The sequence below is a fragment of the Brassica napus genome, chromosome C4 (genome assembly GCF_020379485.1).
Source record: "Brassica napus cultivar Da-Ae chromosome C4, Da-Ae, whole genome shotgun sequence".
Taxonomy (NCBI): domain Eukaryota; kingdom Viridiplantae; phylum Streptophyta; class Magnoliopsida; order Brassicales; family Brassicaceae; genus Brassica; species Brassica napus.
Window position 1 is genome coordinate 34,933,523 of NC_063447.1, and position 144,179 is coordinate 35,077,701.

Consider the following 144,179-nt stretch of genomic DNA (forward strand, 5'->3'; position numbering starts at 1 on the left):
GATAACAAATCATAAGATGATGATGACGTTGTGGCGACGCGTATGAATTATGAAATTTTAGTTGTTTCATGAGATATTGCCGAGTAAGCCTGACTTTTTTTTTTTGGTAAAAGTAAGCCTGACATGTTGTCCTCTCTTTGTGTTGTTCACGTTCACGGTGCTCTCTCAGTCTCCAAGTTATAAAATACACCCACCAGTCGAGAATATTAACTTATAAATATTAATTTATAGTATTTTATTGTGAATTTGTTTTGGGAAAACTTAAATACAAAATGCGACCATACTTGAGACTGACATTAATTTAGTTTTTTTTTAATAAATAAAGTATAAAATAAAATTATTTACAACAAGATATTTCTCAACTCATAGAAATTCGTGACACATACCTAAAGATGTGGCTTCGGGTCCTCCTTGTTGGCTTTTTGAGTTGTTCGTGAATGAGAGCAGGTTTTTGTAATCTTGATTGTCTTGGGGTTGAAGTTTGGAGAGATCAAGATTTCTAGTTGTTTTGGGATGGGGTTTGTTGGTGCTGTAGTTCGATGTTGTATCGTTCCCTCCCTTTGAGAGGGTCCATATCTGTAACTTTTTATATATAATCAAAACCAGTGTTAAAAAAAAAAAATTACACTTGTACATATTTTCCCATTGTCTATTTACATTTGTTTTTAATTGCATGGTGGTTAGGCATATGCTATCGAACATTAATCATGGATACAACTTCTAAATTTGCAGCAAGGGCAGCAGATGTAGAAATTTTTTAGGATTAGGAGCAAAAAAACATTTTATTACAAATATGAGACTTTTGCATTATAAAATTAAGTTATTAGGTCTAAATGTCTAATTTATTTGTAAAAAAAAATTATTATTAATGGATTTCATAGAATTAAGTATGTTAAATTTTCTTTTGGTTATAATTTGAAATTTAAAAATCGATCGGGCAGAAAATTTTTTTTTTCATGTGGCAGTAATCTAAAGCTTAAAAAGTAACATTGATTTTAGGATTTTGAGTGGGGATAGCCACCTCTTTGTCACAAGTACAATCCGCCACTGATTTTGTAATTTTATACTTTTATTGGAAGACCAAATAATATCAAAACACGAAAGGAAAAACAAATCAAGTTTATGGGAATAATAAATAATTGATTACGAAAAGAAATTATTTGTAAAATTTCCCCCACTTTTTTAGTATAAAGGGGTTTAATAATCAATTATAAGAAAATGGGTATCATTACTTAATTTATGAGAAAACATAAGGGTTTGTTTTAACTATTTTCCACATATTTGGTTGACGCTCTTTAAAAACCCCATTTGCTCCTTCCCACTTGTGATACTCCTCCTCACCGGATTATACCACATTCCTCTCCTCACGTCCTCTGAGTCCGACCGAGTTTGACTCGCCCTCTATCTCTCTCTCTCTGGTTACGATAAGCAAATATGGCGGAGACCGATCGTTCCCGCGCTTTCACCAAGAACGTTAAGCGCATCGTCGTCAAGGTTCCCATCTCTCTCTTTCCGGGTTTGACTTTTATCGTCGTTTCAAAGTCTGGTTGATGTGAATCTCTAGTGTGTTCATATAAATGTGGAAAACATTCAAAGATTGAAACTTTCTCTTTTAAAGTTTGTGCCTTTGATGATCACACAGACATATGCATCTTTGAGTGGTTGACAGGTTGGGACAGCAGTTGTTACTGGGAAAGATGGAAGATTGGCTCTTGGCCGCTTAGGAGCTATCTGCGAGCAGGTTCTTAACAAAAAAAACATCACTATACATTCTTTTGATTAAGCTTCTGTTTGTTTGTTTATACTTTTATTTGATGGCAGCTTGCGGAACTGAACTCGGATGGATTTGAGGTCATTTTGGTGTCGTCTGGTGCGGTTGGTCTTGGTCGTCAAAGGCTTCGTTACAGACAATTAGTCAACAGCAGGTTTTTTTCATGGAAACATCCCTTTAAGTTTCCCCTAAATAGCTCAAAATTGTGTCTTATATTTGTTGTTTCGTTCTCTTCAAAATCTTTTTACTCCAATTTGATTGATCACCTAGTTTCCGATCTTAGGTTGCTTAGCCACAATGAGCGAAACCAGTGGAAGTTGTTGATGTTAGAATCTGAAAATATCAACAAAAGTTAGTCTTTAGGATTCTAATACATAGGCTCAATCAAATTGTGGCTCAGGGGCATTGGGAGTAACGCATGCCTTTTGTTCTGTTTTTGTTCTTCAGCTTTGCAGACCTTCAGAAGCCACAGAATGAACTTGATGGGAAGGCTTGTGCTGCTGTTGGTCAGAGCAGCCTCATGGCTTACTATGAGTCTATGTTCGACCAGGTCATGTGACGTTACTTTCCTTTTCTTTTCATCTTCTTTTGATTATTCGCAAACATTTTGAGTACTAATGGTGTTGTTTCCTCTCGGCTTATTTTTTTTATTCTTGGGTAGTTGGATGTGACCGTGGCTCAAATGCTGGTGACTGATAAGGATTTTAGAGATAAGGATTTCAGAAAGCAACTTAGTGAAACGGTTAAAGCCATGATGAAGATGAGAGTTATTCCAGTTTTCAACGAGAATGATGCTATAAGCACTCGTAAAGCCCCTTACAAGGTTTGTTCACTGCCTTTCTTTTTGGTTATAAGCGTTACTAATTCACTGTCTTTCTTTTGTTACCTATGCAGGATTCTACTGGTATATTTTGGGATAATGACAGCTTAGCTGCTCTACTTTCACTGGAGCTGAAAGCTGATCTTTTGATTCTTCTAAGTGATGTTGAGGGTCTCTATACTGGTCCTCCAAGCGATCCTAATTCAACGTTGATCCACACATACATTAAAGAAAAGCACCAGGAAGAGATCACGTTCGGGGAAAAGTCCAAATTAGGACGAGGGGGTATGACTGCAAAAGTTAAAGCTGCTGTTAGTGCAGCTTATGGTGGCATTCCTGTTATCATTACCAGGTAAAAGACCCTTCGGTACTCATAATCTGAATCTGGAAGGGACTGATCAATGAGCTAGCATATAATGTTGGATGGAAGAGTGATACTTTTCTTGCTTTTTTTGTTTTGTTTTGGTTTGAAGTGGCTTTGCAGCTGAGAATATAGCTAAAGTCCTTAATGGACTGCGCGTTGGTACTCTGTTCCACCAAGATGCTCATTTGTGGGCTCCGGTTGTAGATACTACTTCCCGTGACATGGCAGTTGCTGCAAGGGAGAGTTCTAGAAAGCTTCAGGTAATGTTAGGACTTTTATGCCACTGTACTCAAATTGTTAATTTAGATATTCTTTCTCGTTTTGCAAGTGTGATAACTTGTTAGCTATTTGCTTAACAGGCTTTATCTTCAGAAGATAGGAAAAACGTTTTACTCGATATTGCCAACGCCCTTGAAGCAAATGAGAAAATAATTATAGCTGAGAATGATTTAGATGTTGCTGCAGCACACCAAGCTGGATATGAAGAGTCCTTGGTAGCTCGCTTAGTTATGAAGCCTGGCAAGGTAAGACTGTATTCACTGTGTGATTAAATCTATTGCACCAATTGTTTACATTGTTTGTTTCTGGTGCTTGATAGATCTCAAGCCTTGCAGCTTCTATTCGCCAGCTAGCTGAAATGGAAGATCCAATCGGCCGTGTTTTAGCAAAAACTGAGGTAACCTGAAATGATGGAAGATCCATTCCTCCTATTAACTTGTAATTTCTTTTTTCAATTTCAAACAGTTCTTGTTAACTTTGTGTGTAACAGATTGCAGATGGTCTTATTTTAGAGAAGACATCATCACCATTAGGTGTTCTTCTGATTGTTTTTGAGTCTCGGCCTGATGCACTTGTTCAGGTATGTCACCAGACATTGTCCTTTATGCTCTTAGATGTAAACTCTGATCACCAAACACTATCAATGAATCAAACAGATAGCTTCACTTGCTATCCGGAGTGGAAATGGCCTTCTGCTGAAGGGTGGAAAAGAAGCTCGTCGATCAAATGCTATCTTACATAAGGTACATCAACCTCATATTCATAGATTGGAGTAAACTCCATTGTAGTCATCATCTTGGTTCTCAAAATTTGTGAAATCATGGAAAAAACTATAGGTGATCACTGATGCAATTCCAAAGACTGTTGGAGGTAAACTCATAGGACTGGTGACTTCGAGAGAGGAGATTCCTGATTTGCTCAAGGTATAGATATATATGAATGGGAAGGTCACCAGAAGTGATTAGCTCTTTTTACTTAATCTGGAACTTACCATTTGCATTTTATGTTACAGCTTGATGATGTTATTGATCTTGTGATCCCAAGAGGCAGCAACAAGCTTGTTTCTCAGATTAAAAACTCAACTAAAATCCCAGTGCTAGGGCACGCTGGTACGTTTTATAAGTTCACTTCCATTAAGCTCACATGCTGGACTGGTCTAGTGAGAACACTGCTTACTATTTTTTGGTGTTTGCAGATGGTATATGTCATGTATATGTTGACAAATCTTGTAATCTTGACATGGCAAAGCGTGTAGTTTCAGATGCAAAGTTAGACTATCCAGCAGCCTGTAACGCAATGGTTAGAGACTCTTACCCTTTTTCAGTAATGTTCACTTAGTACTTCTTTTCTCACCTCGTCTTCTGTTTTTATCTTGACCTAACAGGAAACTCTTCTTGTACATAAGGATCTAGAGAATAATGGTGTGCTCAACGAGCTTATATATGCTCTGCAAGCCAGTGGTAAGAATAGTAGTTTGTTTGTCTTTTTGAAAACCATAAGTACTATAAATAAGATAAGATTTAGTTTGGTGGCTAGCTTCGTTAGAGACATTTGTTTTAACTTGTAGGTGTCACTTTGTATGGTGGGCCAAGAGCAAGTGGTAAACTGAACATTCCGGAAACACAATCATTTCATCACGAGTACAGTGCCAAGGCATGCACTGTTGAAATTGTAGAAGACGTACATGGTGCTATAGATCATATCCACAATCATGGGAGGTAAAATTATTGCTGGATGAATCCAAGTTATTACATCACAGGGCCTACCTCTCTGTAGTCTGTATTCTTTACATGTGCTGGAACATTAGTGTGGTCACTTACTTTTTTTGTCTTGTCTCGTGAGAGCAGTGCACACACTGACTGCATAGTGACAGAAGATAGTGAAGCCGCAGAGATATTCCTCCGCCAAGTGGACAGGTAATAATAGTTTGTGTTGTTGAATCCTACAGTCTATAGAATGTTTGTGGTTGAATATATTGGAAACTAAACTCTTTTAACATTTTGACAGTGCGGCTGTTTTCCACAATGCAAGCACAAGATTCTGTGATGGTTTTAGATTTGGACTTGGTGCTGAGGTAAGACAGACAGAGGGAGAATTTAGTATCAAATTTGTAAACCAAATGAATAGAGAATTGTGAATTAATGAATGAATGGCTAATGTGGCTTGTTTTTATGTGTAGGTGGGAATAAGCACAAGCAGAATCCATGCCCGTGGTCCAGTTGGAGTTGAAGGATTATTGACAACCAGATGGTACTATTGAATTTCTCTCGTCTTTGCTCTGTTCATTGATCTCTTATGAACTCTTGTGGGGTTTGAATATTTTGTGGTGGTGAATGGCGCAGGATAATGAGAGGAGAAGGCCAAGTAGTGGATGGAGACAAAGGAGTTGCTTACACTCATAAGGACCTCTCTGTCTTGAAAAGGACAGATGCAGTGGAGAACGGGCTCTAGCTCTGCTAATGTCGTATTATTACACACGTCTTTTTGTTTAATTAGGATTTAGTTTCTTGTGGAGTTGCACCAAAATAAGATCCATCTACATTTGATGTTCTTTGATAATAGTAAAATGTTTATTAGCTATTCTTCATGTCAAAAAAGTTATAAGCCAATGTAACTTTCTGTTTTTTTTTTATCATTCTCCATCCAAAGGAGGATAAATGCTCAAATTCGAATTTCACTTTCAAAAGACTCAGAACTTAGATGTCACTAGTACAGAACTGCAACCATAAAAACTACTCTTCTTACTTCAATCTTGATTCATTCTTGGATGAAGTTTTTGAGATTCTTCAACCATAGCAAGTACTCTCTGCTATCTTTCTTCATCATGTACTCATGCATGAAATCCGTAACGCTTGGTTTGATTCCTCTGGCCTCGAGAAACTTATGGAACGACCTGCGCATGTTCTCATCCAGCTCTCTGCAAAGTCAAAAGAAATAAAAAATTTGAGGTTACTTTGGTCATCATAGTAATGATAAGAAAATGTTACTTACTGAAAATCAGGTCCATCATATGTCAATTGTTCTTCTTCTTCAGAAGACTTGTCTGAATGGTTCACAGACAAACCATCAATGACAATCGCATCAGGGAAAGCAGTGCAGCTAAACTCAAGGCTGAGACCACTCTTCTTTGTCACAGTGACAACAAGCGGAATGTTTGTCTCGTTAGCTTTCTCATCACCATCTTCATTGTCATCCATACCATCTTCATGTTCATCCATGGAACCAGGCATGCTTACTTCTACTCTAATCTGCTCTCCATTGTACTCTCTAGTCAATGTTACGGTCCTGTGACCAGGATTATCTTCAATCTTAAAAGGAAAGTCACCAGAACCTGGTGTCTCGTCTTCACCCTGCTGCATAAAGAAACCCATAATCATCTAAGGCTCTCAAAAGCTTAAATTAGAAGAAGAAAAAAGGTCAAATCTCCAAAATAGCACATTTATAAATTTATATCACAAACATAGCACTCCAAAACTAAAATGACCAAAATAACACATTTCTAAGTTTATCCTTTGAAATTTTTAATTTTTTTATTTTTCAAAATTTGAAATCTTATCCCCAAAATCTCATTTCTCAACTCTAAACCCTAAACCCTAAACCCTAAACCCTAAACCCTAAACCCTAAACCCTAAACCCTAAACCCTAAACCCTAAACTCTAAACTCTAAACCCTAAACCCTAAACCCTAAACCCTAAATCCTAAACCTCACCCTTTAACTCTAAACCATAAGTTTGTGACTTTTGATAAAACATTAAATGCTATTTTTGTGACTTTTGACCTTGAGTGCTAGTTTGGGAACAAAAACTTGATTTAGTGCTATTTTTGTCTTTTTCTCAAGAAAAAAACCCAATTTATGAAACCAATGCTTTAATCAAAAACTTTATGCAACTTAATTAAACCCTAAACCCAATTCATTAAACCAACGCTTTGATCAAAAAGTTTGAAACTTAATGGGAACTTAATCAAACACTAAACCAATTTCATGAAACCAATGCTATGATCAAAAAGTTCGAAACTTTATGGACTTTAATCAAAACCCTAAACCCAAACAATACTCTTCTAATCTAATCTAATCTTCTCGAGTATGCTAAAATGAAATGGACTCGAAAGAAGGTTTTGTTTACCACCACATCAGCATCGAAAGCGTCTTTGATCTCGGAGTCAATCACTTGGATAAGCGTCTGATCGGACTTTAACCGGTCATTAGTATCCGTCGAATAGAGGAAGCCACGAGATACGAAAGGACGAAGCAGAGAAGATGGTTTGGAAACAAGGGAGGAGCGATTGACGACGACGGCGGATATGGCCTGGGGTCGAGCCACACGACCACACACGGAAGCTAAACGAGAAGCTGACCTGCCGATGCACAAAGGGAAAACCATGGCGGTTACAAGGGGATGGATGGGTTCTTTCTTCTTCAGGGTTTTAGCTTTGCCCTTCTCTCCTTAGGGTTTAAAGACAAACGAATTGCGCAGATCCGTACCGGAACTTCTATCCAAACCGGAAGTCAAATTTTCTTTTTCAGAATCACCTTGGTCTATTTGCTTTAATAAAATTGACATATAATTTCGTCGCACAAACATCTAACCAGATGAATTTTTGTTCGACGATTTTTAATTGTGTGTAATCTATTTATTTCTCTTATTGCGATTACATACAAACCAATCAAAATAATAAGTTGTATACTATAATTAATTATTTTTGATATATCTATTTATAAATTAAAACACCAATTATTATATCTATATATAGTAGTAAATCCATATTCCTAAAATTAAATGTATTTTTTAAATAAGATCAATAGATATGCCTAGGGGTGGGCATTCGGGTACCCATTCGGGTTCGGTTCGGATCTATTCGGGTGTCAGGTTTTCGAGTTCAAAGATTTTATTCCCATTCGGGTATTTCTAAATTTCGGTTCGGATTCGGTTCGGATCTTTTCGGGTCTGGATAACCCATTTAAATTATTTTAAATTTTTTTAAAATTCACTATATACTTTAAATTTTTTAAAATCTATAAACAAAACAATATATTACATATAAATTTGAATAGCATACGTCAAAGTACCTAAAATTAACATATAAATTGGTTTGGTTTGAATATTTGGATTGAAAATCAATAGATATTTTAAGTATTGTTGGTGTTTTGAGTATATTTTAGCTATTTTAGACATGTACTTTTGACTATTTGTATATATTTATAAGTATTTTGGACAATTTAAAAGTATCTTATATATTTTGATGTTTTTAATATATATTAAGTCTAAAAATAATTAATATATATAGGTATATAAATCAATTTCGGATATAATCGGGTACCCGAAATACTTCGGTTCGGATCGGGTTCGGTTTCGGTTTCGGTTCTCTAAATATCAAAATTTTTAACCCATTCGGATATTTAATCAATTTTGGTTCGAGTTCGATACTACTTTTTCGGGTCGGATTCAGTTCGGTTTTTCAGATCCGGATTTTTTGCCCAGCCCTAGATATGCCTCTAAATTTTTCTATAGTATTGGAATTCAATCGATCAGTTAGAAAAAATCAGAACCGAAATCGGTTTATTAAGTTAATTTGGTAAAATAAAAAATCAGTTATGTGAATTTTGATTTTCTGGGATTTTTCAGTTTACTCGGTTTATTTCAGGTTTATGCGGTTTATTTGGTTAGAATGTTTCAAACCGGTCGGTTCTTGCTTGTCCAACCGAACCGAAAAACCGATTAAAATTTTTAATTTGGCCACTGTTTTATTGGTTCAATCGGATGTTAAACCAAAACCAAAAAAAAATTGGTTTGGTCGGTTCGGTTTATTTCGTTTCATACCGAATGCCCAGCGCTAATATCAGCCACCCACTATCAGTGTGTATCGGTTTAGCTTGGTTAAGTTGGTAGAAATGGTGAAATCAAATAAAGAAAAAGAAAAGGAATAGAAAGGACATCGAGAAACTAACCAGCTTGGTTTTTTATTAATGTAACAACTGGATTATATAACAAAAGAGACTGTCAATTGTTATTTAAATCTCATACTAGCTAATTTGGTTTTCACTCCCAGCCATATGTTGTATGTGACTCGAATCAACAGGACAACCATAAATGAACACACAGATCATGGCGACATGGCCAAGATCAATAACCACTGGAAGCAACTCGTCTTTGAACTCTCAGAATATATCTTTGATGCCCTTACATCTGCGTATCCCGTGCTCGCTAAGCTTTGCTCAATGTCCTCCACCATAGAGTCAAGTAGCTTTAGTTGATGAATCCCATAAAAATAAAGAAAGGTGATTAAGACCAGTGAAGATATCAGAATCAGTATATATGATGAACCAACGTAGATTCTTCTCATCACCCATTGTTGATGATAATAGCAATAACAACAGAAGGGTTTTGTGAGGAAAAAATTAGCATCTAACCTTCTTAGTATTTTCCACAGATTGGCTTATCATTAGACTACTATCCTTGAGTTGTCTCGCAAGTTCCACCATTTCATCAGTGGGATCATCTTGAAGCTTTCTGTTAACCAAATCGAAACATTCGGCTTTAATTCAAAAAAAAATCAAGTTTTATCATTGCTATAAAAATTTTGTTTTTTTTTATTATAAAACGCAGATCAGTTCTAGTTTTTCTCAGTGAGTTGTAAGAAATTACATGTTCTTATCAATGAGGTCTTGAGCTGCAGTGTCTAGTTTTATTGTCTTTGCTCAATGGTCTCCTCCGCAGAGTCCAGTACCTCTACAATGTGTATAGACCATTCACTAATTTGGAAGATTATTTTTTCGATGAGTCTTGAATAGATTCTTAGACATGTAATGCTGTCTCATGGTTGAGCAATGTCCTTCTGATGACTGTGAGCGGCATGAAGTGCATTGGTGTCTTAGAAATGGCACTAGTTCTTATCCTTTCTGTTTCCAATAGAACCAGCGCACTTCATGCCTCTCGCACATATCATCGGATGAATGTTGGTCAACCACGAGACAACATCACTGGTCTAAAAATCTACTTAAAAATAATAACTTTCGAATTAGCCAATGGTCCACACATTGTAGAGATCTTTCTTGTGGATGAAACGGCAGAGATTGGCCCTAGTTTCGCCTGCGTGATAGAGTCGCGGGTTAAACTTTCGCAATGCACGGTGATGCATGGTGTCAACTTAAAGGGTCATGCGTGTGTGTGTGTCTACAGAAGTATCATTGTATTCCTTTTGAATCTCCACATATTGTTTTAATTTAAGTATCTCTGATATTGGTTATTAACTAGGGTGTCTATTATATAACTAGAATTTACACTTTTCCACATTCAAATTACACTACAAGACACTTATCACTTGAGACACACTTTTTTTTGTCAAAAATACTTTTATAATCCTAAACTAAAGAGAATCCCTCTCCTATTCTTATATCATTTTATTATTTTTCTTATTTTACTTTATGTATTTATTTACTTTTATTTCAAGTTCTAAAATATATTAAACAAAAATAATTGTCATAATAAACTATATATAAAATTCTCTATCTTTTAAGATCCATGTTCATATATATATATATATATATATATATTATATATATTAATGTGTAAACAAAATGTAGACGTGGACACCAAAATGTGGATAACATAATTATAAATTAGTTGTGGACATGAACATCTTAACAAAATTATAAACTAGTTGTGGACATTGACAATATTCATTCGATTCCATTCATTATCTCGGAATCTAAATTCAACTCTAATCAAAATTACATCCGTCCACATCATGACAAAGCGCAAATTCCTTAGATCAGAAATCTTTGACATGCAAGATCTATTACTCTCCGACAAAAGGTAAATGCTTCTTCGATTTTTCTCTCCGCTCATACTCACAATATCATCTCTTTCTCATTTTGATTGAAGTTTAAATGCAGATAATTTATCAATTGAGCTGAAGAAGCCAAGTGTTTGTATTGGAGATAACAGAGTCCTTGTCCACGTTTTATGGTGTAATTTTAGTAACATGAGTCCATGTCCACGTATTGTTGTATAGTTTTATGGAATCAAAACAGAGAGTTTGTCCACGTTATCTAATATAAACACATTAATATCACTCATCCATACATCACCCGTACACAAATCACCCAACCACGCATCACTCGTTCACAAAACAAATCAACCATCCACAAATGTCATTTCCATTAAGGGAAAAATTGTCCACAATCTGTTGCTCGTCCACAACAAAGTGTGTCACATGTAAAAAGTGTCTATAGGTGTAATAGAAAGTCAAAAAGTGTCTCTCAGTGTAATCAACTCATATAACTAATATAGCCACCAGTTTAGGCGATTGGTTTCTTACCAAACGAAACCAAAGCCAATAACGGAATATATATATTTGACGTTCTTAGCATCTTCTTCTTCTTCTCATCAGTGAGAATTGCGCCTGGAAGGTGTTTGACGAGTGGTCTGATTCACTTTTAAACCGTTTCTTCACCGATATGAGTTCATCATTTTTCTCAGTTTTGCTTCCCGAAATTACAATCGCTCAATCGATTAGAAATAATAATTGTGAATCAGATAACTGATTATGGGAATGAGCAAAACAGACTAAATCTTTTGGATCCGAGTAGTTTCCTTACGTAAAAGACTAAATCTTTTATCGAACTATGTTCAGTTGGTTTCTCAGTACGAGAATGCGCTTCTCTTTTGATGTATTTACAAGAGTTTTTTTTTCTTGGGTTTTTTTTTTGCTAAATGTATTTTCCAGAGTTACAAAAGTTAAGGTGAATGAGTACTATGACATGATGCTCTCTCTTTTCTCAACACTCTCGTCACCCCTAGTAACCAAAATTTCCATAAGCATTATAAAGCAGTGCTCCATTTTTAATAAAGAAAACAAAGGAAAAAGTTATTTTAGACCGCATGCATACCCAAATTTGAGTTGAGATTGTAAAAACTATTATACTACTTTATGACCTGTTTTGTGTAGTTCGTTAAAAACTATGTTTAGTTACATTAATATAAGCAAAATAGATATATTAAAAAGAAAGATTCAGACCTGTCGAATGAGGAACTCTGCAGAAGAGGAAGTAATAAAGAAAAAAGTACATATTACTCTTGGAGCATCTCCGATGTACACTTCTATATTTTTCTCTAAAATAGATATCTCTATTATATAGCTGAAAATGCTCCAATGTATGCCTCTAAAATAGAATTCCTCTATTTTAGAAGAAAATATAGAGAAAAATTACTTTTTTGCCTCTATATTTAGAGGTAGAAATATCATATCTCTATATTTTTCCCTATAAATAGAGGCATACATTGGAGCATTTTCACCTCTATAATAGAGTTTCTCTATTTTAAAAAAAAATATAGAGATAGAAATAGGGGTGGGTTGGAGATGGTCTTAGACTCCTTTTCCCGTTCTCCATTCTCCTTTTATGTTTAAGGAAAATGTTTCAAAAGATGAAGTTGTGTTTGGTTTTGTATTTGGTGCGGTTTTTTATAGACAGACCAGATGTGTTGTTCCACTAGATGCTTGTTGTAACCACGTGCTTGATAAAAGCTGTAAACTGAGCCACACGGCTAGTTTTCGTAATTTGAATTCTATTACAATGCATGTTTTAAAAATAAAAAAAATATATATATATAAAATATGGCGATGAATCGGGAATCAGATATGTTTTGAACAAAATGTTGAAATCAAACTATTACAAGACTAGTTTCGCCCACCCACTAAACCCGACACGTTCCGCTAGTTTATTTTTCGAAATCTTTCGATATCGGTAGCCGTTCTCAACCATCAACGCATTTCTTGGGAAAGAGAAGTTCTCCTCCTTGCCTCGGATGCCGGGATTTCCTTTGGCGTCTTTGGAGTAGCTAATTCCCGATGATCTCCACAAACTTATAACTTTCCGTAACATCCTGAGTTGTGATATATGGAAAGACTTAAGAGAATTGATTTAACTACCTATGTCACCAAAGTTGACTTACCTTTTCCGGAGCACATCCGTTTAGAACTCCAGAGTTAAGCGTGCTTGAGCTGGAGTAGTGGAAGGATGAGTGACCTATCGGGAAGTGATTCGCGATACCGTGTGAGTGAGGCCAAAGCACGGGGAAAGGTCGGGTGGTGATTGCAGGGTCAATAAACAATGATTTCGAGCCTTTAGAAAAATTAACGGACCGATCGCTGGAACGGGATGGGTCCACGGGCCGAGAGAGCGGGTGTGGGTGGCCCATTAGCTGTGGGCGGTCAGGGCGTTATAATTGGTATCAGAGCAGGGTTCCGTCCCGGCTCCGACCCGGGATGGCGATTTATGGGACTCAAATTTTAGCAATTTTTAGTGTTTCTTGGGGGTTGGGAATTTCAAAATAAAGGTGACACCCTTCTGTCCAGAATCATTCATTTAGTCGTTAGCGTTTCTGATTTTTTTTCTTTTGGTGTGGATGAAGATCAAGTTTCTGTTTGTTTCCTTTGTTTTCATCTCGTGTCCTTCTATCCTTCGTATTCGTTGAAGTTTTTCTCGTGTTCCATCTTGGAATTCGGGACAAATTCCGATTAATTGGGAGAGAATTGTAACGACCGTGACCCAATGTGGGGAAGCCCAATTGTTTTTTTTAATTAAAACCCAAAACCATTCTTTTTATTTTGTCCCACATTGGAAGTTTAGAAAACCTACATCCCTTCCCTTTTCTTATATAAGAAGCTCCACCTTTTTTTCGTTATTCTCATCAAGTCAAAGTATTTCTTTGCGCGTGACAAGTTGTTGTTGAATTATCCGACGACCAGTCACTAGTGAATTTTTCCGGCGGGTTTTTCTAGTAAGTTTGTCGCCTCCTTACTTCTAGTTATAGGAATCTATTTTAGGAAGATTTCTATTTTAGGAAAGTTTCTATTTAGGAAAAATTCCATTTTTGGAAAGGTTCCATTTTAGGAAAGTTTCCATTTTAGGAAACTTTATTTCTGGAGAATCTGAGCCAAAGTCGTTGATTGTCGTTTTACAGTTGACCTCAGTTGACCGCATCTTCTGTTGTTTATTTCAGCCAGTGGCTAAGGTGAGGGCTATCCCATTAAATCCCGAGCTAGTTTAGTACTACTATTATGGAAATTTTAGTTTCGAAACATGATCCATCTTTGTGAATTGAGTATGTTTGAGAGTCTTGTTTGTTTATTGTTACTATTGATTGTTAAACCGGAAATATGATAATAGAGGATTCAACAGTTGACTGAATTGAATGAATTAAGAACTGTTATTTATACATGTATACATAAGTCTGTTATGAGATTGCGGGGCACAAAGATGTTGTGCTAACGGCGCATTGTGTGGAGATTGCGGGACACAAAGACGTTTGTGTTAGCGGCGCATTGTATGGAGATTGCAGGGCATATGGACGTCTATGCTAGCGGCGCATTGTATGGGGATTGCGGGGTACAAAGACGTTTGTACTAGCGGCGCATAGGTGATTGCGGGGTACAAGGATGGACTCTTGTACTAGCGGCGCATAGAGTTGTATATTTATATCCGTATGAGGAGAATGCGGGGTGTGTGATCTAGTTATGCACCATCAGCGCATTTGATATTTTATGTGGTGTATTAGATACCGTGTTTGTTTCATGCTAGAGCTAGGCCTACATAGTCGTAGTGCTATGTACTGAGTCAGTGGTTTGTGGTTTAGCATCCCATACCTCACGGAGTAACTCCCCTGTTACTCACCCCTTCCTTTCCTTCCCTTTCAGGTGAGACTGACGAGCATGAGTGATTGCTATCAGATTTGTGCTTTGGGAGTTTTATTTCTTTCTTTTTCAGACTTTAATGCTTTTATCAATATTTACGAGATTTATTATGTTATTTTGGAAAATACGGGTGTTACACTTTCTCTTGTCTATGAAGCTCAAGATAACCGAAAGGGAGGTTTCAAAAACTTACCAAGGCCTTGCAATCCACCAAAGCCGGAAGGAAGTAACGCCACATGACGCTTGAACCACGTCCCTAAACGAGCAAGTGCTCGCTTCTGCCATCCAGCGAACCTGCATAAAATCGGGTTGAAACCATCACCACCTCCCGAACAGAAGCCTCAATACCTATGCAGTAAAGCCTACAACACCACCGCAGATTGGGACAAGACCAAGACCACAGAGTTGGGATGTGAGCTAGGACTAGATGCTGATTCTGGAACGACTAATGACTCCCGAGAGCCATCTCCGCATCCATAGTCTTTGAGAACCGAAGAACAATTTCTTGACCACGAAACAAACAATCCTCAGAGCCCACGGAGAGTGATACCACAATGAATAGCAAGATTAAATCCTGAAAGTAGGCCGTCGCCTACACACGGAGTGAACTGAACGAGAAGCCGGGAGACAAAGCTTGAAGGAGTTGTTGGGCAACTAGGAAAGCCCTTGTAGCCATAGACGACCACTCGAGACAAAACTATAGGCACACACACGAGAAACAAAACCAGACACTTCCACCACGGTCACATCCAAATTCAACCCTCGCCTCCAAAGCCACAAGAACCCGGAGCACTCCTGATTACGGTGCGCAAGTACCGGAATCTCTCCAACCCGTAGAGACCCTAAATATCTACCACCATAACCGAAACAAACACAAAGCCACAGATCCGGAGCAGCAGAGAACCACCGAATCAGCCTTGACACGAAGTCTCGCTATCTCCCCACCGGAGCGTTCCAAATAGGAAAAAATGAGCCGCTCCATAAACCCTAAAATCCGACTCAGAACCGCCCCTCCTCGCCCAGTTCTCGCCGTAAGTCCGGAGAAGGAGCCACCTCCACCAAGTGTAGACTCCTCGCGACTGGAGCTTCCACCGGAGACGCGAACCCCGGCCTAGAGAACGACTTATAAGTTGATAGGAACACCCATAAATGGATTGAGATTCACAGAAACATGGTCTATGATGGGTGACAGACCATCCAAGAAAAGAAATATTATTACAAGATTCTCATGAATATCTTAACAAATATAAATATATTGTTAAGTATCTCAAAACATAAAAAACCTAAGTCCAGTAAAATTTTTGATGCGAAACTATTAGACTAGAATTTTCATATTTTGAGATATCAAACAATATATTTATATTATTTTATGTTTTAATATTTTGTTTATATATTCATGAAAACTTTGAGCTTGAGTTAGCTCAAAAAAAAGCTCAAAAAGATGAATATGGATTCATGATTGGGTGAGATCAGACTTTCCATAGTGGTCTGATGAGTGATGAGCACTACGAGATGAACTGAATTGTTGATAGCATGTTGGTAGGGGACAGTCCGTATAAAAATTTAAAGTCTGAATTTTGATAACTTGGTTAAAATCGGACTCAATATAATTAATCATCGGCTATGTTCTCCATCATCTCCACATACAAACTCATTCAAGGCTCTTTTTAAGCTTCATTTACAGCTTGTTTTAATTGGTTGATTCAGTGGAAGGGGTACGATAGCTTCCTCCGAGTTGTCGGTTTGATCAGAACTTGTTTTTGCATCAATAGTAACTACATCGCTGTAGGAGATAGATTACATCTCTCCACAAGGCCCATCGAATAACAAGATCTAGTCCAACAAGCTGTAAAATTACTCGGCTCGGCGAGGAAGGTTGTCAGCTCGGTCCTAGAGTGTTTTTAGCCGACAACCGAGCCGACCAAAATCACCCGGCTCGGAAGAACTCCACCAAGGCCCGTATACTCGGTCTTCTCAAGTTAAGGCCCAAAAGGGGACCGGATTTAGGGCACACAAGGACGGAAAGCCTATAAAGGGAGAGGAGGCAACAACAAGAACGGGATCGACACTTTTACACACACACTGAGTGGCTAGATCTAGGGTTTTAGTCTCTCTTTACTCCTAATCGTTCTGTACCTTTTCCGGTTTGCTCTTCGAGCTCCGGCTTGTTTCCTTGATCTCATGTCACTCTTGTACCCATTTTGATCAGATCTAATAAAACGTCTTTAGTCATCCAATTTTTGAGTTCTTTCAACCTAGTCGACTGAATTCCGTACAAACAATCGCTCTTTACAAGAAACTCATTAATCATTTTTAATCATATCTAGTGACAAAGCTAAACCAAATTTTTGTCCGAGACATACAATATATAACAAAAAGTTACAAATATATCTTATTAAAATAGAAGTACTATACATAAATGATCTTATCTTTACATTGTATATTACTGAAGTTTCACATCTCAGTCTAGTGGTAATAGAATTACTTTTTAGGTAGGGAAAATTTTGAGTCACATGTTAAGAAGAGAACTACAGTTACAGAAATTTCAACATACGCATTTCAGTTATTGGCTTTGGTTTTGTTTGGTAAGAAACCAATCACCTAAACCGGTGGATATATATAGTTAATAACCGATATCAGAGAGATTCCTAGACACTTTTTTTTTTGCCAACTGAGGTTTATTATTAGGATGAAATCCAAAAGGGACACAACCCAAACATTACAACATAAAGAGGCCCAAAAACAAAAGGCATACATAAAACTAAAACAAATGGGCCCAAAACCCAAACTCAACCGAAACCCTAGCAGGCGAGGCGCCGCTCGATCCACGCGAAGACGCACGCCTCCCTTCTTCCTCTGGTACCCGAGACAGCGCCACGACGACTCAACGGCACACCGTTGACAGCAGAGTCGAATCCGGGACGAAGCCATTCAACCAAACCTTCGAAAAACTCGAATCCACCAAACGCATCTAAAGATTCAAACAAACCAGACGGATCTACGAATTATCAAAGGATATAAAACTCCTACAATCGATTCATCATCTCCGACATACATGCGGCAACAGATTCAGATCGAGAGGCAGAGAATCAGATGAGGCTCAAATTCGTAGATCGAAGTGAGGGAAAACCCTAGGCGAAAGCCGGCGCCAGCGATGCTGAGGAAGCCACCGCCTCCCGGAAGCAGAAGCCGGCGATAGCGATGCTGAAGGAGCCACCGCCTCCCGGTAACCAAAGCCGGCGAAGAAGGTGCTGAAGAAGCCACCCCTTCCCAGAAACAAGTCGGACGACCACCGAAGAGAAGTGCGCCGCCAAAACCCGATGAGATCTAGAAACCCCGAACAAAAGCAAGCTACTAAAAACAAATAGAACCCCACAACCGGACCGACGGTGGCTCGAAGAGCCTCGCCGTCGGCCGGAAATCTCTCAGCTCTGATCGAGTTTCTGTCTCTTACTCTCTCTCTTAACTAGAGTAAAGTAAAGGAGGAGTTTTAGATTCCTAGACTAAAACAGTAAGTGGAGGAGGATATATCAAAGAAGAAAAACCCTATAGCTGCAGCAAGACGCGAACCATGAAGTCTTGAAGCCGAAAAAAAACCCAATCACTGCTTTTCCAAATTTTCTCCAGTTCATTTCTTGGTAGATATGATTGATTTTTTTCGGCTTCCTAGACTTCATGTCTGGCTTCTTTTTGCTCCACCCGCGTTGGTTGTTGTTAATTATTCTTTTGTGTTCTGCTCAGAAACTTGTGTAACTTTTTTATGCATATAGTTCTGACTCAAAACTCTCCCTTCCCCTTTACAAAAGATTCATCAGATACCTCTGTCTCAGACTGTAATTAACAAAGAAAAAACAACAATGTGGTATTTAGTTACACAAGTAAATGGTTCTACCCACATAGGTACATCATCAAAATGTGCATTCTTGAAACTAAATCCATGGGGAAGTAATACCAAGATAAAAAAAAAATGCCTCTAGGAAAGCATCATCGTATCTTCATATCAGCAAGACTCTTCTTGTAATATGTTACTTAACCATTTCTTAGCTGTAGAAACAGTCTCTTAAACAAGTTAAGAGGTGGGTTACAACTTGAGAAGGTACTGTAGAAGCAACAGCTTGAATCTTGTCATAGTACTCATTCAACTTAACCTTGGTAACTCTGTAAAACACATCAAAAGAGAAGAGAACATCATACCCATTCTAGTAATGAGAAACCACATATTCATGAAACCGAGCCAGATTCAACTGACCATAGTTTCATAAATATTCAGTCTTTAGCCAAACCACGCACTTGGAAACTAGTATACCAAGCAATTCAATTCAGTCTCAGAAAGTTGTTGTGTAGACACACGCATGACTCTTTACGTTGACGCCGACCACGCATTACCGTGCATTGCGAGAGTTTAAACCACCGACTCAGTCACGCAGCCATGGCGCCAATCTCTATCGTTTCATCCACAAGAAAGATCCCTACAATGTGTGGACCATTGGCTAACTTGGAAGGCTATTTCTTTTTCGACGAGTCTTAAGCAGATTCTTTGACCTGTGGTATATGTAGTCTCGTAGTTGATTTAACGTTCATCCAATGACCTGTGTGAGAGGCATGAACAACCAGAAATAGAAAGGAACGATATATAGTGCATTTTGACTCAAAACTGCTACAGTTTCACATCTCAGACCAGTGTTAGTATAATTACTTTTCAGAGAAAGAGAAAGTTTTGAGTCAGATGCTAAGAAGAGAACTAAAAGTTATGCTAGATTTACAAATAAAGTTATAAAAGTTTCTGACCAATTACAAGCAGGATGTTATAGGTTCGTAACACAAAAGAATAACAACAATCTTCTTACTGAGACACGTGTCTCAGGTAGAGCAAAAAGAAGAAAACCATACATGTTATTAGTTAATGGTATTTGATTAAAATGAATTATTGTTTCATTCGTTAGCTCGGACATAATTGGTATAGCATGACAAGATAAATCATATATATATGGTAATAATTTAGGATGAATGGCTCAAGCACTCAAATCCCCTGTATATTAATCGAGTATCTTTTAAAAAGTTATAACCTCAATTTTGTAAAAATTAAAAAAAACTTATCTTATGTGGCATTTGTGTATGTATTCTAAATCTTATTTCAAAGAATTCTAGAGCACCTTATATAAACTATAGTCTAAAATTTATACTCTCTAGCAAAATAATATTTCGCAAGCTATAGTTAGTCGCATATATCAAATCTTTATTGTTTCGCTACAGAATTACTTAATATGATTAAAATATATATATAACAATTAATGATTTTAAACAATAAAGATTTGATAACAATTTGTATACTTTTATCGTTTTTGTTTATTTTTTTATTATTAAAATAAATTACATAATTACATTAATCATATAATAAAAATCTAGATTTTTTTTGTATATGTTGTATTTTTAATTTTTCAAAACGAGTATAAATTACTAAAACTGTTAAAATTCTCACATAAAATTTTATGATCAAAGTTTAAATTTTTTTCTATATTAAGATACAATGATTATAAGACCATATGAAGAAATAATTTTATTTTAATAGGTTTTTATGTTTATATATATATATATATATATATATATATATATATATATATATTTCATATCGTTTAAATTAAACTATACATCGTATGAAAATGTATACTTATATTTTGATATTTGCATTGAGCATATATTGAAAAGTTAATATTTTAATTTTGAAAAATTATCCCACATTAAAAACAATTCGTTGATGTAAACTTTTGTTACACAAATATGCAAATAATCATAAAATCATATGAGTAAAAACTTCATTTAATCCATATTAAAAGTGTACTCTATATATATGTTAATATCATTTAAATTTAATTATATATCATATACAATAGATAAGATTGATTGTTTTGATTTATTTACCCTAAAATGATTGCGAATAAACAAGAGTGATAGTTTGATTTATATGCACACGATAATTTATTACATAATAGTAACTAATTTCTTAGTTATTTAATGTATATATTTATTATTTTATTATTTCATAATATGCAGAAAAACATAAAATAAATAATAAATATAAAATATTTATTCTGCAAAAGGTGCAGATCTTAGCCTAAGTATGTATCTTTTTAATTATTTTAAATCATAAGGATTTTCTAAATCTCAGGTCAAAACAAACAAACGAAATGAGAATAAACTTCAAAATCAATATTTATATCGAACAATAACCAAAATGAAAAAGGGAAAAATATTGAAGATAGATAGGATTGTCACGTGAACGTAAACTTCTCATAACCATAATTAATTTTTAAATTAATAAATCATGATATAATTAATACCGAGCTGACATAGTTTCATTGTAATCAAATAGACCCGAGATTTTTCGACCTAAACGTTAGGTTTTTATGCGGTAAGTGATTTTTTAACCTATTTGTTTTTTAAAAAAGAGGATCAACTCATTAGTAAACAAATTATGCAATTAACAAAAGTTTAAAAAAAAATTTAAAGACCAAAATATTAATTTAATCAAGATTATAAATTTATTTTTCCGTATAATATTTTTTTCATAATTTTTATATAAATTTATCTTGCACAAGGCGCAGGTCTTATCCTAATATATAGTATTATGAAAAATTAGTTTAAGCTCTAGATAGATGTATCTTGAAACCCTGAAAATTTTAAGATTAACAAAAAAACAAAAGGAGATGTGGGCACAACGCACAATAACCATAGAGATAAAATATGATGGTTACTCTTGTTCATGGATAAACAATTAGTTTGAAAGGTATGTTATAAACCAAGTGGTGATCGACCCATATCAGACCCAAACCGTCCGACCCATCAGCTATCCATCCAGCCCATTCGCTAATGACTTAGGCGAATGAGAGTTTACATTTATCTATACTTGATGTTTATCCTTTTCCATGTGTATTTAGGATAAGCACTATTTCATATTCCTATTAGGAATATGATTTCTTTTTTCTCTTATGACGGTCTAAATAAGACGGTCTAATACTTGTATAAATATAGACCTCTGGTCATGAGTAATAATAAGCTTACACAGCATCTCTTTTATAACACGTTATCATCACGATAGCCTCTAACCCTAAGCCCCCACGAAATTCCTTAAACTCAGCCGAATATCACAAAACTTTAATTCCAGCGGAACTTCAAAGAGATCGTTCGCCCAAACCGTGAGGACCCAGACGACGAGCAATATATCAAATTGAAGCTCTCGCCGAGACGAATCAGACGCTGCAAACCGCTTGTCGATCCGATCACTGACGCACCGTCACACTCAGCTACATTAGCTCTTTCTAGACGTGATCAAGTAAACCAGACGTTCTTCTTCTTCCCTGTTCGTGATCCGACCAAGCAAGCAGCCCGTCCGCGACCCGACTCGAAGAACGATCAGCTCGCAGCCTCCTTCTCTCTTTGGTGGTCCAAATCTACACTCCATAAGTTTCTAAAGGTAAAACTCGAAACTTAAAAGAACCTACACTGAATTTGGTTGATTGATAAAGATCTGAACCATTAAAATTTGAAGAACCCTAATCTAGGATAATAGAAACCCTAACATATGGAACTAAGTTTTGGTTAGATTGTTTTCCTGTTAAGTTGATAGATCAATGGCTGTTAGGGTTGCTAGAACGTTGATTGATCAGTAAGGGCATTGAAACCCTAAATCTAAATTATATGATTCGTTTCCTTTATGATGTTTTCAAAATCTGAAATATTAAAAACCTAAATTGATCCGACTGTTTTGATTGATTGATTTTGATGTATCTGAGGTTTAGGTTGCTAGATTTGATGATTGTTTGAGTAAATAGAACTGTTTAAGAATCGAATTTGATCTTAAAATTGTTAAATTGCTGAAAATCCTAATTTTTCTTTTTGCATAAATCGATTGATAAACAAGTTTCTATATTGTGATTAATTGTTTAAATATCGAATGAACTGATTAGGAAAATTGCTAGTTTTGATTAAAACCATAATCTGTCCAGAATTGTGAATTTCCTTTTTGCTAAAAAGTAGAAAATTTCTTTTTTCCTGAAATTTCCTTTTCTACTTGCTGGAAAATTTCCTTTTACTGTTAGGATTGCTAGAGAATTGCTAAAATTTACTGATTGATCTGATTTAATTCTTTCTTGATATTGATAAAATCAAACCGAAAAAATGGGCCTTGAAACATTAATATGATCTGATGATCTGATGATACTTGCATTATTATTCTGATTGCTTTATCATACTAAATGTTTTAAGAAAAGTAAAACATAAGAATTATTGACCTGGTCTCACATTGATTAAAAATCGGCCTCAATATGATTGTTGTTATGATTGATGCTTTGATTGCATTCAGATATAAAATCCGGCCTCTAGGGTTGTTGCATCACAATTTTATAAGGCCGTGTGGCCTAAAGCATCATATAGACCTCGCATACTTGTTTTTCTCGCACCATGGTCGAGTAGTTAATTGTTTGGTCGAGAGACTTGTGAAACCGTATGCATTGATTTTATTGACTCGGTTGCATCTTGAACTGATTAATAATATGTTTCAGATGTCGAAATTTGAGCCTTCGGATTATGCTGCCCTAAATCTCTCTGGAGATAATTATCTAGAATGGGTAATGAACATTTCAGTTGCCCTGAAGTCTAGAGGACTCGGGAAATGTATCATTGATGGCAATAATGCAATTGAAAGTGAAAAGCATAGAGCCATAACAATTATGCGCTATCATCTCACTGAGGATCTGAGAGATCAGTACTTAAATATTGAGGATCCTTGTGACCTTTGGACAAAACTAAATTCCAGATACTCAATGGCATTATGGCGAAAAGCCATGAATGAATGGAAGATTCTGAGGTTCCAGGATTTTGAATCCGTGGACGAATATAATTCTGCTCTGATGAAAATCGCCTATAGTCTTGAACTATGTGGTGAAGTGGTAACAAATGAGGATTTACTATATAAAACCTTTTCCACATTCCATCCAAATGATCTGTTGTTATCACATAAGACTAAGGGTTTCACCACCTATAATGACCTATTGTCATGCCTATTGGCAACTGAGCAAAGAGAGCAGAAAGTTATAGATACCATTAGCAGATTTGAAAAACTTCAGAAAAGATACATTGAGCAACGAAACAGTGAGATGAGACCTCCTGAAGCCAATGAGGCTAAAAATGATAAGGAGGAATCCAAGGAAGCCGTGTGGAAATATATGGATTGTGAGGCCGGCTTATACATTGACTAAAGAAATGAGATTTCGATATTCTGATTTTATGTTTTATGTTTTGCTTTGATTTGCTTGTCATTTACAATTTTATAGCAATAATAAGAGTTGTTTTTAGTTATCATGTTTGATTTGCTTGATGATTTCTTGATTGATAAATGACAAATGAAAACTTAATAAAAGGATAGTCAGTCTATTATAGACCACGACATTTCGTAAAGGGGCACGGATTTATTCACCCAATAAAAGACCCATTGAGTTATAAAGACTTGAGCATGAATGGTTTCCACATTGAACCAATGGGCAAAGGAAACAAAAGTTTCTTTCAGATTATAAGAAAATCGCCTAAGGCCTTATAAGAAAGTGGTCAAGACTATACCTACATACTCCACTGATCTAGACTATGCCAAGGATCAGTATGATAAAGGCAAAAGCCATGGTAACCTGTATACCCACGAAATTTTATACACTTTATGGCATGACTGGATTCGCCATCCAGGTCTTTAAAAATTGATGCACATATTGCAAAAGGCACAAAGAGTTATCCCATAAAATTTTCACGTTGTGTAACGTGTACACAAGGGAAACTCATTAGGCTCTATTGTCCCAAGTACCACGTGATTATAGTATGTCCATGAGGGGGAGTGAGGACAAACTGTGATCCATGAACATACTACAAATCCGTGTGACATGGTCTATGACCATAGTAAGACTTGGTCGAATTCTTTATACTACAAAGGCCACTACCTAATGCTTGGGGACACAAGGATTTACATGTGTAAGGTTAATATGCATCAGGCCATATAAGTGAGCATAGATAATCCCATCTCAGAATGAATACGGGTCATAAACCAGACATATACCATCCTAAGAGATTTTGAATAAACCACCACATACATATGTGCCGTCTAGGATGGAAGCTCAGAAGAGGATGAGAAAAAGATTGGGGATATATGTTGGATAGGAACATGTCTTTCTCCCACATTTTCTTTAAGAGACCTTGTGCCAAATATGGGTGATCAAATTATGGCCAGGTACACGGATCGCATGACTGATGAATCCGACTATCCAACATCAGGGGGAGAAAGAAATAAGCTGGTAAAAGAGAATAAGAGAAATAGAATGGTATTTACCATCATTGTCTTGGCAAGATCCTCGGACTAGAAAATATGATTTAAGACGTCCAAAGAATGTGATCAAATGATACAAAAGCTAGCAGAACTAGATGCCAGACACATTGACCCGAAAAGAAAAGAATGACTAAGTCATACCAGCTTAGCACCACGAATTTAATGTCCTAAGAGACACAATCAAGTTGCTACAATGTCTATACAAGATAGACCAATAAGTTCCAAAAGATAAGAAACCTCGGAAAGAAATGAAAGGTGCATAGAATGATACAAATCCGAGTTCAAAAGAAACCAGTCCAGATAGAGATATAAGGCTGGCCAGCTAAACATCTAAGGTACCAAACCATGTAGTTTGGGACACCAAACTGAAAGGTAGTAAAGGTCCTGGATAATAAGATCTCAAATCTATTAGATCATGTCTGGAACACTATGGAACTACATAAGAGTGTTAACACCAATGATGTATTTACATATAAGAGAGCTCATAAAAGAAAGTAGCACTTGAGTTTAAAGATATAAAGCGAGGATCATGAACCCACGTAAGAGTACTCATAATGAATAAATATCAGATTAAAAGAAAACGTGAGGTTTAAAGAGTTTAAAGAAGAGATGGGCGTATTGGCCAAATATATAGAAACACCATCTGATGATATAGACCAGTGGATAAATGGGTCTTGTGAGGGAAAGAAAATAGTGAGATGTGGAACGTGACCAAGTAGTCAAGAGGTCGTTCACATTACTACTTACAACATTCAAAGAATGGCTTGTTACACAAGGATACTCATAGAGACCAAAGGAACAGATTATAAGAAAATATGCTCCTATGTGGTGGATGCTACTACACAAATTTGAAATTGATGAAGTCTGGAAACAAAAGAAATAATGATGTAGTGAGCAGTATATTGATCACTGGATAAAGAAAAAAAAGGTACCAGAAAGATGAGAAAAGAAGTTCTCAAAGAACAGCATTGTTCCTAAGCTGTTCATGGACTGAAGCAAAAGCAGCTGCATTGAATATGATAAGACTAAGTAAAACTTAGTGAAGGAGTTCGATAAAGAACAATCCAAATCAGTCCATATATTCTTATAAAAGAAATTCCTTTTGTTTATAATAAATCAGCACTGCAAGTAGGTCATGAGATGCCATCAAAGAAAGTGTGGACTGCGATGTTTTTCAAGTAATAAGATTATAGTATGGGACTGCAATGTAAGCACAAGCCATTATGTTTATATCAGTGGATAAAAGGAAACCATAATGGTCCAAGAGAGTGACCAGAAGTATGTCTGGTCGAGGTCAAATGGATATGGCATTTCTGAAGGCAAGAAAGATCGATAACCATGTATAAAGGTCCTTGAGTGTATTTGACTGCAGATCCATAGTTTGATGAGATTATAAAACTCATTGCAGCAATTATTATTAATGATATGACCTTAGACACTCATAAGGTATGGACGAGTATAGACAAGGTCTATAACTCAACATGGATCGACCAATGAAGAAAGATCAGCTATAATGGATAAGCCATTAGCACATACGGGTGATGTATGTCCGAATGGACGAAGGCATGTCCGTGAAAAGCCAAGTGATTCGTATGTGTTTGGGTCGATGACTCAATATATATTAAAGTGTCCACGGTATGGCAAAGACATGTGACTAGAGGATCCGTGGGACATGAGAGGACTTGCGAGTAAAGTTTGATAGCAGATTAGAGGTCCATCCGAGTATTGGTCGAGTGCCATCCGTCCGACCAGGACATAGAGTGGTCGGCTGAAAAGATGCACGTCTTGACCATGTCTTAATGAAGTTCTAGAAGATATGAGAGTTACAAGATAACTCAAGTTACAATTTGGCAAGAGCTATTCCTACATCAACGTTCAAGAAGCTCAAAGGACTACAAGTTCAGTCATATGATATGTCAGCCGACTTCTTCACCATGTCTACACCAACCACACGTCCATGAAATTTATCTATCAGTTTGGGACGTGCCAATTAAAGGACCAGTTCAAGACTTGGCGCCCATGAAGCTAAACTATCAAATTGTCCATGCGCCAACTTGAAGAACATACACGGGGGTACAAGTCAGGGGGAGTTCATGTGTTGTACTCTTTTTCCTTATCCATGGTTTTGTCCCACTGGGTTTTCCTGGAAAGGTTTTAATGAGGCAACATTAAGCATGTTACAAGCCCTAAACCGGATGTGTCGATCAAGGGGGAGTGTTATAAACCAAGTGGTGATCGACCCATATCAGACCCAAACCGTCCGGCCCATCAGCTATCCATCCGGCCCATTCGCTAATGACTTAGGCGAATGAGAGTTTACATTTATCTATACTTGATGTTTATCCTTTTCCATATGTATTTAGGATAAGTACTATTTCCACTACAAGAAAACATCGACATACTGAGGGAAAAAATCGTCGGTATGTCGTCGGAATAACGTTATTCCGACGACATACCGACGAAACAAGTCCTCGGAAATAACTCCTCGGAAATTTATTTTTCCTCGGAAATCCCTCGGAATTTTCCGACGGAATTCCGAGGAAACAAATTTCCGAGGAAATTCCGAGGACCACCTGTTCGTCGGAAAGCTCCTCGGAATATACCGAGGGAGAGCTTCCTCGGGATATTTCGATGGATTTTCCGATGGTCCAATCCTCGGAAGTTCCGAAGAAATGTTCCTCGGAATTTTCATCGGAAAATTCCGACGAACGTGTCCCTCGGAAAATTCCGAGGAACGTTGTCCCTCGGTATATTCCGAGGAACATGTCCCTCGGTATATTCCGAGGGACCCCGTTCCTCGGAATTTAAAAAAAATTAATTTTTTTTAAAAAATAAAATTTTTGAAATTTAAATTGGAAAATATAAAATTAAAATTAAAATTGAAATCATTAAAATTTAAATTTAAATTCGAAAATATTCAAAGTTTCACAAATAAAAATAAAACATTCCGAGTTTTTGTAAAAAAAAAAAACTACAGGTCTGGCACGTCCGGGAACACCTCGTTCGGGTACATCCTCTGCATCATCTCCATCATTTGCTGGTTCAGCCTCCTCTGTGCCTCATAGCCCGCCTGTTGAGCCGCCATTTGGGTCTCCAACAAAGATATGCGATCATCCTTGTCCTTCAACTGAGCCGTAAGTACTTCTGGATCAACAAAAGGCGGTGGTGCAGAAGAAGGAGGAACCGACCGGGTGCGACGACCCAAACCGACCAAACGTCCCTTCTTCTTTGGAACCGACTGAAATAGAAAATAGCCAAATTTACAAATTTAAATCAAGAAATAAATGAATTGAACTTTAAAAAAAGAACTTACGGATTCAACGATTTCGCTGATTCGAAACCAGGACAAGTTGGTCGAAGCCGTCGAAGCGTCATCCTCGGTTTGAAGTTGAGACACTTCGTCTTGCACCTGAGTTTGGACCAGGCTGACCACTTTCCTCACAAGACCGTCATCAATCTGGCCGGTTTTCTTGTTGGTATACGCCCTCTTCATTAGGGCGAGATCATCAACCGGCTCGCCATCATTTTCTTCCGCCTTGAAAAAAAACATAAATTAAAGAAACATTAGAAATTAGAAGAAATGGATAAAAAATAAAATTTCAAAACTTAAATAATTGAAGAAAAAGCGGCTGAACTTACCATGCGATCTCCCAGAGAGGCAATAGATTGAGCATCCAAGTTATCCTTGAAGACGCCCTTCCCTTTACGGTCGCTCCTGCGGTTGGTAGAGTTGGTGGAAGAAGTTTCTTTCGTCTCTTCCTTATCCCAATGCGCACACAACTCCGTCCAGACCGTGTTGTTTATCGACTTTGGGACCTTTTAATAAATAAAAAAAGAAAATAGTTTAATAAATTAAAAAATTGTTTAATAAATTAAATCAAACCTTATTGATTTCCCACTTCTTCTTCCACTCGTGTATCTGCTTCCCATAGTTGTCCATAACTTTATGGACGAAGTGGTGATAGATAAAGAGTGTCTCATCGGAATTCCAGTTGAACTCTTGCTGAAAAAAACACAATTAGTAGAAAATTTACATTAAAGATTAAAATATAAGTAAAAAAATAGAATACTTACCGCAAACTGACGAAACCACAGATGCTGCTTGTCGGTAGGGAAGTGAGTGAAAGTCGGATGTCCCTTGTCGAGGGCCGAGTACATCATACGGTTGATCCATGCGCTGATCCCGTTCCCGGATCGGTTGAACCTAATAAAAAGAACAAACGCTTAATAACGAATCAAATTTTAATGAAAAAAAAATATGTTTGATTACCATGTTTGACCCCGTCCATATGGATACGGAGTGAGATAGGGAAGATGGTCACGACCGGGCTGTCGAACCAACTCCGCAACACTCATCACGCCCGGAGGACCCGGAGGAGCAGGATCGGGTGCAGCAGCGGGAGCGAGAGGAGCAGGAGCGGGTGCAGTAGAGGGAGATGTATGGTAGGAGCTGTGGGGCAAAGGGGAATCCTGAAAATGGCTGGAATCCCGAGACTGGCTCCCCGTACCACCACGACCACGACGCTGTCGATGCCGGGTCTGATCATCATGAGACCTTTAAATTAAAGATATATATATTTAATAAATATAGAAATATATAAATTAATTTTTTTTTAAAAAAAAAATCCCAAATAATAGTTTTTAATCACAAAAAAAGTTTTATAGATATTAAAAAGGGCAAATCTCCAAAATAGCACCTTTCTAAGTTTATATCACAAAAATAGCACTCAAAAACTAAAATGACCAAAATAGCACCTTTCTAAGTTTATCCTTTGAAAATTTTAATTTTTTTATTTTTCAAAATTTGAAATCTTATCCCCAAAACCTCATTTCTCAACTCTAAACCCTAAACCCTAAACTCTAAACCCTAAACTCTAAACCCTAAACCCTAAACCATAAACCCTAAACCCTAAACTCTAAACCCTAAACCCTAAACTCTAAACCCTAAACCCTAAACCCTAAACCCTAAACCCTAAACCCTAAACCCTAAACCCTAAACCCTAAAATTTAAACCCTAAACCCTAAACTCTAAACCCTAAACCCTAAACCCTAAATCCTAAACCCCACTATTTAACTCTAAACCCTAAGTTTGTGACTTTTGATAAAACATTAAATGCTATTTTTATGACTTTTGACCTTGAGTGCTAGTTTGGGAACAAAAACTTGATTTAGTGCTATTTTTGTCTTTTTCTCTATTAAAAATGTTTAATAAGTATAGAAATTTATATAATATAAATATATATTTTTTTTTTTAAATCCCAAATAATAGTTTTTAATCACAAAAATTTTTTTATAGATATTAAAAATGTTTAATAAATATATAAAAATAGTTTTAATAAACAAAAAATAGTTTTAATAAATAAAAAATAGTTTAATAATTACAAAAAATAGTTTTAATAATATTAAAAATGTTTAATAAATATAGAAATTTATAAAATATATATATATTTTTTTTTTAAATCCCAAATAATAGTTTTTAATCACAAAAAAAGTTTTATAGATATTATTTGTAAAATCCAAAAAATCGAATTTATATACAAAAAACGTTTTGTAAAATCCAAAAAATCGAATTTATATACAAAAATCGTTTTGTGAAATACAAAAATCGAATTTATACACAAAAATCGAATTTATATACAAAAATCAATTTTATAAATACAAAAAAATAAAAAAATTATAAAAAAATTCTAAATCAATTCAACAAAACAAATTATTCAACCAAATCACAATTTTAAACCTATTATACAACCAAATCACAATACTAACCAATCACCCTAACAAAAATCTATTAAATCTACACAAAAACCTAACAAATAGAACCTAAGAGAGTGGGATAGAGTCCTTACATGATTTGTGTAAGAGAAGGGGGAGATCGCCGGAGATATCGTCGGAATTCAGGGGGAAATCGCCGGAGAGGAGAGAGGAGCCGCGCAGAGGAAGAAGAGAGAAATGAGGAAGAAGAAGCGGCTCGTGGTTATAAAACCTAGGGTCCGACGGATACTATCCGTCGGAATTCCGTCGGAATTATAATTTCAATTTTCGCGAAATATTTGCCCGGTTAAATGAAAATATTCCGAGGAAATTCCGACGGATACTAAAATATCCGTCGGAATTCCGTCGGAATATTCCGAGGAAATACCGAGGAACTAGTGTTTGGGGTTTCAAAACATCAATTTTTTTTGCCGTATTTCATTTCTTATAAAATTGTAATGCATACCATTGAGGATTCTTTGTATAGATGATCATAAACCATGAAATAACAAATTTCAAAATGAATTGAAAGTATTTCCTTTACCGTTCATTAAAGTGTATAAGTGTTTCTCTTATATTATGGGGATTTCGTTCATACAATCGGAAAATTGTTTATTATAGGGTAAGGAACAAATTTTTGACTTCATAATCAGTCTAAGACACTTAATAAGGGTGATATAAGTGTTATTCAAACCGTAAAACGTTGTTTTTGGTTTAAAAACCCTATTTCCTCGGAATTTCCTCGGAATATTCCGAGGGAATTCCGAGGAAAACCTTATCTTCCTCGGAATTCCGTCGGAATATTCCGAGGAAATACCGAGGAACTAGTGTTTGGGGTTTCAAAACATCAATTTTTTTTGCCATATTTCATTTCTTATACAATTGTAATGCATACCATTGAGGATTCTTTGTATAGATGATCATAAACCATGAAATAACAAATTTCAAAACGAATTGAATGTATTCCCTTTACCGTTCATTAAAGTGTATAAGTGTTTCTTTTATGTTGTGGGGATTTCGTTCATACAATCGGAAAAGTGTTTATTATAGGGTAAGGAACAAATTTTTGACTTCATAATCAGTCTAAGACACTTAATAAGGGTTATATAAGTGTTATTCAAACCGCAAAACGTTGTTCTCGATTTAAAAACCCTATTTCCTCGGAATTTCCTCGGAATATTCCGAGGGAATTCCGAGGAAAACCTTATCTTCCTCGGAATTCCGTCGGAATATTTATTAAAAAAAAAAAATCGATGCTAGTCTGTTTCCGAGTCATCATCACCAGATGAATCTGAATCTGGATCTTGGTGAAACTCTCCAATCACTGGTTCATCCTCTACGTGAACGACGGCTTCCTCTCCGAAGTCGGTTAAATCGACAACAAGGCCAACTCCAGCTAAATCTTCTGCTGCACTTAAGTTGCCGGATGTGCTTGGTTGTAGTGGTCTTCAAGCTCAGAACTACCCTGAACTCGGCCTCTCGGGTTGAGTCTTGTAACAGTAACCCATGGATCATCTCTGTTCCTTACCCGGGGGTACTTGATATAACAAACATGTAACATTTAAAAAATTATTAGTAAAATTATAAATTAATACACATGATGATGAATCATTCTAAATAATTAACATTTAATTACCTGATCGGCCTGAGAAGCAAGAATGAAAAGATCATAATATTGCAGCTTTCGCCTCGAATTTACTGATGTAACACCAAATGCATCTGTTCTCACACCTCGATCTAGAGTGTTGTCATGCCAATCACAATAGAAAACAGTACAGCGCAATCCAACCATGCCCAAATACTTGATTTCCAAAATCTCACGTATGTGTCCGTAGTATACATCATCTCCTGATGCAGAACAAACGCCAACATTATAAGTCGTACTCGAACGTCTCCTCTTCTGAGTTGTGAATGCATATCCTCGAGTACAAAACCTCGGATATGACTTCACAACAAATTTTGGTCCAACGACCATCTCGCGTATCCAATCGTCAAATGTTTCACCTCTGGCTAAACCAGGAGTTACCTATATTAATAGCACATATATATGTTATATAAATAAATATGAATTAGTATAAATATGTGATAAATGATATTTTAATTTGTTTAAAGCACTCACTTAAGTAAACATCCATCCAGAAAATTCTCTCTGCTTCATTTCTTCTAGCTCGTCCTCTGTGGCGTATCTATATTCGAACCGTTTTTCTGCCATGAAAATCCTGTACATATGATGACAATAATGTAATTAATTAAGATTTAAATTTCAACTTGTTAAAATAAAAATTTGTAAGCTAATTTATTTACCTCTCATATTGAAGAACATCTTCGCAGTTGGTGAGCAAATATGTTTGCAAATTACTGCGCTCCTGCTCAGTAAGTCGACGGTCCTTTGGTTTTTCGCTAAGTCGTCCAACGTCTGTGAAAATGTCTGGAACCGTAACATGATATGTTGCCTGTTCGCCTCTATCATCATGCCGAGCAGGTCTTCTGTTTTTGGTCTGAACTTCTGCTGGAAAGTAGTACTCGGCAAAGTTTGAAGTTTCTTCATTGATCATCTGTGCGACTATAGAACCTTCCACCCTACTTAAATCTTTCACCATCTTCTTCAAATGGAACATATACCACTCATACAGATACATCCATCTATACTGCACAGGACCACCAAGTTCCAATTCTCTTGCCAGGTGAATAACAAGATGCTCCATAACATCAAAAAATGAGGGAGGAAATATCTTCTCAAGGTTGCACTGAATCACGGCTATGTTAGTCTTCAAATTTTCAATACCTTCAAGAGTCACTGATCTCGTGCATAAATCGCGGAAGAAACCACTTATCCCTGCAATTGCTTCATGAACATTTCGTGGTAATAGTTCCTTGAAGGCAAACGGAAGGAGGCGCTGCATCATTACATGGCAATCGTGGCTTTTCAAGCCAGTAAACTTTCCTTCCTTTCTGTCGATACAGTTACGCAAATTAGATGCGTAACCGTCTGGAAATTCCACATCGTTTGAAATCCAATCAAAGAACGCATCTTTTCCCTCTGCATCAAGTCGGTATATGGGAAAAGGAGCCCTACCATTCTCATCAACATGAAGTTCTGAACGAGCACATATATCGACTAAATCCAGTCTTGACTTCAAATTATCTTTTGTTTTACCTTGAACATTAAGGATCGTGTTCATGAGATTGTCAAAAAAGTTCTTCTCAATATGCATGACATCTAAATTATGCCTTAGCAGATGATCCTCCCAGTATGGCAGATCCCAGAAAATACTTTTTTGTGCCAGTTATGTAGGTCTCCAACAGCACTACCGGAAAACGCTCATGTCCACCGACGTCTGGCGTCCTTTCTGCACCAAAATCTCTTAGTTGTATCTTCAAATCTTTCCCACAAATTTCCGGAGGTGGACTGTCAAACACCCTCTTGTTCTTCGTAAACAAATTCCTACTCCTACGATATGGATGATCAGGTGGTAGGAATCTCCTGTGACAGTCAAACCAACACGTTTTCCTTCCGTGTTTTAGTTGGAAAGCATCAGTGTTATCTTGACAATATGGACATGATAGCCTTCCATGCGTTGTCCATCCAGATAACATACCATATGCTGGAAAATCACTTATTGTCCACATTAGTACTGCCCGCATTTGAAAGTTTTCTTTACACGAAACATCGTATGTTTCAGCACCTTGAGCCCATAGTTGTTGCAACTCATATATTAGTGGCTGAAGAAACACATCAAGTGATCTCTTAGGATGCTCTGGTTCGGGAACGAGAATCCAGAGAAACAAAAACTCTCGTCGCAAGCACAAGTTTGGGGGTAGGTTGTATGGTGTAAGAATGACGGGCCATAGAGAATACTGTCTTCCACTCTTGCCAAACGGGCTGAAACCATCAGTACATAATCCAAGGTAGACATTTCTTCTCTCATACGCAAAGTCGGGATACTTTGATTGGAAATGCTTCCACGCTTTTGCATCTGAAGGATGTCTGATCTCACCATCTGTTGAGTGCTTCGCATGCCATCTCATTGGTTGCGCTGTGCGTTCAGACAGATACAACCTCTGCAACATTTCCGTCAAAGGCAAATACCACATCCTTTTATATGGCACTGGAACTCTTCCACTCGTATCTTTATAACGAGGCTTTCCACAAAATTTGCATGTAACCCGCTGTTCATCCGCCCTCCAATAAATCATGCAGTTGTCGCTGCATACATCTATTACCTGATACGATAAACCAAGACCAGCTACGAGTTTCTGAACCTCGTAGTATGAACCAGGAGCTACATTATCCTCGGGTAGAATACATTTTACAAAATCAGCAATCGCATCCACACAGTCTTCAGCCAAATTATAATCTGTTTTAATGCCCATCAATCTTGTAGCAGATGATAAAGCTGAATGACCATCTCTGCAACCTTCGTACAATGGTTGCTTTCCAGCATCCAACATATCATAAAATCTCCTAGCTTGTGCATTGGGTAAATCTTCCCCTCTAAAATGATCATTTACCATCTGCTCAGTACCTACACCATAATCTACATCCGTTCTAATTGGTTCTTCTAATCTAACCGCTGGCTGAGGTTCGCTAGTACTACCATGTTCATAATCAGTTTCCCCATGATGATACCAAATTTTGTAACTTCGTGTAAACCCACTCAAATATAGATGAGTCCAAACATCCCACTCTTTAATAACCTTTCTATTTTTACAATTAGAGCAAGGACATCTTAACATACCTGTTTTTTCTTCCGGTTGTCGGTGAACTAACCCCATGAATTTGGTTATACGTCGTTAGTATTCTTCCGTAAGCAATCTCGTGTTCGGATCCAAATGAGGTCGATCGATCCAAGAACGAAAATAATTTGAAGAAGACATGTTATTTATAAATCAAATTCGTGTGTAAAGAGAGTAAGAGGGAGGATGAAGATATGGAGTGAATGAAGAGGAAGAGGGGTGCTTGTATTTATAGTTGAAATCCTACCGACAGCCCGAGGAAATTCCGACGGAATTCCGACGCCAACGGCTAGTTCGTCGGAATTTCCTCGGAATTTTAAAAATCCCCAACGGCTCTCTAACGGCTATAATATATCCTCGGAATTCATCGGTTTTTTCCGAGGAATACGTTTTTCCTCGGTATTCCATAAGAATATTCCGACGGATTAGTATTTCCTCGGAATTCCGTCGGTATATTCCGAGGAAATTCCGAGGAAACCAAATTTTATGTTTCCTCGGAATTTCCTCGGAAATTCCTCGGGATATTCCGAGGATTTCATTTTCCGTCGGAATGTCCGTCAGAATACCGTTGTTTTCTTGTAGTGTTCCTATTCCTATTAGGAATATGATTTCCTTTTTCTCTTATGACGGTTTAAATAAGACGGTCTAATACTTGTATAAATATAGACCTATGGTCATGAGTAATAATAAGCTTACACAACATCTCTTTTATAACAAGGTAAGATTTGTCTATCTTGATTAATTAATTTTATTGGGAATTATAACAAAGTTGTTGGGTTTGGGTGGAGAAAGATTTTGAAGTATCTAGTGAAATATGTGAGCCATGTAAGCATATCTCTGGAATAGGAATGTATCATGGGATACATATGAAAACCAAGTAAATATATCTTTGGAGTATCTGGACCAAACCTTTTACTTAAAATGCAATTTTGAAATTTCGTTTCTTTTTATTTTTCTCAGTATAGGTTTCCCCTTTAGAAAGTGTTTTAGAAACGACACTGGTTAATGATAAACAAGGAGAATGGAGAGTTTGTTCAAATTTATCTGTACGTGCAAGTGATCAGACTCATCCAAGTAATCCAATAGTGTGTACAATCCACATATTCATGCGTTTAGCAAAGGCAATGAAGAAGGTAAACAAACCAATTCGTGTGACAAAAACTCACACGTTAAGTGTGTAAGCCACCACTTCCAACATCCCTATATAGTCCTCCGAAGAACATAAACGTAACACATGCATATTTGTTCATCAGAATCAACCATAAGTAAGAGGATGGATGTGAGAAATCGCAAGAACGATGAAGTCAGTGTGTTTCAGATGCCTCTTCACTACCCGAGATACTCTAAAGAAGATTACCTAGACATGCCGGAATGGAAACTCGACAGGGTTTTAGCAGACTACGGCTTGTCTACTTATGGAGACTTGGCTCACAAGCGAGAGTTTGCTATTGGAGCTTTCCTTTGGATTTCAACTCACAGTCCAAAGCTTTATCAAGACAAGTCATCAACTACAAACTGAAGGAAGAAACACAATCACCGATTGCATAATGTTTTGAAACGTACAAAGTTTATGCTATGCTACCGTAGCCTACGATAAATGATGTTGAGTAATAAAGAAACATGTAAATCAGGAGTTTCTTATATCAATGTTATGCAAGCAGTTAAAACAAGGGTCAGATTAGTGAAATGGTATTGTACTACTGCCTTATGGTAAAAAAAAATAGATTTGATCGTGTGTTTCTTTTAAAATCTGGTTAAACGTTGGTGTGTAAATTGTCTTCAAAGTCGTACAAGCTTTCTCCCCTCGTCTTAAAAAAATAACAAATCTGAAATTTTCATAAAAAGGGTGACAACTTATATTGGGTCTAAGACTTTGAAGCCACCCAAAACACAAGGTCTGAGAAGCAAAATTTTGTCCACACCCCACCGGTTCATTGAATTCAGAAACCATGTTTTATGAAATAAGGCTGATAATTTTTTGCAACTCTTAATTTGGGCCATATCTATATATATCAATTTCTAAAATATCCAAAACAAAAGTCAGTAATACAGTGTAACACGTATTCCAATAATGTTTTAATTAAATAATTAGTTCTTCCAATAAAAGGGCACTGGGCAGTGGGCACACCATGCAGTATTATTTTTCTTTCATTTTCTTTATGATTCAACATTTTGATATATTCTACAAAATTTAATTCATATCAGGTTCAACACTTATTCAACATATCCATGAAAGTAATTTAACAGTTATCTAGAAAAGAATATTTAAAATTTAAACATATATTTATGAAAATTTCAAAGGTTATTTAGGGAAAATTTGGGAAAATACATTTATATGAGATTCAAATTTGAAAACTACACTACTATTTAATTTTTTTGAAAACTACCCTTTTGTATATATAAAATGACTAAATTATCCAATCAAATAATTGAAAGCTATTGTAATATATTTTTAAATCGTGTCATGTACAAGATGATTATCCCGTCCAGAAAAATTAGCAAAGATATACCATCGATCAGCTTTTGGTTTGTTAACAATATAAAGTCTGTGTATATCACCAACGTAGTAGTTATGTAGAGTCTCTGAACTTTGTGTCACATGAGGCAGCTTTCGTTAAAATCCACTTTGACATTGGCTGCCACTAAAACTAATTGTTCAGCTATTCCATCTACATTTAAACATCTTATTCAACGTGCAGTTCAACACTAGGGCAAAGAATATTGCCTAAACTGCTCAGTTTATAGAACAAGAATGAGCTCTGTTTTACTCACGAAAAACAGGGGAGCCCTGTCCATTGATGTGATGATGCCTAGGGGTAAAAAAAAGGACTAAGAAAGTTTCAGGTTGAAACTTGTAACAAAACATCTATTGAGCCAGGACTGCATTGAACTATACACGGACTAATAAAAAATCAAGCTACATTCCATCTCGTTTTTATATTTAATAAAATACAACTAAGAAGACGAGAAAAATAGAGGTGATAAATGATCAAGGAATGAAAGCAAGGAGGCATTCTATGAAACTCCATTATTTAGATATTACCTTCTCCTTGCAACATAAGATCCAAATATTAAGTTGCAAAAACCAAGAATACAAAATTTGAACTAATCAAACATACAACTATCCAAGTACCGTGTATATGACGCAACATGAAGTTCTTCTTTCATGTACCATCATATGTATAAGGGAACATTACTGAAAAATATATATGACGCACCTGATCTACTTAATTCACTTAATAAGGACGCATGCATATTCTGGTTTATGACTTATATGATTTAAGTTTATGAATTCACTAAGTTGTATTTAGATTTTATTGTACTTTTAAACACGAACAACAAAAATACCCGTGAACCCAAAAAATACATAAATAATTTTGATTTCAATTTAGGTTTTTTAATTTAAATCAAAATGAGGGTAAAATGTCTTTTTACATATAAGAAAGTGTAGTTTTCATAAAATATAAAACAAAGTGTATTTGTCAAATTTCAAATCACAAATGAGGTATTTTTCAAATTATCCCGGTTATTTATCTCATTTTAAAATTTCAAAATTTATTTTTAAAAATTAATATTTATTTTAAGTTTATCCTATAAATGTTACCAATAATGAAAATGCTCTTAGTGCAGTATAATTCAAGCTCAAGTCAACTTGTTTCTCCTTTTCTACAGCTGATTTTTCACTATCAAACCAGAAAACTTGTTACTAAATATAGATCCAAAATTTGACAATTGAAGCCAGGGGTAACACAGTAGTTTCAAAACGGGTCCACAAAAGTGAGTTAATCCAGGGCTAGTTGAGATAGAGAGAAGAGACAGGGCGTGTCTAGAGAAGGTCGCTCAGACTTTTGCACGAACACCTAAAAGTTCAATGGTCCAAAAGGACGGCTCTGGTCTAGAGATAGATAAAGAGAGGACCGCTTCGGAGAACGTTATCACGAAAGATCACATCACAATTCATCATCCACCACCAGAAACTCCTTATCGTACGCCTCTCTGCCATTAAGTCCTTTTATCGTACGCATACGCCATTATTCTCCAAAGTACAAAATAGAAAGAGACAGTAAAAGTGTTCTACGACTTTCAAGTACAAAGCTTTGTCTGGAACAAATCTTTAGGTCTCTCTCTCCTAGATTCGAAAATTTCACCATATTTTCTTCTCCTTCAATTTAATCTTTTTATGCTTAACTTATTTTTGATTACACATAAAGTTTTCATTTTTTTATTCGATTTGGAAATAGTGTTAAGATTTTTATGTTTGGGGTTTCCGGGTTTTCGTTATTTGATTTTTGCTGATAGTAAAATTTCACCATTTTTTCTTCTCCTTTAATTTAAGGATTTAATCTTTTTTCATAAGCTTTTTTTAATCAATCACATAAAGTTTCTTTTTAAATTCGATTGGAAAATAAAGTTAAGATTTTTATGTTTGGGGGTTCTGGGTTTTCGTTATTTGATATTACTCTTTGGTGATAGTTTTTAGGGTTTTTTTTTCCTTCTTTTTTTTTTTTTGTTGCGTTTTCTTACTAATTCTCGATCTGATTATTTTCTTCCTTTTTTCTTCAGGTATATGATAAAAAGGAATGATGTCCCATGACTTCTGTGTCTGCTTCATGCAACATGTTGGTTTAGATTTGGTTACGAAAGATGCACTCTAAACTTTAGGATAAGGTTTTCAGATATTTCTATCTCCCCCTTTGGAATAGTTTTTGTCAGAGAGCAGAAAAAAAGGTAAAATCAATGGCGAATCCTTGGTGGGTAGGGAACGTTGCTATGGGAGGAGTGGAGAGTCCAGTGACGTCATCAGCTCCGTCTATGCACCACAGAAGCAATAACCCGAGTATGCCCCGGTCGGATCCAAGATTGGACCATGACTTCGCCAACAACAGTGGAAGCCCTAACACTCAGACGCAGACACAGAACAGCCAAGAGGAACCTAATAGCCGAGACGAGGTACTTGCTATCGAACTTGGATCTGGATCCGGGTCTACGGGTCGACGTCCGAGAGGGAGACCTCCAGGTTCCAAAAACAAACCGAAGAACCCAGTGGTTGTCTCCAAAGAAAGCCCCAACTCGCTGCAAAGCCACGTCCTCGAGATCGCCACGGGAGCTGACGTGGCGGAAGCCCTAAACGCCTTCGCTCGTAGACGCGGAAGAGGCGTTTCTGTTCTGAGCGGTAGCGGTTTGGTCACTAACGTCACTCTGCGACAGCCTGCTGTGTCTGGAGGAGTTGTGTCTCTTCGTGGTCAGTTTGAGATCTTGTCTATGTGCGGTGCTTTTCTTCCGACTTCCGGTTCTCCGGCAGCCGCGGCCGGTTTAACGGTTTACTTAGCTGGAGCTCAGGGTCAAGTCTTGGGAGGTGGAGTCGCTGGACCGCTTATTGCTTCTGGACCTGTTATTGTTATCGCTGCTACGTTTTCTAATGCTACTTACGAGAGGTTACCTATTGAAGATGAGCAACACCAACCGCAAATAGAAGAAGCTAAGAAGGAGAAAGAGAAAGACGATAACGAGAGTGGGAATGATGGTAACGAAGAGTCCATGCAGCCGCTGCCGCCGCCGATGTATAATATGCCTCCTGGTTTTATGCCAAATGGTCAGCAAATGGCTCAACACGACGTGTATTGGGGTGCTCCTCCACCTCGTGGTCCTCCTTCATATTGATACTTAGATAGGTGATGATTGCAAGGTGTTCTTTTAGCTCGGAGGATTATGTTTTCCATCTGTTGAAATTATTTTAGGGTGGTTAGACTTTTGTTTATTAAGCTCGGATGATGTCTAGCTAGTGTTTGTTTGTTTTATGGCGGTGATTACTAGTTTTTCTGACTGTTCTCGGTTAGTTTTGTTATGAATGTTGTTAACTGATCATAGAATCGCCTTGGAGCTTTGATGTTCTTCTCTTAATTTTGTGGATAAACCTGCGCAAAGTCTTTATGGGAAATGGTGTGTGGTAACTGGTAAGTGTGATTCTTATTGATCTTTTGCGTTCTTTAAGACCTTTTATTCGTTTGAGGCATTGTTCGTATCATGTCCTAGATTTTTGTTCTTTAAACTCTTGTTGAGGCTGATTATTTTAGTTAGGGTGTATTCCTCTATTGTTTTGTTCTTCTTGAGCTGGTGATGCGGTAAAGATATATGTGGATTTAGGGAGTTCATATATGCTTCATTTTTGAATCTCTAAGCATACAATAACGAACTCTAGCTTTGCGGCGGTTAATATTAGTGAGGGTTTGTGGTTTAAGATTGAGGAGGTACTTTCTTATATACATGTGTGTGTTGTTTACTCTTCTAGTGAAAGTTGTTTGGTATTTTAACCAAGATGATATCTTTGATGTTACTGTTTTTGAATTTGGTCCCAGGGTCTTTTATATGGTCAAAAAGAGTGGTTTTATCAAATTAGAATTGGTATTTTTCTTTTTTGGGTGTTTTACAGTCTTTGGTCTTGCAAATTCTTTTTATGTACCACTTGTACTACAAGCAAACCAACGAAAGTACGGAAGATTTGGTCCCATCATAACTAAATTCCGTAGCAAATTTGTATTTTTTTTTTAATATATTTTATTATTTCTAAAAGAAGCTCATAGAGAATTATTTCTAAAAGAAGTTCATAGAGAACTGGAAGAATAAAAATTTTCGTTTGAAAATAGTTACAATATTAGCTATGCAATCAAAGTAGCAGGGCAGGCTGGGAAGCTTTGCAAGATCTGCTTCAACTTCATACACATTAGCAGCAAGATGGGTAGTTGATTATTGGAGGAATAGCTAGACACTAAATCTAAGATAATCTCGCTCATAAAAGAGTTCAGTGATATACCAAACGAATCTTAACACATCTAAGATTGAATTTCTTGTCCATTACGCACTTGCATAAGATTAAAGTTCGGTGTAATTAACGTGCTGATTTCTTCAATTATGCTGCTCTTGAGCTGCTAACATTAGAGGAGTGTATATTAATTAGTAGATTTTGGTTCATTTTTTGTTTCTGTGTTTTTTTTTTCAGTTTTGAGAAATAATGAATGTTTTCCTTTTGCCAAACGCACATAGTGAATTAGAACCTACCATTTGTGTTGGTTTCTGCCAAAAAAAAAATTAAAACAAAATATATATATATATATATATATATATCTAACTCGATTGTTTTCTAGTTCAAATTCAGCTCTGTATTTGACAAAAAAAAAGATCTGTATTTGGTCAAAACAATTGAAAACTGAGCCAATCTCGACCGGTACAATTCTCCACTGCCGATATTCCTTTCCTGACAACGTTTCAAAACATAATTACGCTATTTTCTTTCACAATACTAATTAAAAATCAGGTTTTCACATTTTTAGCTATTTATTTTGTTGACAACAAATATATTTATCTTATTCCACTATTTATTTAACATTTTTTTTTTTTGAGAAAGGGCTTATTATTTATTTAACATTCCATTATCTTTTTTTTTTTTGAGAAATGGCTTATTATTTATTTAACATTCCATTATTTATTTTAGTCATCGCTATACTATTGGTAAATCTTCTTTTATTTTATTAACTTCTAGTCTTCCAGTTTTTGACAACATTTACTTTGTCCGTTAATCCTCCAAACTTATTCCAATTTTGCTTTCGCTAGCTTTATAATGTGATTTTATTGACCTTTTTGAGAAAATTTTATTGACTTTGTTTGATGTCGAAGAATATTTTTTGTATTTCAACGTTTCTGATTTTTCCACAATGCATGCTAGCAATATTTTTCAATTTGAAGTGGGTAGTTTACACAATGTATCCTTTTTTTTAAACACTATTACTGAATTGATGAAAGTGATTACAGAGCTAGTTTCAATAGAAAACAGAGGAACATCATCAATCTAATCTTAAACAAAAAGATGGCTAAGCCAAGATAGAAAACCAACAGAAATATAAAATTGAAAAAGTTCCTCCTTAATCACACTTCTAGCTATAAACTTTGCACCAATAATGTGTTGATGAGAGTGAAAATGAACTTTCCAATCAACAATATGTTGCAGCCAAGCTAACAAATGGGAGGAGTAGAACTTGAGCGAAGGCCATGCTGATGGTTTGGAGACTGCACCAATAAGATCATGGTCATCACTAGAAAATATGATAGCATTAAAATGGAGATTCTTCATACTCTCTAAAGCCCAGCTCCAACTTTCAAAAGATGCTTCAATTTTACTATTGATTCCAACAAAAGATCTCCTACCATTCATAACAACTTTTTCATCGCTATTTCGGAGAATCCAGGAGGCTCCACTCTGAAGCTTATCTTTGTCCCAAGCAGAGGCTATATCACATTTTAGCCAAGATTTTGGAGGAGGTTTCCAACCAAAAGTAATTCTTTTTTTCTTTGCAAGATCAATGGCTTTTGCTTGAAGATCATCATCCTTGATGAAGAACCAATGATCCACTTCTTCAAAAATAGCCTTAATAAACGTGGATCCTAGAGAAATTTTTCCTTCAAAGAGAAAAGAATTTTGGTTCTTCCAGATATACCAAATGATCCAAGGGCCACTCCTTCTAATGTGTTCAGGAATGAGGAGATTGTTTCTTGTCTTTAAAACATAGAAGATGTTGGAATAGACTGAGGAAGAATCAAATCCATTTGGAGGATGCGGGAAACAACTATTTGCCCAAGTTTGCCTCGCAATGTTGCAAGAGAATAGGACATGATTTAAGGATTCACCCTCCAAACCACATATTTGACATCGAGTATCAATTTTCATACCTTGATCCGTGAGATTGTCCGCAACTGGCAAAGCTCCACTGATAACTTTCCAAAGAAAGATTTTAATTTTTGGAGCAGTATTGAGAGACCAGATACAATCCTTAATACCATTCAAAGATGGTAACATACTTCCTGCTACCAAAGCATTTTTATTGGCTTCTTTTTCAGCAAGCCAGTAACCTGATCTTACCGCATACTCCCCAGAACGTGTGTGGTTCCAAATGAAGAAATCCGGTGAAGAGATAACATGTTTGATTTTGAGGATGATCTCTATGTCTTGAGGGTAAAAGAGATCATTCAACAAGCTGAGGTTCCAGTGATGAGAGTTATCCAGAAGAAGATCACTTACTCGAAGATTTAAATCAATAAGAATATTCTTCATAAGCGGGATACGCTTCCTATCACCATCCACTAACCAAGGGGAAGACCAGACTGAAAGGGATTTGCCATCTCCAACCATGTGTCTGAGACCTTTAACTAACAAATTTCTACCAAATAAAATACTTCTCCAAGCAAAAGAAGGTCTAGATCCTAAAAGAGCATTTAAAAAATCCTTCTCAGAGAAATATCTGCTTTTTAAAAATCTACTGAGAAGTGAAGAAGGAGATGCAAGGATCATCCAAGCTTGTTTAGCCAGAAGAGCTTGATTAAAGATTTCTATATCTTTAAAACCCATTCCTCCACGATCTTTAGGAAAACAAAGCTTATCCCAACTAAGCCAGTGTATTTTTCCTTTGTCTTCATGAGAACACCACCAGAAAGAAGCCATGGCTGATGTTAAGTTCTTACAAGTCGTCTTTGGAAGTCTGAAACAACTCATAGCATGGCATTGCTAGAGCTACAGACTTCAAAATAATTTCCTTCCCTGCTTGAGAAAGAAATTTACTATACCAACCTGACATTCTACCCTTCAACTTGTCTTGAATATAGTTAAGAAGCTCAACCTTAGAGCCACTAAAACACTCAGGAAGACCCAAATAAGTTCCAGCTCCACCTTCTGAGAAGATTCCTAATGTATTTTGAATCTTCTCTTTCAACCTCGGCTCAATATTCTTCCCAAAAGTAAGAGAAGATTTTGCAAGATTAATGACCTGATCTGTGGCTTCTTCATATTTATTGAAAATCTCTTGAAAGACAAGGCATTGAGACAGCTATGCTTTGAAGAGAAACAAACTATCGTCCGCAAAAAATAAATGATGAATCGCAGGCCCTTCAATGGAGAATTGAATACCTTTCAAAGATCCATTGTCTGAGGCTTGATTAAGCATGTGAGTAAGACCTTCCGTGCAGAGAACAAACAAAAAAGGAGAAATGGGGTCTCCTTGTCTCAGCCCACGTTCTGGAGAAATGAAACCGAAGGATTGACCGTTAAGAAGGATCGAATACTTAACAGTAGTAACACAAGCCATAATCCAAGATATCCATTTGCCATCAAAACCAAGAGAAGATAATAAGGCTTCCAAATAGTTCCATTCAACTCTATCGAAAGCCTTGGACATATCTGTCTTGGCTGCCATAAAGTTCTTGGATATAAAATCATGAGTACGAAGACTATGAACCGCTTCATGCGCCATTATAATGTTTGTTATCAGATATGAGTCTGTCTGATACAAATGCTGACTGAGTCGGAGAGACTATGTTAGGAAGACAAACCTTGAGTCTAGAAGCAAGAATCTTAGATATTGTCTTGTGCATAACCAAACAGAGACTAATAGGACGGAGATCAGACATTAATGTAGCGTTGGTCTTGTATAAAACAAATTTGAGTATAGTTCCACTCAGAAGGCATAATACCGGTTTCAAAAAAAAGAAGGACTTCCTTTGTAAGTTGATCACCTACAATTTCCTAATAAGATTGGAAAAATAATCCCATCCGCTCCAGGAGCACTATTTGGTTTAATTGAGAAAACAGCTTCCTTGACTTCATCAGGAGTTACCTTGTGGGTAAGGTAATGATTCATTGTTTCAGAAACTCTAGATGGAAGATCTCTCAGGAGGTACCTATAATCTTCAGAGTTTGAATATTTAAAAATGTCTTTAAAATATTGGATGGCTGCTTGACCTTTAGAAGCTTCAGATCTTTGAGTGTTACCATCTTTGTCAATAAGTTTGACAATCTCATTCTTTGATCTTGAAATCTTAACTGCCGCATGGAATAGCTTAGTATTTCCATCACCAAAGAGAATCCAGTCGTCTTTGCTTTTTTGTTTCCAAAAATTTTCCTCATCTCTATATGCCATCAGAAGATCTTTCTTGAGACAAGCCAATCTAAGAGTAGAGGGATGAAAGGAGGATTGTTCTTGTTCAAGTTCTTCTTGAAGTTTAATAATCCTAACTTGAGAATTTGCAGAATTATCTTTTTTTCATCGACTAAGAGCCTTCCTACATTGACGGAGCCTAGAAGAAACCAAAGAAGAAACCTGGATAGCAGATGAATTCCAAGCCATCTGGATAGCTTCTTTGACATGAGGCTTATGTAGCATTCTTTTATCAAAACAAAAGGATCCTCTATAAGAATCTTGAGATGAGAGAAGCTTTATCACCACCGGCCTATGATCCGATCCTCTCTTAGCTAGAAAGGCTTGGTTTGATGCAGGGAATTGGTTAAACCATTCCTTGTTACCAAAGGCTCTGTCAAGTTTACTTTGAATCCAGAGATTTTCCCTTTTACCTCCCCAAGTAAGACTGTTTCCAGTGCCAGGAAGTTCCGTCATACCACAAGAATCAATCATAGTTGTGAAAGGTAGAAAAGAGTTATCACTTCTTCTAGGACCTCCCGTCTTCTCTGAATTATTTAAAATTTCGTTGAAGTCTCCAAAAATACACACAATGTATCCTTTATATACTATATTAAAGCACAAGTCACTCAATCAATCATATTTTAACGTGTGTTAACTCTTCAATTTTTTTAAAAAAAAATACTTAAAAAAATAATTTGAAAAAATATCATGCCATTAAAATAGAAAGAAAATGACGACAAAAACCAAAAAGATAGCAAAAAAAGAAAAGTTCTTTTATCGGTTTCAACCACGATCTCCAACTCCTACTCATACATTATATCAAGTCCACGCATCAAATTCTACAACAAATTTATTTACAAAATTCAAACAGTTTAATTTATTCCACAAAGTAGAACAGCAGATGCTCTCATTTGTTTTCTCTGAAGAAAGATAAATCTTCAATTTGGTGGTGGCTGTAAAGTTTTTGAAGTGGCAAGAACGATCGATATTGTGTACATAGTAATTTTGAAAATGATTAAGCGAAAGTTACACATGGCTTTGGAAAATATGCTGGTATCCACTGGTTAGTGATGGAATTATATTATAGTGTTTCTTAACAAATGAGTAAGCGATAATTTTTAACTCTCAGAACTAATTTATCTTCCCTTAGAGAACTTCTTTGTTTTCCTTTTTTACAGAGGAATGACTCTTCCTCGAACTAAGCGGCTCCTTTGAAAATCGAAGGGCAATAAGCTGGGAACACAATTTCAACTAAAGAAGAAGAGTGAATAAAGAGCTATGATTATCAGGGCCGGCTCAACATTGCCGAGGGCCCTAGGGAAAAAAAAATTTACCCTTTAAAATTTATATGTAGATAATGTTTAAAATATTTTAAAATTTTAATCAGTAATATTTTGTACATTTGTAATGAAAATAAAACTATATACATATCAAATAATTTTGGGCCCTTTTCAATTTTATTTATTATTTTTTATATATAAATATATAGATTTATAAAAAAAATTGGGCCCTTTAACTATTATTATACGGGGGGCACAGACTTGGGCCCGGAGCGGTCGCACCGCTTGTCCCCCGTTGTGAGCCGGCCCTGATGATTATCACAAAAATCGAAGCAGACTGAAGAAGATATATGAAAAGTGAAGAAGAGATCGACTTCAACTTTCACAAAGGATTTTTTTTCGTCTTTTTTGGTAAAACAGATTCTCTTCTTAGGTGGAGAAAGAGACAAGTTTTGTTCTTTTTTTTTTTTGGAAACACATATTGACAAGTTTTGTTCTAGATTAAAGACCACATGGGTTAATGAAGGATAGAAGAGAAGATGGACTCCAACTTACCTAGAGACTCTCAACCCACTCATGTTGTGATCAATAGGCCAGAAGGAAAACCTTGACCAACAAATTAATTTTCTTTTCTATTTTTCTCTTTAACCATCAATTAATGTTGAAACAATTTACTCTTGACAAATTCTTAAATATCGAAATTGTGCATCCCCTAAATGATGAATTCTGAAAATATTTTTTTGTAATGCATATCATCATTGTCTTAGCATAAATAAGCATGTGAAATAAAAAATCTGGTAAAAACGAAAGTAAAATAAAATAAATAATTTTTTAATCGGTTCACGTCTAGAATATTATCCTATATTATGGTCTGCCAAGTAAAAAAATATCTAAATTATGCAATATTTCTCTTACTATTATTGTTTTACAAAATAATTTTTTTTGATTAATACAAATAGATACACTAAAATGTCATATTTTCATCAATAAAATCTTCTAATTGAGCAATTATTCAAATTTAATTTCATGTGAAATAAACACTAATTCTTTTAAAAGTAATTAAAGTATACCCGTGAAACATACTAGTCTTAGTTATAATTTATAAGTTTGTAGAAATACTGTCGGTGTTTTGTACAACTTAATTGACATGTTTGTGGGATGGTCTCATTTTTGTTCGAGGTACAAAAAGCCTAAGAAAAGAATATTTTTTTGTAGATAAATGGAGGATCATAAGCCGACGAGTTTCATGTTTGAGATAGATAACTTATTAGAGAAGGAAGCTGTGATCTCATCCCCAACATTCTCAAGTGGAGGCTGCGAATGGTAAATGAATTATTTCATATGTGTTTTTGATATTTTACTCGTTTGTCTAGATTCAAACATTTCGATATGATATCTAAAAATAAGTATTTAAAATTTAAATAAATACCTTAAATACTCAACTCTATATAATAAGTATATATTTCTTATGGTCTACATTTAAATTTTAGATTTACTTCGATTAATATCCAAACCAATCTTATATAACCCAAATTCGACCTATATATGGTTACATTATGGGTTATATGATGTGATACAAAACCGATCCGAAACCAATGTGTTATATCCGATCCCGATCCATACTTACAAATTTACTAGTATAAAACCTAGGAAGTGTTATAAAATAGAATCAATATCTGAAAACCCCGATCAGAACCCGATCGGAAACCCGAACGCCCATACCTAGAACCTGATGGTGAGATATATATATATATATATATACGGCCAGAGACTTGTTCTAAGTATTGATAGGCACTTTGATGTAAGGAATAGCCAACAAAGACATAATGCACTGACCAGTTATCAAGTTGGTTGGTCGCATAGGTTAGTAGTAGCCAAGGAAAGCACAAGGACCCAACAGTTCGAAGTTTCTGATAATTGGGTGAGGTTTGAAAGAGCTTTCCCAAGTAACACCAACTCATCAAAACGTGTGGTGAATCCTTGATAGTATTCATAAATAGACTTGGCACCCTTCTTCCAATTTTGGATTTGTTGACGAATCTGTTTAACATGTTCTCTGCTTGGCTTCGCATAGGTTGATGTGAGGATGCTCCAGATCTCTTCTGATGTTGTTGTTGCCGTAGAGGGAAGGGGCTGCAGAGTCATAGTGATTTCTCTGGCTAAATAGCTGTAGATCAATCGATTTTTTCGTCTCCACAGCGTTTAGGAAGACTTGGGTACAATCCCATCGTCGATGGAAAAGTATAGAAGGACATGTCACATAAAAAAAATGTTTATGTCTATGTCTACATAATTATAATTTATCTAAATGCCCTTAATGTATATATTCTTTATAATGTGTGCCCCATACTCATTAAGTTGCTGGATCCACCCCTGTATACACTCTGCGAAGCTGTTGTATGCCTCACTGCTAGACATAGAAACAACATTATCATTTCCTCACTGATAGGTATGATTTGGTAGGAAAAATATGACCAAATCATACCTATCAGTGAGACATGTCAACTTCACACAAAAAAGTTGGAGCTCGTGAATTTGTAACATTCATGTTCATATTGATGTAGAAGGGTTGTTGTAATTGAAACAATAATAGTCTCGTTGGTGGACTCCGGTGAGTTGGAGCTACTAGACATGGTGAAGCTCGAAAAGTTTTGAAAAGGGAAAGAGGCGGCTTAATTAGGTATAGCAGGCTCTAATACCATAAGAAGAGAATACCGAATGTTTTATTATTAGGTATATGAGAAGTATGTATACACAGATACATGTAGGACCAGTGGCGGATGTATATTGTACAACAAGAGGGCAGTTGCCACCACATAAATACTAAAAACAAACATAAATGCTTATAATTAGTTAACGTTTTCTAGCTTAGTTGGTTAAAATATAATTATTTGCCCCACTCAACCAATGTTCAAGTCTCTTTATGCTCCCTTTTTCTTATGTTTTTTCAGTTAATGACGTAAAAAAATTTCTGCCCCTAATAAAAATCTTTTCTTGATCCGCCGCTGTGTAGGACATACTATATTATTAACTAATTACATAGATCGGCTTTGAGTATATCATAGCATGTCTAACATGTTCTTTGCTTCTTCTTTTTGAATTTTGTTTTGTGTATTTTTGGTGGAATGATGTAAATTGGAATGAAAGGGAAAATTGAAAATTTGGATCGAGCATAATGTTCTGACACCAATCGATAATGATGAACTAAAAAAATAAAATTTTGTTTGGGGCAGTTAATCATTGCATTTTTTTGGCTTTTCGTTGATTTTTTTTAAATACTGGATAGTATACATTACATCATCGTATAATCTCTAACTCTACTAGATATGATGATCAACTATCTATAACATATGCAATATTGATTTTATGCCGGAGATGACCACAACGAACGGTTCTACTACAGTATTCTAGTGAAAGCTTGGTGATAAAAGGGTATCTTTATGAAGAAGATAACTTTCTTATTGATGTTTTCAACTTAACCTTTGAGATTACATAAGATATGAATATATAGGAAATGACTGAGTACACAGCAGAGGCTAGCTAGGGTACAGCTCAGCAGGTGACATCACACAATCCTAAGGTTTCAAACCGGTTGTGCAGCTGTAGATCCTTGGCTGTATGTCCCGTACGAAGCACACCTTTCGACGACATGGTTGTTGCGTGTTCTTGACCGTTGATAGATGAAGAGCTGGGCCGATCAGGTTGGGCTTTAGATGTCGTTGGGCTTATACAGCCCCTCAAACTTGGGGCAGGAGGCTTGCTGATCCCAAGTTTGTCTCGCAAGGCAAAGAACGGTTGTTGGGGGAGAGACTTAGTAAAGATGTCCGCTAGCTGAAGAACAGCAGGTCTCTGACTAACGACAAGAGCACCAAGAGCCACACGTTCACGCACGTAGTGAAAGCCTATATCAAAATGTTTACTCCGATTGTGAAGCGCAGGATTAGCAGTCAAGTACACAGCGGAGAGGTTATCGCAGAACAACTCAGGTGTGTCAGGGAGAGATATACCCATCTCACCAAGCAAGGAATCTATCCACTTGAGCACGGTTGCAGTGAGAGACAGAGTACGATACTCTGCCTCTGTCGATGATCTTGACACCGTGGGATGTCTCTTCGCGGACCAAGAGATGATATTGGAACCAAGGAACGTACAAAGACCACCAGTGGAACGACGTGTGTCTCTACAGCCGGCCCAGTCACTATCACTAAACCCATACAGAAGAAAGCCAGTTCGAGCATTAATGTTCAAGCCGAGACGACATGTACCTTTCAAGTAGCGGAGAATTCACTTCAAGTTGGAGAAATCAGCGACAGTTGGAGAGTGCATCTTCTGACATACATAGTTAACCGCAAATTGTATATCTGGTCGAGTTAATGTGAGGTACTGGAGCTTTCCAGCTAAGCTTCGAAAATATGAAGGCTCTGAGAAAAGTGTGTCGCTGCCAGGAACCTTATCAAGCTTCATTGGTAATAGCGTTGCCATAGAGGCACTGTCAGACATTCCTGCAGCTTCGAGGAGGTCTAGTGTGTACCGTTCTTGACATAAGAACAAGCCATCAGAGTGAGCTTGAACTTGTATCCCAAGAAAGTAGTGCACCGAACCCATATCCTTCATACGAAATGTTGTATTCAACGTTACCATGAGCTTCTCAATCAACTTCTCATTATTTCCAGTCAGAAGCATATCATCCACGTAAAGGAGGAGGTAGATAACATCATCACCATGAAGGTACACAAACAAGGAAGGATCGCCATACGTGCACTTGAACCCAAACTCAATCAAAAAAGTACTAAACTTGTCAAACCAAGCACGTGGAGATTGTCGAAGACCATAGATAGCTTTCCTTAGCTTACAAAGGTGATGAGGCTTCGCAGGATCTTCTAGCCCCGGAGGTTGCTTCATATAAACAGTCTCCTTGAGGTCACCGTGTTGAAATGCATTTTCTACATCCAGTTGCTTTATGTTCCAACCTTTAACTGTCGCGATGTGGAGAACTGAACGTATCGTCGCAGTACGTACCACAGGACTGTAAGTTTCAACAAAATCGATCCCTTCAGACTGCTCATTCCCCCGAGCTACCAGTCTTGACTTTCTCTTATTCAATGTTCCATCGGCATTTAGCTTCGACTTATGAACCCAACCACTGCTTATAGGCTGTATTGATGAGTCTGGAGGAACTAAATCCCAAGTATGCGTGATCTCCATATTATTTTTCTCATGCTGCATAGCATTGTTCCAGTGTGGGTCCTTTAGAGCCGCATCAAGGGACTTTGGTTCATGGTATGGAGACTTGACAGAGACCAAAGCGTATCTTGGATTTGGTTTCCTGATGCCATCTTTGGCTCTTGTCACCATAGGATGGAACTGAGCTGGTGGAGCAACCTGAGAAACTGGAGAAACAGGTGAGGGAGGCATGGGAGGGAAATCATTATCAGAGAAGATAGATTCCGTAGAGACAGGAGAAGCAGGAGGTGGAGGCTGAGGTTGTCTTGGTGGAGGAATGAACTCCTCAGGGTTTGTTGGAGCAACAGAAGGTGTTGGTTCTGGAGCATGTCCAGACCTCCAAGTAGACAGAAGAGGAGTATCCAAAGACGTGAGAAACGACTGATACTCCTTCTCGTAGGGAAAATTATTTTCTTCAAACAGAACATGACGACTAATGTAAACTCTTGCAGATGGTGGATGCAAGCACCTATATCCTTTATGCTTCTCGCTGTATCCCACAAAGACACAATGTAGACTCTTTGGATCAAACTTCTTCTTCCCATATGGTCTAAGGTAAGAATAGCAACTGGTTCCAAACACCCGCATAGATGAATACACTTGAGGTTTTCCCACAAGCATTTCGTATGGGCTTTTGTGTTCTGGTAGAACTGATGAAGGCATTAAATTTCCAAGATAAGTAACTGTTAAGAAGGCTTTAACCCAGAGCTGATGAGGGACTTTAGTCTGAAACATTAGAGATAGACCAAGCTCAGTGACATAGCGATGTTTGCACTCTGCAACACCGTTCTGCTGCGGCGTATGTGGACAGGAAAGGTGTTGTTTGATCCCACATGAAACAAACTGAGTTTTCAATTGTTTACTCACAAACTCTCCACCTGAATTTTGCTGTCTAGTTGTCATTCTACTAAGTTCTGGAAGCTTAAGAATGCAGTAAAGAAGTCTGATTTCATTCTCAAAGGGTACATCCAAGTATATCTTGAGAAGTGATCTACAAACACTGCATAATACCGAAAACCCTGAGTCGAAACCACTAGAGAAGGCCCCAGAGGTCACAATGAACTCGTTCTAAAGGTCGGGAAGCTACAAAATCAGAACTAGAAAATGGTAAACGACTAGACTTGCCCAGCTGACACGCTTCACAGAGATGACGACTGGGGTTATTGATAGCTATGGCCTTATTTGTTGCGAGACGCCGGAGAATTTCTTGGTGAGGATGACCTAGCCTCATGTGCCAAACATCACTACTTGCAGTCTGATGTCTGTGAGAATAGAAGGCCATGAACTTCAGGTTCTCCAAAACGTACAAATCCTTCTGCCTAACTCCTCTGGTTAGAAGTTGCTTTGTCTGTTTGTCCTTCACAATAACACTATCAGCATCGAACTCAATTGGACAAGGATAATCAGCTGTGAGTTTAGAAACTGACAGTAAGGACTTTGTCATTGCAGGACAGATAAGGACATCGTTAAGAGGGAGATTACCTTGAAGACAAGGCAACATTGCAGTACCAACGTGGGTTATGGGAACACACTCTCCATTCCCAACCAACACTGTGTCTGCTCCTGTGTATGCTTGAGAAGACTGAAGCTGAGAGATGTTGTTGGTGATGTGAGCAGTAGCGCCTGAGTCTGCATACCAGTCTTGACCAGAGTTGTACTGAGTGTCTCGCATTGCAGCTAAAGCAGTGTGATACTCCTCTGCTTGGTACGAGTGATCGAAGCGTTTGTAACACTTGTATGCTGGATGTCCATACTTATTGCAGATCTGGCATGTTGGTCGACTGTCAGGAGCAGTGGATGATCCACGTCCTGAAGACTGACTGATTTGCTGATGAAAGCCACGACCTTGTGTTGAGTAGTTGCCACGACCACGGGAACCACCACGACCTCTACCACGTGAGGAGTAACCACCTCTGTTTGTATAGAAGGCTTGGTTGAGAGAGACTTCTGTCGGAGCTTCATAAGTCGCTAACTTGTCATTGAAGCTAATGAGCTTAAAGACCACATCTTCATAGCTAGGACCGGGAAACACATCCATTGAGCTCTCAATGACAGTTGCAATAGACTCGTACTCTCTTCCAAGACCACAGAGAATGCCGTAGATCTTCTCTGGCTCAGACAGAGGTGCACCAATCGAGTCTAGCTGGTCGCAGATCGACTTGATCTCGGTGAGGTATTCAGAAAGGGAACGAGAACCCTTCTTTGTTGTCTGGATGAGACTCTGGAGCTCGAGCTTTCTTGTTGGGGAGACGCGATTGAACTTCTGAGCAAGGAAGTACCATAGCTCTTGAGAGGAACGGAGACCATAAACACTGCTTATGACGTTTTCAGAAAGCGATCCGACCAACCAAGCCATGATACATTGATCTGTACGGACCCATTGTGCGTAAGAAGGATTTGTAGTCTCTGTTGTCTCTTTGCCATTCTGGAAAGTGAGAAGCGGAGGAGGTCGAGGTGTTGCTCCGGTTACGTGTCCAAGAAGAGATTGACTATTAAGAAATTGCTCAAACTGAAACTTCCAAGAGAGATAGTTTGAGTCATTGAGCTTTAGAGTGACACACTGTGTGATAGTTAAAGGAGAGGTATAAGGATCGCCATCCATGGCTCTGATACCATGAAAGCTTGGTGATAAAAGGGTTTCTTTATGAAGAAGATAACTTTCTTATTGATGTTTTCAACTTAACCTTTGAGATTACATAAGAGATGAATATATAGGAAAGGACTGAGTACACAGCAGAGGCTAGCTAGGGTACAGCTCAGCAGGTGACAGCACACAATCCTAAGGTTTCAAACCGGTTGTGCAGCTGTAGATCCTTGGCTGTATGTCCCGTACGAAGCACACCTTTCGACGACATGGTTGTTGCGTGTTCTTGACCGTTGATAGATGAAAAGCTGCGCCGATCAGGTTGGACTTTAGATGTCGTTGGGCTTATATCTAGAACCCCCGAAAACTTGCATCATATAATCTGTGCAACAAATTGCATAGTTTAGGATTTGGATCTCAGATCTGGGTATAAAATCTTTTTTGGCTTTGGGTCGATTTAATCAAAGAAATCGGAACATTAGTTCCTACAAAATAGGAAGCAGTATGTCACGGACTGATTTCTTCGCAGCAATCAGGACGTGCGGCCTTAGCAACTTTCACCCTTGTGGTTTGCTAAGTCAGCCTTTCGGACAACTTGCTCAGCACTTAGAGAGAGTATGGACGTTTTTTAGAGAGAGAGAGTTTGTAGAAGTGTTTTTCTTATTAAAACTTGGTGTCTTTACAAGTGAGGGGTGATCCCCTTTATATACACTTTCTCTTCCTCAACGAACGGTTCAGATCAAACCGATCTAACGGTTGTGAAACTTCTTCTCAAGTGTTCCACAACCTTCTACACTTTTCTACACTTCTCTACACTTCTCCATATCTAAGATATTTTACAAAAGACTTAAAGCTTAAGAAAATACTTAGTGGAGTGGGCTGGATTCACCTTTGGCCCGACCCGATCTTTGGTTGTCCTCATGGACGTTTTGGGTTAAAACGGGCCGTGACATCCTCCCCCACCTAAGCCGGTGACGCCCTCGTCACCGTGTATGCCTTCAGCATGTCCCGGAATTGCCACAAGTCTTCTTCCGGTTCCCATGTTGCTTCTGCCTCTGGAAGTCCCTTCCACTTGATGAGAAAATGGGTCTGTCTCGGGACTCCCCGTTTCCTTACCTCCTTGGACGCCAGAACCTCTTCGATCTCCTTGTCATAAGACTTAGTCACCACGGGTGGCGCTCGAGTCGAAACCCTTCGGGTTTGGTCGTCCTCATCAGCATGGTATGGTTTCAGCATGCTCACATGAAAGACCGGATGGATCTTAAGTGTATCCGGTAGGTCGAGTCGGTAGGAAACCTTTCCCACCTTCCCAACTATCTCGAACGGTCCTTCGTACTTCCGGATTAAGCCCTTATGCAGGCTCCGGAATGCCTTGAACTGTTGTGGAAGTAATTTCACAAGTACAAGGTCGCCCACTGAGTACTCCGAAGGCCGTCTCTTCTCATCTGCCCATTTCTTCATCCGTTTTCGGGATTTCTCCAAACATGCTCGGGCAAGGTCAGCATGTTCTTCCCACTGTTTAGCCATTATGAACGCTCCGGGACTCTTCCCTTCAATCCTTGGCGTGGCCAAGGTGTGCGGAGTCAATGGCTGCTGTCCCGTTGCAAGCTCGAACGGGCTCCGTCCTGTCGCCTCACTGCGTTGAAGATTGTAAGAGAACTGAGCTATGTCCAGCAACTTCGCCCAGTCCCGTTGGTTGGCGCTTACAAAGTGACGGAGATAACTTTCAAGTAAGGCATTCACCCTTTCGGTCTGCCCATCAGATTGCGGGTGAAAGCTTGTTGAGAAGCTCAGTTCCGTCCCAAGTATTTTGAACAGTTCTGTCCATAAGCGCCCAGTGAACCGGGGATCTCGGTCGCTTACAATGTTCCGAGGCAGTCCCCAAAGTTTTACCACGTTCTTGAAGAACGCCCTTGCTGCCTCTTCCGCAGTGCAGTCCCGATCACAAGCCACAAACGTCCCATATTTAGAGAATCGATCCACAATTACCAGGATGGATCCAAACCCTTCGGACTTAGGTAACGCACTGATGAAATCAAGCGAGACCGAGTCCCATGGTCGCTCCGGGATGGGTAGTGGCTGTAACAATCCCGCGGGCTGCTTGTTTTCCGACTTGTCTTGTTGGCAGACTAGACAAGTTTTCACATAAAGCTCCACGGTATCCCTCATCCGTGGCCAATAGTATCCCGCTTCGACAAGTGCCATCGTTCTTTTCTGTCCCGGATGGCCCGCCCATCGCGTATCATGGCACTCCCGAATGATATCTCGTCGAAGACTTTCCCACTTAGGCACATAAAGTCTTCGATCTTTGGTGTAGAGTAACCCATCTTCTACCCAAAATCGATGCACCTTCCCCTCGTTGGATAGCTTCACCAGCTCCCTAGCGACTGGATCACGTTCCAGCCCCTCTCGGATTCGAGCCATAATGGTCCCCTCGACTTGGCTCATCACTGCCAGCTCTGCCTTCCGACTTAGTGCATCGGCCACCACATTCACCTTTCCTGGCTTATACTCCAAAGTGTAATCGAACTCAGCCAGGAAGTCTTGCCATCTTGCTTGTTTTGGGGACAACTTCTTCTGGGTCTGGAAGTAACTCGTCGCCACGTTGTCCGTCTTGACCGAGAAATGTGCCCCAAGAAGATAGTGTCTCCAAACTCGCATACAGTGGACTATCGCAGTCATCTCTTTCTCTTGAACCGTGTACCGCCGTTCAGTCTCATTAAGCTTACGGCTTTCAAAGGCAATTGGATGTCCATTTTGCATCAGCACTCCCCCGATGGCAAAGTCGGAGGCATCCGTGTGTAACTCGAAAGGGAGGCTGAAGTCAGGTAAGGCAAGGACAGGTTCTTGGCTTACTGCGGTCTTTAGTCCCTCGAAGGCTTCTTGGCACGGTTCGGACCAGTCCCATGTCTTCCCTTTCTTGAGAAGGTCCGTCAGTGGTGCCGCCTTTCTTGAATACCCCTCGATGAACCGACGATAGTAGTTGACCAGACCAAGGAAAGATCGCAACTCCGTTACCTTGGTCGGGGCCTCCCACTCCATAATTGCTTTGACCTTCGGTTCATCCATCTTCAGCTTTCCATGGCCGATAACATGGCCAAGGAACTGAACTTCTTCGGTGGCGAAAGTACACTTCTCTCGCTTCACAAACAACTCGTTCTCGCGGAGAACACGAAATACGGTCTGCAAGTGCTCCACATGCTCCTCCATCGAGTTGCTGTAGATAACGATATCGTCCAAGTATGCCACCACGAACCGATCCAAGTAGGGCTGTAGGATCTGGTTCATCAGGGTGCAAAATGTGGCGGGGGCGTTCGTAAGACCGAATGGCATTACCAGCCACTCGAACGACCCATACCGCGTTATGCACGCAGTCTTCTGCTCGTCCCCTTCCGCTATCCGGACTTGGTAGTAACCCTTCTGCAAGTCCATCTTCGTATAGACTTTTGCCCCACCAAGCCTATCGAATAGATCAGCAATCAGCGGAATGGGATAACGGTTCTTGATCGTTACCTTGTTAAGGGCCCGGTAGTCCACGCACATCCTCAATGAGCCATCATGCTTCTTTTGGAACAGAACCGGGGCCCCATAAGGTGCCTTCGACGGTCTCAGCTTCCCCGTCGATAATAACTCATCGAGTTGTTTCCGTAACTCTTCCAGTTCGGATGGAGCCATTCTATAAGGCGCCATAGATGGTGGTTTGGCTCCTGGCTCCAACTCGATCTGGTGGTCCACCGCCCTCCTCGGTGGTAGCTTCTCTGGCAACTTTGCCGGCATAACGTCCTTGTTCTCCTCAAGGACGGTTTTGATGATTTGAGGGATGTCCTCAACGTTATTGGGCTCATCCTCCACCTTCATCATGGCCAAAAACGTGGGTTCACCCTTCTTCACCCCCTTGGTGAGCTGCATCGCCGATAGTTGCCTCGTCTCCTCGATTTTCTCTTCTAAGGCCGGAATCATGCACGGTGATCCCTTCTCGAGGATGCATACCGAGCTCAACGCAGGCATGGGTATGGCTGAGACTTGTCTCATGAAGTCCATTCCCAAGACTACTTTGAAGTCATCCATGGGAATGACTGAGAAGTTCACCGGGCCGCTCCAGCTTCCCAGCTTCATCCCGACCCCTCGAGCTACCCCATTGACGGGTTGAGCCTTTGCGTTCACCGTCTTCATCCAACCATACTTCTTGGACCACTTGACCCCAAGTCTCACAGCTTCGTCTATCGCCATGAAGTTGTGAGTGGCGCCCGTGTCCACCATCACTCGGGTCGGCTTATCGTTGATCCGAGCTTCAACGTACATGAGCCCTTTACCCGTCGGCTTCACTACCGGGTTAGACTTCAGGGCGTTGAGAAGTTGCAACGACCCCATCTTCCCTGGTTCCTCTTCTGGAGTCTCGGTGTCCCGACACTCCATGATAGCCGATAACGACCCCATCTTCGGGCAGTCCTTCATTGCATGTGGCCCCTTGCACACAAAGCATCCTCCCTTCGGAACGAAGGACTTTTTCCTTGCCTCGAAGTCTTCCCGACGAGCACCCTTCTCAAAACTCCTTGAGTTGGATGGTCGGGCAGTATCCCGTTTTGCTCCCCCACCTTTGGCCACGACCTGCTCCTTCTTCTTCGAGGACTCGGACGGACCAGAGGTACGGAAGTCAACTAGCGACTCGGCCACCGCGATGGCTTCGTCCACCGTCTTGACTCCCCGACGCTGCAACTCTTGCTTGGCCCAAGATTGCAGTCCATCAGTGAAGTAGAACACAAGATCCTCCGCGGTCATGTTCGGAATCTGAAGCATGAGCGTTGTGAATTCCTTCACATAGTCCCGGATCGAGCCACGCTGTCGAAGTTCCCTCAACTTCTTGCGAGCCTCATACACGACGTTCTCCGGGTAGAACTGCCGCTTCAACTCTTTCTTGAAATCATCCCAAGTATCGATCCGGCATGTTCCTTGCTCGATCTCGGAATGTTTCCTTCGCCACCATAGCATGGCTGTGTCCGACAGGTAGGACGTCGCAGCCTTCACCTTCGCATTCTCAGCCACCACGTTGAGATTGTCGAAGTATATCTCCATCTGCCAAAGGAAATTCTCGACCTCCTTGGCGTCCCGCACACCGTTGAACCGGTTTGGTTTCGGAAGTTCAACCTTACCAAAATTGGTTCCGCCAACGGCTTCAGCGTTTGCGCTTGCCCTCTTGACCAGCGTGATGTCTTCCTCCATCGCAGTAAAGCGTGCCTTCATCCCCTCGATGTCATCACGCAAAGCCTGCATGGATCCCGTCACCAGCTCCTCGAGCCGAATGAACCGAGAGTCCAAGTCGGCAGCATTTTGCTTGACTTCCTCAAGCCCACCGAACACAACACTCTCCAGCTCAGTGACGGTATGCTCGACCCTCTCGAGCTTCTCACCCATCTCGCCCACAGCCACACCCAGAGCCTCACGAGAAACACTCTTTTCCCGCTGGGTGCCAGCACGTGTGGCCGTGGACTCCCTTCCACGCTCCTCCACGCCGGACTGTGAGCTCCCTTCTTTTTGTTTATCTCCCTTAGCCATTTTCTCCACTCGGCAAGAGTCTCCCCTTGTCTGGATCGTACCTCGGCTCTGATACCAACTGTCACGGACTGATTTCTTCGCAGCAATCAGGACGTGCGGCCTTAGCAACTTTCACCCTTGTGGTTTGCTAAGTCAGCCTTTCGGACAACTTGCTCAGCACTTAGAGAGAGTATGGACGTTTTTTAGAGAGAGAGAGTTTGTAGAAGTGTTTTTCTTATTAAAACTTGGTGTCTTTACAAGTGAGGGGTGATCCCCTTTATATACACTTTCTCTTCCTCAACGAACGGTTCAGATCAAACCGATCTAACGGTTGTGAAACTTCTTCTCAAGTGTTCCACAACCTTCTACATTTTTCTACACTTCTCTACACTTCTCCATATCTAAGATATTTTACAAAAGACTTAAAGCTTAAGAAAATACTTAGTGGAGTGGGCTGGATTCACCTTTGGCCCGACCCGATCTTTGGTTGTCCTCATGGACGTTTTGGGTTAAAACGGGCCGTGACAAGTAGCTTACATGAATTAAGGGAAAAGAACGTGAGTTACTTTCTTCCTAAAATCCAGGAAATAAAGCAAGTCATTTTTTATTTGCTAAAATAATATAAACAAAGAAAGGAATTGGTCAAAACCACCAATCTCGGTACATTATTAACCTAAACTCTAATTCTTTTCTTCTCTACTCTCTCGCTGAGGTGGTTCAAACTTTGGAGATTCGTAGTGGGGTTTTTGCATCTCTCCTTCGGTTTAGATATCAGATTCTTTGAATAACAATAGGAGCTACGTGGTGCGTCGTTTGTTTTTGTTTCCCTGAGGTGTTCTTTTTTTGTTTTCGCTTTCGATTTGGTTTTCACCCGCGTTATTTTTTTAGTGATCTGGTAAGGTTAGATCCTCTTTTCTTTTGTTGTTTTAGTTGTTTTTAACTTTGATCTGTGTATGTTACGTGTGGTGAGTATTGATAAGTTTCGTAGACCGAGGCTTAAAACAAACTGTGTTGATTTAGCAAATTAATTGTTGCTTCCTTTCTTCGTTCAATTTGAATTAGATTTCAAAATTTTGTTTAGTTGCATTGGGTGAGTTTTCAGTTTAGCTCTTTAGAGATAGTACACAAAAATGCTAAAACTAATGGGTGTTAATTATAACATATGAGAATATTGGTTTGGAGAGTTAGTCATTTGCTCATATATGTTTATTTACTTTGGAACCTGATGCTGCCCTTCGACTAACAAGACTAGAACTTCCTCATGTATTTTTAATCTTTGCTTTCGTCAGCTTAGTGAGTTTTGAATAATATCTTAGTTATAATTTATAAATTTGTAAAAGTACTGTCGGTTTCTAGTACAACTTACCTGATGTTTCGAGGTACAAAAAGGCTAAGAAAAATAAAGTGTTTTTGTAGATAAATGGAGGATCATAAGCCGACGAGTTTCACATTTGAGATTGATAACTTCTTAGAGAAGGAAGCTGTGATTTCATCCCCAACATTCTCAAGTGGAGTCTGCCAATGGTAAATGAATTATTTCACATGTGTTTTTGATATTTTACTCGTTGCCCAGATTAAAAAAGAAACGGTAAGATCTATTTCTACATTTTATAATGATTCAGGTATGCAAACGTTTATCCCAAAAGGAAATGGTATTGAAGATCACTTGGCGCTATACCTCTATGTTGCGAATTATGGATCATTACAGCTTGGATGGAAAAGGCGAGCTAAATTTTCCTTTGTTCTGTTGAATCAATCCGGCAAAGAATTCTACAAATCAACTGGTAAGTTAACTATTAGACACAAGGTCGGATCCAAGATTTTAAGTGCCATAAACATTTACTAAGAACTTTTCTAAAAAATTCATATATATGATAATGCTGAAGAAATTTAATCTAATCTCTCTGTTTTGGTCTTACAGAATTGTGCCAAGTGTTCTGCGCTCAGGTCCCGGGATGGGGTATTGTTAAGGCCTTGACTATTAAAAAGCTTCAAGAAAAAGGGTTCATGGAGAAGAACAAACTGATAGTTAAAGTCCAAGTCCAAATACTTGAAGTTGTAGTAACTGGGAACGAGACTATGGATGTTGGTGGTTTCCATGGCGCAGAAGTAACTGGGAACGAGACTATGGATGTTGGTGGTTTCCATGGCGCAGAAGTAACTGGGAACGAGACTATGGATGTTGGTGGTTTCCACGTTCTTTATTCTCAGGTGTGATTATGCGAATGCTTATTGTTGCTGTTTATTCCTTTCTTTTTCGATTAGTTATAAGAAGTTCTTGCTTGACAGGCTTTTCAAGTAAGTTGGATTTTCGTGAGGCACCCGGACACTGCTTTGAATTTCAGACCAAAGAGCCACTTGGTGAAGACAACATACATGAATCTCCTCCTCAAGCTCATCGAGAAACTGGACAAGCCTCCACATAGCTTCTCCGAGACTGAGCTAAGCAACACCCGCACCGAGTTGGTCGATCTAACACAGACAGGGTTCAAGCTAGACTGGCTGAAGGAAAAGCTTGATGTGATTTACTTGGAAAGGAAGAAAACAGCTGATGCTTCCCGTATCCAAGAACTTGAGCAACACAACAAGAATCTTAAAGCTGAACTGAACAAGGAGAAAATCAAATCTGCTGCTTCTGCTGCTAAAGTTTTATGGTTGGAGCAGACTGTATCAACTCTCAAAACCAAGCCGAACAAGAAGCTGAAATTAAGCCCTAACTAATTCTCCCGAAAATTTGTCAATTTTTTTTCTCGTTTATTTCAAAGCTGAAGATTAAATCTCTTTTATGTGGTAAGTCCTAAATAAAAATTATAGATGAAGAATTATGCAATTGGTGATTGTTTAATTATGCAAATCGGTGATTGGCTTGCGACTAATCGTTATCGACCTGAATGTGGAACGGTCGATCTTTAGTGCCTCATCAGTCGATCTGGTGAAATTTTGGGTGATAGGATCGATTGATTTGGGGTTCAAAAATGTCGATTTGTTTTACTCTTGTGAGGGGATATGGGCTTTGGGTCTGTGTTATTCCATTGTGACTCAGGTTGGGACAAAGCCCAATCACATGTGATACATACGGACACTGATATTCGTAACAAAGGAGTCAAGAGAAGAATCTTAACACAAATAAGGAAAAGGATATTTACATAATCCATACGACATTAGGATCCTACGTCGCAACCGTAGGTAAGCATCCTGGAAACCCTAGAACATAAGAATAAGAATAAAGAGAGTTGCTAAAAAAAAGATTGGGAGTAAAAGAAACTAAGGTGAAAAAGACATTGTTCGAGTCATGTATTCGAAGGATAGATTTTTTTATCTTTCTTATTTTTTGTTGTGTTCTTAATTAGTATGGTGTCATGTTTTATACAAGAAAAGTGTTTAGAGCCTTGTGTAAACCCCTTTGATTGATAGTGGAAGTTGTGAAAAACAGTCACCACCCGAGACGTACCGATTCGAGATCAGAAATCATTTTCTTTTTTTTTGTGTTTAAGTAATTAAACAATCAAATAGTCGATAATTCTTAACAACTATGTTCCTAGCTTTTTGCCTCAAAACTCCATCAAAATTCCATCCAGACCAAACGCGTTCCACCTAAAAAGACTAAAAAGGAACTTAAGACGTGAAAACCGAAGTTACTATCCTAATTGTCGTTGTTTCAAACTTGTAGCGATATGGATCGTTGGACTCACAAGTTGTGGTTCCTCCGACACAGCATATGCGGATAGCCGACTCGGCATGGGCATTTCATGTATCTGTTCGGCTCATGTCGGGTATTTCGGATATTAGGTAGTTTGGATATATGCTAGAGGATCCATATAGGAAACGGCAAGTTTTTGGTTCAAATCGGTTTGGGTAATTTCGGGTCTGGATCGGTTCGTATATAAAAGTAAGAATCGTAAAATACTCGAAAATTTTGGTTCCCATTTGATTCTGGTTCTAGTTTGATTATTTCGAGTAATTCGGATTAGGCATGGGTATTTGGGTCTTCGGGTCCTCGGGTCGGGTTCGGATCGTTTCTTGTCGGGTTTGGGTTTTTTTGGGTAGACATTTGGACCCAACTAGGTAATTAAAATTTTTGGTTCGGGTTCAGGTCGGTTCGAGTCTATAATTCACACACCCGCAAAGTACACATAATTTTTGGGTATATTTTGGGTTCGGGTATTTAGGATCCGAAATACCCGAACTGGACCCGAAAATCCGAAAAATACCCAAAAGCCCAAAAAATACCCTAGTACCCCCAAAATACCCGAAAACTCAAAAAATACCCGATTTTTTACTCGAAGTCTGACCCAAAGATCTAAAAATACCAAAATTTATTTAAATACCTGAATATATTTTTGAAAATATACAATTTTACCTGAAAACAAAAACTATACTCGAAACCCGAACCGAAACTTATAAAATATATCTGTAATACCAAAAATATATCCAAACACCCAAATATACCCAATATATATACTAGAAGTTTTGAGTATTTTGGGTACCGGATCGGGTCTCAGGTAGGACCCGGACCCGAACTGAGACCCGCGGGTCCAAAATTATTATACCCAGTACACACGGACCCGGATCCAAACTTGTATTTTCGGGTGGTTCCGGTTCGGGTCGAGGGAAAATTCACAGATCTAACTCGGATATAATATTGAGTATTTTGGGCCATTCGGATAAAAGCAAGTGCTTAAATAAATATATTAAAAAGAGATAAGCCAGAAAAAGATTATTATCTATTTGTTTCCAACAAAACAATATCATCAGAACAGTATCACAATATCAACGAATATACTAATACAATCAGGTGATCCACTTATGTATTCCTCCCTATTACTTTTGAATTAGGGTTATGAAAAGCGTTTTATATAGATATACGAGTTTGTGAGATAGTCTCTTGCCCGATTGCCCTAAGTAGTAAAGCGTAAGAAAAGAAAAAGTGCTTTGGAGAGATATGGAAGTTAAAAAGAAGGGAAGTTTCACGTTTGAGATCAAGCTCGAAGATGTGATGGAATCTCCAACATTGTTACAGGCTGGGATTCAGACTACTCAAATGGCTAGACTGAGGTTCAAGAGATCGGACTGGACAGGACGAACGGATGGACAAGGGGCGGCCAAGCGGATGCGATGGAGAGGGAATCGGCCGGTTTGATCCTGAAACAAGAGAGAGTTATTTTTATGAGTTTTTATGGATTAAAATGAGGAACTGAAAGTAAACTAAATGATAAATGAAGAACAAAAGCAGATATGATTTTTTATGGGTTTTTAGATTAAATGGCCGATCTAGAACTATATGATGCAAATGAAACAAAATATGATAAGGATAGAGATGGTTGATGGATTCAAGTTGTTGGACGTGTGTCTCTCAACAAGAACAGTGGATGGAGATGGCGTGAAGATGGGATCTGGCTTGCTGGACTGATGTCTCTCTCAAGCTGGATCAGCGGATGGGATGGAGTGAAGAATCGCCACAAGTTTGGTGATGAAAACTTGATAAGATTCAAGGCTCTTTCTAGGCTGGCTTCTCACGCAGAACTAGAGAGAAAAAGGGTTTCTTCGCTAGGGGCAAACTGACTCATATATTTCATAAGACTAAAAAAAAATACAAGGCTGCATATAGTGGGGATTAAATACCCTGCAGCTATGCCCTTCTAGGGGACTTCGAAGGAAAGCAACATGGACTCTCTTGGACTCTAAAAATCGACAAGGCCTAGACAAGAATGGGCCGACTCTTCTTTGACAAATAAAGCAAAGGCTAAACAAGTGGCCTTGAATTATTGGACTCAAATAAATAAAAGGACTTAAACAATTTGTCCATAAGTTCATGCAATTTAAATTAAAAGAAAGAACCAACACAAACCAAAAACAATAAACCGGTTAGAAATCATAAATGAAATCTTACCTGCTTACCTTAAATGGAATGAGGCGGATTACTCAGAACCGGCTGGGATTGGGACAGGGCCTGAACCGAGATCACATGTAGAGATGGTTAGGCCGGTTCGGTTCTGGGCGAGTGATTTGAATTGGATTGGGCCGGCTTGATCTTGAACCGGCTTGATCTTGAATCTTCAATTGGATCATCTCTTCAATCAGTAACTCTTCCTGACTGGTTTGAACTTCTTGATCAAGGATTTGTTGGACAGCTTTAGAGAAACCGAGTCTTATGGCCCTGGCTCCACTCCGAGTAGTCGGACTACGCCTAACTACGGGAACCTCTATTTGGATAGCCGCATCAAACATTCTTCTTCGGTGGCTGTGAATGGTAAAGACAAAGCTTCAATATTGGTTTTTAGTTATGATAGCATCCTCTACACTCAGTAAGTAACTTGTTATTAACATATTATGTTTATAAATTAAGCTGTTTCTTATCCTTTTTTGTTGTGTCTTAAGGTTAATTCCAAAAAGAGATCGTCTTCTTGATGATAAAATGATTATATTATACATGCACAACTAAAATAAGCGTGTAGTTGAATATGTTTTTGTCTTTTCAGGTCCGTTCAAATTTATCCCAGAGGTATAAACTATATTAAAGATCACTTGTCTCTCTACCTCACCGTTCCGGATTAGGGATGGCAATCAAGGACCTGGACCGCGGGCCTGGTCCGTAAAAGCTTGATGCGGGGCGGGATTGGGATTCCATTTGGTAAGCCCGCAAAATTGCGGGCCTCGTGAGACGGGTTCAAAGCGGGACGGGTCGAAAGCGGGACGAGTCGAAAACGGGACGGGTCGAAAGCGGGATGGGCTACAGGTTAACACGCGGGGTTTTGAAGACCCGCAACCCTAAATCTCCATTTCTGCTTTCACCTAAAACATATATATATATATATATATATATAGAGAGAGAGAAGGCAATTCGACGTTATGTAGCTCCGGTGATGGTGGTTTTAGGGTCGATGATGCTTCCGGTCTCCCAAGCGCCTTCTGTTGGATCCAATTTCGGTCAAAACGTTAATGGGCCGCGATCAAAGTTATGGGCCTAAAGGAACCGAAGCCCATAGCAAGCAATCGAGCTCGAAAGCGAAGGAGTCGAGGTCCCGGAGATCGCAGAGTAGTCCCGGAGATCGCAGAGCAGTTACGGAGATCACGAAGTCGACTTACTATAAAGAAAGGAGAAGAGACATGAAGAAGGACACGTTGAAAACCCTAGAGAGAGCTACACACTAACATCGACCTTGTTTCCTCCCGATCTTAGACTCTTTTCTTTACGGTTCTCGTTTTTATCACTCGATCTGGTTCAACTCATTGTATTCGATCTTATTCATCAATAAAGTCTATTTTTACCTACTGGAAACTGTTTAACATCGTTGTGTTCTAAAGATATCGTTGCCTACATCATTTTTCTTCCCTAGATCAAACCCCGATCACTATCAAATACTTAGTGTAGATTTTAGGTTCTACATTTTGGCGCCGACTGTGGGGAAGATAAACGAAAAAAATCTTTGCACTACAAGAAAACATGAGATTAACGACGGCGGTATTCCTCGCTAATTCGTCGTAAAAGTGGCTTTACGAGGAATTAGCGAGGAAACACATTTCGTCGTTACTCGTTCGTCGTAACGCATATTTCCTCGCCAATTCGTCGTAACTTAGCGAGGAAAACATTTCGTCGTAAAGACAAAATATATCATTTCGTCGTAAAGACCACGTAATCGTTCCACGTAAGGAGGTCGCTATGTTTCCTCGTAAATACCTCGAAAGGAGTTCCTCATAAATTACACGTATATATCTCAAAGTATTTCCTCGTAAAATTCACGTAAATACTTAGAAAGTATTTCCTCGTAAAATACTCGTTTAACCTTCCTTGTCATTTCCTCGTAAACTTTCCACGTAAATAAGTCGTAATTTAGCTACGAATTTACTTCGTTTTTTATTTTACAGAATTTAAAATATAATTAAAATTATTTAATTTATTAATAAAATTATAATTTAAAATAAAAATCAATACGAAAACATTTTTTATATAAAAAAGTTTTGAATTTATAATACAACAACCGAAAAAAAGAACTAAGGGTCGTTCATCGCCTGGTAGAATTCCTCACTCCTCCTCGCAACATCAACCTCGTTATGTGTGCCGGATGACTCACCTGGAATGGGATGTTGTTGTCGCATGTTCCTCAACATGGACTCTCATTCCGGATTTGTGGCCGCTATAACGTCCAAGAAGCCCTCGACTCCACCCATACGAGCTGCGAACACAGTTTTTGTCGAGGCCAACTCGTTACGCAGCTCAATAACTTCCTCATCCTGTCTCTGACCATAAGACGATGTCGCTCTCGGAACATCGTTGACGGAACCAATCCCCAACGTACGTCCCTTTTTCTTAGGGACAACCTTATAAACAAAATATAAATATTGTTAGTAAAATTTAAAGTTAAATTAAATGAATAATAAAAAAAATTAAAATTAAATCTTGTCCACTTCAAGTGTGGATAAGGTGACGGGTAATCCGTCGGTGGACTGCTGGGTCAGCTGGGTCTGGTGGTCGTCAACCCGAGCAACCAAGTCGTTGAAGTTTTGCTCGGACTTGCCATCTAGAAATTGGTCCGCCTTGTTCTTGTGGGTCCTCTCGTAAAGTTGCAAAAGAGACGGGAGTTGTCCCGTCTCTTTGGCCTAAAAAAATTTAAGAAAGTTTGAATATATATATATATATATATATTAAAATAATAATTAAATAAAATATTTAATTACCATTTCCAAACAGACACCGGCGTGGAGTTTTTGGCCCGTAGAGTGAAGCATCGGCCCGTGGCCGTGCTCTTCTACTGTGTTAAAGGAAGCAGAGCAAGACTGGTCGATTCTAATGGCTTCAGGATCCCGCCAATAACGGATGAGGCCATCCCACACATCCGTGGTGAGCTCAGCGGGTTTGCCACGCTCATACCCCTTCACGATCCAGTCACTCTTCCAGTTGGGGACCGTGTCCAACAAGCGAACTTTCGCCTTCGCGTAAAGCGCTTCCCTCACCCTCTCATTGACCCCTATGGACCAATGATATTTTGCTGTAAAAAATAATAATTAATAATTAGTTTAAAAAAATAAAATAAATATATAAATTATGAAAAAATTAAAGTATATATAATTAATTAATAGTAACTTACAGCGTAAATTTTGAACCACGTCTTTCTGACGTAGATCGGCGTCTTTTTCCAGTTCGGATGTGGCAAGGAGAAGTAACCTTTGATCGTGTCGGTTACGTCCGATGCAAGACATCCGTCAACCCCAAACCTGAAAAAAACAAATTTAAAGTATATATTATTTATTAATGTTATAAAAGAATTTTAAAAGAATTAAAAAATAATAATTAATGTAACATACCACAAAGTTTCGTCCGGTCGGTCGGGTCTATGACTGGTAAACCTTCTCTGCCTGGCTGACCGTGAAGGTCCTCGACAGTGAACTGCGAGTAAGTAGCACTCGGAGGCACCATCAAATCGGGATGAATCTCGGCGGGCATCGGAGGAGCCATCGGAGGAGGTACAGGAGGAGGCATCGTCGGAGGAGCCATCGGAGGAGGCACATGAGGAACCGATGGTGCACTAGAAGAAGGTGACCGAGAGAATCTCTGAGAAGGCTGAGTCTCGGGGACAGTCTCCAGACCCGAAGGATCGGGAGCTGAAGAAGAACCAAGAGCTGAAGAAGACAGGTCTAAACGACTACCAGGCTCACCGAGGATCTCTCTGTAATGGGGAGTAAGTCTGTTCTTTCGAATCGTCTGGAAAAAAAATTTAATTTTTAAAATTAACATCAACAGTAATTAACAAATTCTATAAATAACAAATTCTATAAATCTAGCTAAATTCCCTACATTAACCACCAAATCAACACTAATTAACATAAAACCAGTAAACCTATCTAAATTCCCTACACTAACCACCTAATCTACCCTAAACTAATCAAATTAGAGAGGAAATAGGGAGAGTACATACCATTTCTATGAAAGAGAGAGGAAGTGGAGACGAAATGGAAGTGAGAAGCTCGCATGTATATATAAGAAATTAGTAATCGTCGTAATTTCCTCGTAAATTTACGAGGAACTAGCGAGGCCTGTGTTTTTCTTTACGAGGAATTAGCGAGGCCCGCATTTTGTTTCCTCGTAACGTCCTCGTTGATTAACGAGGAATTAGCGAGGCCCGCATTTTTATTTACGAGGAATTAGCGAGGCTTGCGTTTTCCTATTACGAGGTCTTTACGACTAATTGTGCTTACGTGGAATTAACGAGTCCCGCTTCTTTATTTTTAGGATTCGTCGCAAGCTCCTCGTTAGTTTACGAGGAAATAGCGAGGATTATGTTTAAATCCCTAAAATCCGAAACCCTAAACCCCATCTTCCTTATCTTCTACTTCATATATTCCAAACCCCAAACCCATCTTCCCTTTTACGAGGAACTCGCGAGGCCCGTGTTTGGTTTCCTCGTAACTTCCACGTTCACCTACGAGAAATTAGCAAGGCCCACTTTTTTATTTCCTATAAATACTCACCAGTTTGCTTCTCAAATCAAATATAAACTCACGAATTTGCTTCTCAAATCAGAGATAATTACCCACCAGTTTGCTTCTCAAATTAGAAAGATTTGAAAAAAGAAGAAGGAGAGAAAGATACTGGAACACATGTGGGCGGAGACAAGGCTAGACTTACGTAGGTCTCGCCTTGTTTCTTCCCACCTGTGATTCCAGTATCTCTCTTCTCTTCTTTTTTCAAATATTACAACGGCAGTCCCTAATTGGTCGTTCATTTACGAGAAAATAGCAATGCCCGTGTTTTTATTTACGAGGAAATAGCGAGGCCCGCGTTTTCCGGTAACAAAGTCTTTACGACGATTTCTTCTTATGTGGAATTAACGAGTCCCGGGTTCTTTATTTTTTAATTTCGTCGTTATTTCCTCGTTATTTTACGAAGAAATTACGAGGATTATGTTTAAATCCCTAAAATCCGAAACCCCAAACCCCAAACTCCATATTCCTTATCTTGTACTTCATATATTCCAAACCCCAAACCCATCTTCCCTTTAACCTAAATCTATTCTTTCCATTCCAAACCCCAAATTCTAAAACCACAATTCCTTAACTTATAATCTCAATCTCTTATTTCTAATACAAACTCCCATTACCTTTCACAAAATCAAATTATATAAATAGTTTTTCATGATTAAATCCATCAAATCACATGCATTAAGTCTGAAAATTAATCTTATTAAAAACAAATACATCAATCGGATACATCGACAATCTCGTCATCACTAGAAACATCATTATTTTCATTAAACTTGTCTTCAACAGCTTCGTCTGTGGCATCGTCGGTATGATCTTCGTACTCATGATTATGCGGATCAATGAGAAGGATGTCATCAATTTCTTGTTCAGGTTCCTCGACTTCATTTATCTGTTCTTCTTGCAATGGTGGTTCTTCTCCACTGATGATTCGTCCTCGAGGTGTAACTTTGATCACGGCTAACCAATTTATTCCCGATTCTCTCATCCGAGGGTATGGAAGGAAGCTAACTTGGTCTGCTTGTGAAGCTAAGATGAAAGGCTCGAATTTGTTGTACCTGCAAAAATAAAGAAAATGTAGAAATTAATTTATTTTGCTCATGTATGGCAAAAAAAAGAATTTGTTGTACCTTCGTCCACCTTTGACATCAACTACACCGAATTTGTTAAACCAAACACCTCTGTTGACGACGGAGTCGAACCATTCACATTTGAAGAGGACGCATTTCGGCTTCAATATCCCTGGGAATTCGACTTTAATAATTTTCGTCAAGATCCCGCAGAAATCTGGTTCCCCTTTCACACATATTCCATAGTTACTGGTCGCCCGCTGTCTACCATACTCATATGTGTGAAAAGTATAGCCTCGAGTGAAATACATTTGTGATGTGGTGACCTGTACAAGTGGAGATTGAATTATTTCGTGTAACCACTTAGGATAATCTGCATCGTCGTCATAATCAATCTGCAAAAATAAAGAGAACGTTGAAATACAGATCATGTATGAAAAAATAGTTTGATCAACCTGAGAAAATTAATAGTTTGAGTTAATACCTGATTCTTCAACCACTTAATAAAGTGTTGATATTTCCTTTTGTCTACGTCACTTGTGGATATACCTGGGAATGTTTCTTCGACTTGAGAAACAAATAGGCTGTAAAATCATATTTTATATTAATTAATCTTTGGCAATTATATAATTTATACTTATATGCGTTTAGATGTGTCCATATATGTTACCTTTCAAAATAATGCATCAATGGATCCTCGCAATTTAGTAGAATATAGGTGTGTGCCCTATGAGCGTCTTCTTCACTCGACCACCAAACCTCTTTTGATTTCCCACCGAGTCGCCCAATCTGGCTAAAGATGTCTGGAACACCAGCAACTGCATATGTTGGCGTGATACCCCCATCATCATATCTTCTTGGAGCTCTTTTCCGGGTACGTACTTTTGACGCAAAGTAGTACGATGTGAAGTGAGAAGTTTCTTCCGTCAAACTTCCAGCAATTATAGAACCTTCAACTTTTGCGAGGTTCTTTGCTTTTCCCTTCAAATATTTCATGGCTCCCTCATACTGATACATCCATCCGTGATGTACAGGTCCACGAAGCAATGCCTCATATGGGAGGTGGACAGCTAGATGCTCCATGACGTAAAAAAATCCCGGAGGAAATATCTTCTCCAAGTTGCACAATAAGATGAGAATGTTCTCCTGAAGCTGTTCCACGACTTCTTCTTTAAGAGTGCGTGTGCTCAGATCCCTGAAAAATGCTCCAATGCCTTGTATATTCCAAAAACAATTAAACACATTATTAGTCATATATTATTGCAAACTAAACCATTATAAAATTACTGCGTTATAATATACTACCTGCAAGTGCTTCATGTACGTTTGTTGGAAGTAGCTCCGCAAATGCAAAGGGAAGTAGTCGTTGCATAAAGACATGACAATCATGACTCTTTACCCTGGAGAACTTTTGACCATTTTCAACACATCTAGAGAGATTTGAAACATACCCATCGGGGAACTTCACTTTCGATGCCACCCAGTTGAACAACACCGACTTTTTTTCTGAAGACAATCTGAATATCGGAACGGGAACTTGTCCATTGCTTTTAATATGTAACTCACTTCTTGAGCAAATATCCGGCAAGTCCAACTTCGATTTTATGTTGTCTTTTGTCTTCCCTGGGACATTCAATATTGTATTCATGATGGTTTAAAAGAAATTCTTCTCTATATGCATCACTTCGAGATTGTGACGCAGAAGAAGATCCTTCCAATATGGCAACTCCCAAAGTATACTCTTCTTGTGCCAGTTGTGATGAACATCGTAAAAATCAGGCATATTACTGGGGACATGCCAATTACCACCACAACAAACTGTTTTTTAGCTCCGTAGTAGTCGATTTGCGCTTCAATTTGTTCTCCAGTTAGATATGGAGGAGGAGTGTCTCTCACAACCCTTTTGTGCCTAAACAATTTCTTGTTTCTTCGGTACGGATGGCCAATGGGAAAAAATCGACGGTGACAATCGAACCAACTTGTCTTCCTACCATTCTTCAGTTGAAACACATCTGTCGTTCTATTACAATATGGACAAGCTAATCTCCCATGTGTAGTCCATCCAGACAACATCCCATAGGCAAGAAAGTCAGTTATGGTCCACAAAAGCATCGCTCACATCATAAAATTCGTCTTCGTTGAACAGTCGTACGTCCTCACCCCTGTTGACCACAAATCCTTCAACTCTTTTATCAGTGGTTGTAGGAAAACATCCAGGGACCTTTTTGGATGGTTCAGACCAGGTATTAATATGGTCAAGAATAGCAACTCCCATTGCATGCACATCTCCGGTGGCAGGTTGTATGGCGTAAGAAAGACTGGCCACAATGAATATTGTCTCCCTGACATTCCGAATGAACTAAATCCATCTGTGCATAATCCAAGATACACATTCCGGCTATTGCTAGCGAATTCCAGATGTACTTTGGTAAAATGTTTCCAGGCTCTTGCATCTGATGGACGAGTCATCTCACCATCCGTCTGAGTATGCTCGGCATGCCACCTCATCTCTCCGGCTGTCTGCTCAGATTGATACAATCTTTTCAATATGTCTGTAATTGATAGGTACCACATCCTTTGGTACGGTACCCTATTATGTCCCCGTCCTTGCGGCTTGAATCGTGGCTTCTTGCAGAATCGACATTCTTCTAACTTCTCATCATCTCCCCAGTAGATCATGCAGTTGTCGATGCAAACATCTATCATCTCCGAAGGCAACCCAAGACTATAAACCAGTTTCTGAATCTCATAATAAGAATCAGCAGACACATTGTCTTCCGGCAAATACTCTTTAAACAAGTCTGCCCATTCATTCATGCAACTTTCAGGTAGATTGTGACCAGTTTTAATATTCATCATTCTAGCAGCCAACGATAATTTAGAGAGACCTTCTATACAACTACTGTAAAGTGGCTGATTCGCCGCATTTAACATTTCATAAGACTTTTTTGCATCTATGTTAGGTTCTTCATCTTCATCATGAGCTGCGAATGCATCAGCTACCATATCATGAACCCTATCATAATCTACCATATGCTCCTCCTGATGGTAACTATGTTCATTATGCAAATGATGATCAACCGGTTTTTCCTGAAAATTGCTATTACTACTACTAGCTTCATTCTGATCATAATTATAAGTTTCTCCATGTAGAAACCAGATATAATAATTTGGCGTGAAACCTTTATTTATTAAATGCTTCCAAACATTCTCACGATTTGCCAATTTCGAATTGTTGCATTTCCGACAAGGACAGAACATCTTACCGCTTTCTTGGGCGAGCGGTGTGCAATCTGCTTGATGCATAAATATCTCCAGCCCCGTAAGGTATTCTTCCGTCACTCTCCCGTTAGCATATCTATGCATATACATCCACCTCCGCAACTCGAAAATATTCCCGGAGCCCGACATTTTTTTTTCTTTCACGTTTTTTTTTCCTTGTTGGTGTGTTTAACATGATGATCAAACGTCCATATCTATAGGAAATTTTTGAGTCTGGTAGTTGTAATTTTACTATGAATTTACGACGAAATTTAGTTAGGTTGCCGAAAAAACGTGTTACAACTACAAAGTTAGTGGATTCAAAATTTCCTCGCTAAGTAGACGTAAAATATTTCCTCGTAAAGTACACGCTACATTTACGTCGAGTTTACGAGGAAAGCGTATTTCCTCGTAAAAGCCACGTGACATTACATCGACTTTACGACGAAATGATTTCGTCGTTATTTTACGAGGAAATAACGTTGATTTTATATTTCCTCGTAAGTTCCTCGTAAAGTCGACGTAAATTTACGATGATTAGTTTTCCTCGTTAAGTTTCCTCGCTAAACTTGTGTTTTCTTGTAGTGTTGCTAAGAAACCGATCTAAGTTTCCTAAGCGCGACTATGGATCCCAACCAAACCGCCAGAACCACACCCTCAAGAGTCAACGACGTCGATCTTATCGGATCTGACTCGAGGACCAAAGTGACACCAACTGGGTTAACGGGAGCCAGTGACGCGACCGGAACAACCCAGACGCAACTTCAAATTAAGATCGATCTCTTCAGATCAATCAGACATCGATCCCAGAATGAGTCGGGGCTCGAGTCTGGAACTGTCCCGGGGACAGACAATCCGCCGATGACCTGACCCGATCTCAATCCAGACCAATTTCGCCGACCCCTCACTACAGGAAATAAGGGTAGTAATAGCGGACGACAAACGCTATGAATCATGAATAATAGCGCTTCTTTGTCCGCTCTGACAGCGCCCGTTATAATAGGTCTGACACTTTTGATAGCGGATTTTTCGAATGCTATAGTTTAATAAACAACAATAGCAAATGTTTCGTGTTGTTAATTTGTTTTTAATTATCCAAAAATTTATTAAAAATAATTATGAACCCAAACCAAACTAAAATAAAAAATAAAAAACTAAACCTAAACATAATTCGTAATTAAATATTTCAAAATTAAATCAAAAATTAATTCATAATTAAAAATTAAATTTTATTTATTAATCAAGATCAGTATACAATAATTGGTTTACAATTAATAATCAGTTCATTTCATAACATTGGTTTATACACAAACCCGATTTATTAAACTAACCCTGTCTAAACCAAACCTAATAAACCTAATCTACGCCACTTTGTTGTCGCCTTCCTCTTCCATCTTCTTAGTCTTCCCTCCTTATGTCTCTGTCTTCTCCCTATTTCTCTTTTTCTTCTTCTTGCTCGGCTCATCTACACCAGCACATCTTCTTCATATCCGGCTTCTTCCTGTAGCAAGAACAAATAAATCAAAAATCAAATTAATTTCGAAATCTAAAATTTAAACTCCAAACTTTTAAACAAATCAGAAACTGATCACATTGAAATTCAGATCCTAAACAGCTCAGATTAATTTCGAATTGTCTTAAAATTAATAGTATCATTTGAAATAAGATCAATCATAAACAGAAACAGATTAATCAATCTTCTCAAACCTAAACAGAAACAGATAACACAGATTCTACACAAGCAAACACAAATCTGATTTTTCTGCAAGAATATGATAACTCTAAACTCAGAAAGTTTCAGACTGTTTACCCTTCCGTTGGAAGAAGCTTCACACCGAACGACGAACGGACGATGCTCAAGCCTCTGCGTGAGCCTCGCGCTCTGGTTGAGTTTCAGTGATGAGAGAAAGAAGAAAATTTTCGAGAAGGAGTCTAACATAATCATCATAGAGAAGAGGAGATCTTTACTTTCAAGAAGGAGTCGATATGCATCGCTTACTTTCTCTCTCTCTCTCAAACACGAGATCTGCTCAAATCTCAGAATTTTTTTTTTAAAAAAATTAATGAACAATTAATCTCAGTCGTTGATTCATTATCATCCAAGGGTGCAAAATGGTGATCCATGCCAAACCAATAGAAAAAAAAGGGTGAGGATAGATAAAAGATTGATTTTGGACCTTTGATTCTGAATCAATCAATGGCTCAAACGAAAAACAGAATAAAATTGTCTTTTTTGTATGTATAATTATTATAAAATTATTGAAAGTTTGAAATTTATATTATGTATGTGGAAAATTTATGTATATATGATATTAAATGTTTGAAAATAGTATTCGGGGTTAAGATGAATAGTGTTAAAATTTAGATTTAAGTTTAAAGATAAATGGTTTAAAATGTTGAATGGTTTAATATCTAGAAGATTAACTAAAACTTTTATTTCATTAAGAAATTAAGTTATACATTTACATTTATAAAAATAATGTTATAAGATTAATAACATTATTAGTTTTCACTTTGTAGATAAATTTTAAATTAAGTAAAAGTAATGATGTAAGAATAATAAAATTAAGTAAGTTTAGGGTTTGGAACATAGTGTTTTGGGTTTAGATTTAGAGTTGTGCATATGGTTTGAGTTTTAGAATAGACTTGGAGTTTAAGTTTAAAAATTATATTATAAGTTTGAAAAGATTAGATTTATGACTTAGTATGCAGGGTTTAAGTTTGAGGTTTAAGTATTAGATTAAGGGTATAGATTTAAAATTTAGTGTTTGAGGTTTAAAATAGAAATTTGGGATTAAATTTATAAATTATTAAATTTTGTGTTTAAGTTTAGGATTAAAGTTTTTAAGATTTATGTTTAGGGGTTTAAACCCTTTTTTTGTCATCAAATACAAACCCATATTGACTCTGCGAACCAAGCTGGTAACACTGCATCCATGTGAACGACGAAAGACAGTTGTTTTCTGGCACTGCGTGCTAGACTGTCCGCCCTAGAGTTCTCCGTTCTAGGTACATGAATGATCTTTGTATTTCTGAAACTCCCCATCAAAACTTTTATGTCTTCCAAGTACACTTCAAATGCCGGCCATTCTTCTAGTTCTGAAACCATCTTCACCAATTGAGAACAATCCGTTGCAAACGTGACCTGAAACTGATGCAAATTCTTCATACACTCCATTGCCCATATTAAAGCATCTATCTCCGCATGAAGAGGTGATAGAGATGCCCGAACATTTCGTGTCCCCATTAGACCATCAAAACCCTCTAGGGTACTATACCAACCTTGTCCTGAATAAAGATCTTTATCCTTCCATGACCCATCTGTAAAACACCATCTCCCTTGAATAGATTGTACAGTCCTCACTTCTATTGGTTGTGTTCCTCGATGTGCATTTAGGAGTTGTGCTTCCACCGAAAGTATTGACTTGGTTTCTGCTATTCTTAGTGTTTCACTCGGCTCAACATCGATATTACTAAATACCTTATTATTTCTTCCCTTCCAGATATACCATAAAATCCATGCAAATTGATGATCGTCAATTTCTGGGCGTACCCTCCAGAAGAGATGATCCATATTTGTAAAGAGAGAACCAGTGAGAAAGTTATCCGGATGCGATGGTATCTTTGAGAGAGCCCAAATTTGACACGCTGGTGGACATTTAAAGAACACATGATTTATGGATTCCTCGGGAGCTCCATAACGATCACAAGATATCTCCCCTTGCATTCCTCTCGCCTTCAAATTTTTCTTGACCGCAATGCATCCTGAGATCAGTTGCCATAAGAAGTGTCTCAGTTTCGGTGGACATTTCACTATCCAACAGAATGCTTTCAATATAATTGTGTATATATCATTCTTTTAGGGTTTGAGATTTATAATGAAATTTGAGGATAAAATTTTAAAAGATTAGACTTTTAGTCTTTTAGGGGTTTAAACCCTATAATTGTGTATATATATATATATATATATCATTCTTTTAGGGTTTGAGATTTATAATGAAATTTGAGGATAAAATTTTAAAAGATTAAACTTTTAGTCTTTGGGGTTTGGAGTTTACACTCTAATAAAACATAAATAAATAATAAAATACCATATGTTTTTCATTAAAGATCCAAAACAAACAAGGATTTGAGATAACTAGTATGACAATATTTCGAAGTACATTTTTTGATGGCTAACTCTACATTCAACTTCTTAAGAGCTGTATACGTTAACATTCAATCTCAAACTCTAATCTCTGCTCCCATGTCATCTTCTCCAACCAAGCTTATCATCTTCTTCAACATTAAAACTCAGATCACTCATACGGACCATCATCCTCAATAATGAGCTTCACCATTTAAATTTTCACGAACTCCTCTGCCTCGTCTTCTGCTTCTAACTCCGTCATGTACCTGTCTCAATGCCGCTGCATCTCCGACTCATGGACTCATGGTGTGACCTTATCCAAGACCGCGGCTTTCACAACCTTCTCCTCTCTTCTTGATTCTCTCTTGATGTCCCTCCTAGGTGTAGTTATCATCTCCCTGCGAACAAAACCAAGACCACCAAACATTCAGACCCAACAGAATAATAGTAACTAGTACCAAACAGCTCCGAAAGAAGACCAACCTTGTCTTAAGAGCAAGTTTTCAATGCATCTGAGTCATTTTAGTCAGTCTTTGTTTGATCTTGTGTTGTAATAACTTAGGCCAATACAACTACCACACACCCACAACCAAAAGAAACATAATAAAACCTCCACTCTTATTGCATCAATATATGTTCTCGGTGAACTCACTTACCAAGTTATTGTCAATGGTTTCAAGGGCTTTCTCGTAGTTCCTAGGCAGCTTCACCCTCTCCCACAAGTTCTTAGGTATGTGGGCTCTCTCTATAGTCTTCATAGACAAATAAAAAACACATTTTTTTATGCAAACACAGAGACAAAATTCATAAGAAAAGGTTTCACACAAGGATGGTAAATTAGATATATTACAAAGCAAAACTTCAGCAATCTAGAGATATATGTGTTTAATTCATGTATAGATCTTTGAGCTTCTTCTGAGTAAAAGCTCTGCAAATTGAGATGATAAAGATTTCAACTTTCAAATCGAGAATATGTTGTTAGAGATTGAGACTGATGTAACACCTGCTACGGATGACGACGAATTTGAGGGGAGATGAATCTGGAAGTGACAAAGGATGGAAATGAGTTAGTGTCAGTGTGAGTGAGCTTCATTTTCTGATGTTGTTGGATCGGAATAGGGCTTCAGATAGTGGTGGTCGCGAATCCGGTGAAGACGGAGACCGGCGAAGACGGATCTGAAAAGCGATGGAGGTGGAGGTGGTGACGAGCGATGGTGGATTGGAGAGATTACGAAGGTAGTGGTGGTGACGAGCGACGGCGTTACCGTCACTGGAACTTCGTCTCCTCCTCCTCCTCAACTAATACTCTTCAATCTCAATTTGAGAAGAACCCAAATCACGTTAGCAACACTGGTTCACATTACAAAAAATTACTGAAAGTAGACAATGAAGCTAACCTTATTGAAACTTAATTCCAAAGAACTATTGGGATTTTGTGAGAAAAATGAAGAAAAAAGGATTTTAGGCGGCCAAAACTTTTTATTTTCCCGCTGATAACAAATATAGCGTTTTAAAATGACAAACGCTATAAAAAAAATAAGTGTTGGTATACAATAGCAGAAATGCCAAAAACGCTATGCTACGATGCTATTAATACCCACATTTCCTGTAGTGCCTCTAGCACAAACTCGAGAAGAAATGACCGAACTTCGAGGAATGCTCTCATCTCTGATCGACGAAATTCGTAACCAAAGGGTCGCCAATCAAACCATCACTAACCGACTAGACCAGGCTGAGAGGGAACTCGCAGAGCAACGAGCTGCAAACATTCGAGAAAGAAATCAAACACCCCTCGATCCGTTAAGAGCGACGTCGAACCCCCAAAGCATTGGTCTGTTCGGTACTCCAGAGATCCCAAGCGCTCGATCTGGACGCTACACAGGAGAAAACTCAGAACGACCCCCACCGCAGGGCATGACCCACCGAAGCTTAAGCTACAGTGGATTGGATGAAATCGACCCCGGGCTCCAACGCCCACGAAGCACTCCAATCCAATTCCAGAACAGATCAACGGAAAGACAGGGAGAGCCGAGAACATGGATCGCGCCGTCGAACCATTCGATCCCCAAAAATCGAACTCCATCTGCCACGAGGACCTTCCACCAAACGGGATTCGATAACTCAACAGAACAAGCTCGGAGGCATGATCTTCGCGGTCCCGTCAATATCGATCCCCAAAGGGAAGACCTAGGGATCCCGAATGAAACCAGAGCGTTTCAGAATTATATCGAGAGGAACGATGCCGAGCTGAAAAGGATACATGCGATCGTGCATATGGCAACAAGCTCTGTCCCAGATATCGACATGGTCATCGAGGAAACCAGAAGGACTCCATTTACAAACAGAATCGCCAGCGTCAGGCTGCATCACGTCGGGAAGTTAAAATTCCCTGAATATGCAGGAAACACGGACCCAAAGGCCCACGTACGAGCCTTCTGTTTGGCAATATCGAGAGCACACCTCAACGATGAAAAAGAGGCCAGTTACTGCCGCTTCTTCGCCGAGAGCCTCACGGGGGCCGCCCTCGAATGGTTTGCTGAATTAGAAGAAAACTCGATTGACAATTTCACTCAGTTGGTATCTACGTTCCTCAAACCGTATTCAGTCTTCATAGAGACAAGAGTTACCGAGGTAGATCTTTGGAATCTCAAGAAAGCACCTTTCGAGCCATTGAGAGCGTACATAAACAAGTTCCGAGAAATCAAGGCCAAGATTTCGCATCCGAACGAGGTCGTCGCCTTAGCAGAATTGAAGAACGGCGTCTGGTTCTCATCCAAATTTAGGGACGAACTAGCAGTACGAGCACCTATCTCGTTGGATGACGCCCTACACCGAGCCTCTTACTTCGCCACCCACGAAGAGGAGGTCGCAACCTTAAAAGAACAGTATAGCGCGAACAAGAATAATGCGGCTAAAAAGCCTACTGCTTCTAAGGAGCCGGCGACCAAAGGACAACATTCCTATGCAATAAACAGCTCACCGCAAAAGTCTTCGACATACGACCTCAGCAAATATTGTGCCTTCCATGACCGCAAAGGCCATTCGACAGAAGAATGTCGAGCCGCGCTTAGCAGTCAGAGCGAAAATAAGAAAACCACTGAAGAAACCGGAGAGGAAGAGTAAGAGCCAGAAACTCCAAAATCCAACTGAAAAACCAAAGTCTCGACAAACAAAAGAGGCAGGGATACCGAGCAGGAATCACCGAGCTCCCCACCCCCAGCTCCGAAAAAAAGAGTCGACATGATTTTGTGGGGGCCAAACACCAACGCAACCGACAAAATCAGGAGGCAGACGGAAGGGAAGATACGCTTCGAGATCACAGTAGCGATCCTCACATTGGAAAACCCCGATGAAGCTACTCCTCCTCCGAGCATCGCTCAGTACAACCCAAATATGAAGCCTCCTTGCGGAAAAATCCCTAACTTCAAGCGAAAGAACAAGATGACCAAAATTCGCGAGCTACTGGAAAAACAGATTGCCCTACAGATTCAGAAAAAGACAGAATGCAGACCCTTAATCACAATCTGTCTGGGGGGCAGAGACACTACCAACCAGCACTGACTAAAAAATGGAATTTTCCGGCCCACGACAAAGGCAAAAAATGGATCGACTTCATTTACGGAGGCTCCAAGTTCTGCAATTCGGTCAACTCAATCAAACCGTACCAAGGGAGAGCTGAAAACAACGTAGGAGTGAGAGAGCCCCTATCAGGTCCCGATTATGAAATCACCTTTGACGAAAACGTGACCGCAAGTCTGATGTCCTTTTCTGACGAAAACGAAAACGAAACCACACGACAACGCTCTCGTGACGAAAACGAAAACGAAACCACACGACAACGCTCTCGTGATACGACTCGACGTCGGCGGTTGCGAACTATCTCGAGTAATGATCGACACCGGAAGCTCGGCTGATGTCCTTTTCTACGACGCGTTCCCTCGGATTGATCGAACTCGCTGTAACCGCCGGAGAAATTAGGAAAATCGTAGAATTCATCGTGATAGACCGTCCAGCCCCATTCAACGCAATCCTTGGGAGGCCTTGGCTATATAACATGAAGGCAGTTCCTTCAACCTATCACCAATGCCTGAAATCTCCAACCCCGAAAGGAGTCGAGACTATCAGAGGAAGTCAGAAGAGCTCCAGAACATGCTACCTCGCAAGCTTCAAAGACATCGAGCAACACCCCAAGTCAAGCGGCGAAAACCAACAACAAATGTACCCATGTACACGAACCACCGAGCAACAGACCCTGTCTCAGGGAAAACAATCGAACTACGTTATGACTTGATCCCTCGATGAGGGTACGTAGGCAACTCACGACACGAGTCCAGTCACCCTCCAACCACAAAACTCAGAACGAGCATATCGCACTACCCGAGGAACAGCGGCACAACAATATTAAACTGCCTTCTTGTTACAAATCTGTAATGAAACAAAATCTGACATATTAAGAAATATAGTCTTTAATATCACAGTTCGAGCATATCAGATTTCCTAATCTACAAACCGCAAAACTATAACAGTCGACCGAAAACCGAGACCCTGATCAAGTCTTCGGTTGCGGCCAACTCCGCCAACGAGCGCGACAAAACTAGCTAACAAAACCTTTTGTTACAACAAAACCATCGATGAAAGTATCTACAACAAATCGACACACGGTCCAAAAGATCGGCCTCACATAAACACAAAAACTAAATAATAACAACAAATAAACTGGTACTCACGACCCCCTCTTTATTAAATAATAATAAATAAAGCAACAAGGAGCAAAAAGGGAAAACAGAAACAGAAAACCCCTAAAGCTACTCTTCGATGCCAAATTCGCCATCCTCGAACTGACCACCCGAGCACTTCGTCACATCGTCTGCCGCAGAGGGAACCCTAGCAAAGAAATCCTCTGGTAAATCCTCCGAAATCTGAGGCAGATCGAGCTTCCCAACGGAGAAATCCGAAACCGCCATCACATCGAGCTTGGACCCAAGCTCGACCTCCTTCATTCGAAGTCGCAACAACTCATCTGAAGCCAGAAGATTGTTATTCATGATTTCCTTCAAGGGATCTATGTTCGCCATGACCTCCCTAAGACGAGCTTCACAATCAGTTGCGGCCTTCTTCTTCCCCCACTTCTCCTTCAGAGATACCAACACGTCCAAATAGCTATCCGCCAGAGCTTTTTTAGCGTAATCAGTCGCGCGACGAAGGTCATTAGAGAGCTTATTAGCAGAAGATTCAACCTTCGCTTCCAAAAAGGAAACTTGCTCGTGTGCCGATTTCCTCTCGTTACTCACAACTCACAGACGAGCTTCGAGCGAAGCAGCTTGATTCCCCAATATCTCAGCGGCGGCCAGTTGAGCGGCATTGGCACGCTCTCGATCTTGAGCCATCTTCAGACCAAGCTTCAGCTCTCGAACGACCTTCTTTATCTCGAAAAGCTCGTCAGAGCGCGAGACGTCCTGCAGGTGCATTTCAAAAGTCGCCGTGAACTCGTTATCTGCACAGACAGAACGAACCAAATATTCGACAAGGATCGAGTGTCAAAAAGAAAGACCTTAGCATGAGTCACAACCATCTTCACATAAGCCTCACGTTCCGTCATATTTCGCAAAGAAGGAAGCGGACACCCAGCAGGTTTGAAATGCCTCACCAAGTGAGCAACACTGTCCGGGTCTTTCATAATAGGGAAATCTTTGGAGTGTGAGAACTGCCAATGAAACGGTTTAGCAACGGCCGCTTCACCCGAAACACCGAGACGATGGTCCGAATCATTCGTCTTCGCCTTCTTCGGGGGGCGGTCACGCCCCTCCGAACCTGTTGGGCTACTAGACTTAACACGAGCAACATATTTTTCACCCTCGAGGTCCTTGACCTCTTGGGTTGAAATCTGCGGAAGTCGGGTCTCCTCACGAAGAACTTCTGTGAGCGTTTCGCTCACGTTTCTGGATCGAATGTGTTCCACATTAGCACTACCAGTTCGAGTTCGCACCCTATCACACTCGTGAGGGTTTGAACTTCTCGAAGCCATATTTCTTTGATAAGCAAAAATGAAGCGAAGCTTTATAAGGATCAGGGCTTCATCGTATCTCAACGACCCAAACGAAGAGAATCTCGAAAGCTAAGGAAACAAAGATATCCCGAAACATTATACTTATCCATTAAGAATATCCGAGGTATCACGATCAAAGGTCGCGGAGAACAAAAAGATATTAAACAAAAAGAAAAGAAAAATTTAACTAGAAGCGGTATCACCGGGACAAACGACCCCCCAATTTGATCCCCCGAGTCCTCAGAGATTTGAGGAAGATCGAGCTCAGAGATCGACCAATCTGGCACGGCGGCTGATGCGACGAGGTCCTCACAATCCCTTTCCATCTCCTTTAAACGAGCAAGCTCTGCGTCAACGGTCAGGCCCCCGTCCTTGAGCTTGTTCAGAAGATCGATGTTGGCGGTCACTTCTTGCAATCGGATCTCGGCAGACACTTCCTTCTTCTTGTTCGTCCACCTATCCTTCAAAGATTCAAGGATCTCTCTGTACCGCTGCTCGATGTCACGACGAGCAATGCGAGAAGGACAATGAATGTCCCGATCCCTCTCGACCTCGAGCACCGTGATTTTCGCCTTCTGAGCAACCACCTGGGTTGTAAGAGCCTCGTTCTCCTGGTGAATTCTCCTCCAATCCTCGGTCAAAGCCTCGATCTTCTCGGCATCTTTCTTCCCTTCTCACTTGGTGACCTCGAGCTCCTTCGAAAGCCTCTTGATTTTGGAACCAATGCTCTCGATTCCTTGTCGTTTTGAGAAGCCACGACGTGGTCTTCCATCACCACAACGTATTCCTTGAAAGCTGCCATCACCTGAGAAGAAATCAAGACAAGCAAATAAGAACCTCGAAGCAAACTTTCAAAGAAAAGATGGTGGGAAACGAACCTTCGAGCTCGCCACCGCAACCTTGGCGCAAGCCCCCTTCTCGGCTGAGGAAGTAATAGATGGAAGACGGTAGCCTGCAGACCTCATGCGACCAGCGAGGGAAATTAGGTCACCTTGGCCGCAAACAAAGAACCATCTCCCTCAGGAACAAACCTAGAACGAGATGAGCCGGGCAAGGCACCCTTCGACGACCGGCATCGTTTGCGGGTCGCCGTAACGGTCTCATCCCCCGAGCCAGGGCTCAACGAGAAAGGAGATCGCCTATCTCCCGAAGCGTTTTCATCGTTGGAGTCGTGAATCGAGATCCAGGGAGATTTTCCAGAAGCTTGGCCCCTCGTCACAGACCCGGAAGTACGGAATGACGGCCTCCTCACGAGCTGTCTAGTTAATCGATCCGAAGACTTAGCCTGAACGGAAGGAGTCGCTATGACTTCCTGGGAGTGTTCGGCCTCGTCATCAGAACCCCCAACCAGAGGGGCCCTGTTGATCCCCTCCGGCATAGTGAAGACAGTTCGAATCCGAGTTTGGTCGAATGAAGACCAGTTCGAACGACCTCCATGAAGAATCCTGATCAAACCACGAATCCCGTCTGACATCGAAGAGCGTCCGGAAGGAGCTGAATTGATCAAAGAAAAATGAAAAGTTAAGCCACCCACTTTCCAAAGAGAAAAATCGACACATAGACCAAAGAAAACTAACTGATATTCTCGGCCCAGCTCTGAGGAAGCCGAGAGAAGTCAAATTCACCCATAGATGCTCGATCCACCTTTAAAACAAAAAATTGCTCATGCCACTTCTCATCGCAGTAGGGGATATCCTCGATGACGTGGCGAACTGGGCGCGGAGACACAAGGAAGGTACCAGAGTTCTGCTGGTTCCGTTTCACCAGAACGAGCTGTCGGAACTCACTAAGGCCAAAAGAAAGACCTTCCTCCCTAGCCCTAACCAAGAAGGCGACAAGATACCTAAGAAAGTTTGGGAGGATCTGAGTAAGCGATAACCCAAGCTCCGCCATAATCTCAAGTATCGGCTCCGGGACCGGGAAGATAAAACCACAGGAGTGAAAGAAAGAAAAATAGGCTCCACAATAACCTTCCCGCACAGTTTCGGGAGTCTCAGTCGTGCCGGCCAAATCGAGAGCGACGGCACGATCAACCCCATACGTCTTATAAAGATACTCGAGATCATTGGCTGTAGTCGTCGAACAAGGGAAATTGAACGAAGAAGACATCTCAAGTTCAGTGATAAGGAAATTTTAAGAACAGAAGAAAAACGAAGGATGCAAAAAAGGATTGAGGTGAAAACGCAAAACCTCGCGTATTTATAGAAATCCTAACGGCTCTATCGGCATCCCCGAGAAAGATAATGATGACCTAGGTTTTACCCTAGCGGCGACTGATATAGTCGTTACACCTTTTTTAAAAATAAAAAGAGAAAATGAAATTTACGCGCCAGACAACGGTTTCCCAAGAACCATCAAACCAAAATCGCATCGATTATCAAGCGACAAATCCCGAATTGATAACTAACCACCTCTTTATTCTTTTCGATCAAATCAAAAGAGTCTGGGGGACAAATGTTGGACCCAAATTCGGTCAAAACGTTAATGGACCGCGATCAAAGTTATGGGCCTACAGGAACCGAAGCCCATAGCAAGCAATCGAGCTCGAAAGCGAAGGAGTCGAGGTCCCGGAGATCGCGGAGTAGTCCCGGAGATCGCGGAGCAGTTACGGAGATCACGAAGTCGACTTACTATAAAGAAAGGAGAAGAGACATGAAGAAGGACACGTTGAAAACCCTAGAGAGAGCTACACACTAACATCGGCCTTGTTTCCTCCCGATCTTAGACTCTTTTCTTTACGGTTCTCGTTTGTCGTTTGTATCACTCGATCTAGTTCAACTCATTGTATTCGATCTTATTCATCAATAAAGTCCATTTTTACCTACTGGAAACTGTTTAACATCGTTGTGTTCTAAAGATATCGTTGCCTACATCATTTGTCTTCCCTAGATCAAACCCCGATCACTATCAAATACTTAGTGTAGATTTTAGGTTCTACACCTTCGATCTGCACCGGTGGAGCTTATTCGAGTCATCATAAGAAATTTGAAAACTCACTTTCCACCGAAGAAGAAGATCTAGTTCCCGCAATGGGTTCTTCATAGTTTTGCCTATATGTATTTGTTCACATTATCATACATTTTGGAATTTTAGGTTTCAATATATCTTTAACTTACTTCTATTATTCTTATTTGCAGAAGATGAAGTTGATGGTGAAGAAGAGAAATCTCCATCTTTTTTCTCGCTTGTTGGTGATAAAGATGAAGAACAAGAAGTGTGATTGATTTTTTATTTATTTTTGGGATTATCTTTGATTTGGTGTTGGTTTTATTCAATATTGGATTCAGAAAAATAAAGCATTTGTTATGAACTTATGAGTTATAATATTTGGATTCAGCAACTAAAGTATTGTTTATTTTTAAAATGTTTGGAGTCTAACAAAACTAGTGTTTTGATCCAACTAAAATCTTCAACTAACAAGTGTATTGCTTTATCCTGTTCAATCTTCGACTAAACTCACTTACTGATGCGTCATGAAACTGATAAAGCGTCTTGAATCATGTCTTGAAGCGTTCAGGACCCATATGTTCGTTTGTAATTCTACGTCCCGCGGGCCGATCCGCAAAGACCTACATGTTTTGCAGTACGGGTTTGGTCAGCCATTTTGAGGACTGCATGACCCGCCATGATCCGCTCGAAGACGAGCCCGCTGCGGTACGGGACGGATCAACCTGTTTAACATTCCTATTCCGGATACTGAGCGATTGCCACATGGATGGAAAAGGCGAGCTATTTTTTCCTTCGTTCTGTTGAATCAATCAGGCAAAGAGATACACCGAACACTTGGTAATTAACTTTCAATGTATTATATATCTGATGGAAGTCAACTTATCATCCATCTATATAGAATACTAGGTAGAATAGATTGATAAAGGATATTTTGTTTTTAATAAATATCTTTCTGCTTATGTCTGACAGAAGCCTATCGCTTGTTCTGCGCTTGGGGCTCATCATGGAGCTGGCCTCTTGGAAAGCTTCAAGAAAAGGGATTTCTGGAGAAGAACATTCTCACTATTAAACTTGAAATCGAAGTTTTTGATATTATTGGTGAAGATTGATTATAAAGAACCTTGAACTTGTTAGTTTTATCGTCCTTTTATTCACTTTCTGGTTAATATAATTACATTTTTTTTTCTCGTTATTAGATGTCTTCGGTTTGGGAGCTTTCCGAGAAGCACCCGGACATTGCAGTGAATTTTAGACCAAAGAACCACTTTTTGAAGAAAACATACATGCATGTCCTGCTTGGTCTCATTGGACAAGGCTCCACATAGCATCTCCGATACTGAGCTAAGCAACGCTCGCAGCGAGTTGATTGATCTAACAGAAGCGGGCTTTAAGCTAGACTGGTTGAAGACAAAGCTTGATGAGGTTTCCTTGGAGAGGAAGAAGGCAAATGCTAATGTTTCTTATGTCCTAGAACTCGAGGAACATATCAAGAATCTTAAAGTTGAACTGAATAAAGAGAAGGTCAAATCTGCTGCCAAATTTTTGTCACTGGAGCAGGAGGTGTCAGCTCTCAAATATGAGCTGAACAAGGACGCAAGATCTTCCACTTAAGCTTCGTCCTTCAAAGATGTTTGTTTTTCCATTACGAAGAGTAGCAGAGGACGTCTGCCTAGGGGGTTTGTTATGAAATATTAGACTGAAAATTATTTCTATATTTTTATTAATTGCCTTTTTTTTTGCTAATCAAAATGTTTCAGATTTGATGATAAAGTCAATAGGTTCTCGTTCAGAAACAGGAAAAAAAAAAAAGATAAAGCAAATACACTATATAAATATGTGATTCTATAATCTAGTGAAGTCGGGAAAGGGCACCAAATGCCCTGACCATTCAAACACAAGTCACACGCTCTTTTCATTTTTCTAAAGTTTTTTTTTTTGAAAAATTCATTTTTCTAAAGTTCACTCATTTCATTTTTCTTAAGTTCACTCATTTCTTAACTTTAATGACAAGATCCCACGTGTGATTGTCTGTTGTTGAGGTGAACTATGAACTCATTGCTGCACGCCAGTGTGCATGTTTTATGACTTGTTGCCACGTTGAGAGGATCCAATGAGGATCCAGTTAAGTTGTACATGACCACTGGTTTAATAATGTTATTCCTGGAGCGCGTTGTGTTGCGGGGCTTCCTGTTGAGTTATTGTTGCAGTCGTTGTGTTTTGATTCCCTGCAGCAGGTCCTGGCTCTGCAACCGACGGAGACCCTGACGAAGCAGTTGGAGTGGTCTCCAAACTAGTTCTATATGAAAATTCGTGTCGTCATACTTTAGCATATTTAATTCGATGAATTTTCTCGAGTGGTGGAAGTATATAAAGTTGTTTTCTTGGTATTAGTTTATTTAGTGCCTTTAACCAAGGCACTGACACTGGTGCCGAAGCCACGTTACTGAATACGTGTCCAGGCTGTATGCGTTGGCGTTACTCTAATCCCCTGTATATTAATTAAAAGATGTTTACGAGTTTTTTTTTAGCCACATATCATCGGTAGCATAATTCTTAAAATCATTAGAGAATTATGATGGTCCATCTATTTATATAATAAGTTTTTTATTAAACTAACTATAAATTCATTATTAATATTTTTTATTATTTCTTTAAATAAAAATTACAAAATTGCCTAATGTAGCTAAAGTATATATGACAATTAATGATTTTGAATAATAAAGATTTGATAAAAGTTAGTGTATCTTCCTTCTATCATATTTGTTTAATTTTAAACTATTAAAATAAATTAAACAACCACATTAACCATATAATAAAAAATTTTGATTTTTCAGTATATGTTATATTTTTAATTTTCAAAATCGACTATAAATTACTAAAACTGTTAAAAGTCTCACATTCAAATTTTGTGATACATGTTTTAATTTTTTTTATGACAATATACAAATGATAACAAAATCATATAAGTAAAAAATCTAATTTAATTAATTATTAAGATTAAATATATATCGCTTTAGATTAAACTATATACCATATAAAATACATAAATATTTTAATTTCAAAATTTACTTTGAAAATTTTTTTTAATAAAATATTTGAACAAAAATTGACAACTTAATTTTTTAAAAATTATAAATTACTATAACTATTAATCAATGAAAATTTTGTTATCATTAATTTAAAATTTTTGGTATAAAAGATACAAATGATCAAAAATCCATATGACTAGAAAACATCATTTAATATATATTAATTTTAATAATATATTATGAATATGAATATCATTTAAATTTAATTATATATCCTATCAAATAAAAAAATATTATTTATATTAATAGAATTGATTTATATGTTCGCACCAATTTAATTATATATGTAATACTTACTGACTTTTAATTATTTAATATATATTTATTATTTTATAATATGTTAAAACATATAACACAGAAAATAATTTATAATTTGTTAAAACATATAATACATAAAATAATTTTTATATATAATATTTATCCCGCAAGACGCGGATATTAATCTAGTGTATGCGTATAACTAGTAATTCTTTTGTATTAACTACTCTCTAGGAATATCTTTCTTACATAGATCTGGAGGTGATTAGTAGTTGTTGTATGTGTTGTCCACAGCCCTATTTATTTCTAAAGCACCAAATTCAGAGTAATCAAATTTCTTTTTTAAACCATATCTCTTGAAATAACCTACAGCTAGCTGTACAAGTGCTCTGCAGAGCCAAATATCCAAAGCAATTTTTTAGTGCCTTCCATAAAATTCTACATCAATAAAATCTAAAGCCACAACAAAAAATTTACAGATTTTTTTCTACAGTAAAAATTTTAAAGGTACAACCCTTAACAATCAGACCCACTGTTACTAAAAACGAACGGTAACACCAGTAGTGAATGGTGGTGATTTGTTGAATTTTTGTTTTACACTCTTAAAGCCTTTTTTTTTTTTGGTAAAATCTTAAAGCCTAATTTGATTAGTTAGAGATAAATTTGGAGACACTAAATAAAAATACTTATAGATAGAATTGTGCTCACTGTCTTTTTCTATTTTGTGTGTTTACATTAGCCCTGTTCTTTTTGTAAATGCAGCGGCAGCGTTGGCGTCTAGAAAATACACTCTACTTTTGTTGTTTTATACACAAGACATCGGAAATAATGAGGCGCCGGTGTTAATATAATAGACGCAGCGGCAGTTTCCGAGCTATAACTGACCGCTTAAAATTTCAGCGTCAGTCGCGTCTCATTGCGGCGACTCTTTTCACTGTTGCGGCAACATTCGGCAACATTTTTTAAACTCACACCCTCCTCCGGCATCGTTTAATTTATTGTCGCTCTAGTAGACGCACCGTCCATTCTCCGAACATGACTATTGGCGTTTAAAGTTGCATGCAATGATAAAACAATTTAAGAACTAAATAGTTGATCAGAAAAATATTTATAAGAAGGGTCACTACAAGAAAAAAACGGTATTCTGACGGACATTCCGACGGAAAATGAAATCCTCGGAATTTTCCGAAGAATTTCCTCGGAATATACCGACGAAATTCCGAGGAAACATCAATCCGTCGGAATATTCCGAGGAAATTCCGACGAACTAGTGATCGATCGATGCGTTTTTGAACATATACCCATCGATCGATCACATTGTTACGCTTTGGTCCATCTTAGCGATCGATCGATGCGTTTTTGGACATAAATCCATCGATCGATCCGTTTATAAAAAAACATTCGAGATTTTGAAACCCCAAACACTAGTTCCTCGGAATTTCCTCGGAATATTCCGAGGAAATTCCGAGGAACACTTGATATCCTCGACCGATCGATGGGATAATCTCATCGATCGATCACATTGTTACGCTTTGGTCCATCTTAGTGATCGATCGATGCGTTTTTGGACATATATCCATCGATCGATCCGTTTAAAAAAAATTGACGTTTTGAAACCCCAAACACTAGTTCCCCGGAATTTCCTCGGAATATTCCGAGGAAATTCCGAGGAAGAAAAGGGTTTCCTCGGAATTCCCTCGGAATATTCCGAGGAAATAGAGTTTTTAAACCGAAAACAACGTTTTTGCGGTTTGAATAACACCTATATAACCCTTATTAAGTGTCTTACGTTCATTATGAAGTCAAAAATTTGTTCCTTACCCTATAATAAACACTTTTCCGATTGTATGAACGAAATCCCCACAACATAAGAGAAACACTTATACACTTTAATGAACGGTAAAGGGAATACTTACAATTCGTTTTGAAATTTGTTATTTCATGGTTTATGCTCATCTATACAAAGAATCCTCAATGGTATGCATTACAATTGTATAAGAAATGAAATACGGCAAAAAAAATTGATGTTTTGAAACCCCAAACACTAGTTCCTCGGTATTTCCTCGGAATATTCCGAGGAAATTCCGAGGAACAATATAAATTAATAGAAATACATGCACAGGATATTATTTTTCCTCGAATTAATGAAAATATTCCGAGGAAATTCCGACGGATATTTAAGTGGCCGTCAGAATTTCCTCGGAATATTTTCATTTAACCGGGCAAACAAGCCGCCAAATATTTCGGGAAAATTGAAATTGAAAATACTGAGGGAATTCCGACGGAAAATATCCGTCGGACCCAAGGTTTTATAAACTCCAAACGTATCTTCTTCCCCATTTCTCTCTTCTTCCTCTCCGGCGATCTCTCTCTCCTTCTGGCGTTCTCCACCTTCTCTCGCGACGAACTCTCCGGAGAATCCTTTCCATTCCCTTACAAATCATGTAAGGACCCTATCCCACTCTCTTGGGTCCTATTTGTTAGGTTTTTAAGTAGATTTGATGATTTTAGAAGGTTTTTGATAGATTTTTGTTAGGGTGATTGGGTAGGATTGTGATTTGTTGTGTAATAGGTTTAGAATTGTGATTTGGTTGTGTTGAATTGATTTAGAACTTTTTTTATAAATTGTTCATTATTTTTGTATTTACAAAACGTTTTTTTCTATATAAATTCGATTTTACAAAACGTTTTTTGTATATAAATTCGATTTTTGGATTTATAAAAGATGATTTCATATTTATAAAAATATTTATATTTATTAAAACTAATTTTGTATTTATAAAACATTTTTTTGATTTATAAACACTATTTTTTTTATTTTTGTATTTATAAAAACTATTTTTAAATATACAAATCGTTCTTTGTATATAAATTCGATTTTTGGATTTATAAAAGATGATTTATATTTTAAAATTAATTTTGTATTTATAAATATATATTTTTATTTATAAACACTATTTTATTATTTTTTTTGTATTTATAAAAACTATTTTGTATTTATAAAAAGATGATTTCATATCTATAAAAATATTTATATTTATAAAACTAATTTTGTATTTATAAAACATTTTTTGATTTATAAACACTACTTTATTATTTTTTGTATTTATAAAACTATTTTGTATTTATAAAAAGATGATTTCATATTTATTAAAACTAATTTTGTATTTATAAAACATTTTTTTATTTATAAAAACTATTTTATTATTTTTTGTATTTTAAATATGTTCTATTTCAATTTTAATTTTAATTTTATATTTTCGAATTTCAATTTAAAAAAATAAATTTATAATTTTTTTTTTAATTTTGGAAATATTCCGAGGAAGTTTATCCCTCGGAATATTCCGACGACATCTTCCTCGGAATATTCCGAGGAATTTCCGACGAACTTGTGGTCCTCGGAAATTCCGAGGAAATAGGGTTTTTTCGGAATTCCGTCGGAAATTTCCGAGGGATTTCCGAGGAAAGATGAATTTCCGAGGAGTTATTTCCGAGGACTTTTTTCGTCGGTATGTCGTCGGAATAGCGATATTCCGACGACATACCGACGATTTTTTTTCTCAGTATGCCGCTGTTTTCTTGTAGTGGGTTGACAATTGACATCATTAAACCCTTTTTACTTCTACAACCTACACTCATTTCCTATATTGTTTCTGGACCAACGTATGTCAAAATAACCTAAAAATATAAAAATAAATAATAATAGTGTTTCTAAAAACGATAATAATTAATATTGCCAAAGATATCATTTAAACCGTAAATTACCAGTTTGAAAATCATGCAACAGAGACGATCACTCACCAACGTTAATAATACTGTCGTCAATAAAGACATATTACAAACACAGATTGTTTACATATCCCCACATATTCCAAAATTAAATGTAGATGGGATTTATACATAAGAAATTCATTTAGTTAAAAAGTCATCGTTTCATTACTAAATAATACGTACTTGCTCATCGATTAAACTAATTAATACCGACGATCTCGACTGATATAAACAACATCGATATGTTAAATAGTACTAACCTCGTATAATCATAGTTAAAGTAAGTTCAGTTTGCTTTTCAAATACTATTGAATAGTTAATATTATAACCTGTCTAGAAATAATCACATGTTCCTGAATGACAAACATCATTCTCAGCATCACATGCTTTCATAATCTTCACCATCAACTCTTCCTCTTCTTAATCGATCATATCCATATGTTAGATTTAGAACCAAATAGCTCATCAACCATATACAATTATCTTTACTTCTTTCACAAGGAAACAATTTACAGAGAATCCAAAACCTAAATAAACATTGTTGATGGAGACCTTAGTCTTCAGCTGGCTACTCTTCATCTGCTTCACACACTTGGCTTCATCTACAACCCAAGACTTCTCTTTCATTGGCTTCAAAAACGCCTCTCCAAATCTAATATTGTCCGGAGTTGCGGGGATAGCCGACACAGGAGCTCTCAGGCTCACAACAGACACAAGTCGCATGACCGGTCACGCCTTCTACTCCTCACCAATCCGGTTCAAGCCACCCGGTCAAAACCGAACTCTCTCCTTCTCCACCTCTTTTGTAATAGTCATGGTTCCAGAGTACGTCACGCTTGGAGGCCACGGACTTGCCTTCGCCATCACGTCAACTCCAGATCTCCAAAATTCTCTTCCTAGCCAGTACTTCGGCCTTTTGAATTCAAGCCGAGCTAACTTCTCTAGCAACTTCTTAGCTGTGGAGTTTGATACCGTCAGAGACTTGGACTTCGATGATATCAATGATAACCACGTTGGCATCGATATAAACACTCTTGAATCAAGTACTTCAACTCCAGCTGGCTATTTTCTACCTAACACAACCAAAAAGGAGCTTTTCTTAGACAGTGGTCGAGTGTTTCAAGCTTGGGTTGATTATGATTCAGACAAGAAAAAGTTAGATGTTAAGCTCTCTCCATTGTCCGAGAAACCAAAGTTGTCTCTCCTCTCTTACAATGTAGATCTGTCCTCTGTCTTTGGAGATGAGATGTATGTTGGTTTCTCTGCTTCCACCGGTATGCTAGCTAGTTCTCATTACATCTTGGGTTGGAACTTTAACATGAGTGGAGAAGCTTTGTCTCTGTCTTTACCATCTCTCCCTCGGCCTCCACGTCCTATCAAGAAGAAGAGCCCTGGCTTGATCCTTGGAGTGTATCTCTCGTGTTCGCTTTTGATCATCACGGTTCTTGTCGCTGCAGCGATGTTTTTTATAAAAAGGGCAAAAGATGATGATAGAGTTGAAGAGTGGGAGCTTGAGTTTGGTCCGCATAGATTTGCTTATAGAGAGTTGAAGAAAGCTACTAATGGTTTTGGGGACAAGGAGCTTCTCGGGTCTGGTGGATTTGGGAAAGTATACAAAGGAAAGCTTCAAGATTCAGACGAGTTTGTAGCCGTCAAGAGAATCTCTCACGAGTCAAGACAAGGTGTGCGAGAGTTCATGTCTGAGGTCTCCAGCATTGGTCACCTCAGGCATAGGAACCTTGTTCAGTTACTAGGTTGGTGTCGAAGGAGACAAGATCTGCTTCTGGTATATGATTACATGCCTAATGGAAGCTTAGACATGTACTTGTTCCACGAAAACCCTAAAGTTATCTTAACGTGGAAGCAACGTTTCAAAATTATCAAAGGGGTTGCTTCTGGCTTACTCTACCTTCATGAAGGATGGGAGCAAACGGTTATTCACCGTGACATTAAAGCCGCAAACGTTTTGTTAGACGGTGAAATGAACGGGCGGGTTGGAGATTTCGGTCTTGCTAAGCTATATGAGCATGGATCGAATCCGGGAGCTACAAGAGTGGTTGGTACGTTTGGGTACTTAGCACCAGAACTTACTAAATCAGGAAAGTTAACAACAAGCACTGATGTTTATGCGTTTGGTGCGGTTCTCTTAGAAGTAACTTGTGGTAGAAGACCTATAGAGACAAACGCGTTACCGGAAGAGCTTATAATGGTTGATTGGATTTGGTCAAGGTGGCAAAGTGGAGACATTAGAGATGTTGTGGACAGGAGATTGAACGGTGAGTTTGATGAGGAGGAAGTGGTTATGGTTATCAAACTAGGGCTTCTATGTTCTAACAACTCCCCTGAGGTTAGGCCTACGATGAGACAAGTGGTTATGTATCTAGAGAAGCAGCATCCGTCCCCGGAAGTTGTCCCTGCGCCGGATTTTTTAGATAAGAATGATAGCATGTGTGTTGATGATGGAAGTGGTAATGTTGGAGAGTTTGAGGATTTTGTGGATTCAGCTAGGTTTTTAAGTAGACCGCATGAGACTACCACTACAAGAAAACATCAAGGATTCTGAGGGAAAAAATCGTCGGAATTTCGTCGGAATATCGTTATTCCGACGCAATTCCGACGAAACACGTCGTCGGAAATAATTCTTCGGAATTTTTTTTTTCCTCTGAAATCCCTCGGAATTTTCCGACGGAATTCCGAGGAAATAAATTTCCGAGGAAATTCCGAGGATCCCTTGTTTGTCGGAAAAGTCCTCGGAATATACCGAGGTAGAACTTCGTCGGGATAATTCCTCGGAAGTTCATCGATCGATGCGTGTTTGGACATATATACATCGATCAATAGGAGTAAACCGACGGACTTTTTCCTCGGTTTATTCCGAGGAACTGTTCCCTCGGTATATTCCGAGGGATCCGTTCCTCGGAATTTTCCGAGGGAGTTGTCCCTCGGAAAATTCCGAGGGAAATGTCCCTCGCTATATTTTTTAAAAAACGGATCGATCGATGCGTTTTTGTTCAAAAACGCATCGATCGATGTAGTGAAAAATATAATTAATTTCCTCGGAATGTAAAAAATATTAATTTTTTTGAAAAAATAAAATTTCTGAAATTTAAATTCGAAAATATGAAATTAAAAGTAAAATTGAAATCATACTAATTAATATTCAAAGTTTCACAAATAAAAATAAAACATTCCGAGATTGGGGAAAAAAAAAACTACGGGTCTGGCACGTCCGGGAACACCTCGTTCGGGTACATCCTCTGCATCATCTCCATCATTTGCTGGTTCAGCCTCCTCTGTGCCTCATAGCCCGCCTGTTGAGCCGCCATCTGGGTCTCCAACAAAGATATTCGATCATCTTTGTCCTTCAACTGAGCCGTAAGTACTTCTGGATCAACAAAGGGCGGTGGTGCAGAAGAAGGAGGAACCGACCGGGTGCGACGACCCAAACCGAACAAACGTCCCTTCTTCTTTGGAACCGACTGAATAGAAAAAAGCCAAATTTAGAAATTTAAACCAAGAAATAAATGAATTGAACTTAAAAAAAAAAGAACTTACGGATTCAACGATTTCGTTGATTCGAAACCGGGACAAGTTGGTCGAAGCCGTCGAAGCGTCATCCTCGGTTTGAAGCTGAGACACTTCGTCTACCACCTGAGTTTGGACCAGGTCGACCACGTCCCTCACAAGACCGTCATCAATCTGGCCGGTCTTCTTGTTGGTATACGCCCTCCTCATTAGGGCGAGATCATCGACCGGCTCGCCATCATTTTCTTCCGCCTTGAAAAAAAACATAAAATTAAAGAAACATTAGAAATTAGAAGAAATGCACAATAAATTTAAATTCTGAAACTCAAATAATTGAAGAAAAAGCGGTTGAACTTACCATGCGATCTCCGAGAGTGGCAATAGATTGAGCACCCAAGTTATGCTTGTAGATGCCCTTCCCTTTACGGTCGCTCCTGCGGTTGGTGGAGTTGGTGGAAGAAGTTTCTTTCGTCTCCTCCTTATCCCAATGCGCACACAACTCCTTCCAGACCGTGTCGTTCATCGACTTTGGGACCTTTTAATTAAAAAAAAAGAAAAAGTTTAATAAATTAAAAAATAGTTTAATAAATTAAAAAATTGTTTAATAAATTAAATCGAACCTTATTGATTTCCCACTTCTTCTTCCACTCGTGGATCTGCTTCCCATAGTTGTCCATTACTTTATGGACGAAGTGGTGATAGATAAAGAGCGTCTCATCGGAATTCCAGTTGAACTCTTGCTGAAAAAAAAACACAATTAGTAGAAAATTTATATTAAAGATTAAAAATATAAGTAAAAAATTAGAATACTTACCGCAAACTGACGAAACCACAGAACCTGCTTGTCGGTTGGGAAGTGAGTGAAAGTCGGATGTCCACTGTCGAGGGCCGAGTACATCATACGGTTGATCCATGCGCTGATCCCGTTCCCGGATCGGTTGAACCTTATTAAAAGAACAAACGGTTAATAATGAATCCAAATTTAAAGAAAAAAAAATGTTTAATTACCATGTTTGACCCCGTCCATGTGGATACGGAGTGAGATACGGAAGATGGTCACGACCGGGCTGTTGAACCAACTCCGCAACCCTCATCACTCCCGGAGGACCCGGAGGAACAGGAGCGGATGCAGCAGCGGGAGCGAGAGGAGCATGAGCGGGTGCAGCAGAGGGAGATGTATGGTTGGAGCTGTGGGGCGAAGGGGAATCCTGAAAATGGCTGGAATCCCGAGACTGGCTCCCCGTACCACCACGACCACGACGCTGTCGAGGCCGGGTCTGATCATCATGAGACCTGTAAATTAAAAAAATATATTTAATAAATACAGAAATATATAAATTAATTTTTTTTATTAAAAAAAAATCCCAAATAATTTAATCACAGAAAAAGATTTATATATATTAATATTTTTTAATAAATATATAAAAATAGTTCTAATAAACAAAAAATAGTTTTAATAAATAAAAATTTTTTAATAATTAAAATGTTTTGTAAAATCCAAAAAATCGAATTTATATAGAAATTTTTTTTTGTAAAATCCAAAAAATCGAATTTATATAGAAAAATCGTTTTGTAAAATACAAAAATCGATTTTATATACAAAAATCGATTTTATAAATACAAAAAATAAAAAAATTATAAAAAAATTCTAAATCAATTCAACAAAACAAATTATTCAACCAAATCACAATTCTAAACCTATTATACAACCAAATCACAATCCTAACCAATCACCCTAACAAAAATCTATCAAAACTACACAAAAACCTAACAAATAGAACCTAAGAGAGTGGGATAGGGTCCTTACATGATTTGTGTAAGAGAAGAGGGAGATCGCCGGAGATATCGTCGGATTTCAGGGGGAAATCGCCGGAGAGAAAGAGAGGAGTCGCGCAGAGGAAGAAGAGAGAAATGGGGAAGAAGAAGGGGCTCGTGGTTATAAAACCTAGGGTCCGACGGACATTATCCGTCGGAATTCCGTCGGAATTCTAATTTCAATTTTCGCGAAATATTTGCCCGGTAAAATGAAAATATTCCGAGGAAATTCCGACAGATAGTAAAATATCCGTCGGAATTTCCTCGGAATATTCCGAGGAAATACCGAGGAACTAGTGTTTGGGGTTTCAAAACATCAATTTTTTTTGCCGTATTTCATTTCTTATACAATTGTAATGCATACCATTGAGGATTCTTTGTATACATGAGCATAAACCATGAAATAACAAATTTCAAAACTAATTGAAAGTATTCCCTTTACCGTTCGTTAAAAGGTATAAGTGTTTCTCTTATGTTGCGAGATTTCGTTCATACAATCGGAAAAGTGTTAATTATACGGTAAGGAACAAATTTTTGACTTCATAATGAACGTAAGACACTTAATAAGGGTTATATAGGTGTTATTCAAACGGCAAAACGTTGTTTTCGGTTTAAAAACCCTATTTCCTCGGAATTTCCTCGGAATTTCCTCGGATTATTCCGAGGAAACTCCGATGAAACCCTCTTCTTCCTCGAAATTTCCTCGGAATATTCCGAGGAAATTCTGACGAACTAGTGTTTGGGGTTTCAAAACGTAATTTTTTAAAAAAAAACGCATCGATCGATGCGTTTTTGAACAAAAACAAATCGATCGATTACTAAGATGGCCCGGGCCGTAAGATTGTGATCGATCGATGAGAGTATCCCATCGATCTATCGACAATCTGAATTGTTCCTCGGAATTTCCTCGGAAAATCTTGTATGTTTTTTTAAAAATGCATCGATCGATGCGTTATAGAACAAAAACGCATCGATCGATTACTAGGATGGACCGGGCCGTAAGATTGTGATCGATCGATGAGATTAACCCATCGATCTATCGACAATCTGAATTGTTCCTCGGAATTTCATCGGAAAATCTTGTATGTTTTTTTAAAAATGCATCGATCGATGCGTTATAGAACAAAAACGCATCGATCGATTACTAGGATGGACGGGGCCGTAAGATTGTGATCGATCGATGAGAGTAACCCATCGATCTATCGACAATCTGAATTGTTCCTCGGAATTTCCTCGGAAAATCTTGTATGTTTTTTTAAAAATGCATCGATCGATGCGTTATAGAACAAAAACGCATCGATCGATTACTAGGATGGACCGGGCCGTAAGATTGTGATCGATCGATGAGAGTATCCCATCGATCGATCGACAATCTGAATTGTTCCTCGGAATTTCCTCGGAAAATCTTGTATGTTTTTTTAAAAACGCATCGATCGATGCGTTATAGAACAAAAACGCATCGATCGATTACCAAGATGGCCCGGGCCGTAAGAATGTGATCGATCGATGCGTTATAGAAACAAAACGCATCGATCGATGCGTGTTCGGAAAACAGAATTATAAGGCAAAACCCGACCTTTTTTGGATCTAAACCTTAGAACTCTCATCCCCTCCGATTTCCCCTATAATTCGCCCCCCCCCCTTTCTCTCTCTATAATCATCCGATTTGAACAATTTTGGGCTCTATTCCACTTGATTTTTCGAGCTCTACCTGATTCCTACACTCGTCTTCACCCTAAGACAGGTATACTCCGCGAATCTCCACATTCTGAAATCGTGTTCTTGAGCAATTTTTTGGGTTTTGTGAATTTCTTATTTCCGTGTTGATTCCTTGATCAAATATGCATGAAACAGATGTTTAAACATGGAATAGAACACAATTGTCTGTGATCAACGAGTTTGGAACATGATTTGAGATGATTTAGGGATAGAGAATTTTTTTCAATTTCGTTTTTTTTTATCACAACTCGATTTCGCTTTTCATTTTCATGTTCAGCTTTGCCTTCTTAATTGATTATAACCATGTTGAGAGCAATGATTCTATTTTGTAGAGAATGAAGCGCACGAAAACATCAGCAAAGAAAAACACACAAGAAGCGGGTTCGTCACAGCTGGAGAAGCAAAGGCCAAAGAAGTGGGATAAGTCTGATACCACCCACTACAACAACATGAAGAAGGTAGCCGTTCCGGCTACACAATGTCCTGAGACGATGACAATATTGGGAATCAAAGCAGACATTGAAGGACTGTTCCAGAACATGGGTCTAGGCCAACTATGCAACCTCAAGGAACCCACTTATCCGGAGTTGGTACGCCAGTTCATAGCATCCGCATACGTCACCCGTCCCGATGATAGCCATCAGGAAGGTTTTCTGGCATTCGTAGTGCAGAAAGTATACTATGAGGTATCTTTCACAGACCTCTGCGGACTATTTGGATTGAGTGCGGGGGAGAGGACATATGGTCTTTATTGGACTTCAGAGCTGTTGAACTTCTGGGAAACGATTGGCACAGGGGTTTATAGATCTTCTCAGGCAAAGGAGTCACTTATCCGGAGCCCAGTAGTGAGATATGCGACACGCCTCATTGGCTCATTGCTATACGGGACAACCACAGCCGCATCAGTCACGCAATGGGAGTTGTGCCTCCTGTACCAAGGTGTGAGGCATTTGCTACCGGCATTTGGAAACTCTACATTCCCACCTGCTACTGCCTTCAACATGGGAGCGGTGCTGGCCGCAAACTTAGCAGGATACAAGGGGAAAGTAACCAAATCCAAGAGCAATGCATGTGGATTTGGTGCAGTGATTACTCGGATCCTTAGACATGTGGGTGTAGACTGTGAGAACCACCAGGTAGCACTGGACAGATCGAACAACATTGCTTGGAACTACCTGGATGTCATTTCTCTAGTAAGTAAGGAGTTCATAGCTGGTCCCCACTCGAGGATCGATCGGGATGGTCCTTACGTCTACGTATTCCAGGACCGAGCGAAGAAAACACTCTACTGCCACCTGCCTCAGATCGGCCTGACTGCTCTACTTTCAGAGGCTGCAGTTGAGTTTCTACCCCCTGCTACCGCACTAGTAGACAAGCCATCCTTCTTCACGCCAAAATATCAGACCAAAGGCAAGGGCGTGGTTGATGAAGAAGGACAAGATGAGGCTGCACAAGCCATTCCAGATGATTCACAACCCCATCAGCTACTCCCATCAGACTCCAGCCAGTACAAGCTGCAAGAGCTTCCACCGAACGCCACTTCGCGCCAGCAACAACATTGGAGAGATCAGAGCATAAAGACAAACAACGACATGCTACACAAGATCTGGGCTGCCATTTCACGTATCAGGCCGTGTCGTTGCCAAAAGGATGATGTAGTTCATCGGGACAACTCTCCATCCAGCTCTGGTTCGGGTTCGAGTGGTACACACAGGGTAAGAAAGAGGTCCAAGAGACCCAACGATGCAGGAACATCTGGAGCAGGAGACGAGGAGTAGGAGCTATCACCGGCTATTTTATTTTCTTTTCTATTCTAACGTTTTATGGTCTTATTTTCTGTTAATTTTGAACTGAGTTTTTTTTTAGGTTTCTTAATTATGAGTTCGTATTTCTTTTACATGGTTTCTTTGTTTTATTTGGTTGTGTTTTGTGTAGCTTTTAATTCGTATTCAGCTTTGCCTTGCTAGATAAACCAAATAACTATTATCCGAGGAAAGAGGTTATATCAAGTGTTCCTCGGAATTTCCTCGGTATTTCTTAAAAAAAAAAAAAATAAGTTCAATGGTAGTCTGTTTCCGAGTCATCATCACCAGATGAATCTGAATCTGGATCTTGGTGAAACTCTCCAATTACTGGTTCATCCTCTACGTGAACGACGGCTTCCTCTCCAAAGTCGGTTAAATCGACTACAAGGCCAACTCCAGCTAAATCTTCTGCTGCACTACAGTTGCCGGATGTGCTTGGTTGTAGTGGGTCTTCCAGCTCAGAACTTCCCTGAACTCGGCCTCTCGGGTTGAGTCTTGTAACAGTAACCCATGGATCATCTCTGTTCCTTACCCGGGGGTACTTGATATAACAAACCTGTAACATTTAGAAAAATTATAAATTAATACACATGATGATGAATCATTCTGAATAATTAACATTTAATTACCTGATCGGCCTGGGAAGCAAGAATGAAAGGATCATAATATTGCAGCTTTCGCCTCGAATTTACTGATGTAACACCAAATGCATCTGTTCTCACACCTCGATCTGGGGTGTTGTCGTGCCAATCACAATAGAAAACAGTACAGCGCAATCCAACCATGCCCAAATACTTGATTTCCAAAATCTCATGTATGTGTCCGTAGTATACATCATCTCCTGATGCAGAACAAACGCCAGCATCATAAGTCGTACTCGAACGTCTCCTCTTCTGAGTTGTGAATGCATATCCTCGAGTACAAAATCTCGGATATGACTTCACAACAAAGTTTGGTCCAACGACCATCTCACGTATCCAATCGTCAAATGTTTCACCTCTGGCCAAACCAGCAGACACCTATTAATAGCACATATATATATATTATATCAATAAATGTGAATTAGTATAAATATGTGATAAAATATATTTTAATTTGTTTAAAGCACTCACATAAGTAAACATCCATCCAGTAAATTCTCTCTGCTTCATTTCTTCTAGTTCGTCCTCTGTGGCGTATCTATACTCGAACCGCTTTTCTGCCATGAAAATCCTGTATATGATGACAATAATGTAATTAATTAAGATTTAAATTTCAACTTGTTAAAATAAAAATTTGTAAGCTCATTTATTTACCTCTCATATTGAAGAACGTCTTCGCAGTTGGTGAGCAAATATGTTTGCAAATGACTGCGCTCCTGCTCAGTAAGTCGACGGTCCTTTGGTTTTCCGCTAAGTCGTCCAACGTCTGTGAAAATGTCTGGAACCGTAACATGATATGTTGCCCGTTCGCCTCTATCATCATGCCGAGCAGGTCTTCTGTTTTTGGTCTGAACTTCTGCTGGAAAGTAGTACTCGGCAAAGTTTGAAGTTTCTTCATTGATCATCTGTGCGACTATAGAACCTTCCACCCTACTTAAATTTTTCACCATCTTCTTCAAATGGAACATATACCGCTCATACAGATACATCCATCTATACTGCACAGGACCACCAAGTTCCAATTCTCTTGCCAGGTGAATAACAAGATGCTCCATAACATCAAAAAATGAGGGAGGAAATATCTTCTCAAGGTTGCACTGAATCACGGCTATGTTAGTCTTCAAATTTTCAATACCTTCAAGAGTCACTGATCTCGTGCATAAATCGCGGAAGAAACCACTTATCCCTGCAATTGCTTCATGAACATTTCGTGGTAATATTTCCTTGAAGGCGAACGGAAGGAGGCGCTGCATCATTACATGGCAATCGTGGCTTTTCAAGCCAGTAAACTTTCCTTCCTTTCTGTCGATACAGTTACGCAAATTTGATGCGTAACCGTCTGGAAATTCCACATCGTTTGAAATCCAATCAAAGAACGCATCTTTTCCCGCTGCATCAAGTCGGTATATGGGAAAAGGAGCCCTACCATTCTCATCAACATGAAGTTCTGAACGAGCACATATATCGACTAAATCCAGTCTTGACTTCAAATTATCCTTTGTTTTACCTTGAACATTAAGGATCGTGTTCATGAGATTGTCAAAAAAGTTCTTCTCAATATGCATGACATCTAAATTATGCCTTAGCAGATGATCCTCCCAGTATGGCAGATCCCAGAAAATACTTTTTTGTGCCAGTTATGTAGTTCTCCAACAGCATCTACCGGAAAACGCTCATGTCCACCGACTTCTGGCGTCCTTTCTGCACCAAAATCTCTTAGTTGTATCTTCAAATCTTTCCCACAAATTTCCGGAGGTGGACTGTCAAACACCCTCTTGTTCTTCGTAAACAAATTCCTACTCCTACGATATGGATGATCAGGTGGTAGGAATCTCCTGTGACAGTCAAACCAACACGTTTTCCTTCCGTGCTTTAGTTGGAAAGCATCAGTGTTATCTTGACAATATGGACATGATAGCCTTCCATGCGTTGTCCATCCAGACAACATACCATATGCTGGAAAATCACTTATTGTCCACATTAGTACTGCCCGCATTTGAAAGTTTTCTTTACACGAAACATCGTATGTTTCAGCACCTTGAGCCCATAGTTGTTGCAACTCATATATTAGTGGCTGAAGAAACACATCAAGTGATCTCTTAGGATGCTCTGGTCCGGGAACGAGAATCGAGAGAAACAAAAACTCTCGTCGCAAGCACAAGTTTGGGGGGAGGTTGTATGGTGTAAGAATGACGGGCCATAGAGAATACTGTCTTCCACTCTTGCCAAACGGACTGAAACCATCAGTACATAATCCAAGGTAGACATTTCTTCTCTCATACGCAAAGTCGGGATACTTTGATTGGAAATGCTTCCACGCTTTTGCATCTGAAGGATGTCTGATCTCACCATCTGTTGAGTGCTCCGCATGCCATCTCATTGGTTGCGCTGTGCGTTCAGACAGATACAACCTCTGCAACCTTTCCGTCAAAGGTAAATACCACATCCTTTTATATGGCACTGGAACTCTTCCAATTGTATCTTTATAACGAGGCTTTCCACAAAATTTGCATGTAACCCGCTGTTCATCCACCCTCCAATAAATCATGCAGTTGTCGCTGCATACATCTATTACCTGATACGATAAACCAAGACCAGCTACGAGTTTCTGAACCTCGTAGTATGAACCAGGAGCTACATTATCCTCGGGTAGAATACCTTTTACAAAATCAGCAATCGCATCCACACAGTCTTCAGCCAAATTATAATCTGTTTTAATGCCCATCAATCTTGTAGCAGATGATAAAGCTGAATGACCATCTCTGCAACCTTCGTACAATGGTTGCTTTCCAGCATCCAACATATCATAAAATCTCCTAGCTTCTGCATTGGGTAAATCTTCCCCTCTAAAATGATCATTTACCATCTGCTCAGTACCTACACCATAATCTACATCCGTTCTAATTGGTTCTTCTAATCTAACCGCTGGCTGAGGTTCACTAGTACTACCATGTTCATAATCAGTTTCCCCATGATGATACCAAATTTTGTAACTTCGTGTAAACCCACTCAAATATAGATGAGTCCAAACATCCCACTCTTTAATAACCTTTCTATTTTTACAATTAGAGCAAGGACATCTTAACATACCTGTTTTTGCTTCCGGTTGTCGGTGAACTAACCCCATGAATTCAGTTATACCTCGTTGGTATTCTTCCGTAAGCAATCTCGTGTTCGGATCCAAATGAGGTCGATCGATCCAAGAACGAAAATAATTTGAAGAAGACATATTTTTTATGAATCAAATTCGTGTGTAAATAGAGTAAGAGGGAGGATGAAGATATGAAGTGAATGAAGAGGAAGAGGAGTGCTTGTATTTATAGTTTAAATCCTGCCGACATACCGAGGAAATTCCGACGGAATTCCGACGGACAAAACTAGTTCGTCGGAATTTCCTCGGAATTTTGTAAAATCCCCCAACGGCTCTCCAACGGCTATAATATTTCCTCGGAATTCATCGGTTTTTTCCGAGGAACAGAGTTTTCCTCGGAATTTCCTCGGAATATTCCGACGGACTGTAGTTTCCTCGGAATTCCGTCGGTATATTCCGAGGAAATTCCAAGGAAACCCAATTTTGTGTTTCCTCGGAATTTCCTCGGAAATTCCTCGGTATATTCCGAGGATTTCATTTTCCGTCGGAATGTCCGTCAGAATATCGCTGTTTTCTTGTAGTGTACTACTTCGTCTATATTCTCATCCGCCGATAAAACTAAAACCGATCGGAGATGATGGATTTGGTTTCGTGTTCTTTTAACCGCATTTTGGTAATGTTTTGAGTTAAATATTTTTCACCATGGAAAATGTAAGTTGTATGCTAGAAAGTAATTTTGTTACCCTTTTTCAAAAAGTAATTTTGTTACCAAAAAAAAGCTAGAAAGTAAACTATTTTTCATTATGTGATGGTTTTCATGGTAACTAGTTTGAGCTGTTGCTTAAAGGTTTTGAGTTGGTCGAGTACAGCATGAGGTGGTCATTAGCTGATTTTGATTTGGCATCACGGATAGTTTTTGGAGAACCCATCTCATTTTCAGCAACATCTATAGCTAATTAGCGCAAAAATGTTATATGTCAATCAATTATTTTTATTTGTCAAGTCAATCAGTTCTAGATACCAAAATTTATAGAAATTGCATATTTAGAAATAAGAATGGTATAACTAACAGACAGATGGGATGGATGATGATGATGCCTCCGACATGGTTTGAAAGTTTGGGTTTTGGAGACTTGTTATGTTATTACATGTATCGAAATCAAGAACTAGAGAACACAAAACAAACCATGTAATGGTTGACAATCATGATGAGTTTATAAGTTTGATTAGACTCAAGCTAAATCATGAGTTTTTTTGTTCTTGTAACTCAATCATGAGTTGGTATATAAGGGATACACAGTTTGAAACTTCTCCAACCTGAAAAAAAAAGATTGGCCACTCAATTGTCTGTAAATATTACTGAAAAGCTTAGATTCAAAGACTGAATGAAACAGTGAAATAAAGACTGTCCACAATGAGTCTCCTGAGTGTCCTCTAATCCTACGATGTTCATGCCACCAATATTTGGTGGCCCATTAGGCCCAAATTTTCAAGAAGTCTATCTCCTACCATAGATGCAAGCCAATGCAGTTGTAGAAATAGGCGATGACAGGCGCTTTGATTCAGCTACTTTTCTTTTGCCTTTAGGCTAAACAGTCACTCCATTTGCACTTTTTAAAGTAAGAAGTGAAATATATTTGTAAATTTGTAACCCCAATAATTACGAGCAGACTAGTACAAAAGATTCCACAAAGTGAAAACAACAGTGTTGTCTAACAATCCAAATCAAGCATGCTAATGAACAATCAACATTTTATAATCATTTAGCAAAGATCCTTTTTGATTTGTAGGGATGGCTGATAAAGTACTTCAAATTTCAAACTAATCGTTGTACCAGTAACTAAACTATCATAATTTGCCTCTTTATAATGGACTTCATGATATACTTGTTATATTTGTTATAATATTTTTGTTACTTTTATATGTTTAAACACCATTTAGAGATTAAAGTGTTATTAACTCAGCGTTGCAATCATCAATCATCCCTCCATATATTGCAATGCTCTATAGAACAATCAAATCGGCCCCGTTTGAATTTTTAAAGAAACTAATTTATCTTATTTTATTTTGCCACAAAGTGTCAAAAGTGAAGCAGTAGTAGTTACATTGAACAAATCGAAGATTAAAAACACGAAAATATCCAGCAAGCGTAACAAAAACTAGTAAGAATCCAGCGCAAACACACATATTTTACCTATTATCTTTTTCTTTATCAGTTTATATTACAAAGAAAAAGAAAAACTTTATCAGTTTATCGATTGTATTGTAAAGAAAGTATTTATAGAAAAATGATTAATTTAACAAAAAAAAACATGCATGGTTTATGATTTCATGGTTCAAAGACATATGAATCTAGGACTGGGAACTTGGTTAAAAAATATTAAATTAACACGTTATGGTTTATGATTCTAAAAGGTTATTGATCTAGTGGTAAAGGGGTTCCGGTCGGAGCTTCTATCTTAGGTTCGATTCTCTTTAGCCATCCGTAAATACCTTAAATGGTAAGAAAATCCAGATTTCTATAGATCTCGTGATTAGTTTTTTGGCCTAGAAAGCTTTTAGAATAACACCACAGTTATAAGAAAAAAGATTATTGTTGTCGATCTAGAACTGTTAGAAAAAAATATCATCACTTCTTCGGCAGTAACTCAATGACAATGAGCAGCAGTAGGAATGACAAATGGACTGCAGCCCGCGGGCCTGGCCCGTACAATACCCATGCGGGACGGGTTTGGGCAGAGATACTGTAGGCCCATTTGTGAGCGGGTCTCGCGGGTTAAGTCTCATGCGAGTTGGGTCTTTGCGGTTTGGGTCATTGCGGGTCTTGCGGGGCAGACTGAACCCGCACCACTTCCTCTTTTGTTGTGTCTACACCTGAAAAAAAAAAGAGAGACGAAAATGGCGATTCATGTTCTCTGTAGCCGCGACTCCATTGACGAACACCAGAGGAGCATCACCACCAACCTGTTCTTCTTCTCCTCGACTAAGGCCACCACCGGAGCTTCTCTCCATCTTCTTTCCACCACCATAACTTCTCTTCTTGGAGATCCCGCCACCGGAACTTCTCTCCTTCCTCGAGCCTCCACCGGAGCTTCTCTCCTTCCTCGAGCCTCCACCGGAGCTTCTCTCTGTCTTCTTACCACCACCATAACTTTTCTTCTTGGAGATCCCGCCACCGGAACTTCACTCCTTCCTCGAGCCTCCACCGGAGCTTCTGTTTTTCCTCGATCTACAAAAGATCCCACCATAGCTTGTATTCTTCCTCGTTCTACCACCATATGCGGTAGCTTCTTGTTCCTGGACTACAAAGGTATTTGATTAGGCTCTGAAGTAGTTTGTTTCTCATATGTTTGTTGATGAACGTAGACTCATGCTGGTCCCTAGTTTAGACTCGGGGTGGTTTTTGTTCGCAAGAACATCATTGGTCGTATCACTGAGCATTGGTTTAGATTCAACTAAGCTACAAAGTCAAATGATTTATAGGTTCATCATGAGTTGTTCTGATATGAGTTTTGTCTCTCTTTTTGTTTGATCTTATCTGCATGAATAGACATTCATTGATAATGTCATGGTGATACTTATTGCTGTTCTGTTTTTATTGATTAATTTGCGAGGTTTGGGAAGAAAAGAAGCCAAGATTCTAATGAAAGCAGAGGAGATAAAAGGCATAAGCGTATGATCAAAAACAGAGAATCTACTGCTCATTCTAGGTCTAGGAAACAGGTATGTCTCTCTCTCTCTGTATCTCTCCCTCTATGTACTCTTCTTGTTATGATTGTTTGATGAGGAACTGTAAGAGTGTGTAGCTGAGTATATTGCTCTTGATAGACTGTAAGAACTTAACAATTGTGTTGGTATTACAGTAGACTGTGTAGCTGAGTATATTGCTCTTGATAGACTGTGAGAACTTATCAATTTTGTTGGTCTTACCGTAGACTGTGTAGCTGAATATATTGCTTCTTGTCTGCATGAAACCTGAGTCTGTCAAAGTATAGCTTGTCCCACTTTGATGTTTGATCTTGTTCTGTTTTGTGACTTTGTCGTTTCACGTTTGTTATTGAAATTTAGAAATATTAATTTTTAAAAATAAAATTATAATACTAAGTAAATTAAAAAACCCTAACAAAACAAACCTAAACACACGGAAACAACTCTCTCACGACTTATTGACTGTTGTGAGGAAAACACAAATACTAAGAAAGAAACTTGAGAGCGGCTACAAAGGAGATGGATCCCAATTTCAAGTTCTTGGATACTTGTGACTTCGACACTCAACGCCTGATAGGAGCCCTTGCCGCTGCTGATGAGAGTCGTGAGACTGAGATGGGTTGTTCTGATGGAGAGAAGCAACAAGGAAAACGAGTGATTGAGGTAGCTGATGATGAGGTCGATAGTGATGTTGAGGAGACTCCTCCTCCAATTAAACCCACTCAGCCTTACAAATAATTTTCTCTCGGATCAGGGAGTTTCTCAACTGTATCCGGATCGTCTTCAAAGGCGATGGAAGGGAAAAAAAACTGGTTGCTGCTACAATACGTGGAGGGAGGAGGTGTTCCAAGCCGGCTCCAAAAAATGGAAAGAAGCAAAGGTCAGACTCGCTGGAGCCGCAAAAGAAGAAGAAAAAACATGAAGAGGAGATTAATGTGGATGATGATGTTGATGAGGACGATGAGGATGCTGCTATGAAGAGTAGGCAAAGGTCAGATGTTTGGGTGGATTTTTGTGTGATTCGAAAACCCAATGGCGAGGAGAAAGCCAAATGTAATCATTGCAAGAATGAGTATGCTTGGAGCTCTCACGGGCATGGAACTACGTCCTTGAAAAGACATTGTGGTATATGCAAAATGTATACAAGGTTGAATGGGAAGATGAATGTCAATGCTGAAGGGAAATTAATACCTCGCAAATATGACCATCTTGTGTTTAGGCAGCTGGTCGCTAAGACAATAGTCCAGCATGACCTTCCATTTTCGTATGTGGAGTATGAAAAAGTGAGAGACACTTGGAGGTATTTGAATGTTGATGTCCAAACCATTTGTCGAAACACTGCAAAAGCAGATGTGTATCGGTTGTATGAAAACGAGAGAGCGGCACTGAAGAGGGAATTAGCGAGTCTTCCTGGAAGAGTTTCCTTGACGTCTGATTTGTGGTCATTGCTAAAACGTGAGGGTTATATGTGTGTGACGGCTCATTACATTGATCGAAATTGGAAGTTGAACGGCAAGATCTTGACGTTTTGTGCTTTATCACCACCACATACAGGTATGAATGTAGCGGTGCAGCTCCTTGAATCACTGAAAGAGTGGGGAATAAAAAAAAAAGGTGTTCTCTATCACATTAGATAATGCTACAAGCAACGACTCGATGCAAGATATTGTGAAATCGCAGCTAATGTTGAACGATGACTTGTTGTGTGGCGGAGAGTTTTTCCATGTCAGATGTGCAGCTCACATACTTAACCTCATAGTGCAAGATAGTTTGAAGGTTATTGGAGGTTCTTTGCACAAAGTAAGAGAGAGTATTAAGTATGTATTAGCATCGGAAGTGCGTGAAGTATTGTTCGATAAATGTGTGGTTGCTGCTGGTATAAAGGAAAATGCGGGTCTGATACTGGATATGCAGACAAGATGGAATTCAACTTTCTATATGCTTGAAAGAGCCATCAAGTTCCGCAAAGCGTTTGTTAATTTGGAGACATTTGATAGGAGAGGTTATAAAATGGCGCTTACAGCTGAGGAGTGGACAAGAGCTGAGAATATCTGCCGTTTTTTGGGACCTTTCGCTGTGATTACAAGTTTGATGTCTGGTTCCAATTACCCGACGTCGAACTTGTATTTCTATCAGGTCTGGTTGATCCATGATTGGCTTCGAATTAATGAAGAAAGCGAAGATGAGGTTGTCAGAGAGATGGTGCCACCGATGAAAGAGAAGTTTGATAAATATTGGGAAGAAGTCAGTTGTGTTTTCGCGATGGCAGTCGTCTTTGATCCACGTTTTAAACTTTCTATTGTGGATTGTTGTTTAGGGAAGCTTAACATGAGTACATGTGATGCAAAGTTGAGAAACTTGCGTGATAAGCTCAGTACTCTGTTTGAGTCTTACGACAAAAAATCCAAGACTAACTCACCTTCTACAGAGCCACGTGAGACGGTTCCACAAAATGTTTGTGCTGAAGGGTCAATGGGTATGTTTGAGAACTACAATGTGAGTGTTTCGATTTTTTTTAACATTCTGTTTATTTATTTTTTTTAAATAGTTTTTGATCCTTTTTTTTAAACCTTCATAGGATTTCTTTGCGTTTCGCAAAGTCAGCGGCGTTGTGAGTGGAAAAACACCTATAGAAGCTTATCTTGATGAACCACCCTTGGACTTTAATACTTTCCGGAGCATGGACATTCTCAAGTGGTGGAAAGATAATACTCATAGGTATGGCGATTTGTCAGCAATGGCTTGTGATTTACTGAGTATTCCTATTACAACAGTGGCTTCAGAGTCTTCCTTTAGCATTGGATCGCGAGTCCTTAATAAATACATGAGCCGTCTACTCCCAAAGAATGTGCAAGCTATGATCTTACTAGGAACTAGCTAAAGGGATATGAAGCTTATGAACATGGTAATTCACATTATCATATAATTTTGAGAACCATGACTATTAATATTTTAAATATTATATTTACTAACTTCAACTATTGATATTTTCTAAAGATGAAATTCATGATGAAGAAGAGAAGCTACCATCATTTGAATCCATTATCAATGGTGAAGATGAAGATGAAGAAGAAGAAGTATGATTTTTTTTATTTTGATAAATACATGATCCGTCTACTCCCGAAGAATGTGCAAGCTCTGATCTGTACTAGGAACTTGCTAAAGGGATATAAAGCTTATGAACATGGTAAAATATTCACATTATCATATAATTTTGAGAACCATGACTATTAATATTTTAAATATTATATTTACTAACTTCAACTATAGATATTTTCTAAAGATGAAATTCATGATGAAGAAGAGAAGCTACCATCATTTGAATCCATTATCAATGGTGAAGATGAAGATGAAGAAGAAGAAGTTTGATTTTTTTTATTTTGATTTGGCGTTTTGCTTTTATCTACATTTACAATGACTGTTTGGATTTGGTTTTTTATTACCTTTGGGATCTGGTGTTTTGTTTAATTTAAATTTGGTGAAGACTTGAAAAATTTGCAGTGTTTGTCTGTGCTTTTGGTAATGTACTTTTGCAGACAATATTTGTTATTGGTATCATATGATACGAGTAAAACACTTGTTGAAAATTTTAAGGCTGAACTGAAAAAAGAAGAAGAATGTTTGGTATTGGTATCAGTCCCACATATGAGTCATATCACGTAAATGATGCATTGGTATCAGTCCCACATACGAGCCATATGATACGAGTAAAACACTTGGTATTGACTTGATATAATATGTATACGATGAAATCTAATGATTGACTGATTGTATAGTGCACATGTAACGAACTTGTAGAATGTTCAACTAGGTTTTAAATGCCTGATGGCTAAAGACTATAACTTCTAATGCTGTTTTTTTCTTCTGTGCTTTTGGTGAAGTTTATATTTAACTATGTTTGACTAATCTTGATTTTTATTTACTATCAGCAGACAGCAGTGCCGCAAAGGACCACCGGATAGAGAGACTTGGACTACCGGCGGGGCGGAGCGGGTGGTACCATTTGCCACTAATATTTGACTACCCGCGGGCTGCCCGCAAAGGCTAAAGATGTTAGCGGGCGGGTTTGGGCTTAAGAATTGAGATCGCGGGTTGTGGCGGACCAACCCGCAAAGAACCGCCGGAGAGAGAGACCGCGGCGGGGCGGGCTACGGCGGGGCTGGTGGTACCAATTGTCATTCCTAAGCAGCAGTAGTGACTTAGATCTTTCTAGCCTCACCTCTGTTTAATTAATTCCCCATGCCTAATTAAGCACTTCAACAAAAATATTCTTATCTATTCGAGCTATAATGAATCATAATTGTTGTGGTCATATTGTTAGTAGAAAGGAATATAAATTACGGGACCAAATACGATTTTTTTAACAAAGGGACCAAATACTTTTTATAGTGGGTTTACAAATCTGTTTATAATAACTTTTCTATGACCACATTAACCTGTTCATAATATCATATATAAGTGGCAGCTATTTCGTGAAGCGTGGACTACATAAGATGTTAAGTGTTCTCGTCACATTGCAGTATCCATTCTATAAATTACCTTTTTCATACTTATGTAGAAGCTATATTTAGCTAGAATCTTTACTTTGGGCAACATTTGGAAGAAAAAATGTTTGTACTTTCGTTAGATATTTTTATATATTTCGCACGTTTAATCCACTATTAACAACAATATATCAGAGCCCTTTAAAATGTCACCGATGTCCTTTGGCTTCAAGGATATTCGAAAATCCTAATGACATTTAAGTATTTAATCAACTACATTTTTTTCTAACACAATTAAGTTCTACCACATTGGTTGGTCTAATGATAACTAGCTACGATATGTGCAAATCACGTTCTAACAATTAGTAAACTATTAAATCGATATGATCATAGCGTTGAAAACAAAGATAATGTACTATTTTATACTAACATGCTTTGCATTATCTATTGTTCAAGAGCATACACTAAAACTGATGAACAGAGGCAAAACACAAACATAAGAATCTAGACTACAACTACAAGTCTACCACTAAAAGAGTACGTACGTAGAAACCAGAAGGGAGAATCCTTTATTTACATTTGTATCTACTTCCAAAAATCAAAACAACGGACAAAGAAGATTTGATGTTGATTTAGGAGTGGTCGGAGTAGTTCTTATTATGATTACTATTATCAGTCCAGCAAAGAAGCATGATGACGCATCTCCTTATGATGTAAAAACGAGCTCCTTGTTCTCTCACTAGTCTTCCACACTTCCTTGTGAAACCGTGTTTCCCTTGCTTCTTCTGTCTCAACGAGCTCGTGACTCTTGACGTGTCTCCATCACCTCCAAAGGTTTCCTTTTTTGATGATAGTTTCCATCTCTGAAACTGCGGTGAGTTTGCTGATGATCTAGTCATTTAACTGAAGATATGGCCACGAAAGATTTTCTTGCTGGAGATTGATGGATTGTGGAATCTGTTTCTTTAACTTGGGAGATTCAGCAAAGATAAAGAAAGAGTAGAAGAGTTTAGGAGAGTTTAGGTTATACTTCCTCATTTATAATGGTGCTACAAATAGATGTCGTTATGAAAAGAAAAAAAAAACGGCTTGACGAGAAATAAAATAAAACAAAAAAACGAAAATTTCTCTTTTTTTTTGCTTTTACTTACTCAATAGATCTTCAATTAATGAACATTAAAAAAATTCTACACTATTTTACTTCTAATATTATTATTTTTCTTTTCTTTCATACGTAGCATATTTTCGAAAGGGGTTCAGTTTTAAAAAATTTGAGTTGACAATGAAATAAATAACTAAATAAGTGTAAAAATAGAACAAATGAGTTATCTTCAATTAATGAAAAACAAACAAAGCGTATTAACGATTTGAATGTACGTTGTCGTATTTTAATATTTTTTCCCATAAACCAATAAATTTGAAAAGTGATATCAAACTTGTAGTAAAATTGAAATTTCTCCATTTTTGACATAATCTCTTCATAATTCATTAAAGTAGTTTTTAATCTAATACAGGTGAACGACAATTTAATTACTCTTAGTATTACAATAGGCAAACCTAGCTATATATCCTCAAAGTTTCAAACGCACTATACTGAATAGCTGGGGTATGGTTCAATTTTCAACTTAGAACGTCTCAAACCCATCTTTATAAATAGAGAAATGCTATTTAAGGAAAAAAAAATAGCATTTTTCTATTTATAAAGGTAAATATAGCATTCTTCTATTATAAAAAAATACACTGGAACAAAAACATCATTTTTATTTTTACCTCTATTTTAGAAATCTCTATTATAGAAGTGGATTGGAGATAGTCTTGGACAACAACAAAAAGTTTAGGTCGTTGCTCACGGTATCATATCAAACCACTCATGGCACATGCGAAATGTTATTTCCAAAACGTTTGCATCATAATCTGTTACAATTGCATATGTATTGAGTAATTTATGTAATGGAATTGATATACTCCCTTTCACTCTGTTTCATAATAAGCGACATTCTAACATTTTTTTTTTGTTACACAAAAAGTATCATTTTACAATTTCAATGCAAATTATACTTACTTTCAGGTGAAAATTAATTGCTGCATTGGTTTTATAAATAATTTTATTTATCTCAAATACCATTGGTCAGGTGTAATTAATAACAACTTACATATATTGTAGCAACTTTTTTCTTAATATGTGTTAAAAATCTCACTGTGACACTTATTCAGAAACGTATGGAGTATAATATCTTTCTATGGTTCAAATAAAAATAAATTTATATATTTAATTTAATTAAAAACCAACATACTTATAAGTTATAAATATATGCGTTATTCTTTCTTTGAATGAATTGTATCTCTACCTTTTTAATGGGTTTCTTGGGGAGCAGCTGATTTTGCAATCTCAAACTATCTTAATCTCACTGATGGATAAAAATGAAAAAGATAAAGCTTCAACGGAAAGAAAGATTTCGATGCACCAAAACAAATCTAAATCAGTGACCTTTTATCTGCATTGATAAAGTTTGCTTCTTTCTCAGTACAATTCAATTATTCCCACCCATAGCATATATATTCACTCTAAAACAAAATAATCCCAATACCGATATTATTAAATTGTGAGTCTTTATTTATGAATGTATATTAATTTTGTGAATACAAACGTTACCGTCTCTCCTTGTACGATGTATGGTATGTTAAAACAAAAAAAAAATATCACTCCAAACTACTGACTAAATATTGTAGAAGTGAAAATATACTAATTTTCTTTCGGTAGCATTTTCCCATATTAAATAACTAAAATACTAATACAAAATAAAAGAAACAAAAAAATAAACAAAAAATGAGATCAGCTAGAACTAAAACACAAGTTATTGAAGGTTAAATGTTTTAAACATAGAATATGTAACAATATCAGAGTCTTCTGATAACTCCTAGTCTTCCAAAATTATAAAATCTCAATATTCAGTGAAATTCATCATATAAGTCACTACAAAATTAATTCAAACTGAAGCAATGCTATTTTAGTATACAAAAGTCTCTATTGCTCTTCAGTCGCATTAAAAATAAAAAAGCAAATTCATATCTAACAAAATCTATCTTAGTCAAACACCAAATCTTGTTTTAATCATTGTGATTAGGATCACAATCACCAATAACAGTAATCCGAAAAATCTTACTATATACTTTTCCAGCCACTATGTGAGGAAGTAAATTGGCATGCATATGTGTATGTACATATGAGTCTCCATTTTATGGGTCACTATATTAACCTACAATTGTATGCAAAATATTAACCTATGATTCGATGCAATTAAAAAAAAAAGTATTTCTTCTTCTCATTCATAGTTTATCCTTTTGTTGTGCAATTATTCTCGTCATACCAAGTAGACGAAAACTATGAGACACTAAATGTGAATAACAAACAAACAGCACAAAAAGCTGACCCCATAACAGGTTATGAATTTCGGCTCTAAACTCTGAAGTTCTTAAGTATGAGTATGACTATCAGAAGATAACTGTAAAAAATGTTACTTAATGCAAGTTCTTGAGACGGAGCAAGGATTAGGAAGGAAGCAGGTGTACATACATTTAAAACCCAATTCTGAGGCCCAACTTAAAGGCCAGAAGTTAGAAAAGGCATTAACTTCCCAACGTTATGTTAAGGGTCCGTTGTGTTAATTGAGAGATGCACAAACAAAGCGTCAAGAATTGACCAGCCATCCAATAAAACCAGTAAATTATCAAATTTATAACATAACAAGTAATTTATAACAAGTTTTATAGTTTTCTTTTTTAGTTTCCATTTTATTCATCTGCTTGCTTCTTCCCAAAAGGGATAGAGTTTTTCTTTTCCTCCCTTCAGTTACATCATCATTTAAATTAGAAAAATAAACATCAAATAGCTCTATATACACTTGATAGATTACTGGACAAGAACGACGACAAACGATGGTTACCAGCTCAGCTCACAAATCTAATCGCATTATATGGAATCGCGATAGACAGTTTAACCTACAATTGCATGCTTTCAAAAAACCTTACATCTATAATAATTTGCAGAAGTTCATTATCTGTTAAATTTTAGATTTGATGGAGAAATGACTAAGTTGCATAGTCTCGTACTAATTTGGTGTTTATATATTTACTTTATCTCCCAGTATACAGTTATATACATTATCAGGCTTCCTAGCTAGCCCCAATTGTTACATCATCATTTCTAATCTCAATTGTTTGGAATATTGAAAAGGAACCCATTACTAAGATCTTCTAACATCCATTCATATTTCATGTACATATTTTAGAGAGATATATGGTTGTAAAAGTGACCAACTCTTAGATCAAATTAGAGAAGCTTCATGTGAACAAACATGTGAGTATAAAAAATACAATACATAACCTCAATCATCTACATATATATTAGAGAAGGATGATCGAAAATAATGATCTTGCTTATAAAAAGAACCCATGGACACAAAAAGCAAGGGAGGGTTAGGTTTCACATGAAGATGACTCCTTTGATTAAACATAAGACAAAGAAAAGTACTAAACAAATGTAACAGAACAAAAAAAAAGTAACAAAACAAAAACAACAACATACATATGCGTCCTCCATACATAAAGCCATATTCTACCAAACCCTTTTAACTTATTGTTGTATATGCAAAATCCATACAAAATCTACGAATTCTTCAGATACCGTAGCTATGGAATGACAAAAAAAAGCTACAAAATGACTAGGTACACTTTGTACTGCATAAGAAAACCCTAAAGCCGTCTAGAATTGTTTTTCTCAGTCGTGCAGCAAAAATTAAAACAAGACTAACAGTACGGATTCCACTAATCAATTGAAGTACCAAATATATACATATGTTAATACTATTCATCATCGTTTCATAATAAAAGTTGTTCACATACATATGCACACAGATTATACAAAGACAAATATATGTGTGCTTAACCAGATATATATTTATGCATACCTGTGCAATAGAATTCGCCACAAGTCATCGTACTAAATAGATCATAGATCTAAACATCTGATCTATATTTCTGCAAAATTATCCGTTTGAGTATTTGATCATATTAAAAAAGCCATTTAATTGCCGCTGCAGCATCATCAAGATTCTCAAACCAAAGAAGATGGGATCAGAGGAGAACCCATCAAAGAATATGATTTCTGAATCTTGAAGATGATGCAATAGCAAAAAATGACTGCCGCAACTTCAAAAGAGAACCCTAATAAGTAATCTAGTAATAAAGAGTAAAGAGAACCCCAAGATCTGAAGAAGCATAAGAGATTAGTGTGGAGAAAGTAGGAACGGGTTAAAGAGTTTAAATAGAAGAAGAGAAAGAGAACCTACGGTCGAGATTGTCTTGGCATATCAGAGATTTAGAAGGATAGAGATTAGGAAACAGTTTACACATCATAATCGGAGATACGAAATATACCCAAGCTCATTAACCCTTACTGTGCCCAGAATTAATTAAAAAGGAGAGATAGTGAGTAAATTAATGAAGTGTAAAAATAAAAGAGAGAGAAGAGATACGTTGCGTACTCCACAAGCATTAAGTTTTGTGGATCGATGGAATTGACACATTTGACAGCTCTTTCCTCTCTCTGCCATTTCGTCACCATTTAGGGTTTAGAGTTTTCCCAGACGTTTCCTTTCTTCTGGTCCCTCCTCCTACCATTCCTGCTTCTCTCTCTTTTCTTCAAATTAAAATCATTGCGGTTTTGAGAACCTTTTTGAGGTTTTCACATTTTAATGTTTTACTATTGTGTTGAATTGATTATGAAATTAACTTAAATCTCAGTGTATAAGCAAAAATCCAAATTTGTTGGTCGAAAACCTCTGCGTACTGTATACCCTTTAGCATTCGAAACATTATCTATTAATTTTCCTAAATGAAAAAATATCGATTTTGAGGTTATATAAATACGGTTTTGATGAGTCGTATATTCATTCACATAGTCAATATTCACATGTTGATCAAAAAAAAAAAAAAAGTCAATATTCACATAAATTATTTGCATCAATCCTTTTTTTTTTCTGAAGTGTTAGTTCACAACAATTATGCATTTTCATTTTTCTTATATAATTGACAAATTTTGCGATTTTGGTCTCATGGAGCGTCGTTCTCTACCAGCAACTTTTCTTAAGCCAAACATCCAAAAGATCTTTTTGTATTATTCAAAAATTAGTTTTTTTGTCATGATTTTGCTGCAATATGTTGGAGTGTCCAAAAAAATTATAGAACCTCTGCTAAAAAGTTATAATGTTTCGTATACCATACCCAACGTTGAAACTAAGACTTATCTCTTCGGCTATATCCCCTATATATTATTTTAGAAGCATTACAACTTCTTTTTGTAGCCACGTGTCATCACTAGAATGATTCTTAGAATCATTAGAGAAATATGTTGGTCCATCTAATTATATAATAAGCTTTTTATTAAACTAACAATAAATTCATCATTAATGTACTTTATTATTTCCTTAAATAAAATTTACGGAATTTCCTAATGTGGCTAAAGTATATATGGCAATTAATGATTTTGAATAATAAAGATTTGATAAAAAATAGTGTATCTTCTATCATATTTGTTTAATTTTAAGCTATTAAATAAATTAAATAACCACAATAACCATATAATAAAAATATAGATTTTTATGTATATGTTATATTTTGAATTTTTACAAACGGCTATAAATTACTAAAACTGTTAAAAGTCTTACATTCAAATTTTATGATCCATGGTTTAAAATTTTTGTTATGACAAAATACAAACGATTACAAAAATTATATAAGTAAAAAGTCTAATTTAATTAATTAATAAGATTAATATATATATCGTTTTAAATTAAACTATAAACCTTATAAAATACAATATTTTAGTTTCAAAATTTGCTTTGAACAATTTTTTTGAACGATCATTGACAACTTATTTTTTTTTAATTATAAATTACTAAAACTATTAATCCCACAATGAAAATTTTGTTATCAATAATTTAAATTTTTTACTATAAAAGATACAAATGATCAAAAAACTATATGAGTATAAATCAGTATTTAGTAGACATTAATATTAAAAATATACTAAAATATATTATCTATGTTAGTATCATTTAAATTTAATAACATATCCTATAAAATAAAAAAAAATTGGATTAATACTATTGATTTATATGTTTGCACCAATTTAATTATATTTTTAATAGTTACTGACTTTTAATTATTTAATATATATTTATTATTTTATAATATGTAAAAATATTTAATACATAAAATAATTTATATATATAATGTTGATCTCGCGCAAGGCGCGGGTCTTAACCTAGTATAATTATATATCCATTAGGTGACAAATTACAGTACAAAATATTCATGCAATTTGATCTGTGTCCTCTGATACCAATAATTTTTTAAGAAAAATGTAACAAAATAAAAATGTATTTGTGTATGTATATATAAGCCATACATATGTATAACAGATCTCCAGCACATTATAACTGCTAACTAAAGTTTTATAATGAGAGAGTTAAACTCCCCTGTATTGTTCTCATATATATATATGTCCAGGCAGCTATAGCTAGTTCTTCAGCTACTAATATTTCATCTAATAGTAAATGCCCCCGAGCTCGTAGGCTCTAGCTACTTGTCACTCTATCTTTGCATGATCTCAAATGCACCTTAACACATAAAATTTTGTTTTGATTTGACAAATAAACTTCTTTAGAAACCCAATCGATTTCTTGGATCGTATGATGCTTTGCAATTGGGCGTACTGGTGTGCTACAAGCTTGAAAGAACCTATTTATTTCGGCGTCTCACTTGTAAAAACTAATAATTATCCCTACTTAAATTTCCTGGAACTTGCTGATCTAGGAGAATTTTATTGCAAAAAGCTAGCAGCAATAAAATTTTAATATTAAGACTTTAATAATTTATCTAATTGAAATTAGCTTTATCGGTTAAAGCCATTTATTTATATTGTTTCAGCATTATCGAATATTTTTCGAATTTACAGATATACTTGAAAATATATATTTATACGCTTCTTTAATCTGCTACAAATATTATAAATGATGATCACATATTTTTTTGGCAGCTTACTGATCTTATTTCTATACAGATTATGGTCATACAGAAAATTATCGCCAATGTACATTTTACGGAATTTTGTGGACCGCCCTAAGCTAACCAAGTTATCGTTAGTTGAGAAACAGTCCAACTGTCCAAGTAACATCTCACACACATGTGGTGGCATAATGTTTGGTGTCATCGTATTATGAAGGACCTCGTGGCTCAGTCTCACTAATGATGAAAAAAAACTATAACAAGACTCTAATGAATCGAAACCCCTAAGCTTGATTCCAAGATCGTTGTCTTCTATGAGTAACCTTTTGGAACTTCATTAGATCTAGCTTAGCCTTGTTTATTTTTTGCCAATGTTGACTTAACTTTGCTTTAAACGTTTGTATCACTACAAACTTCGTCTCATATTAAATATGAAATTCACATTTTGGCAAAAAAAAACCCTAGTGTTGTTGCACGTCTACAGTTTCGTAGATATCTAAAAAGCAAAACATAAAAAACACAAGTGCATGCGTGCAATAAAATTGGACATACCAGGTTGAAGAATATTTTTAAAAAATTTTAGAAAAGAAGGAAACACGAAGATAGAGACATGGAGGAGATGGGACATTGTCGTGGCTGCTTATGCCAAATGGTACGGATTCATGATAAGTGGAGCCAATGAGTCTAATCCTCCTCCTCGTACGGGACTTTTTATTTTGTATAGTCACATCCATCTCTTCATATTATTTATGTATTGTGTAATGTACAACAATACGTTCATGTTAATTTCAATAACTATAATACTTAGGCTATTCTCTAACTGTTTGAAAATGTTATGCAACCAAATTTTAAATATCTTTGATAGTTAATTTTACAAAAAGAAACAAATTATAAATCTGAATTTACATACATATTCATGAGAAAACTTCGATTTGATTTATACAAACGCGTTATTTTTATAGGGAATTTATTGAATACATCATATATCGAAAAATGTAGCCAGTTGCACTTGCTAAGCTAGTTTGGTTGCAACTTTCAATGTATACATACGGTATTGTAGTCCAACAAGAGCAAATACCAAGGGATTTCTATTATTAAGTTGGAGTCTATCAAAGCTTGAAGATTGTAGTTCCTTAGCACTTTTCTTAATAAAGGTTAGCCAAAATTCTTCATGTCGGGGCCATGAGAGACCTCTTTCCACCATCCTCCGCTTTGTTGGAGTGACAACTTCCATCAAAATCCCTCTACGTGAGAAGGACTCTGTCTTTGGCTATGTAGTCAATGAACTTTGACGATATCCTGACCATTTGATGCTTTATGTGATGGTTCATTTGGGACCGGAAGGCACAACGATACTCATTCCCGTGAGAATCGAGGTTACGAAGCACTCAATGTTACGATATACGGTGACTATTTCCATTGAAGAACTTGAAAGACGACGTAATTTCTTTAGGAGCTTACTAGTTTGTGGCACCTTTGAATTTTCTTTCGACTTGTTATCAGGCTTGTCAAAGCTTGTGTCTTTATCTTTCTATTGCCTTGAATTAAATGTATTCAGTAGCATCGCACATCTACTTTCGGATGTTGCTTTTATCCTTGTAATCGGCTAAAGTTTATGAATGAAATATGTTGCGTTAAAAAAAAACTTACGGTACTGTCACCGCTTAACTTTACATTTTAGTTTTTCTGTTTAAAATTTGCAATATATAACTTGATAAGAGCCTATATAGTGATGACAGCAAAGCTGAGGATATCCTACATAATAATAATCAAATACTTTAATGAAAATGGCGTTTGCCCATGTGAATATTTGAGATTGATCTATAACCTCGTATCTAAAATACGTAGAAAATGTGTGGAAGCCGCCTTAGTCCAATGGTTTGACTAAGAGTTCACTAATGTTTCTAGACACATTAAATGCTTTCAACCCATGCGAAACATTAAAAAATATAGAACGATTGGTTGTCAAAATTATTGACTGTAAGATTGTAGTACTTTGTAGGCTTGTGTAGCCCTTAAATTTCGCTGACAATTTACAGAAAAAAAACAGAGAAAGTAAAAGTTATAAATATTGTTACTATGAATATACGTAGTCTATTCTTGTTAGCTTTCTTCATTTGGAAAAGCCTTTAGGGCTCTCTTACCCTCTGCATCTGTCTCCTCGTATACCTTTTTCACCCTCCTCTCCAAATTGTTCTGCCAACTACTTTAATTTTCATCCAAATTCAATTAACTACATAATAAGATGACATATTTTAGTAGTTTTTTTTTTCAGTTACCATACCCTCACGTCAAGTTTTCAAAATAGCTAGGGGAAACAAACAATTAAAGTATGTTCATTGTATTTAACTACTCTTAATTTAGGAATTTTGAATCTTGAAAAGAAGTTTAAAGAGTTATTAACACTCAAAAGCAGTTTTGATGTTTTTATTACAAGAAAATAGCAGTTTTCAAGTTTCTATTATACTATAGATCAATTTATGCTACTAGGGTAGCTCTTGCTAACCAAACTCACTTTCCACCTAAAAAACTAACTAAATGAACTTGTAGTTAAAATGCCTTTGAATTTCGAAGTTTAAATATAATATGATATATCATTAGAAACCAATAATCTCACAACTTATCTTTTTTCTTTAACTTCGCTGCTTGCTTCAATCATCTTACACCAAATTTTGATCTCCACCTTGCTAGCGTTCTTTTTCATATTGGTTGCGTTGTTACTTTTTTTCACGCTAAATAGTAACGGGAAGTATATATCTTAACATGAGTCTCTCAACAAATATTAGTATTCAGTATTTAAAGAGTCTTAAAAGCTCGAGAGATACATGTGATAGTCTCTCATTTATCACATGAATTTCTCAAACTTTTGAAAAAATCTCTATTTAAATAATAATATATATGTTAAGAGATTCATATTGAAAAATATTTCTTATAGCAGATGTCCTAAGATCCTCTGTATAAACTGTTCAAGGACTTTGGGATGTAGATGAGTAGATAACCTATGAGTTGGTTCCTTACCTAGATTTTCTTTCAACGTTAGTCCCTTTGTGAAAAATATTGTTCCCTTACCTGGATTTTGTTAATTATATCTTTTATAGAAATAATGCATGTAGACATTGATAATCAATAATTAATCACATTTCTTAAGAGATATAAACCTCTTCATTTCGAAACAAAGCCAATTTTTTTGTTTAATTAAGAAGTTATAACCATTTTGGCTCATTGTCTCTCTTGCTTTTTTTTTTGCCAAATAAAATTTTTTTATAATAATTGTGACAGATTCAAAACATGGATCTCACTCTTTCTGACGTTTTTTTAGAGGTTTGTAGAAGTGGTTCTAATTGTTTCATGATCTCCTTTGTAAAGCCAAAACCTGTTTTAACCACAAACTACAAACAAAAATGTATTATAAATCGAATGTCGTTTACTAAATAGTAATCGTAGCTTTGTGATATTTTAATCAACCTTCTCTTCCCAATTATTTGATTTCATAATCTCATTTGGCATCATTTTTCCTTATTAGTAGTAACCGTATATTACACGATTTTACAACTAAACACACTTCTATTCGTTTATTCTTCCACTAATACGTACCATTAACATCTTTATTTACGCCGACCAATAAAACATCGTTATTTACAAAACCAAGTAAAGGAAGTAAATGTTATTCTAAAATAAATTTCGTACTGGAGTTAATGATTGGACTAATTTTGATATATACCGACTAAGACAAACAGTTCTTAGAGCATCTCCAAAAACACTATATAATTTTAAATATGAAGTTTTTGACTTGTTAAAAAAAAAACTTCCAAAAATTCAAATTTTAAGTTTGAGTAGTGAAACTTTATATATATAGTGTCATTATTCAAAATTTCAAATTTGTAAGTTTCATAATTTTATTTGCATTTTTGGTCTTTACAATTACACATCACATTTTTGATTCTTAAATATTTGGTTATTTATCCTTTTAATCCTTAATTTTTTATATTCATAATATTTAAAATTTGTTTTCAAAAACTTAAGTTTTACACATCAAATTAAATAAAAACTTCAAAATAATATTTAGAATTAGATTTAGAAAACAACAATATTACAAAATAAACTTAACAAATGTGCTAGTTGATCATATATGAGAGAATTCAGAAAATAGTATTATGGAATAATATGGTATTTTACATGTAATCTAATTTTATATTTCTATGTGAAATTTTATTTTTGTAATATTTTTTTATATATGTGCTAGTTATTTATAAAGCTTTATGAATTTAAATTAATTATGACAAATATAAGGACCATAGTATAAAATATAATTACTTTTGAAATTAAGTATGAAATTTGTTTTTTCGAGAAAAACATCTTTAAACTTCAAATATGATATTTTGCAAAATTTAAAATAAATTAATTTTTTTAATGCTCTTAATGTACTAACATCATCACAAGCCAAGTACTTGTCATTTTTGGTATATTTTGTATTTGGCTTGACTTGTTCGAGTAATAGAAATTTCGACTTGTACTTGGTTTATGAAAAACGAATACTTGTGAATTCAAGTATTTGCTAAAAATAATGTATTTTCAAGTTAATTGCCCCGTTGTACTACTTATTATTTATGAACTACTTACAAGATACTTGTTTTTTTACAGCAGTTACTTTATAATGATTTGTAATTAGTTATTTGATAATTATTTATTTATTTTCACTACTTCAAATTTGCACATGAGTTTTAGAAAACTTTAATCAGTTAGAATTCCATGATAAACAAATATTTTCTTTTATAGATATTATTTTATTCCTTCTCATATGTTTTAAGTTGATATTGGATAAAATTAAAAAGGAACAAGAAAAAGTTTTCACCACATATATAAAATAAAAAAAATATTTCTATTAGGCGATGTTCATTTATACATCTAAGAGATGCATCCAGATGGTCCATCTAGATGCCTTATCCAAATGCTCTATATTAGTGCTGTTTATTTATGTATTTCGTCAATGCAACTAGATAAATCATTTTAATGCAACTATGTTTGTTTGCTTTTTATTTTTTGAACTTGCATCACTTGTTACTAAAATGAATAAAAGATTTGTTTTATATTTTTGGCGGAAAATTGCGTTTTGATGGTTTTGGCGGAAAACAGTGTTTGGCGGTTTTGATGGAAAAGTATGATTTATGGTTTTAGCCGAAAAGAGCATTTTTAAGGTTCGGCAGAAAAGTGCGTTTTCACGGTTTTGACGGAAAGTGTGTTTTTACGGTTTTAGCGGACAATTTTGTTTTCACGGATTTGACGGAAAGTGCATTTTTACGGTTTTGGCTGAAGATTGTGTTTTTTGCGGTTTTTACGAAAAATGCATCTTTACGGTTTTGGCTGAAGAGTGAGTTTTTATTGTTTTTACGGAAAAATGCATTTTAAGGTTTTGGCCAAAATGTGAGTTTTGTGGTTTTGAAAAAAATGCATTTTCACAGTTTTGGCTGAAAATGTATTTTTTTTTGCGGTTTTGACGGAAAATGCGTTCTTACGGTTTTGACGGAAAAGTAAATGGCTTTGGCAGAAAGTGCGTTATTGCGGTTTTGCCGGAAAAGTACATATTTGCGATTCTTGCGGAAAAGTGCATTTTTGTTGTTTTGACAGAAAGTGAGTTTTTACAGTTTTGACGGACAAGTGTGTTTTTTCGGTTTAGGTGGAAAAAAGCATTTTTATTGTTTTGGCGGGAAAGTACGTTTTTACTCTTTTGGTGAAAAATCATTTTTGGTAGAAAAGTGCGTTTTGCGATTTTGTCAAAAGGTGTATTTTTACGATTTTGTCAAAAAGTGTGTTTTTACGAGTTTTGCGGAAAAGTGTGTTTTCCGCTTTGGCGGAAAGATATAAAATATATTTGCATAAAATAGGATTTTTGCTTTAAAAAGAATATTTAGCTTCATGGTATTAAATTTAAAAAGATCATTTTTAATTTAAAAGCTTATTTTGACATTTATCATTTTGGACTGAATTAGATGCATTCAGATGCAATATGAAAACTCATCCTCATTTGGATGAAAATTTTAGATGAGTTTGCAAAATGTAGTTGGATGATCCATCTGGGTGTTGTATTATAACGTACTAAACAAACATTAATTTGCATCTTTATCCAGATGGATCACCCGGGTGAGCAAACGAACATCACCAAATATACTTTATTTAATCAAGGAGTTATTTTATCATAGTTTAAAAAAAAAATCAGAAGTATAAATGGATAACTAACTACGAGTAACAAGCCAACTATGCGAGGTAGTTACTTTTATTTTAGTACTTGATATTTGTCTTGTATTTGCAAGTAATTAAACCAAACGACTTGATACTTCACTTGGTCAAGACGAGTACTCAAATTGTACCAACCAAACATGGACCAATTAACAAATACGAGCGAATATCAAGTAATCGTGCCCACCCCTTCATTTGTTCCTACTTTTTTTATCAAAAGCTTATAAAAACATCAAAATATGTTAGAAATATTAAAGAACAAAAGTAAAATAAAAAAGAACCAGTGCGACATGGATCTTATCTCGCTAGAGACACTAAATGAGATTATTGGTTAGTGAATTCTCATGAATTTTGAAAATTTTGATATTCCATTGTAATTGGTTCTTGGATTTCAAATGTCTTAATAAAATTAATTGTTATTGGTTTAAGAATTTTCAAAATTCATTCAAATCTCTTGTTATTCAAAAAGTTTAGTTATTATTGATTCTTTAATTCTAACTAAATCTAGAGTTATTGGAGATGAATTTTATTTATTTTTACTCATAAGACTCAGCTTTCAAAGTATTATATGTATCCATGTGATTTTTAAAATCCATGTAATAAAAATCTAGAAAACAAAATACTTATTTTTACCAAATATCTTTTACACTTTAAATCCAAATTATATGTCCAAAACTATAATTCATTACAATTTTATATACTTTTACATTTTAATATATAATTATATTTATATTGTTTTATCAGTTTTGAATATATAATTAAATTTATAAATATTAAGTTTTAAAAATAAAATTTTAAAAATAGTTTCAAAAAGCACTTTTGAATTTCAAAGATAATTTTTTTAAAAAATAGAAAAATTTATAAAATGTTCGAATTTGAAAACATATAATTTGAAACTATAAAAAAATATTCTTTTTGATTTTTGATTTTTTGACTTTTTGATTTAGATATCATAAAACAATGGGTAAAATGATGTTTTGCCTTTTTAATGAAACAACTTTAGTCATTTTCCTCTTCGAGGGTTCTTTTGTGACAATTTTTTTTTAAAAAACTACTTAGTATATAAACTTAGTCTAATTTTCCGGGTGTTTATGTTTCACTATTATTCTCTTTTTAATTTGAAAGAAAAAAATAAACTATCATGATATATGATTTAGAAAAATAACACTACAAGAAAACAGGACCTTAACGACTACAGTATTATTAGCTATTGGTCGTAATATAGGTTTTACGACTAATTAGCTTCGAAAAACGATTGGTCGTTAGAAGCTAGTCGTAAATAATTATTCGAGGCACATTGGTCGTAAAGCTAGTCGTAAATAATTATTCGAGGCACGTTGGTCGTAAAGTTACGACCAATGGTGTTAGTCGTAAAGCAGACGTAAATGTACGACTCCATTAATTGGTCGTAAGTTAAACGTAAATGCATTAGTCATAAAGCAAACGTAAATGTATGACTCAGGCACTTGGTCGTAAGTTAAACGTAAAATCATTAGTCGTACATGTGACGCACATTTACGTCTCATAAATTAGATGGACATAGGTCGTAAACATACGACCAATTTGCTTCTACGTCGATGTTTATTTGTCGTAATGTATCGACCACTTTACATCGGCGTTAAATGTTCATTGGTTGTAAATTAACCAACTTTATTTATTTATTTTCGAATTTTGTATTTAATTATGAATTTAATATATTAATTAAAATCAAATATTTAAAATTATTTTGATTTTAATTTTTAAAATTTGATAAAATTAAAAGAAAATATCGAACATTAAGAAACATAATAATATCCATAATATAAAACATTCATAATACTAATTAACTAAAACAAAAAAAAACTAAGTGTTAAGGTTTATTTCGCCGAAGAGGTCGGAACTATGCTCATCCGCACGTCGCTCTAAATCTGCATGCTCTTCCGGAGTGGGCTCGGGGATAAAGCTCGGACGTAGAGACTGCCACCTAGAGGCAAGAGCTGGTTGACGTTTGGGGTTGTCTCTATCATCATATCGAACATATTTGCCATACATGTAAATTTGTCCCTGTGGTCAGCTATGACTTCTTTGGCCGCAGTCAAATCCCTACGGAGAGAAGATTCTTCTTCCATTCTTGCAGCGTGTTCAGCTCTCGCCCTCGGGACATCGTTGACAGACCCGATCCCGACAATACGTCCCCTTTTCTTCGAGGCAACCTTCAATTAATAAATACATATTTAATTAGTACATATGTAAAACTAACTTAAAGAATAAAAAATGTAAATAAACATATATATTTAAGAGATCAAATTTTTAACCTGCTAAAAAATTTTGTCTTGTTCGACGGTGGACAGCTAGACCAGTGCACCTTCCGGATTTTGTTGCGACAACTGAGTCTGGACCTCCTGGATCCGAGCTTCAACAGTGTTGTAGATCCTCTCTGCTCGAGGATGCGAGAAGGTGCCAACAGAATGCTGGTGTGTTGTCTTGTAAAGTTGGGCCAGAGATGGTGGTGCTCCTTCTTCGGCAGCCTGTATAAAAAAAAATTTAAATTAAACTCACACATTCAATAAATAGTCAATTAATATATATTAAATAAAAATTTAAAAAGATCAAAGACTTACAATTTGTAGTGCCCTCCCAGCGTGTGGAATCTGTCCGGAAGTATGAGGTATTGGCAGGTTACCATCATCATCGCGGGTCAACCGAGCCATAGAGCAAGTGAGAGACCTCTGAACTGACTTAGGCAAACTCCAATAAGCCTTCAAGCCCTTCCAAACGTCATTGCTGAGGTAGGCTTCTTTTGCGTCGTCCCCCAAAACCCTCCACTTCTCTTTCCAATCACCAACAATGTTCTTTAGGCGAGTCATCGCCTTTTTGTAGAACTCTTCCTTCACATTTTCGTTAACAGCAATGGACCAATTCCATTTTTGCTACAATAAAAAAAAATAAATTAAATAAATAATTATTTTTATAATAAACAATAAAAAAATTATATTTAAAACAAACCGCGAAGCACTTGAACCAAGTCCTCCGAACGTGGTCAGGTGTAAGAGACCAGTTCAGATGCGCTTCCCGGAAGTTTGCCCTGATATATATCCAACGCTCTGTCCCACACAATTGTCCGTCGAAAACCTACAAAATTTGAAAGAATACATATATTTAGAGCAATATGTATAATTAGTATATTTAAATGAAATTAAAACTTTAATAAATTAAAAATTACCAGTAAGTGTGGGGTGGTCAATCTCGGTTGATGATTGGTAAACCTTCTCGTCCCGGCATCTGGAGAAGGTCTTCCACTGTATATCTTGCATATGGTGCATTCGGTGGCACCATCAAATCTGGATGAACATATGCAGGAGCCGGAGCAGCTGCAGGAGCCGGAGCAGCTTCGGGAGCGGTGGACTGCTGCTGTGGATGGTGTGTAGGATGCTGCTGCTCATACCGAGGCTGCTGTGGAGGCTCATCGTACTGGGGAAAGAATTGAGCAGGGTCATCGAACCGCGGATAGTAAGCTTCAGGGTCATATGCCTGTGGAGGCACATACGGATCAGCAGTATGAACTTGGCTATCAGGCACATTCTCTTGGCCGGATGCAGTGCCGGAAGTAGAAGCCGATGGATCCGGCTGTGGGAGAAAGTTACTCGCGTAAGAGTTTATAGGCGTAAGGTTCCTAAGTCTCTGTTTACCCCTAGCCGTAGCAATATCGTCAATCTGAAAAAACAAACATTAAAAATAAATGGTTATAAACAATTCAAATTTATTATGTAAAAATATTCTAAACCTATTCTAATTTGATCATAATCTAACTCCATCCTAATCTAATTCCATCCTAAACTAATTCCAAACCTAAACTAATTCCAAACCTACACTAACTAACCACCTATATCTTTTAAAAAAAAAAATACCTAGAGAGAGATGGGAGGTCATTGTTAGAGAGAGGGTAATGAGCAACTAAACGGCTTCGCGAGGTCTGTGTATATATAGAGTTTTGTCATTCGTCGTAAATTGGTTGTAAATATACGACCAATGAGAGACTAGTAGACGTAAATAAGTCGTAAGCTTACGACTAATGGGGGACCAAGCGTTGTTACGACCAATGAGAGACTAATTTTTTTCTTCGTTTACGACCAATGAGAGACTAGTAGTCGTAAATAAGTCGTACATTTACGACCAATGAGGGACGAAACCTTTACGACCAATGAGGGACGAAACCTTTACGACCAATTAGGGACTACCGTTAAAAATTCGAAAAAAAGAGAGAGAAGAAAGATACCTAGAAACACAGGTGGAAAGAGACAAAGCGAGACCTACGTAAAACATACGTAAGTCTCGCCTTGTCTCCAACTACATGTTTTCTAGGATCTTTCTTCTCCTCCTTTTTATTCAAGTCTTTCTGATTTGATAAGGAAATTGGTTTGGAATTATGTTTGATTTGGGGAGCAAAGTGGTGAGCTTTTATAGGAAACTGCGGAAGGCTTTACGACTAAGTAGCGTCGTCTCGTTTTCATATAGTTGTAATTGACTCGTAGTTTATGACTAATTAGCTTCGATACCTTTTAAGTTAGTCGTAAATTAGTAGTAGTTAACGACTAATTAGCTTCGATCCCTTTTTATTAATCGTAAAGTAGTAGTAGTTAACGACTATTTAGATTCGTTATCTTTTAGACTAGTCGTAATGGAGTCGTAGTTGCGACTAATTATCTTCGATTTTTGTTTTAACCCTAAAACCGAAACTTCAAACCCCAAATCACAAACATCATAAGTTATACACTTCCAAACCCCAAACCACAAACCTCAAACATCCTAATTGAACAAACATGATCGGATAAATTATATAAATATTATTTGTAATACAAAGAGTTTAATAATACAATAGAAACTCGATCACTCATCATCAGAAACATCATCCACTTCATCGTTTTCTTTAAATTCATCTTTGTGGGCTTCGTCTGTTGCATCGTCTGGAAGTTCTTCATATCCCTGGTTGTATGGATCAATAAGTAAGATATCATTTGTAGCTTGCTCTGGTACTTCTACTTCATTTACGGTATCTTCTTGTAAAGGCGGTTGTTCATCAGTCAATACTCGACCCCGAGGTGTAACTTTTATAGCGGCTAACCAAGATATTCCAGATTGTCTAATCCTCGGATATGGAATAAAACAAACTTGGTCTGCTTGAGATGCCAATATGTAGTGTTCAAATTTGTAGTACCTCCGTGTAGCATTTATATCAACAACTCCAAACTTGCTATACCGAACACCTCTATTGACGGTGGGGTCAAACCAGTCACATTTGAAGAGAACGCATTTCAGCTTCACCAGGTCGGGGAACTCCACTTCGATGATCTCTTGTAAGATTCCAAAGAAATCAGTTTCACCTTCCACACATACTCCATAGTTCATTGTTGCTCGCCGACTTCCATATCCGTAAGTGTGAAAGGTGTAGTCTCGTGTGAAATACATAGATGCTGTGGTGACCTTAGCGACCGGACCTTGTATCATTTCGTGAAACCACTGAGGATAGAATGGATCATCATAATCAACCTGGATCATCAACATATATATATATATATAAATATATAACTTCATAATCAACCTTAAATATTATATTGTGATGTGTATACCTGCGTTTTCAACCACTTCACAAAAATGTTGGTCTTTCCTTTTGTTGAGATCATTGGTTGATATCCCTGGTATAGCTTCTTCGACTTGGGCAACGAAATCGTTGTTTTATGCCAATATATATATCATTAAAGAGTACTATATATATATATGTGGTAAAAATATGTAACGGCCAAATTAATTTTAATTACCTTTCAAATGCCTCAATCTCCTCGCAGTTAAGAAGTATATATGTGTGGGCACTGTGAGCATCATCTTCACTCGACCACCAAACTTCTTTCAATTTCCCACCTAGACGTCCAATCTGACAGAATATGTCTGGAACATCTTCAACAATATATGTCGGCATAACACCACCATCATCATATCTGCTCGTAGTCGTTTTCCGTGTTCGGACTTGGGACCCAAAGTAGTACGACGTGAAGTGAGATGTTTCTTCATTCAAACTCCCAGCAACTATTGAACCTTCCACCCTAGCTAGATTTTTGGCTTTTCCTTTCAAATATTTCATGGCTCGCTCATAAGGATACATCCATCCGTTATGAATAGGTCCACGAAGCAATGCCTCGTACGGAAGGTGGACAACTAAATGTTCTATGACGTCAAAAAATGACAGAGGAAAAATTTTCTCCAAGTTGCACATCAAGATCGGGATATTCTCATCAAGTTGTCTGATGACATCTACAGTTAAGGTGCGTGCGCTAAGATCTCTGAAAAAATTTCCGATGCCTGCAAATGTCCAAGCCAACGTAAGATACTTTTCATAAGTTTTTTTCCAACAAGAAGTAATAATAGCTTTATTTGTTACCTGCAAGTGCTTCGTGAACATTTTTTGGAAGCAACTCCGCAAATGCAAATGGTAGAAGTCGTTGCATAAACACATGACAGTCATGGCTCTTCATCCATGAAAACTTCTGTCCCTGCTGATCAACACATCTTGATATATTTGAAACATATCCATCATAAAACTTCACATCTGATGCCACCCACTTGAACAACGCTGCTTTTGCTTCTGCTGACAATCTGAAAATGGGAACCGGAATTTTCCCATCGTTTCTAATATGCAGCTCAATCCTAGAACATAATGCAGGCAAATCCAACCTTGAGTTCTTGTTATCTTTTGTCTTCCCGGGGACGTTCAACAATGTATTGATGATGTTGTCAAAGAAGTTCTTCTCTATATGCATCACATCAAGATTGTGGCGTAGAAGTAGATTTTTCCAATATGGAAGTTCCCAAAAAATACTCTTCTTGTGCCAATTATGCTGTGTCCTGTAACCAGCAGACATATTTGCAGTAGTATGCCAATTACCCCCTTTCTTGACTGTGTCTTGTGCACCATAGTAATCAATATCCTTCTCGATTTCCTCTCCAGATAAATATGGCGGAGCGGTGTCTCGTACAACCCTTTTTGACTTCTTGTTCCTTCGGTACGGATGGTTAATGGGAAGAAATCTCCGATGACAATCAAACCATGACGTCTTCCTACCACTTTTCAGCTGAAATGCGTCTGTGCTTCCCATACAATAAGGACAAGATAGCCTTCCATGCGTCGTCCAACCTGATAACATCCCGTATGCAGGAAAGTCAGTAATGGTTCACAAAAGAACTGCTCGCATTGTAAAGTTTGTTCTCGTTGAACAATCATATGTCAGCACGCCTATTGACCATAATTCCTTCAATTCTTCTATCAAAGGCTGTAGAAAAATATCAAGGGACCTCTTCGGATGCTTTGGCCCAGGTATCAATATACTCATGAAAAGCAATTCATTTCTCATACATATCTCTGGTGGAAGGTTGTATGGCATTAAGAAGACTGGCCAAATCGAATATTGCCTTCCAGACATTCCAAATGGACTAAAGCCATCTGTGCAGAGCCCAAGATAAACGTTGCGGGGGTTGCTTGCAAAATCAGGGTACACCGAATTCAAGTGTTTCCACGCTTTTGCATCAGAGGGATGATTGATCTCGCCTTCCTTCTGAGTATGTTCTGCATGCCATCTCATCGTTGCTGCCGTCTTTTCAGATTGATATAATCTCTTCGGTCTATCTTTGATAGGTAAGTACCACATCCGCTGGTACGGCACCCTATTCCGCCCACGTCCTTGCGGTTTATATCGTGGCTTCTTGCAAAATTTACACTCTAACAATTCTACATTTTCTCCCCATATATCATACAGTTGTCTATACACACATTAATCATCTCCGAAGGTAAACCAAGGCTATGAACCAGTTTCTGAATCTCATAATAAGATTCAGCACACTGATTATCTTCAGGCAAATACTCTTTAAACAACTCAGCCCATGCATCCATACAAACTTCAGGTAAGTTATGATCAGTTTTGATATTCATCATCCTAGCTGCCAATGATAATTTAGAAAGACCTTCTCTACAACCTTCATAAATTGGCTCATTAGATGCTGTTAGCATTTCATAAAATCTTTTTGCATCCAAATTAGGCCCCTCTACATTTTCTACCTCCTCTATTACTGATCCTGTTTCACGAAATGCATATGTAACCATATCATGCATCCTATCATGATCTACCATATGTTCCTCTTGAAGGTTACAACTTTCAGAAGGTAAATGTGGTTCCTCTCTGTTACGAATATTTTCAGCCTGATTACTACTACTAGCTTCATTCCTATTATCACCTTCTCCGTGGTTAAACCAGATATAGTAATGTGGAGTAAATCCTCTATTTACTATATGTTTCCAAACCGTTTCACTAGCAGCAAATTTGGTATTGTTGCATTTACGACAGGGACATAACATTTTACCCGTTTCTAGTGTGAGAGATGTCTGTCCGGCGTGGTACATGAACATCTCTGCTCCGTTGAGAAATTCTTTTGTTACTCTTCCGCTTGAATCTTTATGCGCATACATCCAACTCCGAAGCTCATAGATATTTCTAGGCATTTTTTTTTACTCTTTCTCGTTTTTTTTGTGCATCTTAAGAATGAGGGAGAAGATCATATTTATAGGGAAATTTCGATTTTGGTAGGTAACAATGTTACAACGAATTTACGTCTAATAATAACTTAACCACCAATGTGCAACTGCATTCCTCATAAATTGGTCGTTAATCAGATGATAGATTTTTGATGTTACTTAGTCGCATATTTACGACTACTTTACGACTACTTGAAAGTGTAGTCGTAAACGCGAAGTTAATTTACGACCAATTTTCGACGAGAACTATTAGTAGCAAACTTACGTCTAACTTACGACGAACTTTCAGGTAGTCGTAACTTAGTCGTAAACGCGAAGGTAATTTACGACTACACATTTATAGTCGTAAATCGTAGTCGTTACTCTCACGTTTTCTTGTAGTGTAAGGATAGAAAAGATGTAATACAAATTCATGAAAATCTTACCAGTCTATAAAAAAGTTATGATCAAATTTTATAAGTCAATGTATATATATTTTCACAATCCACATAAATTTTAAAATCTATTAACTCTTGAAATTCACAAACTCTACATAAAATTCATCTCCCAATAACCCCCTTAAAAACTTGCAGAAGAATCTCGTCGGTCTCTTCGTTATTAATTTTTTTAATTCTTCCTGTGAAGGAACGTACTTGTATCTTCTTTTTTTTGACAACAATAATAACTAAACTAAGATAAAGGTCATACCGACTCGTAAAGCCAAGCCGGTGGGGTGGAATCAACATAGAACACAACTGAAGGGGAACACCGAGCACCTCGTGCAAGTTTGTCCGCCACTAAATTAGTTGCTCTTGGTATATGTTGAATCTTGAAGGAAGGAAAGAAATTCTTACTGCGTCGAAACTCCTCCAAGTGTGTAGCAAAAGTTGGTCATTCGCCAGGTGAGGACACCATCTTCACCAGTTGAAAACAGTGTGTTGCAAAAACTACGTCTGAAAAATCAAGGGTCTTCATGCACTCCATAGCCCATATAAAAGCTTCACATTCTGTATGTAGAGCTGATAAACTTCTTCGGAGATTCATCGTCCTCATCATCTTCTCTTCTGATCCTACGCCTCGGCAGAACCATTCCTGCCCGGAGAATTTATCATTTTCCTTCCATGCACCATCTATAAAACAAATCCTCGAAGGACTCGAAGATTGCCAGTCAAAAGCTTGTGTATCCTGAAACTGCTTTTCTGGAATTGTTATTTGAGCCTCCACCCATACTTCACTCTCCATTCCGCAATTCGAAGAATTTCCTGAGGGTTTCTATCTCTGTTATTAAAAACTTTATTATTTCTATTTTTTCAAATGTACAATAATATCCATGAAAGTTGTGAAAATCATATTCTTTTGGAAATATCCAGAAAAGATAATCCATATTAGTAAACACCGATCGGCGGGGAAAATACCAGGGACTTGTTTCATAATAATTATATTCATAAATACAATGGAAAAACTATTCTTAAAACGGAACAAAATGCTAAATAAGTTCTTGAATAATATTTACAATCAATGTCGCACCAACATTGCTTTTGAACACTTCTTCCTTTGTTTAATACACGCTTCTTCCTTTGTTTAATACACACCAAACGAGTAATCTGTCATTTTAATCTGATTAAACTCCTTGCAAAAATGTTTTGTATCTTTCCGAACATAATTCATGAAATTCCAAAATCTAATGACAACAAAAATGGTTTACAAAATTAGAGAAATTCCAACTGGTACGGTTTCTCCTAGCATACAATAATTGCAGCAAAAGAAGAAAAAAAAAACACAAGCCATCATTAGAAGTGTCGAGTAACAAAAGATTACTATTGAGTTACAAAACTGCAAACTGTATTATAATTATTTCCACCACCCTTACCTAGCTCACTTCTTCTGTTTTGTTCCAATAGCTTTGTCTATGATGCTTTCATAGTATTGCGTATACGGAGAAGTCTTATCTCGCTTCTCAACCAGAAAAACGTTTCTATCGATTGTTGATCGTTTGGTGAGAAAGCCGCTTCATCTCTCTTCATTTGCACATACTCAATATTCATCTCCACCTAAACAAAACAAAAACAGTCCAAAAGCAAAGATTCTTGTTACATTCCACAAAAGTAGTTGGTTTGGTTTCGTTGCTTAGAGAGAGTTACCTGCTCGATAAAGCGTTTCACCACACGCTTCAACCCTTCCATAGTGCTGCTCTCGTTAAACTTCTTCAGTCTCATAATGGGAATAGTAGCAACCTCAGGAAATGATATGTGGAAGCTCCATTGAGCAAAGTGAACAGCAAGGAGCTCAATCACAGAGAAGGTACACTGTTCTTGGAAGTTTTGGGACTTTAACCAATTCTTAGGCAGCTGCAAAACAAAGAATCCATTAGCTTAACCCAGGGATGATTAAAATTGAAAATCTACAATGCTACTCCTGAGTCTTTTCAGTGATGAGTTTCCAACCTTTAAGGTTGAGACAGCTTCAAGCTTCTTTGCTTGCTTTTCACCGTCGTTTGTGGTTTTATATTCCAACATATCCATTACCAGTGATGCTATCGGAATGAATATACCGCTAGTACGAGAGAGATGATTGAGCCATTGAATACATTTAACCCTTAGGAGAAGGTACCGTGGTCCAATAAATAGTGTAGCAACTCAATTTATAATCTGAATCATAGTATAAAGCAACGGCTGGAGATCATAATCCTGAACGTTGGCGCCGATAAAAATCACCCAGAGATCAAGACAGTTTGTGTAGTGCCCGCTATGTATCTTCTCCACAGCTTCCTGCTTACAAAATTTGAAAGAAGCTAAGAAGACAAATAAGAAAACTTAAGAAAGAAAGTTGCAAGGACTAAGAAGCACCTTATTCTTTGTAGTCATAGACATCTTCAATAACTTGGCAAGTTGTGTAATGGAAACAAAGGCCTTGGTATAAGACTTCTGCATATCTTGAGAGCACATCTCAACAAGAGAATCTCTAAGGAACTGGAGACGTTGTTGTGAATTTTCCTTTGGAATATCGCAGTCATGTAGAAAGGCTTTGTACATGTTGATGAAGCAGGTGTCAAAGCATTCCGAGTTAAAAACCATACCGATGTTTTTCAAGATTAGAAAAGCCTGCTTCGATAGAGTCTATTCACCCGTTACCCACAGATCAACAGAAATCTGCACCAATGTACACAATTAAAACATGACTTTCCTAGAGAAAATAAGCTTTTAAGAGTGTAAATAAAAACTGTATCTCTCTAGATACCACTGTTCGAGAAAAATCGCTAGGCGTTAGTTAGACACTTTATATGAGATTATTGATTAGTCAGACGCCTAGACCGAGAGACCGACTTTTAAAAAATTGTTCTAAAAAAACTTTTCCAATTAGCGGATGCCTAGATACCAAATAAACCGATTTTTAGAACACTGTAGATACTAATGATATATTAGTGATATATTAGCGCCAAAAAGATGTTGAGTCTAGTCCAATATGTATAACTTTACTAGGAAAAATGGTGAATATATAATGTACCTTAATCAGTTTTTTCAGTAACTCTGGAAATGCGGCAAAAAAACACTAGAGAACCTCTAAGTTGGGCAAGCGCAAAAAGACTGTTATCTCCAAATCTGCGGCCTGCTTGACAAGACGGATGGTACTTCTAAAGAAAGATTTGATGAGCGGTTTTACACTATCCCATTTTGGGTTGTTCTTCAGCTTCAAAATCTTTTCTTTGTTACTGGAGCCTGATAATCCCAGAATGCTCCTGAAAGTATGATCAGCTTTCTGGAGAACAAAGATCATGACCTTAGCGAATGTCTCGCTGTCTTCTATTTCATAGCATATGTCAGGCTTAGTAATTCCCGATGGCTCGTGTCCGTAATGACATGCAGCTCGATACCAATTTAACAAACTGGTTAATGATTTGAGCAGACTGTTCCTCATCAACTAGGGCACAGCAAGAGGTTAAGACAGTTCCACAGAGTACTTTGCGCTTCATTGTATCTGTTCTAGTTTCATCTACCACCTGCATTGGATGATCGATAGCTTTATTTTCACTTTGCTGAATAAATAAGAAGAGCAAATACTGTGAATACTTGGTGCCATCACGTAGATTCTGCAACAAACGCCAAGTTAAAAGAGTACCTCATCCAGATATCCATCACTATCTGAATC

General features: G+C 37.6%; 6 protein-coding genes, 1 long non-coding RNA gene and 2 pseudogenes across 11 annotated transcripts; 7 read left to right on the forward strand and 2 right to left on the reverse strand.

Annotated features, from left to right (window-relative positions):
- Window positions 1-1,264: 1,264 nt before the first annotated feature.
- LOC111205300 (delta-1-pyrroline-5-carboxylate synthase B) lies at window positions 1,265-5,869 on the forward strand. Its single transcript, XM_022700929.2, has 20 exons — window positions 1,265-1,494; window positions 1,670-1,741; window positions 1,822-1,925; window positions 2,219-2,321; window positions 2,433-2,594; window positions 2,666-2,943; window positions 3,065-3,215; window positions 3,315-3,479; window positions 3,554-3,631; window positions 3,725-3,814; window positions 3,891-3,977; window positions 4,071-4,157; window positions 4,247-4,343; window positions 4,430-4,533; window positions 4,619-4,694; window positions 4,802-4,952; window positions 5,082-5,150; window positions 5,242-5,308; window positions 5,414-5,484; window positions 5,577-5,869. The coding sequence occupies exons 1-20, from the start codon at window positions 1,435-1,437 to the stop codon at window positions 5,683-5,685; spliced, it is 2,181 nt and encodes a 726-aa protein (XP_022556650.1). The 5' UTR covers window positions 1,265-1,434; the 3' UTR covers window positions 5,686-5,869.
- Window positions 5,786-7,873, reverse strand: LOC111205301 (uncharacterized protein At2g39795, mitochondrial-like). 4 transcript variants are annotated; one of them, XM_022700932.2, is made up of 3 exons: window positions 7,362-7,873; window positions 6,226-6,587; window positions 5,786-6,151 (listed from the first exon to the last, which is right to left on the reverse strand). In XM_022700932.2, exons 1-3 carry the CDS (start codon window positions 7,614-7,616, stop codon window positions 5,992-5,994), a joined length of 777 nt encoding a protein of 258 aa, XP_022556653.1. In that variant the 5' UTR covers window positions 7,617-7,873; the 3' UTR covers window positions 5,786-5,991. The 4 variants fall into 4 exon arrangements, with proteins under 4 accessions (XP_022556653.1, XP_022556654.1, XP_022556652.1 ...); XM_022700933.2 differs by having other exon boundaries at window positions 6,226-6,584; window positions 7,362-7,843; XM_022700931.2 differs by having other exon boundaries at window positions 6,226-6,584; window positions 7,359-7,839.
- Window positions 7,874-36,998: 29,125 nt separating this feature from the next.
- LOC106428955 lies at window positions 36,999-37,528 on the forward strand. Its single transcript, XM_022700469.2, has one exon. The coding sequence runs from the start codon at window positions 37,014-37,016 to the stop codon at window positions 37,296-37,298; it is 285 nt and encodes a 94-aa protein (XP_022556190.2). The 5' UTR covers window positions 36,999-37,013; the 3' UTR covers window positions 37,299-37,528.
- Window positions 37,529-39,600: 2,072 nt separating this feature from the next.
- Window positions 39,601-41,680, forward strand: LOC106428954 (AT-hook motif nuclear-localized protein 15). Of its 2 annotated transcripts, none has more exons than XM_022700935.2 (2): window positions 39,601-39,765; window positions 40,343-41,680. In XM_022700935.2, exon 2 carries the CDS (start codon window positions 40,517-40,519, stop codon window positions 41,438-41,440), a length of 924 nt encoding a protein of 307 aa, XP_022556656.1. In that variant the 5' UTR covers window positions 39,601-39,765; window positions 40,343-40,516; the 3' UTR covers window positions 41,441-41,680. The 2 variants fall into 2 exon arrangements, with proteins under 2 accessions (XP_022556656.1, XP_013725152.1); XM_013869698.3 differs by having other exon boundaries at window positions 39,712-39,897.
- Window positions 41,681-61,745: 20,065 nt separating this feature from the next.
- LOC106428968 lies at window positions 61,746-64,189 on the forward strand (annotated as a pseudogene).
- Window positions 64,190-82,209: 18,020 nt separating this feature from the next.
- LOC125586031 lies at window positions 82,210-83,418 on the forward strand. The gene has a single exon (XM_048755813.1). It carries the CDS (start codon window positions 82,210-82,212, stop codon window positions 83,416-83,418), a length of 1,209 nt encoding a protein of 402 aa, XP_048611770.1.
- Window positions 83,419-89,297: 5,879 nt separating this feature from the next.
- LOC125585489 lies at window positions 89,298-91,110 on the forward strand. Its single transcript, XR_007322417.1, has 2 exons — window positions 89,298-90,388; window positions 90,487-91,110. It is a non-coding gene; the product is annotated as an uncharacterized LOC125585489 (long non-coding RNA).
- Window positions 91,111-96,348: 5,238 nt separating this feature from the next.
- Window positions 96,349-99,007, forward strand: LOC106428958 (L-type lectin-domain containing receptor kinase S.4-like). The gene has a single exon (XM_013869702.3). The coding sequence runs from the start codon at window positions 96,953-96,955 to the stop codon at window positions 98,969-98,971; it is 2,019 nt and encodes a 672-aa protein (XP_013725156.2). The 5' UTR covers window positions 96,349-96,952; the 3' UTR covers window positions 98,972-99,007.
- Window positions 99,008-142,510: 43,503 nt separating this feature from the next.
- The window catches only part of LOC106414778, a 2,325-nt pseudogene continuing 656 nt past the window's right edge, over window positions 142,511-144,179 (reverse strand).

What these genes read in the sequence shown, in the direction of transcription:
- LOC106428958 (XM_013869702.3), top strand. Translation starts at nt 96,953, where the DNA reads ATGGAGACCTTAGTCTTCAGCTGGCTACTCTTCATCTGCTTCACACAC.
- LOC111205300 (XM_022700929.2), top strand. Translation starts at nt 1,435, where the DNA reads ATGGCGGAGACCGATCGTTCCCGCGCTTTCACCAAGAACGTTAAGCGC. An exon ending in GATTTGGACTTGGTGCTGAG is followed by an intron (nt 5,309 to 5,413) that starts GTAAGACAGACA and finishes TTTTATGTGTAG; the next exon opens with GTGGGAATAAGCACAAGCAG. An exon ending in GGATTATTGACAACCAGATG is followed by an intron (nt 5,485 to 5,576) that starts GTACTATTGAAT and finishes TGAATGGCGCAG; the next exon opens with GATAATGAGAGGAGAAGGCC.
- LOC106428955 (XM_022700469.2), top strand. Translation starts at nt 37,014, where the DNA reads ATGCATATTTGTTCATCAGAATCAACCATAAGTAAGAGGATGGATGTG.
- LOC106428954 (XM_022700935.2), top strand. Translation starts at nt 40,517, where the DNA reads ATGGCGAATCCTTGGTGGGTAGGGAACGTTGCTATGGGAGGAGTGGAG.
- LOC111205301 (XM_022700930.2), bottom strand. Translation starts at nt 7,616, where the DNA reads ATGGTTTTCCCTTTGTGCATCGGCAGGTCAGCTTCTCGTTTAGCTTCC. An exon ending in CTTTCGATGCTGATGTGGTG is followed by an intron (nt 6,588 to 7,358) that starts GTAAACAAAACC and finishes TTCTTTATGCAG; the next exon opens with CAGGGTGAAGACGAGACACC. An exon ending in TATGATGGACCTGATTTTCA is followed by an intron (nt 6,152 to 6,225) that starts GTAAGTAACATT and finishes TTGACTTTGCAG; the next exon opens with AGAGCTGGATGAGAACATGC.
- LOC125586031 (XM_048755813.1), top strand. Translation starts at nt 82,210, where the DNA reads ATGACCCACCGAAGCTTAAGCTACAGTGGATTGGATGAAATCGACCCC.